The sequence below is a fragment of the Gasterosteus aculeatus genome, chromosome 4 (assembly GCF_964276395.1).
Source record: "Gasterosteus aculeatus chromosome 4, fGasAcu3.hap1.1, whole genome shotgun sequence".
Taxonomy (NCBI): domain Eukaryota; kingdom Metazoa; phylum Chordata; class Actinopteri; order Perciformes; family Gasterosteidae; genus Gasterosteus; species Gasterosteus aculeatus.
This window is the reverse complement of record NC_135691.1, coordinates 11,768,055-11,889,950: the sequence shown is the minus strand read 5'-3', so window position 1 is coordinate 11,889,950 and position 121,896 is coordinate 11,768,055. Positions and strand designations below refer to the sequence as shown.

Genomic DNA, 121,896 nt, shown 5'->3' with positions numbered 1-121,896 from the left:
GCCTACACCTGATAACCGTAAGAAGGTTCAGCAATTCCTGGGTTTTGCGAACTTTTACAGACGGTTTATCAGAAACTTCAGCGCCATAGCATCTCCCCTCCATGTTCTCACCTCTCCCCAAGCCCCGTTTCTATGGTCTCCCCAAGCAGAGGTGGCTTTCACCCGACTCAAGGAGATGTTCACCACGGCCCCCATCCTCACGGTTCCAGATCCCAGCCGACAGTTTGTGGTGGAGGTGGATGCCTCCAACGACGGTGTGGGGGCGGTCCTATCTCAACGATCGACAGAAGACCACAAACTACATCCATGCGCCTTCCTGTCCAGAAAACTTTCACCGGCGGAGCGGAATTACGATGTTGGTAATCGTGAGTTGCTCGCGGTAAAGCTGGCATTAGAGGAGTGGAGACATTGGCTGGAGGGGGCCCAACACCCGTTTATTGTCTGGACTGACCATAAAAATCTTGAGTACATCCGCAAGGCTAAGCGTTTGAACTCTCGCCAAGCCAGATGGACTCTGTTCTTTAACCGCTTTAACTTTGTTTTATCCTACAGGCCGGGGTCCCAGAACACCAAGCCGGACGCCCTGTCTCGTCTGTTCAACCCCGAGCCCACTGCCAAGAAACCAGAACCAATGCTGCCACCGCACCGTGTGGTAGGAGCGGTAACATGGCAGATAGAATCAGAGGTGAAGCGGGCTAATGGTGAGAACCCTACACCTAGTGGTTGTCCAGTTAATCGCCTGTTTGTTCCGGCAACTATGCGCCCACAGGTGATTCATTGGGCTCACACCTCAAAGCTCACCTGCCATCCAGGGATCAGGAGAACCATATATGCCATCAGACAAAGGTTCTGGTGGCCCGCCATGGAACGCGAGGTCCGGGAGTATGTTGGTGCGTGCCCCGTCTGTGCTAGGAACAAGACCTCCTCCCAGGCACGCACAGGGCTGCTGCAACCACTCCCGGTGCCCAGTCGACCCTGGGCTGAGATTTCGCTGGACTTCGTCACTGGTCTCCCGCTCTCTCAAGGTAACACCACTGTCCTCACAGTGGTGGATCGATTCTCAAAGATGGTTCATTTCATAGCCCTACCTAAACTTCCGTCAGCCAAGGAGACTGCCGAAACCATGCTCAACCACGTTTTTCGCATTCATGGGTTCCCGAGGGACGTGGTGTCAGACCGGGGGCCCCAATTCGTATCCCGTTTTTGGACTGAATTCTGCAAACTGATCGGGGCCACGGTCAGTCTCACGTCCGGATACCACCCAGAGGCCAATGGACAGGCTGAGCGCCTTAACCAAGCATTGGAAACGAGTCTTCGTTGCCTGGTATCCCAGAAGCCGTCATCCTGGAGCAAACACCTAACCTGGGTTGAATTCGCCCATAACACGCTCCCCACAGCAGCCACGGGGCTGACCCCCTTCCAGTGCGCCTTCGGCTACCAACCGCCTCTGTTTCTAGATACTGAGAAGGAGGTCGTCGTCCCTTCCGCCCATGCCATGGTCCGGCGTTGCCGCCGAATCTGGGCAGCTGCCCGCAGCATCCTCCTTCGCAGCGCGGCGCGCATGAAGAAGGTCACTGATCGGAGGCGCCAGCCAGCTCCGACATACCAGCCGGGCCAGAAAGTCTGGCTCTCCACACGGGACTTGCCACTCCATGTTGCCTCCCGGAAGCTAGCTCCTAGGTTTGTGGGTCCGTTTCCCGTGTCAAAAGTAATTAACCCTGTCTCTGTTCGTCTGCGCCTTCCCAGATCCCTGAGGGTGCACCCTACTTTTCACGTGGGGAAGCTGAAACCAGTTAGAGAGAGCCCTATGGTGCCCGGAGCCGCAACTCCGCCACTTCCCCGGATGGTTGATGGGGGACCGGTCTACCCAGTGAAGCGACTCTTGGGCGTACGCAAACGCGGAAGGGGACACCAATACTTGGTGGACTGGAAGGGCTATGGTCCGGAGCACCGTTCCTGGGTCCGGTCCAGCTTTATCATGGACCCGGCACTAATCAGGGACTTCAACAACCGCAAAAGTCCGTCAGGAGCCGTCCCTAAAGGGGGGGGTACTGTCATGTCCAGAAAAAGATGTTAGTTAGGTTGTCTCGTGTCCGTCTCGTGAGTTCCTGTTTTATTTTGGAAAATGAACCTTCCCCTTGTTTCAGGCAACTTTCCCCTTCCTCTTGTGTCGGTGTGATTGTCGCCCCTCCCCTGATTGTCTCCACCTGTGCACTTCCCCTATGTGTGTGTATATATTGTCTGAGTCTCCCTCTGTCCTGTGCCAGTTCGTCTTGTCCCAAGCCACCGTGCCAGCGCCACGTATGTCCACAGTCTTGCCTCGTTTTCTTGTCGACACCTTAATTGAGCCTGCTTTCAGTTTTTGTCTCTAGATCGGTTTTTTCCTCGCCCACGAGTGATTTTTATTCCAGCGGCCATGCCCTGTCCTTTTGTTAATAAACTTTGATTCTTTTTTCGCACCACGTTGTGTGAGTCGTGCATTTGGGTTCCCGTCCACCGTCCGGTCGTGACAAGCAGTACGATAATCTACAGACGACAAGATCCTAATGGTTACATCACAGGTTCATCTCAGCTCGGCTCCTTCAATAAAGAGCAATGAAAAACAAAGAAAATGTCCTCAATGCGGCTCGGCAGCTTGTCTGCCAGATGAGACCGAACTGTTTTGGCTGCACAAAACCGCAGATGAATTGTCCTTTTTTCTTCCTTGTAATGAGCGTGCGGCCCAATAGAGTTTATCTTGTAGACGCCATTAAACAGTATCTTTTAGTGCTGCTTCTCAATATTTCAATTGGTCGGCACCCACTTCTCCCTCCCGCCATTACTGGCCATCCGAGACGAGGTACCTGCCCACACAAATGGGACATTTACCGTCACACATTTGTACGGCAGCTGCCCTGCTTGCTGGCAAAGAGGTGATTTTCCTCCATCCGTGAGAAAACTACAAGTCCAGCACTTTCTTAAGTACTCTTCATATTTACCAGAATTGAATGCCAGGTTGTGACGGTTGAGTCACATCACTTAAATTTGACTCGCACGGTTGTTGGCTTTGACGGTCAAAATCTCCCATGACTGCAAAGACAATAACAGGCCCGCGGGTTTGGTGCGTGAGGCACTCGAACCGTACTGTACCAGGACGGCGCGTTCGTCAGGGGGGATTCTTGGCCGATGATGCTTGCAGCTGGAAATGGCCTGGCGGGAGCCCAGGCTCTACATACGGAGTGCTGCTGAGTTGACATTTTAGCAGTGCTGTGAGAATCATTAGATGCCTCCGAGGCTTTGTGAGAAGGGTGAGACTTGTTGTGTTCAATGTTTCGCCTGCAAGCGCCTGATGATGAGGTGTTTGATCCACAACAAAATCCTTAGAACTTATTATAAGCTGTCCTCTCCATGTTTTCGGACCTCCGTTCAAGAAATCCCAACGGATATGATGCTATGGTCTCAGATGAGAGAAGCCTTAAGGGGACCTACAGCATGGAAATTAAATTGCAGCGTTACTTCCCCATAAAAGAGTTTCCTGTCTGCAAATGTGCCATTTCACCTGTTAGCTCTGCAGCGATGTGGTGATTTGCTTCAGTCAAACAGCATGTTGTTCACCTCAGGCTCTCCATTGAAAAAATGTCTCTCACAGAAAAGCATTTGAGCATCACATCATCATCATCATCATCATCATCCCATTGGATTAATGGCAACCTATTTGCATGCAATCCTATTCCACCTGGAAGTAACTCCAAATGTGTGCTTGGGAGTGTTTTCTCCAAATGCAAAGAAGTGTGTGTGTGTGTGTGTGTGTGTGTGTAGCATGTTGGTCTGTGGGTGTGAATACGTGTAGAGCAGTGCACGTGTCGGAAGTACTTGGTGGAACAAATGGAGCTGACACAATTTTGACTTTATCATAAGAACAAATCTGGTAAATTATAGTGTTCCAGAAGTCTTTGTTCTTTGTTTGATATCTAACCTTAGGCGGATGCGGAACTCAAAGTTACAACAATAATCCGTTTGGATCTTTGTTGTGACTCAGTTACATTCAGCTCTGCTGCTTATATTTGGCTTCAGTGAAATTTAAACGGGGTGGAAAAAACAAGTTTGAAGACCTTTGTGAATTGATGGGATCATCATCTCTTGCTGTATCTTAATCAATGTTGTCCCGCAAACTAAATTTAAACTTTGCGCAGGGCCTTCTGAATGTCATGATTGGCAGTCCTAAATGAGAACCTATTGAGTTTGTGTCGAGTGATGATGAGTCAGCGAGTCGGCCGATGGCTCTCGTTTTCTAAGAACATCCCTTGAAAAAACCCAGTAAATGCTTGACTTGGCTGGTATTGCTGCAGGAAGCCAAACAAACTTGTCAAACAAGTGTAACAGCTGCTCCTCCGTGAGCAGGCAGAGAGGTAAATACAGCTGAGCAATGACCTGCTGAAGATGACTATTCAAATAGATTTTTCTTCAGAGAAGATGGGAGACACATTGTCTTTCGTCAAGTCCAGGTACACTGTGTTCTCCTTCTCATTTGTCTTGGCTCAGGAGAATTTGTTATTTTTTAGATGCTAAAACCCATCAAGGGTTTCCTGGTCTTGGGAAAATGTCTCGTATATTCAAAAGGAACGCATACAGGCAGTCTTTCCTGTAAAGAAAACCCTTGTAGAAGATAGTGGTGCATTTTTTTCCATGGAAAGAGATTCAAATTCTCGGTTAGTTGCTTAGTCGTGACATTTGACATTTCGAGGGGTTTTTGAAAGCAGCACGAGGTTTCTGATGATATGAAATGGATGTCACTGAGGTCACACTGGCCCCCTAGAGTAGATAGATTAAACTTTCTTTCAAACATTATTCTCTTCAAAGCCGCTTTATTGTATTAGAATAAATATCTGCGACACAGCTGTGGATCAGCATGTGGTTGAAGGTTGTTGCCCCTACAGCAGATTTCCATCGCATCCCGAAAAGCAGAAACCGTACTGTGAGGATCCTGCTGTTGACTGTGGAGAATGAAATCAGCCTTTTCTATAACGGGACGGCCTCGTGTATTTTGTTGCTATTTGCCATTCTGGACACCCATATACGTACAGTAGGAAACTATGTTAACTCTGGTAAATGAACCTCTAATTTGCTGGCTCCAAAACCGTTGTTTATTGTATTTAGAAAAGTGCCGGTGGTTAATGCTGACTTTTTGGCAACTCTGGGGCCGAAATGAGCTACGCAGCACATGCACGCTGTCGCATTTTATGTTGGTTATACGAAACAATTGCAACATGAACTTCCATAAGCACATCTTAAGCTTTTAAATACTCAACCATTTTCATCTACTGGTTTAAAATGTATTCCGTCTGCTGTTTGCAAAGCGTCCGTGAGTATTTGGGGCTTTTTTTTAAAGCTGTGGGCGGAAACCACACCGTGAGTCTACATAATGGCCTAAAAAGATTAAATGCGTTGTAGAGCTGAGGAGGACTGCAGTCCAGCAAAGCTGATTTCTGATAAATCGCGTTTCGTCGGCGGCTCAAAGGTACTGCGATATTCATGGCGCTTATCCACCGCTGCCGTGGCCAATGAGAGGAGTTTCGTGTTTGTCTGATCTGTGAAATTGCCCCTAAAGCCTTGAGCTGAATAAACTTCCTTACTTGACATCGCTGTGCTGGAATTGGGTTTTTACCACAGTCTTGAGAATAGGACCATAATTGTCCTTTAGTCGATGATCTGGTTTGTAAAGTGCGTTTCAGATGTTGCAAAAATGCCCCAATGTTGTTCAGATGCCTCCAGTTAATCTTTTGGAAACTTTATTTGGGACTCAAATTGTTGCAACGACACAGTGTGTTGTCATCGCCAGCTGGAAGACCTCATCACATTAAGTCTGAGAAGAGGGAGGCTTTCCTCACTGGAAAGACTTCTCATTCCCAAAGGTAGGTGGTGTATTTATAGCGGCGTATGTTTTTTTGCTGCTTTTTATAAATCTCAGCTCCCAGGATGAAGTGCATCCTCACAGCAGTCGATAGCTGACAATACATTATGTGGATCTGCCGCTGAGAGTAATCATGAGCTGAGATGATGATGTGGGTGATTTGTAGCTGTTCCAATAAACTTTAGAAAATATTATTTATGTGTTGCCGATTGCCGGGTTCACATAATCTCAGAGACGTGCGAGCACCCGACATGAGGAGCAGACAAGTTTGTGGGAGACATTGTGATAATCTCAGTCTTTTTCGTGGGCCTTTGCCAAAAGGGGAAAAAGTACATGAGTCAAAATAAACCTTTTCATGGAAGTTTGTAAATAAGCCCCAAAATAATGCCAAACTGATGGCTCTCTTGACATGGGCCGTGGCCAAACCTCTGTGAGGATGGGGATATTTTCATCCTGAGAATTGTTGGGGACCATGAGATCCTCGGTCAGCGAGAAGGACCAGAGTATTTCTGTTGATGAGCAAAAAATAGGCCTGGAGTCATTCTAAGCCAGTGAGAGCTCCGAGATGAATGACTAACATGTACTGAATTCCTAATTGTAAGACATGCAGTAAAGTTTCCAAACTCTGCTCCCACTGGACAATCAATTTCAGGTGCTCTTAGTTATCAAACACCGATATATTGAACCCCTGACGTAGTGTCATTCAGCACTTTGGTGATTTGGGCCTCATCCCAGGAGTGAGAGGTGAGGAAAAGTGCTTGGGCCACGATTAATTAATTTTTTTTTGTCCCGAAATGGGCAGTAGCCCAGGCATTAATATTGACCCGAAGAAAAATCAATGCATCTTCCCTTTTGAGAACATCATCAAAACTGTAACCCAATAAAAAGAAATATGATCCGATACTCTGGATGTGAAATGATGGGAGTGCAGCACATGCATATTTACGAAAAGCTCAGATTCTCTTGTGAAGACTTTGTTTCTCTTGGACCTGAATAAAAGATACACGTTCGATCTGATTTGTCACCACGTCCATCTCTTCCAGCACCGACTGCATCTGTATGCACGTGGACTGATCAAGGAGACTTCAGTTAGAAATGATCCGATACATGAACTCTTTTGCTACAACAACTGGAGGAAACTACATACAACATGTTGATTGATAAGCTTTAGATCAGTGGTTCTCAACTGGTTTGGCTCCGGGACCCACCAGCACCCCTTAATGACAAGCCGTGACCCAAATCGAGAAACATTCTCAACTTCTCAAATTTATTTAATGAAAATATGGTGCAGTTTGAATCTGAGATAGTATGGAGACAGAATACGTATGCCAACACAAAAACAAGTTTAATGAAAAAACAAAACAGCCAGCTGTTAATTCTAATTTTTATTTTCCCAGGCAAAGGCCCGCGACCCATTAAAAACGGGTTTAGAATCACTGCTTTAGAGGTACTCGTTGCTGGATTTGGTTAGCTTTGAATAGAGACCGCGCGGCACGGTGCCGTGGTGGTCAGCACTGTCGCCTCACGGCAAGAAGGTCCTGGGTTCCTCTCCACCCAACGGCCTTTCTGTGTGGTGTCTGCATGTTCACTGAGTCCTCCGGCTTCCTCTCACAGTCCAGACTTACCCGGTCGATTGGTGACTCTAAATTGCCGTAGGTGTCTGGATGTGAGTGTGACTGGTTGTTTGTCTCTGCGTCAGCCCTGTGATTGACTGGCGACCAATCCATGCTGTACCCAATCTCTCACCCAAAGTTAGCCCCCCTGTGACCCTGTGACCCTGTGTGAAGGATGAGCAGCTTTGAAGATGGATGAATGGATGGAAAGCTAGCTGTTTCCCCCTTTTTCTATTCTTTGTGCTAAGCTAATTGGCTGCTAGTAGCAGACATGAGTGAGCGAGTGAATGACAGGATTTTAAGTAATATAATTAATGAAAAGGAAACTTTCATTCAATAAGTTTACTCTGACTTTGCCTTTAACAAATGATTTGACTTTTCCAAAGCAATCGTACTTTTTATAAAAGATTCACTTTCAGTGGCAAGGTTGGAGGTTCGAACCCCGGCTGCTCAGTGTCCATGTCGAAGTGTCCCTGAGCAAGACACTCGACCCCTAACTGCTCCCTGGGCAAAAATGTAATGTCGCAGCTAAACGACATGTAATGTAATCATTTTCAAAAGACTCCGTTAGTCCTTTACAAGCCTCCTATAATGGAAGCGCATTTACTTGGGTCTTTTTAGGCTGTTATTTGCTCGCCTAACGAGGACTACAAAAGTGCTTTCAGAATTATTATTTCCATTCCTCCCTCTTTGTTGAGCTATTCCCTCTCTGTAGGTTATACAACACCTTCTCTTCTCTATAGCTGGTTTCTGCCATTTCTTAATTAAAGATAAAAGGTGGCGTGCAATTTGAGCTCAGGTAATGGATCAATGCCCTGGATGATTGTGATGACAAAAAGCTAATTTCAAGGAACATTGGTTTTTCGGGAGCTTGAATAAATTCATTTTCATTAAAAGAGTGTAAGTGATGAATTTTGAGTGAAAAATAATTAATTGCATATGGCTTCCTTTTAAACTTTGTAGAAAAGCCATAAGATTGGAATGGCGTTCATTGGTATATCTGATACCACAGCAAATAAAACGCGCAGCATTTTGTTTCCACCGTTCTTCTTTCTACTCCACATTTGGTGGCAAGATTCCACCCGGATGCAGACGGAATTACCTTGCAAGGCTTATACGGACCCAACAATGTCATTATTCCGTATCAGTACACTGTGCAATCACCACTTACCGCTTAATAATAATAATGAAGAGTCATGCAACATTCAAAAAGTAAATATGAGTGACAGGGACTGCAATATGATTGATCTTACTCCCTTGGCTTTTATTTCTGAAATTGGTCGAAATGAATCAGAACCAGCTTAATTGCTACCTTCAACATCGCCTATTTTTGGCCAAAGTGTAGGGGTAGTTGTTGTAATTTGATAGTTGTTGTAACTTGAGCCGGCAGTAATTGCTTCCAGACTAGAGCCACTGCGGCTGACTGAACTCGCCGGACGCGGCTGCCAACTCGATCGTAATCTCAGCACACGTCTTTGGCCTGTCGAGGCTGTTCTTTTACCACCTTGAACTTTCTAAACTTTAGGAACAATCTCGAACATTTGCTTTGTAGATTTTGGGCCGTGTTGTCCGATGCTGTCTAAACAAAAAAAAAATCACATTTGTACAGAAACTTCCTTTTTGAACCTCTAGCGGCTGTTAAGATACTAAAAACACGGCCTCAAGGGAAATATCAGCTCGGTTTCCCTTAGGAGCGAGATAGGCAGAAATAGCATCCGGCCCCAAACTACGGAAATGGTTAAGCTTGTTAACATCTGTGTTCACGTTATGAAACAGATTTTTTTTTAACAACTAGACAAGGTGAAAAAAACAAACCTGCACAACAAACACTGTTCTTCTTTCTTTGCTACGTGCACAGCTCGTCCAGATGCTCTTTGACTGATCACGATAAAAATCAATCTGTCCTTTTGTAGAAATAATTCTTTAGATTGGGAAGATTACATTCTGCCCCTGTGGATGATAGAGCGACCTCAGATTCTCTGTGCCACACTATGTTTCCTCTGCGTGGTGCTTGAGGAGATAAGGTCTCAGCTGCAGAGGCCGGTTCATCCCATGACCCCCCCCCAAACAGTCTCAGTAAACCGCTTTCTTCTTTTTCTTCTCAACTACACAGGCGGATTCCACTTTGAAGAGCCCCAGGGTAAAAATATACCAGGAGGCCCCAAAGTTGTATTTCACCTTCAAAGAGTGCACAGGCATTCATATATTATGTTATTCGTAAATGTGTGTGTGTGTGTGTATATATATATATATATATATATATATATATATATATATATATATTCAATATACAAATGGAAACCAAAGGATTTATTCATTCCAAATGACACATAAATAAATAATTTATATTTATTTATGGATCTGGCTGGATTCTGGTCAGAAGTCAGCAAACAATGGCGTCTGGTAGTGACGGCTTGTAAGTGATACAAGTTTATAGTTTCATGGCGTACATGAAACAAATCCAGTTGGATCCACAAACAAATGCATACAAATCCGCAAATAAATACAGTGGGCATTTGTGAATCTTTCTGTGTGCATTTGCAATTCCTGAGGCTGATCTGACCTCATGTCTGGCTCTTTGCCCTGAGGGTAATCCAAGCACGTAAACGGACAGTCTGGTATGCACAAGACCATGGACGGCTTCTGTTTTCTCTTGTGGCTTCCTGTCTCTCCTGGTCCTCCCATATGAAAACTCACCGGGCGCTGGGGTCAGGCCACGGCTCCACTCAGCAGTGCTTTTAGGTGGGAAAAATCGTGGGAAAACAATTGCTTTGGCAATAAGCCAAATCAGAAATTTACACAATTTAACAATTTGAAACATTGCAGTAATTCACATTTTCAACACAGTTTAACACAAATTCAACTCAACTTCAGTATGTATGCACAGTCAGTTTGGTGGGATGTTTAGAAAGCCCAATTTGACCTTTCAACATGGACCATCACCTTGTGAGGACGTTGGCTTCCTGCCTCTCCTTTTGAGACGAGTCAGCTGGAAAAATGAAAACGTCAGCCAGTTACAGAATTTTCGACCACCTCGTTAGCCGTTTGGCTACAGCTAATTAAATCTGCCTGCAACAATTTAGTCCTCCCAGCCGGCTGGTGGACGCCCTGCGATAGTCTGTTTCTGTGGGAAACTTAACAATATTAAATGCATTGAGTCTGACGTTCTGTTCAGACCTAAGGCTGAGTATTGTTTATAATATGTTGACTGATTTCAGAATATCTGTTTGAAAGAAGATTAAATAACATTACACGTTATTGAACAAGTTTTTAGGTTTAATTCTTCAGCTATTCATTGGAGGTTTTTAAAACTTAAAGAGTTAATAAGAAGACAATCATAGTGCTGAAAAACACATGGCTTCAAAAAAGCGTTAAAGCTGTTCTCTAAGGTATTACATGCTGATTCATTAACTGTTAATCAAGCCATTAGTTACAACTTTTAAACACATCTTCAGGAATAGCTAATTACAGGGTCACAACCAAAGTGGCAAAACAGCAGGAATTGGGACCGTAATCCAAGTGTAACTTCGTGGTCTGAAGGGAACTATGACATTCAGAGTGGACCTTGAAATGACTCCCAGCGAGAATTACCCTTGTGGGCACTGACTCTGGCTGTGTGAAATCTGGACAAAGAACAGCAGTTGGCTTTTTTTTGTTTTGTCAGATCACAATGAGCCCCGGGTTGTGCACATTGAGTGATTAATGTGGGCCATTAAACCACCACACACATGCACACCTGCGTGTGGCCTACAGATAATGCAGCGTTGACCCTTGAGTTCCGGGTGGAAACATTCAGGAAGGAAAACCTCTTTTGTTTTGGGAGACCGAAAACATGCAGTACTGTATTCATCACTCATCTCTTTTCATTTCCATTTAACTTCTTTGAACCATTGATATTTTTAGAAGAATACAATCTCCCAGTGTATTGCACAGAGGAGGGAACAAGGGCCGGCACAGTTTGGAATCAGCTGCTCGCCCATTAGGTTAATAATGTTAAATAGTCGCTCATGTGTTGAGAGAGAAAGAGCGTAAGAACTGCTCCCACATGAATTCACTTTAACTTCTTTAGTCTAATGTATTCTGCAGCACTGCTGCATAAATCTTGTGTGGACGGGTTTCTCTTTAATCAAACGTATGGAAGGGAGAGAAAATGTCATCAGAAATATTGTAATGATGTCATGATTTAGACCGTTCTAAAACCAGAGCTGGCCCTCCTTCAGGCTACGACTCCACAATCATAGAAACTGCAGTCGTTTTTCTTGTTGAGTGCAAAAATGTCTCAGCATAATTATGTTGGTTTAAGGTTTAACTCTGTTTTGAACAAATTCAACAAAACATTCCGAGGTGGTCTTGGCTGTTTGTGGCTACGTTATCGTACGGAAAAATGTCTCTTGCCACATTTAAGGATGATCAACTTAACTGACATGTGTGCGTGCTGGTGTCAGTTGATTTTTTGGGTAAAAACAAAACAAAAAACGTCCTGATTGAAACAATGAAAAAAAATGTTTTAATAATCTCACCGCATAAATTATCCTCCCAAATAGGGTGTCTCCAAACAGGTGATAGACTATATTATGGCGTAGGCTACAGTAGATCTTATCGATCTCGTCCACTGTGCTTCAGCACCTGGGACAGCGCACACACACAGACACACACACCCTAAACGAACGGTTCTGTACCTCGGAGTGTAACTCACGACACGTGACGGAGAACGTGTGGTCAACGTTTAAAAAAATGAAGCCCAACTGGATGAGCAGGCCCATGTCTCAAAGCATGATCCCCCCACCCACCCCCACAAACCCACAATCCTTATTCATAATCATTTTAACTACCAAAGAGTTGTCATTATATTTTGTGTATTTAAACCAATTATCTGTGAAAGCAGAATATGATTGCGCTTACGTAAGCTACTCCCTTTCAGCAGGCTAAAGGTTTCATTTTCTCTGTACTTAAGTAAACTAAATAATTCAAATCCCAATGGGGTTGAAAAGGTCGCTTAGTCTCAAACGGAAACGATGTTCATGGGGTCCCTCGAGCTGCATGTGGACTAACAGCTGTTTGCTGTGATCGGATGGCACAGAACGCACAACAATGACACCTGCGATTAGGCTTTATTTTAACCGATTGGTTTAAAACACGATGCCAAACCCAAACCGAACAGCTCGATTTTATATACAGTCTATATAGACTTTACATTTATTTGGGTTTTACAATATAAGGAGTGTGGGTGAAATTTGATTTGTGGTGCACACAGAATTGACTAAATGAGTAGCGACTAGAATTAATGGCCCAGTTAGTCTAAACAATAATCCGTTGAGCGTTAAAGTTCTTCCACTTAATCTCTTAACATTGGGGGTCTGTCTATTTATCAGAGAAACAGGGATACTGATGCTGAAAAGGCAAATGCAACGAGCACAACCAGCAAACGTTGATTTATCTTCGTTTTGGGTTGAAAGCCTATTTACAAAATAGAAAGTTCTGAACATCTGAATCAACTCAAGTTTGCAGAATTTTGGAGACTCTCTCTGCTTGAAGTTCAGAGAGACTGTTTAGTCTGGCAACATCACTCATGACCCCCACGAACTCTCAGTTACATTGAATGGCAGAGGTGTGTGTGTGTGTGTGTGTGTATGGGGGGCTTTACTTTGCCAATAAAGTTATCCTGTTTAAGTGTGTAGTTGCATAAATGTTTTAAAGCATGTGCTGTTCATAGACTCTGTAATGACTGTCTATCAGCAAATACAGCAAAACATTTGCATAGCCGATGAATTAGCAGGTAGGTTGATGATCTACATTTATTGGGTAAATTGAGTTGTCATTGAAATGGATAATGAATGAAAATGAATTGTGACTTATTTTCTCTATAACATTTAAACGCTTGCGGTGTCGCTCGGTGAACCCCATTTAGCAAAAACATTGGGATTTCCGGGTACATCTTCTCTTTATTACAGTTTCAGGTTATTCCTTTTTACTTGGTTTATGCCTACTTATACCGTTCTGGATATAAAATGACTTCTATCCAACGGGGTCATTTTAAGGTGCACGAATCCAAGGCCATTTGTCGGAACCCATATTTAAGCAGCGCGTTGTCTCTGGTTATTGGAATCCAGCGCGACAATGATGGAGTCCGATGTGTCTGCTTGGTTCCCGTGTGTGTTTGTGTGCGAGGTTGTAGAGAGGAGAGTGCGTTGAATCGTTTTTGCGAGGCGCATCCCATCGTGCTCTGGTAGTTGTGTGAGTGCACTCACTGTTAACAGACTCGATAGCTTAGTTGATTTCCTTGGCTCGTATCCATTACGTCTTAAAGCGCAATGAGTCTGTTTAGACTGCAGCATAACAATGGAGCACTAAGTACGGGGAACACATCGCTTGCCAACAACACTTGGCCTTTTTTAGTAATTACTTTCCTCATTATGTCCAATGAAGCGGGGCCAATCAATTGTTTTTGGGGTGATCAATAAAGAGGCTTTTTGTTGCGAGTGAAATGTTTATGTGTTGGGTTTGGTCACCAACCGTGCAGAAGAGATCCACATTTCTTTTGTTTCTGTTATGATGATGTCTTTGATCAGTTGGTCCCAGCAGTGTGCATTCCTCACAGAGGAACACAGCGTGCCATCTATCTGTTAGCTGCGCTGGAATGTGTTTTTTGTGTCTGCAGCTTGTAATCCTGAAAACAAACTTCTACAATCACACGACTAAACCCCGGTTTGCACTTTCTGCATGCTCGTGTGTTGCGGATGTCATGTTACAAACACTGGAGATGATGACTGTACGTGCAAACGAAAATGCGCCCTCCCCTCCGTCCAAGAGGGGTTTATATTTAGTTTATATTTAGACTTTGTCTCCAAAAATATACGGTACATTTTTGTAATCAGTGAACAGGATTTTTTTCCACAACTGTCTAATACATTTTTTCATAGGAATCATGTATTTAAGCTGACACTGGCTTGGTAAATCCGGCTACACTTTTTCAAAATGCAAAACCAAAAATATTAAGGAAAGGCTTTAATATTTTAACATAGAGGAAATGATAACAGTACCACACACACACCATTGACATTCCATAAATATACTACGTCCAAATGTAATGCAGGAAAATTAAACATACTAAAATATAGCCAGGTTGAATTTGTACTACTAATAGAAAGTTTCTGGAGAGAAAACGAAAGACAACAATTCCCAGAGACGTGGTCAAGTTTTTATTTTTGTAAAAAGAGCACTAAAAAACACCAACGTGCACAATAAGCAGGAATGTTAAACATTTTAAATACAACTAAATGATAAAAGCTTGGATGACAAAAGTCATTGTAATTACATATAAGAAAGGCACAGACGCCGGGTCCAAACAAACTAAGGGCAAAGCTTAACTTTTGAAGTCTGTGGATTTGGAAAAATTGATAGATGGGGTCCATATTTCCAAGAGCGAGCAGGTCAACTATTCCAAAGACACATTCATTTACATCAAGTTTAAATTTAATCATTTATCCAGGTTTAAAAAATGCAAGGGTAACATCCAGTCACAATAATTAGCACCAATAATTGCTTCTTGATTTTGGATGATCCAGGAACAAATGAATAGGGTATGTATGCAAAACAGCCAAATATAGTATTCAATATATTGTAAAATAATCAATATTCTTGGATTTTAGAACAGGGCTTGACACGGTAGATGACGATCCCTGTTGACATTTTACATTGCAGGCCAGAGGTGAAAGGTTGGAGTCGAATCTAAACTTTTGCTGGGAGCGATTAGCAAAGTTGAAGGATTTAAAACTGAATAATATCTATCTGATACGATCATCGTTTTGGGAGTCTGTTTCACATCCCATTTGTCATCAATAACAACACTAAGTTCATTCTGCCATGTCGGTGCCAAAGATTTGATCGATTGAATGTCTCTTCAACCTGAATAGGTTTAAAAGTCATTTCAATTGAAATATTGTAAATGGCAGTAAAAACAGTAAAGCGGTTCAATTACCCACAATTGGGCAATTTACACAGAAGGCCTAATGGTTTGTCATTTTTAAAAGGTTGCTCCAGACTTTTTGGGAAACCGTTATAGACACCGAGTCTGTCACGGTTTGGGTTCACGTCTGGTTATATTTTGTAGTTTCTTGCCTCTGTTCTCCCTGGGTCACCTCACTTCCTGCCTTGTCCTGTGATCCCCTGTGATTGTCTGTCATGTCATGATTGTTTCCAGCTGTGTCCAATCACCTGCACCTTCCCAGTGTATTTAAGCCATGTGTGTCTTGTTACGACCCCCTGGATGGTCTAGGGGTGCGGGGACCATAAACATATAGGCAGAGCCTGGACAGTTGTAAAAAGGGAGGATTTATTTGCAACCAGAAGAAAACAGGCACGTGACAACAAACAAAAGGAGGGTGGCTGAGGGTGCTGCGAAAAGACCAACTAAGTAAAATAAAAGAGATCCCCAAAAGGAGGACTATGCCTGAACATACGTTGAAACAAACAGTAGGCGCTTTCCAGGAAAAACACAAAGAGCACAGCACCCACTACACCTATGACACTAACAAACAAAGAACTACGTGTGGTGAAATCAGTGTAAACTCTGGCCCTACCTCACCCCCTCTTGTCAGCTCCGTGCTGGCAAAAACACAGACCCAAAACACAGTACTCAACGTAGGTGCACTCAATCACAAACACAACAGGCACACAAGTCCACTGGCCAAGACAAGCTGCCTCGAGCCACTGGTGGGCTCTCCTTAAGTGCTGGAGGTAAGGCTGCGATGGTGTCCTGCCATTGGGCGCGCTGGGACCAATGGGTGGAGCTGGAGTGAACCTGTGGTGCTCCACCGCAACCAGGAAGTAGGTGGGGCCTCAGTCCACAGGGCCGCACAGCCTACTTGGTACAGACAGGAAAGAAATACAGACCACGGTGACAGCCGTAACACCCCCCCCCATAAACACAAACTCCCCAGTTTGACAGTTTAAACTCAAACACATTGCTGCTGTATTAGGTGGGCAGTCTAGATAAGGCATCTGCAATAATGTTCTCTGAACCTTTCTTGTGCCGTATCTCCAGGTTGTATTCTTGTGCCATTAAGGCCCACCTCATGAGTCTCTGGTTATGGTTGTACATCCGGGCCAAGAACACGAGTGGGTTGTGGTCCGTGTAAACCACCACCGGCAGAGAGCTGGAACCCACATAGACTTCAAAATGCTGTAAGGCCAACAACAAAGCAAGGGTCTCTTTTTCGATGGTCGAATAGTTAAGCTGATGGCGGTTATACTTCTTTGAGAAGTAACATACAGGATGGTCTATACCCTCTACATCTTCCTGCAGAAGCACGGCACCAGCTCCCACGGCGCTGGCGTCCACCTCTAGCTTAAAAGGCTTTGAAAACTCGGGGCCCGCCAGGACGGGAGCGTGGCAGAGGAGGGACTTAGCACTATCGAACGCGACTTGACACTCTGGGGTCCACACAAAGTCGACTTTAGGGCTAAGCAACCGGGTCAACGGTTCGACCACAGACGAGAAGTTTCTACAAAAAGCTCTGTAGTAACCAGCCAGACCGAGAAACGAGCGCAACGCTTTACGAGTGGCTGGAACTGGACTTGAAGAAATAGCTTCTACTTTTGCCTCCACCGGACGAACTTGACCTTGGCCAACTTGACGGCCTAGATAGGTCAAAGTGGCCTTCCCAAACTCACATTTAGCGAGGTTAATGGTAAGGTTGGCGTGGGCAAGGCGAGAAAACACTTCCGAGAGGGTGAGCATGTGACTCTCCCAGGTATTGGAGTAGATAATGAGACCATCCATATAGGCATTACAGTTTCTAACACCGGCTAGCACGGTGTTCATTAATCTCTGGAAGGTAGCGGGAGCGTTGCACATCCCAAAGGCCATCACAGTGTACTGTAAAAAGTCATCTGGAGTCACAAAGGCTGAGATCTCAGATGCACGCTCAGTAAGAGGGACTTGCCAGTATCCTTTTAAGAGATCTAGTTTGCTCACAAACACGGCTGTACCGAGGGCATCAACGCAATCTTCCATCCGCGGCAAGGGATATGAATCACGCACAGTGACTGCATTAACTTTTCTAAAGTCTGTGATAAATCTCGGTGAACCATCAGACTTCTTTTCCACAAGACATGGAGAACTCCATGGACTGGAACTAGGCTTGGCAAGGCCATGCTGAAGGAGGTACTCTACCTCACCTTTCATTACTTCACGCCTCATTACATTTGCACGGTACGGATGCTGCTGAATGGGACGCGGGTTTGTTAGTTCAACATCATGTTTTACTACGTTAGTTCTGCCTGGCACGTCACTGAACAAGCTTGGAAACTGCGTAATTAACTCTATCACGTCCTGCCTTTGGGCATGGGACAGATGTGGTAAGCAGGTAGGTAATGCCTCAACCGCCTCCGAGTTAGTGAGACGGGAACCTGGATAGACGGGACAACGCGGCCGTACATCGTCGACGTCTGGTAAAGGCATGGGGTCAGACACAGTTAAAGCTACCACTCCAAGCGGAGGTTTCCCAATTACGGAGTGCGGTCTGCACCCCCTAGCAGTAACCTCGGAGTCTGGGCCCTTATTCCTGGCATGATAAAGTTTTAGCATGTTGATGTGGCACACACGTGTTTTCCTACGCCGATCAGGGGTGCCTAGCAAATAGTCAGTGTCACTGAGCCTTTCGTGAACCTCATATGGCCCTGAGAACTTGGCGGACAACGTGGTACCTGGTACTGGCAGTAGTGCCAAGACCTTGTCTCCAACACTGAAGGTACGTTCCACAGCGGACCGGTCGTAATTCCGTTTCATAGCGGTTTGTGCGGCAGTCAACATGTGCTTAGCGAGGGCATTAGCTCTGTGCAGTCGCTCACGGAACTGACTAACATAATCTAGCACGTTTTGTGCAGGAACGGCTTGCAACGACAGAAACTGGTCATGCAGTGTGTGCAGAGGACCACGGAGAGTATGTCCAAACACCAGCTGGGCAGGGCTGAATCCTAGTGATTCCTGTACAGCGTCGCGAGCAGCGAACAAAACGAACGGAGTGCTCTCGTCCCAGTCAGTGCCATTGTCATGGCAATGTTTCTTAAGCATAGACTTTAACGTCTGGTGCCACCGTTCTAGCGCACCCTGTGACTCAGGATGGTATGCAGACGAAACAACATGGCGTACATTGAGCGTCCCTAGTATCTGTTTAAACAGCCTGGACTGGAAATTAGAGCCTTGGTCCGACTGTACTACACGGGGTAAACCGAAAGTGGAAAAGAATTTAGTTAGCGCCCTAACTATGCTCTTTGCAGTGATGTTACGGAGTGGGACAGCCTCAGGGAAGCGAGTAGCGGCACACATCATCGTGAACAGGTATTGGTTGCCGTTCTTAGTGCGTGGCAAAGGACCTACGCAGTCGATAATCACTCTGCCAAAAGGTGCTTCAATCACAGGTATGGGATGTAGAGGGACGGGGGAAACTTTTTGGTTAGGCTTCCCGGTCATCTGACATACATGACAACTACGGCAAAACGTAGCTGTATCGGTCTTCAACCCAGGCCAGAAGAAATGTCGCAACACTGACTGGTAAGTCTTAGTGACTCCTAAGTGGGCCGACCATTTACTTTCATGGGCGACCGATAAGACATGCTGTCTGTAAACTAAAGGCACTACAATCTGATGCACTCTTTGCCAATCTGCATCAGGAGGTACCCCTGAAGACCATCTCCGCATTAACACACCATTTTCTAGGTAAAACGCTACTTTTTCACCACTTGCTGTATTGCTGTCACTCACCACATTCCTGAAGCAGGCCCGTAAGGTTGGATCCTCTCTCTGAGCCACAGCCAAGCGTTTTCTTGTAGCTGGCAGTGGTGGGGAGGAAGGGGACGTTTCGGTTTCGCACTCCACCAACGCTGGCTCCTTCCCTGGAGTTGGATCAGCGGTCTGAAAAGGCTCACAAAACACTGTATCAGCTAGCGAAATATCCGACTCGAACGCCAACTGGCGTGCCTGCGCACGAGTGACGACACAGGCCGGAAATACTTTGGGTAACTCTGTGCTGCAGCCAGGAACCCTTGGTACATCGCACACTTCCAAAGTTGGAGTAACTTTACCCCCGGCTATGTCATTTCCTAGGAGCAGCACAATACCTTGTATGGGAAGTTCATCACACACTGCTACTGGAAAAAACCCACTGACGAGATCAGACTGGATGTGTACCTTATGCACAGGCCGAGGCACATATCCCATTTCAATGCCCCTTAAGACGGACGCGAATCCACAAGCGGATTCAGCTGAAAAGGGTAACGCAGAAGCCAACACCACTGATTGAGAACAGGCAGTGTCTCGTAGCACTTTACCAGACTGCTGGTCTGCTGGCAATCCTGTCAGTGAAATAAGGGCTTCGAGTACAAATGGGCGAAAACAGGCATCAACCTCACTTTGGTGGTCACAGTTTAGTTTAGGGCTTCGCAAATCGTTAATTAACCCGACACCTTTGGGCTGATGCACACGCGATGACAGCTGGTCTTTGCGTTTCAAAGTCATACAATCAGCAATAACATGTCCACTCTTATGACAATAAAAACAACGGCGCTCTTCTTCCTTCACACTGGGGTGCCTAGGAGGAGTAGACTGGTTTAGATTTCCGCGGCGGGCACTGTCTACAACTTGAGAAAAGGCTGGTTTGTGAATTAGCATGTACTCATCCGCTAACGTAGCTGCAGCAGATAACGTTAACACTTTTTGTTCATTTAAGTACATCACTACACTGCAAATTATTTGAATCTTATCAAGATAAAAAAACTTAGATTTAGAAGTGTTAGATAATTGATCTTGTTTTAAGAGTGAATTTCTTATTTTTAGTGTTTAACTTTACACTAAAATCTTAAATCAAGCACAACCTTATCTTTTTTGTCTCAAATAGGCATGACATCTTAAAATTAGTCAGATAACTGTTAAATTAAGATCTTTTACATCTCTCCCTCAAATTCTCATCAATAAAGCTTGTTTTAAGATTCAGTAAACTCAAGTTGCTTGATTCAAGAGTCACACAAAAAGCATCTGAAAGAAACAGAGTTTATTATTGCTCTGACTTCAAGCATGTTCAGACAATGTGAGGATAAATTATACAGCCTTCACCACAACTCACCATACAGTCCATGGAATTGTTTAATGACCAAAACAGTTTGTTAACAAAAACAGGTCCAGGAAACCGGCAAACTTGATCACCCAATAAATCAATGCTTCCCTTTCATTCCTCCATTTTAATGTCTACTTCTGTGGGCAATAATATCACAAAGACTATATTTTATTGGCACAAACATATGTTCCTTGAAACTAACAGAAAAATAAGAAATGCAGTCAATGAGTTCATGTACAAATTCTGTAGCCTGGGCAACATTGGGAACTGCCACCTCATATGCCAGCAATTCTGGACTCAAATTCAGTGTCTCATAACGCTGGTACTCAAAAGCAACATAAGAGGAATCAATCACAAATATATCTTTTATCAGTCCGAACACTGGGAAAGCATCATCTACATCTACAATAATCATAGATTTACCACTAGTGTACTTATTGCCATTGAGGATGTACCATTTCACTGAGACAACAGATTGCATGACCTCTACGCCTAGAAAATCTTTGACTTTTCTCTTGACATAATCAAAATTTTTGACAGCTGAGACAGGCCCCGATTCTCTTTCACTAGCAAAAATTGGATGCTCAATGCCTATTTCATTTTGACAACATTCAAGGAACTGGTTATGGTTTGCAAGCGATTTACAGACATTTTTGAAATTTAACTTAGAAGCCCACTGCTTAAAATAACTGTGCTTAGCTTCAAATCGCATACACATACTTCTTATTAATGGACCAAGAGATATGATTTGGCTTGGTAGATGTAACATGTAATGTTGCTTGGGTATTACATTGGCTTCAGAGAAAAGTTCTTTGAAATGATGCAGATGTTGCTCAATCATGCGTCTGAGCCGTAATACGGTTTCTAAAGAAATAACAGGAGCAAGGACAATTTGAACAATCTCAATTAACTTGAGAATAAATTTGACATACTCGTTGTCCATACCGTTCAAAAGAAAAGGTAGGATTTTTAAAAGTATCAACATTTGTCCACATGACTGCTTTAATTTATTGTCATTAGCAGCTAAAGTACTGACACTAATAGGACATGGCTTATCTCTTATGTCTAGAGGTGAGTAAGGAAAATTTAGAATAGCTGAGTTAATCTCATCTAATTCTATCTGTCCTGACAGAATCAGGTTTTTTAATACAAGCTTTATTTCCATTGGTGCAACACCTTCAAAAATTACATGCATTATATCCTGTGGTGTTTGTTTGATCAGATCAAATGCTGGAACATCAACTAGTCTGCTTCTTCTGTTAATCCCATAAGTGGTTTTGAGGGATGCTTTCAATGTTTCTGTGCTTGCCTTATCTATTTCAACACACTGCCTAATGTGCTTTTCCAAAGTTCTTTCAGCAAACCTATTCTCCTCAAAAATACTTTGCATATCCTCAAAGGAGCATTCACAATGTCTACATTTGCTATAAGCAAAACCAACACCTTGTTTAAATCCAGCAATATCATGTTGGGCAAGTGTGTCTCCACATATGGCGATCACAGCACCAAACAACTCAATTTCACCATTTGGGGTGTCAATCCTAACACCATTGTACAGAAGTGTCAGATCTTTTTGGATTCTTTTTAGTATAACATCAACACCCCACTGAGAAATATTGTTTGCCTTGGCAATAGCCAGGAGTCTTATTGCAGCCAACTTCGACCTAAATTTTGGATCTATATTCCCTAAACTATAATAAAACATCAGTAATTTATTTGCAGAGGCATGGGCGCCTAAAGGGTTACATATTTCAATTTCATCGGTGTACAATAGTATTTGCAATGCATTTGGCCTTTGAGAATATAATGGATGGGATGTAAAAAGGGCTCCATCAGTAAAATCATACAAGAATCCCTCACTTCTTTGTGGTACAGTGGTTAACATGGTGAAGATTCTGGGATTGGTCAGTAACTGCTTAAGACTTTGAATGAGTGGTACATAGTAAAAACTTTTGCCTCTTAAGGCCATGACCCTTGAAAGACCACGCTTTACCCAACAAATCTTCTGGGACACCACAACTTCCTCTGGGTTGACTGGATTGAATAGTTCCCGGATGGTTTTATTCTGTCCATATGCTGTGGTTGAGAAAGGATCCATGAACGCATCAAACGTAGCCAAAGCCTCCCCTTGGAGCTGAGCAGTTGTGTCTGGATTCTCTTCAAACACCCTTCTGATTCTCTCCCTTAGTGTGTCAATGAGAGCAGCTTGGTACTGTTGCACCCCTGAGATGACACTGTTGACAGTTCTCTGGGAAAATATTTAAAATGTAAATAATTTTGTCACCCATATAATTCACAGGCCCATATTTTACATTAGAATAATTTAAATTAATAGTACCATTAAAGCATTTGCCCATGAAGATAAATTTACCTGTGATAACTGGCACTGTTCCCGGACACTGATGGCGAATGCCGCTGCGGATCTAGCTATATCAGGTCTGGTTCTGGAGGTCACAGCAACAGCGTCTTCCTTTATAAAATGAGTTGTAATTTTTTAAGAGCGAGTAGATGGACACAGTCAAAGTTGCAATTGATTTGAAAGGAAATGGACATTTTTGAGGAGATGCCCGAGAGGGGAAAGACTTCATTTTAATCCCGTATTCGCTTCACTGGTCTGGAACCTGAGCAGCTCTATCGTCTAAGGTAAGAGGAATTAAATGTTTTTTTTAATGTTTAATTTTAGCATTCAATGGAGATAATACCTATGAAAGAGAAAGTGTGCATAGGCTACTCAAATCATGCATGATTAACGCGCACACTCGCAGTGTGGATTCAATGAGGCCCATATTTAAATATATCGTTATATGTAGGACAAAAATATTAAATTACATAACAAGTCAGCATCACACAGAGAGCAACCTAATTGGCACGATAAGATTGAAAATAAATTGAATTGTGGAAACTTACGGACTCAAGGCGGCCGTCAGCTTCAGGCTGTGGTGACGGTTCAGGTAAAGAGGCATCAGGTGGGACAGCCGTAGTGCTGGCCGCTGCAGGAGTGCTACAGCTGGCAAACACCGAAACACCAAATGTTTCCTGTCCCAAAGACCGAGAAGAAGGCGTCGTACTCCATCCGCTTGGTGGGCATCCAGTCCTCAAATACTGAAGGTGCGTCCGTTTAATGTGGCGAAAGAAAGAGTTAAAAACTCTAAAGTCCTGTTCACATCCATCAATACCACAGTAAACCCAAAAATCCGGGCTGCGACTGTGACTTTTATTAATGTGGCTAAGGAGTACTTTAAGACTTAAAGCAACAAAGACGAAACATATCATACACCTCCACGCCGCCATGATGCACCGTTGTTGTCGCGGGCTAATGATCCAGAGGTGGATGGGGAGGGGGGCACTCATGAAATAATTTGTTTTTATTTTAACAATACATTCCTCTAATTATAAATGCGACTTAATTAATTTTACGATGGTAAGTTTTTTTAAAATAATATTTTGCTAACATGTTCATGTTTACGTCCGATCATTTCTGCGCATCCTCAGTTCATGTCCTCCAACGGTCCCACCTCAATGACGTCAGTGTTCGCGGTTCACCGCTTGAGTAACTGAAAGATTTGGGTGCGTTACATTTGACGAAGAAGTGCAAGAAGAGCGGCTCAATGTCAGTAAACTTTATTGAATTAGTAAATATTACTATGTCGGTATATGCTTATCAAGCTAGCTAATTGTTAGCTAATGTGCACTTTTACACGCTAGCCGTTAGCTAACGAACTCTGTTTGCCTATGGGTTTTCCCGGGTAGTTCTACGGTACCGCCTGTTAATGCTTCAGGGAGCTGATGAATCTAAGATGGATACTTTTGACGATGCCACTCTATCGGTGTTGGAGGGTAAGTCATGAATACAATTTATATCTGATGCATTGATGCTATTTATGGAGTGTACTTTATTAATAACTGAATACTTTTATTTGAAATCCAACATTTTTCTGCTTTCTGGGTTTTTCCTCAACCGTCATTTGCTTAACGAATTTATAATATTCTTAGGATGAAACATTTTAAGTAAGAGTCAGAATTCTAAAGCAAAATATATGGTTGTAAAATAGAAATCCCACATTTTAAAAACACGCGGTCTGCAGTGTCCCGCAGGCGGGAACGTTACCCTTCCCCCCCAACATTGTAAATCATCCGCCATTCATCAGATTGCTATGTAGCATAGTCATTATACCTCATTTGAAAGCTTGGACTCTTATGAATCAATACATGACAATGTAAAATATGTGTTTATACAATGTCAAGTCAATCGATATCTTTTATTAACCAAATTAACCAAAAATGCCCTCCGCCCTTGGTGCTTCACTACCTTCTAGCTGCAGTGTACAGCCTTACTAAATAAATTGATTGGTTCTGTAGCTTGCTACTGCTTTATCTAAAGATAGATATTTGTCATATATCTCACAGCTGCCAGTGTTGATGAGGAGGCTTTGAAAGGCCTTAGCCGGGATGACCTGAGGGATCTTTTTCCTGGCCCAGAGAATTTCCTCAAAAGAAAGAAACTTTGGAATTTCATCAGTGAAAATGTAAACACAAATTGGAATGAGTAAAAACTAGTAAAGTATACATTTTAATGGTTCTAATGCATTTTGTTTTCATTCCACACAATTCTAATAGTGTGAAAATACCACGGACCAAGATGCCAACAATTGTGCCATGCCACCATGCCAGCCTCAAACCTCAACCCCCATATCTGCTGAGAAAAAAATGAAAATGCCAGACCCTCCAGAGTATGTGGTGTACACAGATTCAGAGTTAGACATGGTGCGTAGTCAATACTTTGCACTGCTCTGCAATGGAAAGGAAAAAAATTACAAACTGTCCAAGGAGCTATCTTGCAGACTTGTAAGGAACACAATAACCAGTATGGTTGCTATCCTGCGTGCTAGTCCCATGGGGAAAGAAGTCAGTTACCCGTCAAAATTGGAAATAAGAGCCATGTCACAGAAGATTATAGACTATTACCCAATGTTACGGGATGATGATCCAAACATGCCTTATGTAAGTATTATTTTTTTATCTAAACCAAAACTTTGGGCAGGTCAGCAACAAGACAAACAACGTATCTAACATTCTTTTACCACAGCTGACTATCTACACCAAAATGTACAAGCGACTCCAAAATATGAGATCCCCACGGAAGAGGCAAGGCTCTGTACCACAAAGAGGAGTGGCAAAGACAGCTCTCTTCAGTGCAGACAACCAAGACATGGAGACGGATTGGACAGACACAAGCAACTCAAGTGATAATACCTTACTTCTTGAGAGCAATGATGACCTTACCGAGGACAACTCCAGTGAAGGTGTGCAAATTGTTTGCAAAAAATGAAGGGGTGCTGTTAGACTACTGTTTTTTTGTCTAAAAATTGTCAAATCATGTAATGAAACTATAGTTGTCTGTATTTGTCAAGCCAGAGTTTATGGCTAGGCATGCACTGTGTTTATCTGCCGGTTTTGCTTGTTGTCATGCTTTTATTTGTGTTTTATTTCTTTCATTATTTCCCCAAAAAGCATTCCCAGCACATCGACCCCCCTCTGTGCCAAGGAAGCCAAAGACCAAAACCTTCCTGCTGCCATCCGCATCAGCCTCAGGCTCCTCACTCAGGACTGTGATCGCTTCACCAACCACGCCTGCAAAGGATGATGTTGGTAAGCCCACCTCAGCACACCTCTCAGCCTGTTATCCATGATAATGACTTTCAGAGTGGCAAATCAGAGTCTAAACGGTTGGAGATTAAATTCAAATTTCCTTAGTTTGTGGATGTTAATGGAAACTCTTTTTCCAGACAACTCCCATTGTTCATATAAACAACATAAAATTATTGTATTTTTGTATTACTAATTATTGTATTATTGTATCAATTAAGTTAATTGATTTGAGTGTTACAAGGGAAGTAGACCGACCTGCATAATGCAATAAAGTTGTGTTTACGTTGAAATGTCTGCTCTGTTTTTTGCCATTTCAGTCGGCCAGGACAGTCTGAAAATGCAGGCTAGGCACTACAAAACCTTGAGCAACATGTACAATAAGCCAAATGCAAAACCCAATCAAAGTGATGTTGCTCAAGTTTTAGACCTTGAGTTTAAGGCCAGACGGGCTTTCATTGATGCAGATGTTACAAGGGAAGAAGACCGACCTGCAAAAATCTTTGAGGCATATCCATGCTTTAGAGATGTTCGAAATGTATGTTTTTTTTCCACTACTTGCACTTGAATTACTGTCTATCCATCTGTGTTCTAAATGTCCAATGGTTGAATAACTGTGCACAATGCTGTCTTAGGCAATGGATGAGCTGCGGCGCATAGTAGGTGGCACCAACAGCAGATACATCGAGGAAGTGAAAGGAAGATGGGCAGACTTTTGTGCCAAGGTGCAGTTCTATGGTGTGTGGAAGAAAGCCCTGAAACCCCCCTTTCCATTGGATGTCCGTGGAGGTAAGTTGCGGTTCCATATGCAAATGTATTTTGATTTATACCATATTCAGACCATTCAGACCAATCTTTCTATTCTTTAGTGGAGTTTACGCTTGCCCTCTTCAATGCACTCCCATCTCTTTTCCCCTCACCAACTTCACCACCAAAGAAGCTTGGAAATAGCTGTGAGGCACTTCTTCATGTCCTGAAGGTAAAAACATTTTTGTGTTGATTCCTTACTGTCCTCTTATTTTCTCACATTTGTTGTGCATGTTCACATAACAATACACCCTAAGTTCACAATCACAGATACTTTTTGCAAAAAAGTGTTTCTAGTGTCCCTCAAATGGTGTTCACAGAAAGGAATACCAAGAAATGTTTGATTAAACAAAAAACCTTTGATTAATTCATCCATTAATTCATCCCAGAAACATAAAAATGCACCTTGCATCAGCTTGTATCCATTGTTAATCCATCCTAAATTCTTACACCTTGATCTGTCAAACAAATGTTGCCCATTTTGAAGTAATTCATGATTATTTCTTCCAGTGTAATAATAAATCAATATTTTTCATCAGTGTTTGTATATAATAATGACTATTTCAAGAGTGTCATTAGTTGCAACTTGGTCATTTATCTAAAAATTAAATTTTTATGTTGAACATGCACTTGACTTTCAATACATTTTTATGTCTTCTCACTTTACACATTGTTCTTTTTATTCTGTTCCAGTCAGGCGAAGACCCTGCCCTGTACCTGGAAAAGCATCCTCTCTCCTCCCCAGTTCTGCTTTCTGATGGCTCAACCACCATTGTGGCTGTGGGTAATGTACCTGTGACCACCCTCCCTCAGGAAGATTTCTCAGACGGGATGTTGGTGTTAATGGCATATTACTACACTTTGCACTTAAGATATCCAAAATGTGTTGCAACGCTCCTGTCAGTTATTCAAACAGAGGTAATTGGTGACACAATCCACGATCAAGATGCCACTAGTGCTTACAGGAAAGCAATGGCTGATTGGAAGTCTTTCATTGAGAAGTAGCTGAGTATTTTGTCATGCCAGTTCTTATTGTTAGCTGTGAGTTCTTATTGTTAGCTGTGCCTAATAATAGTTTTGTGTTGCACAAGCTTATACAGTCACTGAGTTATTACCTCATTTAGGCCTGTATTTAAAATGATAGTTAAGGAAAAATCCATAACTGAGGGCTGAGAAGTGTTTTTGTTTTTTGCCCTTTTGCTTTTAATTTCTTTTATTTTTATGGAAAAGTATTCAAATGTCTATAGCAAACTTGACTTGCTGATGTTAAATAAATGTTGTCTTAAGCCATGTTATTTCTGCACCATTATTCTAAAAAAGGACAGGCTTTAGATTTTAAGATGCTCAAAGTAAGAAAACAAAATGGGTAATTGCTTATATTTAGTATATTTCACTTATTTTGAGGCTGTAAAAGTTTAAATTTGAGTAATCTAGTCTTAAAAACAGCATTGTATGCTTATATTTAGTATATTTCACTTATTCTGAGGCTGTAAAAAGTTTATTTTAAGTTATCTAGACTTAAAACCAGCATTCTATGCTTTTATTTAGTATAATTCACTTATTTTAAGGCTGTAAAAAGTTTAAATTTAAGTAATCTCATTTTACAACCAGCATTTTATGCTTATATTTAGTATAATTCACTTATTTTGAGGCTTTAAAAAGTTTAAATTTAAGTAATCTGATCTTAAACCCAGCATTTTCATCTTATGTTAAGTCTTCCAAATACCTCTTTAGACAATCTTATTTCTAGATTTAATTATCTTAATTCAAGAAATCTTGTCAAGTGAAATTATCTAGCTGCATGGACAGATAATTTCACTTGTTTTGAGTACATTTTACCTCAAATTTAGTTTTTTTATCTTGTTTTGAGACACCCTTTTTTTGCAGTGTATGCGTTCTGGTAGACAGCGTTTAAGCTCCTCTACTAAGCAGAGTTCCCTAAGTGCACTGAACCCAGCTACACTAGATGACGCAAGCCACCGGTCAAAGAGTATAGTTTTCTCTCGGGCAAACTCTGTGTAACTTTGCGCTGCTGGTTTCTTATGTGACCGGAACTTTTGTTGGTAAGCTTCGGGCACAAGCTCATAAATTCGCAAGATTGCGGATTTAACTGTCTCATAGTCTGTACTATCCTCTACAGAAAGGGAAGCGATAGCCTCCTGTGCTTTGCCTTGTAGCTTGCACTGCAACAATAAAGACCAGACCTCAGGCGGCCATTTTAATGCCAAGGCTATTCGCTCAAAAACTTGAAAGTACGAGTCCACTTCAGCTTCTCGGAAGAAAGGTACTAAAGCAATATTTTTGCTAACATCAAATCCTGGACTTACCGAGTCCAATTTGGATGAGTGGGGGAGAGAAACTGTACCAGCAGAACCCACGGCCCCACCAGCCATGGCTGCGTTGGCGCTTTCGAGCTCTAGCGTCCGCAGTCGCACTGCCTGGTCAGCCTCAATCTCCATTCGGCGTACTTCGAGTTGGAAACGCATCTGGCGTTCCCTGTCTTGTGCGTCATACTGGAGGCGGGCAAGGCGAACCTTTAGCCGCGCTCCTCCTAGCGAGTGAGCACTGCTGACAGAGGAAGGATCAAACCTGGGCAGGGTGAAAGGAGTCGCAGGCCTCTCACCTGCTCTGTCGGTATCAGATACATCTGTAGCAAGGTCAGGGGTAGGCGTGACCTCCCCTTTGGCAGCTGAACCAGCAACCGGGAACATGAGCTCTTTCTCTGGCAGCTCTGGCACTACAATTATCCCCCTCTCGACTAATGCTAACGATAGCATAGGTTTCAACACCCTTTTAAGGATAGTTTTGGGCACCGAGATGCCAAAGTGGGTTGCTAACTGAAGCAAATCATCTTTCCGACACACATCCAACTGCTCCACTGAGGGCTGGCTTAGGAAAGCTTCAAGGTCAAACCGGGCAGCGGCCATGAGTCCCTCACTCAGGCAAGCTGCACCTCGTTACAATACTCCGCTCCGCCTAGTCACACAAATCGACTACGTGACCAATCTCTGCCAATTGGGATTCCTCTAGAAAGGTATCCCGGACGAGCCCCCATATATGTTACGACCCCCTGGATGGTCTAGGGGTGCGGGGACCATAAACATATAGGCAGAGCCTGGACAGTTGTAAAAAGGGAGGATTTATTTGCAACCAGAAGAAAACAGGCACGTGACAACAAACAAAAGGAGGGTGGCTGAGGGTGCTGCGAAAAGACCAACTAAGTAAAATAAAAGAGATCCCCAAAAGGAGGACTATGCCTGAACATACGTTGAAACAAACAGTAGGCGCTTTCCAGGAAAAACACAAAGAGCACAGCACCCACTACACCTATGACACTAACAAACAAAGAACTACGTGTGGTGAAATCAGTGTAAACTCTGGCCCTACCTCACCCCCTCTTGTCAGCTCCGTGCTGGCAAAAACACAGACCCAAAACACAGTACTCAACGTAGGTGCACTCAATCACAAACACAACAGGCACACAAGTCCACTGGCCAAGACAAGCTGCCTCGAGCCACTGGTGGGCTCTCCTTAAGTGCTGGAGGTAAGGCTGCGATGGTGTCCTGCCATTGGGCGCGCTGGGACCAATGGGTGGAGCTGGAGTGAACCTGTGGTGCTCCACCGCAACCAGGAAGTAGGTGGGGCCTCAGTCCACAGGGCCGCACAGCCTACTTGGTACAGACAGGAAAGAAATACAGACCACGGTGACAGCCGTAACAGTCTGTTGTCACTTGTCGCGTCATTGTTTGGAAGTCCCCGTCCATGGTTCCTGTCTTCAGTCTTCATCTTTGCCCCTTGGCCTTTTGCTTTTGAATATTTTGACTCTTAAAGTCCCTTTTTGTTTTTAAAACTCAGCGTTTGTGTCCTACCTTCACCGCCATGCAGCTTCCTGACAGTGTCATAACATGCTAACGTAAATACTCCATTTCACACGCATTTCATTTTTTGCACGAATTCCTCCTTCAAATAGATCTACGATGTGATAAACTATTTTGTGTTTGGTAGAGGAAATTGTACATAAACCTCCACTCACATAACATACTAAAGAGAGCTTTAATGTTTAAATTAGTAACTCGTGGGTTGAACGGTTCTCTTAAGACTGGCAGATGCAAGCGCTGTGTTTTGGGGGATTGCTAGAAGCAGAGGGTTTAACTTTGCATCCAGGCAGTGAAACCTGTCAGAGATTTGGACAATCTATGATGTACCAAATAAACTCTTTACAGGAAAAAAACACTACAATGTTACCAAACGAATAACGGGAACTTCTTCACACAAGATGTGACTATTTTTAAGTTAAATTACGAGCTGTTTAGTCGCCGATGTTCAATCAAACCACAAACCACCTCAGCAGTTTTGAACAGCAGAAGTACGCATGCATATCTTGCTTTAGACTTAAAAAAATAATAATTTTGTTTTTACTAGTAAAACATTTTCTGGGAGTGAAGGGACGGTCAATGAGGGGGAGAGCGAGATATATAGACTTGCTAAGTGAAGCTAAGGCGTAAATTCAGCCTGGAGGAGCCTGTCTGCCTCAGGGGCCTCCTCTCTCTGTCTGCGTACGCCACAAGCTGATTGGTTTTTGGAAGGTTTAGCGTCTCTGCTAAAAGCTCTTGTTCTCCTCTCTGTCGCTGTCAGTTGTCATTCCAGCAAGCATCAGATGGAACCCTCAACCGGCCCCGACACCCCCGATCACCAGGTAAACCCGGCAGACCACAACCACCACCAGTGTCTGGACTGGGGGGGGGGCATGCCTCCTCATCGCGGCATCCCGGCCCCCGGTCTAACCTACGCCTGGATCGAGTCCAAGCACCAACAACTTAAATATCTATCCTTGTTTAAGAAATCATTGTTAAAAGTTCAGAAGTGTCTCCTGATTGAATTGCTGTTTACGCACGCACACACACACACACACACCACATGGCCCTGACTTTGTGGGGGGGCGAGGCCCCCTGGAGCTCACCCATTAACACAGGTCCTATTCCACGCATGTCTTCAATACACACAGGTTTTGCATCAGGGAACTTAAACTGGGAAAAGAGGCCATAAGTTGCAAAGTGAATCACTGGGAAGCTTACGGCAAAGATGATGCATTCATGCACATAAAAGGCTCCTAAACTGAAGTAATATTGTGAAATAAGTGTATTGTATTTGCTCTCAATTGTTTTATGCATCATAAAAAACCTATTTGAGAGATATAGAGAGAATATTTTGTAAATACAAAATGACTCCACTCAACATTTTTTTTTTAACCATGTTAAACTATATACCAAGAACCATTTCCACAGTGGTACTGATGATTGGCTCAACAGTGTGATGTGCAGTAAAGCTGCCTTTTTTTCTTTTACAAATTATTTTCTTTAACGGAATTCCAGTATTTGACAAAAGCCATTTTGTTAGGTTATTAGATATGTTGATTTTCCAATTATTAGATTTCATCTAAATGGATTTTTATTTTTGCTTAAGGCAGAAAACAGAAGGACAATGCGGCACATGTTGTTTTTCAAAGCTGGGACGCTTTGGTTGCGTCAGTCGCTCTAAAGCGTGTAGGAGTGAGCGGATGGACCTGCTGGTCTGTGTACTGTGGTTGAGAACATCTACACTGAGGATGTGACAGATGGTCTTTGTGTTAGATCTCTAGGAGAACATATCCGTCTAATGAAATGAGTAACGGTGACAGGCCTATAATTATTACATGTACAAAATGTCCCTTCGTGTAGCAGGAATTAAATCGCCTTGTGAGAAAATGTCAAAGCAAGTTCGGTAAAATAATTCTTTGACTACAAAATAATCTCAAATCCATCATCAGCTGTTTAAAAGTGTCAGAATGTTTTGTTCTAACAATTCACATAGCTAAATAGTACTTATTCTATAATTTAATCATTATGGGGTAGGGACCTTCTATCACAATACAAAGGTCAAGTGTCAAAGGGCATGGAGGATGACCTCAGTCAAAGAGTGTCTGATACCTGTTATACGTGAACCTGGAACAGAACAAAAGCGCCTTTTAGAGCTGGAGGAGCTTAGCGTCTGTTATCGACAAACTAATGTATCAATTCAATTTTACTGTTTCAATGGCTATTCAGCATCTTAACAAACATTAAAATGAAAATATCGCCACAGCCAGAGCACCCTGCGGCAGACACAGAAAGAGTTGCTTCAGAAAGGAGAAAACGCCAGTGGGGAATGAACTGCTACATGTTTTTTATAAGATCTTTACAATTTAAAATAACACACTTTCCAGATAATGTGAGTGGGAAGGATTTTTCTAAAAGAAACCATTCAGTTTGAGACCTTTCTGTTGCTACCCGTTTGTCTGCCTCACACTGCATCCCAGAGCGATCAACACCTCAGGGTGATTACTTTCCTCCTTGCATTAGTTAACTCATCTCTCTCACACACACACACACACACACACACACACACACACACACACACACACACACACACACACACACACACACACACACACACACACACACACACACACACACACACACACAGGACATTCAGTTTGCCATTTGGGAGCCGAGCTGCTATCTTCTCTCTTTTAATTACTGTCGTTACAGAAAAATAGTGCAGACTAGCGTTTGTGGGTTTTTTCTTCTCCCACTTTGCTTATTTCACCCGGGCGAACAGCCTTCAGGGGGGCCGTTCCGGGGGCCGTTTCAGGAGCCCGGCGCCTCACTAAATCATCAGTCATGTTCGGCGCTGTTGATCATTGCCTTGACAGCAAGAGGGCCACAGATTAGTAGCATTACGTTGGCAGGGGCTTGACTATATCTGCTTTAAAAAATGGCTTGTCAGCAAGAAAAATGTTCAACATTCCACATTTTGTCCCAGAATGTTGTGTACGAGAGTACTTCCAACGAGATTAGATACCGCATTCAAAACAGTGCAGCTGATTCTTACAGCATTCGTTTGCTTGTCACATGTTGACTCTGATTCCGTTTTTAGTTTGCTCATCAGTCATTACGATGGCGGATCTTAAAAGATCTATTGGACAGTTGATGGAAAAGAGGTCTGCAGGAGACTATGAAGAAGGTTGTCGCATTCAACTATCACATCAGTAACCGCTGGGGTACTGAAAGTATCTGTCATATGGGTTTCCGCCATGTGTATTGTAAGAAGTTAGCAGTAACATTGTAGCCACAAATTCAGCAGTGTGTCCAAAGTGGTTGCTATGGCACCTTTTCATGCCATTTTTTCATTACGTTTGATTAAACTCATGAAAGGGTGATTTTAAATATATAAAAATGACAGCTAATCAGCGGAAACTCAGCTGTGTAATTTAAGAGCCATGTTTCACGCAGCTGTCTACTGGGGAAACACACCAGATTGGAGCACCTGGTGATGGAAAAATAGCAACATCAACATTATCATCTTTCAGTCCCCTCCTGTCTAATGTTGTTTCCAGCTGTGTTAATCTCCTGGTGAAATCCGATTGGACTTTTCCATGTGTTTCCCATTTGCTGTGTCCAAGTGTTGCCATCAAATGCACGGAGCAAACGGTGATGGTTGCGGATTTGTCTTTTATTAGTGCTGATGGTGGCAGACGAAGGGACTTTTGTTCCATTTCAACTTCTTATGGCCGTCGGTCATTGGATTACACTATTAGAATACAACCCTTGCAACCATTTTATAATGAATAATTTAAACATGATTACACACAAACGCATCGATAATCATTTCGGAAGCATTTTACATTGTGTGGCAATTGAGCTCTTTTAAAATATAAGGATCATTCAATCGGTGGGTACGTTTGCTTGTAAAGCAACACTAAATACTCAAGCCATGTTTGCTTTTGCAATCACAACATTTATGATGCTGCTTTCACCCCATTTCCTTCACGGTTTTGTATATTTATGTTCCAGTATTGCACAATTTTCCACCCCAATAAGAGGCGGTGAAATCACTCACTTCTTTTTCAAACCTTCCACATGTTTCAACAACTGAATAGCTCAGTTGAAATTGGTATTCCTCACAATCTTTTATTCACACCAACAGCTTCTTACTAAAGTCGACTTTGTATTCCAAAATGTTCTGAGACAAACACCATGTAAACATTAGACCTTTGTTTACAGTCCCCATTGATGAAAGAGTCACAGAGGAGGCAAACTGCAGACTGCAAGCTGTCTTTGGAAATGAACGGACCTTTGCCAGAATAAAAAGCGATACAATAGAAGCTCGTACAGCCTCAGCCCTCATTCGCATTCAATCTGCCTCTGTGCTTATTGGCAGCATTGTTTTTTATGGGGGAAAGCATAGCAAAGTGTATTTGTTAGGAGATGTAAAAGATGCACATCTCCAGGGATCTTTAGCCTGGAAGATATTGAAGTGTTTTTAAGGAAATGACAGAAATTTGTCTGAAACTGAATCTGATGACTTGTTTTGTATCTGAAAGCCACACACGGTGAATGTGGAGTAAACCTAAATGCGATACGGATACAGGGATGCATCAATACAATTTGTACTGTGATGTGATGCTCGCTTGGTTTTGGTGCATAAGTTATATCCAATTATGTCTAATAAAAGGTATCATTTTCCTGTATCAACAAAAAACACAAGTTGTTGAATTTTTGGCGGGTTGCCAGTGTGTCTTCAGTGGAAGCATTTTTTAGCCTAATTGAAATGCCACAGGCGTCTGTGTGAAACTCCCATTAGACCCGAGGCCAAGTGTGCTGCACAATTGCAGTTAAAGTGTCTCCAAGGAGATTGCAGTGTGATTATAAAGAAGTGCCTTTTGTGTTTTTCCCCCGTCTACAGGGTGCAGCACGATGCAGCGGAGCCGCTATTGATTGCGTAACTTGTCATTTGTCCTGCACCAGGCTGATTCATTTTAGAAAAGAGCACATGGAGCAGAAACGGCAGGGCGCGGTTGGGTTTGTTAGAAGCTCTATTCAATGTAGCCTTAACTTTTCTCTGAAAGACGAATATTAAATCACATTGTATTACCTAATATATTTTTGCCATATTTGAAGTCTAAAATACGGATATATATATGAATAGTTATACATTGTGTTGTAAAAAACAAATGTAACCATAGAAACTAATAAAAATGAAGATTGAAATGTCTTCATGTAATTTATCTGACTTGAGATGACAATGGCACTAAAATCGGCACAAACTAATACAATTCAATGGATTGACCACACTCAAATTCTGGTCATCCCCAAACTATGTAATTCTAGATTTTTAATTTTTTTAGGGCCTCTGTTATGGAGAAATATTCAAATACAATTTTAGAAAAGTTGGAAATAAATAATTTATATTGCATGCAAACATCTACTCGGTTGTTGCCCCAAACTGAATGGGATTAGCATCAAGGGTAATTATGACCATTGCCATGAGTGTGGGTGAAACAGTTATGTTTGCAACCCCTTTTTCTACCTCAGAGAAACAAGCAAGACAAGACAAAAACATTTTGTATGCACAGGATGAATCCCAGACCCTCCACAACCTGCAGCTGACACCAATGATTCTCTTGCCAGACGGCAGCAGAGTGTACAGGCAGTGGCTGTGTGGACTGTTGGTACTTTTAGATGGTACCAAGGATCTTCTGGGCAGTAGCGCCCACTGCTGAGTCCTCCTGTCCTGGCCGTGCACATCACAAGCCAGCACGAGATGTTTCTAGTCGGGATGCTCCTATCGCTCCTCTGTAAATGTAGATAAGAACGTTGCAAAGGAATTCCGCCACATAAAGTCTCCTCAAGAAAAACATCACTTCATGAGCTTGCTTCACCAGCATCGAGTTGACCGTGACCGCTTGCTTTTGCCTCCTTTTTTAAAATAATACATTATTTGTTTTTGCTGACATTGGTCATTGGGGGCTTGTACTACAAATTTCTCTTAAATGCCTGGAATGTCACCTTTGCACTCAGGTGAGTTTTCTTTTCTTGTTTTCACTGACTCGGTGCCCTACGCCTCACCTCCCTATTGTGCACTTCTGAGCCGACGGTGAGTTTCCTTCCTGTCTTTGTGTAGGTTCCCCTTATAAATCTAATAAACAGGGATTATATGCTTAAAATGGATGATGTTCTCTGTACGCAAGACAACTTCAGGAAGAACAAATGTGTCTGGAAATACCTGAAATTCCTGGAGTCGGTAAATTTGTTGTAAGTACGGATTCCGTCCATGACCCGACTCTCTTGCAGCAGAAATAACCAGCTGTGAGAATTTACATAAATATGTTTAATATACTGTTATTATAATAACAGTTTCAATATTTAAGAGGCAAATAAACCAGATTCTAAATATATTCCAAAAGTTAAAAACATAAGAAAGCATCACTTTCTGATTAAATATATTTTTGATTCAGCCCAGATTTAACAATAAATTGGATGAGACAATAAGTTGTGTCCTGGAGCTCTTTTAAAGCCTCCCACTCTAAAGTTTGACGTGTTACTTTTTGGCCGTGCCGATTTAGGTTTCAGGCAGGTATTTTCAGAAACCGTCAGCCCATATATCTGACGTGGAAAATATATATAAATAAATCTGCCCGCCGTTTGTCAATAACAATGACTCAAATACTCCCACTGCGCTGAATTTCTTGAGATTTAGGTGGATAACGGCAAAAAGGAAGCAATGTCAGTCACGAAACTATTGATTGGACTTTTGGCGGCTTCTGTTTTAGTCAATGCCTGTGTGAATACTAAAGGTTGACATTGTTATTCATGCCTGGACCCCATGAAGTAAAACTCATGCGGCTGTGATGTTTGTTGCTAATTAAGATTGATTCATATATTCAGTATATTGCTGGTTAACATTAAAATTTGTGCTGAGAAATGTTTTAAAGGTTAACAACTCTGCAGCAAAAGTTAAAAAAAATGTAGTTTTAATATTTGATGCGGAAAATTTGTTTTCACACACACTGAACATCTGATGCAATACCACCACTAGCAAGCTGATTGCTATTAAGTTTACAGACAACTGAACATTATTGATTATGCAAACTGTTCAATGCAGTACAGTACAATGAAATAAATGTTTTCATGGTTATTTATGGAGAAGACAGTGGAACGATGAATACTCAATGACTTTTAATTGGTGCAAGTTGGTGCCCTTTGAGGTTCCTGTAGTCTGTCTAATATATAATATAAATCTGGAACTGGACCAAAGTGTTATTTTGATAACTAAAAGTTGTTTGCATGAACTTTTCCTGAACACTATCGGACGGAGATTGTCCACAAGTCATTATTTTTCTAATCCCTATTGTCGTCACTGAAATTATTTGCATTTTCTATTAAAATTGGAAAGACAAGGAACTTGTTTGTCAAAATGCAATGGAGCGAAAACAATAAATAAGCCGGTCCTTTTGAATGTTTTCACATAAGCCTTTTATAAATACTTTAAAATGTGCACCATTTGCAAAAAGCCGAGTGTGCGTGAACACTTGCATAGAGATAGAAAGCATGTTCTCATGAACCTTGACTCTTGCTGTGTTTAGTGCTGAGGACTCGTGGCCTTGGCATGAATCGCAGTATTGTGGCCGTGTCAGGCCTGTCTGCTCAGACGCAAACACAGGAAAAAACAATCTGAAGCCGATAGATTAAACTTCTAACCCCCAGCGGGGGAGATAGCGCAACGTCTTGTCCCCCGATTGGGTGAGTTTGTATCCCCAGCCTTGATTGGGTCTACTAAAAACCTAATAAAATAAACCTGTCAAACCTGGATTTATACCACTCCTAACCTGCACAAACAAAACCTTAGAGAGCTCTACCTCTAGAGGACTGCTCATGGATAATCTCTCCCATAACGGTCCCATGCTTATGTCCTCGACTGGTTTTCTCAGCATCCCTCTGTCCTGTGTTAATAGCAGGGGTGGCCGGGCCATGTGAGAAATGAAAAGAGGACTTTGTTTCCCAGCGGAGTGAAAGAGTCGCAGCCCCGGGTCAGCAGAACTTCTCTTCTGTACATCCATAATCATCTGTCCTTTAAGGGCATGTTTATGTTTGCACATATTTCCTCTTCGATTGTGCCGAAGGAGACTGAACTCATGAGAACGCTGTCGGCCAAGTGTCCTCATATCCTGCACCGGCCGCTTCGGCGTAGAGAGGCACCTATTAGCGTCCTACCTTCCTCACGCCAGCTTTTAGGACACCGTCTGCTGCAGAGTTCACAACACAGATGACCACAAGCAATATCAAGTGGTAAGTCGCTTAAATAGAGAAAACACTGCTTGTGGGAAAACGCTGTCTGCGACTGTATCCCATAACGCTGCTGCAATGAGCAACGGAAACTGGATTCAGGGCAGCGTCCCAGCAAACTGTGGGTGGGAGGAAAAGGGAAGAAAACGAGCACTGGGAATGTTCAATGTCAAATTACAATAATTACTACATGCTTTTAAAAAGGAGAGTGAATACTGTTCGTTTGACAACCTACAGGCAACTCTGTTGGTGAGTTTACGGTGAATTTCTATCGGATAAATCTCACCCTGTTCTGTGCCAACTCGGTCATTCTTACTTCATCTCCTTTCTTTCATTCTCTTCCAACCTGTTTCCTCTCCTCACTCACACTTTCAAATCCTCTTTCACGCATTCAGACAAGAATTCTTTCCTAACTCTCCTTAATCTGTCGCTTTTTTTTCCTCACCCTCAGACTGCTTTCTGTCTTCCAGAAGTGCTTGGAGGCGTTTCCGCTCCCAAACTCCACATGAGCTCTGCTGTCCCTAGTGGGATATTAATAGGAGAGAGGAGGGGGACGGGGCATTGAGACGCACTCCCAGGAGGGAAGTAAAAGTGGGGAAAGGGCCGGGGCTCCACAGTCGCAGGGAGCGGCAGCTGTAAATCCATCACACACACACACACACACACACACACACACACACACACACACACACGCTGACAGATATGAGTATGTTCTTATAGGAATAAATCAACGAAAATGATTCGGAAGTTGGAAAAAGAAATCTATGAAGCTACAGAGGATTGTTGGCTACACACACACACACACACACACACACACACACACACACAGCTACCTTCATGAAAGATGAAGTGGAAACCGCGCTTACCTTCAACTGGCTCCGTGTCCCTGCAGTCTGTCCTTCCTCGTGTGTCCACGCTTGCGTTTAAGGTGAGAGGAAGGTGGCGGTCATGCTTAACAAGACACAATGTTGACACACCTTTTGCCGTTGTCTTGGTGGGGCGGTGAACACAGGTCAGTCAGTTGGAGAAAGTTACTTAAAAGAATGTCAGTTTTACACAATTTATTATTATCAACCACTCCCATCTTAATATGAGGTTGTACTCTTGTGTGGGGGAGGCAGGGACTCGTGGTTGAGCCACACGTTCGACTCTGTCTTGCTTTTTATTCTTGAGCCCCGACAGGCACAAGTGGAACCCAATCACCTCGATCTCACCTGGAACAAAAGAGAGAGAGACCCAGCCGAGAGGAATCCACAGGCAGGACGGGGGAAGGTGTCCCGCCCCAGGCTGACACGTGACAACAATACCAAAACTAAAGGGCTTTTCACTTGAACGTGTGACTTTTTTTAGGTTCCAGAGCACCACTGTAACCTAACACACAACTATCAATACACTTCAAGATACGGCGGCGTAGTGTTCAAAAAGGCTTGAGCTCAACACTGTGGATCTGACCACATAATTAAGCATGTTTACTCTGGAGGCTCCGAGGTAGTCGTTGTGGCCTCTTTTTCTTATCTCACTGATGGCGTTGACGAATGGAGGCAAACGCAGGCTGTCAGTGGAGGTGGACAGAGGGCAGATAAAAGCTGTCATAGCAAAATATTCGCTCGACACGGCGGCCGCGAGGTCTTCATCAGGGCATCAAATGTTGAATAAATGCATGAATACGTCGATGTGGTTCTATTCCATTAGTAATGGTCTTATATCACCGACCTTTTTACAGGATATATGGGCATGTGCATTTAGCGTAAGTGGCACAAGCATCACGCGCATACCTAAACAGTGTTTCCTTATTTTATGTGAGGAGGTGTAATAATAAAGTGCTCTATTGGCAGCATCTTCAAGCTTACTGTTGTCCCATATCTCATCCATAGGATGGGTGGTTTCTCATCAGAAAAACACATTTTGGGAATGGAAGTCATCTACTTCCGACAATTGACCCTTAAAACCTCAAGTCCAAATTGCAAATTGAAGCTTTCTCATCTACTTGCTCAATCGCTTAAGAAAACCTAAAATGCACCGAGAATTCAACCATGATGTGTGTATTGAATTATTGTCCTCATAATATGTCTGTCTGTCTGTCTGCTTCAGTCCCTCTAAAAATAGAGCTGACCAGTCAGCAGCCACCTTCACAATGTCTAAATAGGACAGAACTCTGACCGCTGTTGTTTCACTTCTTCTCTTCTGTTCGCCCTGATCAGCATTTTGTCCAGCTGCAGATTTCTAAGAGTTGGATTTTTTTCTGCTTTGAACCAAACCAGTAAATCAGCTTTATGCTTTAACCTGTGTTTGTGCAATGTGAACCCAAATAAGAAATCTAAGTTAACGAGGCTCCTCTTGCAAAGACGAGCAAGCACCTAAAGGTTTTACTGAGGAGGTCTTTAAGATCCTGTGGAAATGCAAACTTAGAGAAACTGGTGATGTGTTGTTCTATGAGTTCAATTGACTGCTTTTATCACATCTACTGTTTAATACGAACATCAGCTCTTTAGCAGTAATATTATTTCACCTTTCCTTGAACAGTTGCAGTTTCTTCGGGTAATCTGAGAATGAAGTAAAAAAAAAATGGGGAAGTTAAAAAAAAATGTGTGACAGGACGTCCTCGTGGGAGGGAAGAGATCTATTGAGCAATACGGCAGCTCGGTGGTGGCAGCCAGTGTTGACAAGTGGATGTGGATGTGGGCAAGTAAAGACAAAACAACACACACACAGTTAGTAATGGTCCTTTCATAATGGCCTTTGATCTTAAACTTGTACGTCCATAGAAGAAGAAACTATCTGGAGCCGTCGATGGGGATTTTTTCTTGACATACATTCAAAACTCGACTGATTAATGACGTGACTTCTTTTTGAACGCCTGTTCATGGACCGTTAATGAATTGACAAAGCTTTATTCTGTATTCTGCAATATCACAAAAAAAGGAAACCAGTTGGTCTGCAATATCTTAAGTCTAAACTAACAAACTTTATTAGTCACTTGAAGAAGAATCTCTTAAACCTAGTAAGATTTCTGCGTGGTCTGTTATGAAAGATATTAATTAGGTTTTTTTAAACCTAGTTGGGAAAGCTCTGTAGTGATAAAGCTGCGTAATTTGCTGATCTTGGAGAAACCGCGAAATATCCTCTTCAGAAAACCTGTGAGCGCTGATGTTTATGTGGACAACAATAATCTCAGATGAGGCCTGTAACTGCAGATGCGGTGTGAGTTTATTGCACATTACAATGACTCAAATTCCGATGTACTGTAGGCATGACTAATGTATTGATTTCCTCCTTAACTTTCCAAAAAGGGAAGTTGAAACATAATAACATGCACTGTGGGGGTAGAAGTTCCTCTTCTCCACACTTCAGGATTTACAACAGCCTACACAGATGCGTGGTTTTTGTTATTTTTACCTCTTAATCCTGACCCAAGGTGAGTCGATATTCTGCACTTTTCTGTGTGTGTGTGTGTGTGTGTGTGGAGCGCTTCACATTTCCTTTTTACAATCTGCATTGTACCGTCAAGATTGATCGATTTGCTGTGCCCCGCAGTGTCTTCCAGCACCCGCAGCGTCATTGGCTTCTTTGGGCACAATGTCACTCTGGCCTGCAGGTATGACACCTCACATCACGGCGTCCTGAGTTTCTGTTGGGGACGAGGGGAGCTGCCCACGTTCAAATGCTCCGACACCATCGTCTCCTGGGAGGACGGGCCCGTGCCTTCCATCACGTCGCCCAGGTACCGGCTGCTGGGCAGCACTGCGGACGGAGATGTGTCGCTGACCATCCTGGACGCCCAGAGGAGCGATGCCGGCCTGTACGGCTGCAGGGTGGAGATCCCAGGCTGGTTCAATGACCACAAGGTCAACACGCGTCTCGTCATGGAGCAAGGTAACTTCTCCAGGTTGATTGTGAATTTAAAGCATTTTGTTTTTCAATCTCCTGTTGAGCGACCTGAGAAACGACCGTGGTCATGTTGATCAAAATGATGTTGAAGCTATTTTAGTGGCAGTGTTCATGCATTAAGGGTAAACTTTATTTTTATATGTGGTTGTAAGTGACGGATTCTACTCCTTACAGAAATAGTGACGACATTCGTGACTAACAATGAAGAAGTTGTTGTTGACTCAACCTTGGATCTATTTGAAGCAACATCAACTGCGGTATTGTATTATATAAAGATATATATTTATGTATATGCTATATGCAGCAAGGTACAAAATGTGTGTACATGATTATACTTTTTACAATGCATGGAGGATGTTACTGATGTGGAAACCCAGTGTTTGATTAAGAGCTGTTTTGTAAAAAGAAAATGTAGAACTGAAGGAAAATGTGCACCTAACCACAGGAGGTGTTTGCCTACGAGCGTTTAAAATGCACAGCAGGAAAACTACACCCCCGTAACTTTCACGCAATCTTTTTATTTATTTGTAACAATGCTAAAGCACAAACGGCCTTCAGGAGCAAGAACAATTGAAATATGTCACTAAAGTAGTAGGGATGTGGCTTTGCGTGGGTGTTTGTGGGTTGGTGGTGAGAAGTAGAGCTCACGGATGCTCACGATAAGGTTAATTTTCATTGCAGGTAAAATCCAAAGACGCCCATGGAGTGGGGAACATTGGCAGGGCGACAGCTGTTTTCCTCTCCGCCATAATCCTAATCCTGGTCCTGGTTTTCAGTAAGTGTGGATTGGATTTTAATTTGTGATTTATGCGCCGTTTAAATTACTTTTCACACGTTGAAGTGTCAATCCAGCCGTTTACGTCACTGACTGAGTCTCTCTTTTATAGACTGATTATATCATTTAATGGTAATATTTCTTCAAATCAGGGAGAAGGTTCCTGCCGAAGAGGCCACTTGAACATCCCCAAACCTCACCTGCTGAAAACGTTTATGAAGTATTATGACGGGTCTCAACATTAAGAGGATGAGCGAGTCTATAAGGCCTTCACGCTTGTTGAATGTGTCTCCTCGTCTTTGCTGACTTGATCCACCTCTTCATCTTTGGAGGGAAAGCGTTTGAGAATAATGGGTCCCAGTGCTCTCAGATAGCTGTGAAAAAAGACAAATGTGTGTGTTATGTGTGCAAAAAATATCTGCCAGATTAATTGATTTGGTTTCAATGGCAAAAAGGACGTCTCAGCCCTTAAACGCTGCTAGATGGTTTATACTTGTGCACACAATGCCACCTATTGGACTTAAATCAATATCACAATATTTGAGAAGATTCCACCATGAATAAACTGTACACTCCATAAGAAGCACTTGAGTGTCTCTTACTGCTCAATAATAAGGTTGAAATTAACTTTATATTAAAAAACTGGTTTGCAATTTTTCTATGAATTTGTTTGGCAAAGTAGGGAACTTGTGGGTTTGAGAAGATCAATGTTTCAACTTTGCATGTTTTAAAAATAAATCTTGCTGTAATATAATACCTCTTTAATTTGCAATTATACATTTATTGTGACTGTCTAAGATTTTAAAAAAGTGTATTGTATTACCCTGTATAGCAAAATTAAATAAAGGTAATCAGCCCACCCTCCTTGCATCTGGACCATAACTACACTTCATAGGTGTTATTATTCATTGATAGTATTGATAAAAATGTTCTGTTAATGAAACAAGAAAATCACAAATCTGCCTCAGAAGTTTTGTTGCCAAAAACTGGATTTTTCATCAAGGACGCTTCACATGTTTAGAGGAAGGACCGCCAACGTTCATGTCTTGCTCAAGCCACTTTACTGAAAAGGAGACTGAGTATGAAGTCGGCTTCTTTTTAAGTTTCAAGATAAAACCGAAATGCATTTCATTACTTACCCTTGTTCAGAAACGTTTTTTCAAAAGACAAAAATTTGCTATAACCCTGCTTTCCCTTTAAAGTTAAAAGAACATGTAGATTAATTTAATGTAAATGTGCACTTATGTCTGTGCGGGTTGAACCTGAAAGCAAAAAATAGAGTGCTGAGCAATTTTGCAGTTTTCAACATACAAAATATATTTGATTATAGTGCATCTATAAGACTGTGCCAATTTTGATTGACCCAGTCCCTCATACATTTTCTTAGCAGGGATAAAATTATGACCTGAGAGATGGAAACATTGAGAGGGTGGCAGTTATTTTCTCCTTTTCCATAATCCTCATTTTTATTTTCCTTTTATCTTGGAATGGTTTAGTTTGTGACTCGTCAGATATTCAGATTAATTTGACACGTTGAAAGAGAGTCGGTCTTCCCTCTTTTCTCTATTTTAGGAACACGGTCCATACGGTTTACGGAGTACAATCACATCCAGTGGCAACATTAGTTGGTTGGGAGGGGGCAGTATGTCATTTCATCCCATCGGATTCAAGCAACTACATCGTTTTTTTGGGTTCCACAAGTTCTAACCTGGGTTTGTTTGCCATAACTCCAGTCGTATTTACGAGTATTGCCATATTTGGCTGTAACATCTGCGGGTTGGGAAGTGGTGAAAGAGGAAGTTCTGTATGTGCTGGTTACCAAATCTCCACCAGACATGAGTGCGTCCTCAGCAGAAACACAAGAAGTCTGTGGCCTTCTAGTAAACCAGACCTTTCTATTTCCATCAGTGTCGTATTTCAGGACATACTGAGATCTAAATATATATCGATCTGAGAAATGAAGATTACAATTAAATATCTACAACTGTTTTGTTTCTTGCTCAGTTGCTAATGGTAAAGTTAGCTTCAGAGAATTTTCAGAGTTATTTTGAATATATTTTAACAAATATGTTTTAAGTGTGTGTGCTGAGTTTCACTGCAGAATGGATGCACAGCTATCCTTCGCTCGCCACAAGCCCTGAGAATAAACAAGAGTGAAGGCTGTAAATTAATAACCTTCAAAATGAAACTTGTGTCTTAATGCTGGGATAAGGAACCAAAACCACAGAAAAGGAAGCGTCTCTTTTCTACATTCCACTTCTGCCAGCAAAAGTTGTTTGTGTGAGCACATTAAGGACGGCGTCATGTGATCTGGAAGGATTTCAAAGCTGAAGCGGCACTGTGGTTTGGATCAGTGTGTCTTAGCTGGTGAACCAAATCCTGATTCTGAGACAAGCGTAAAATGACTTTTCAAGGACGACTCCATCTGTGTTGCAATCTCCTCTTTTGTCTTCTCCTGGGTAAGACTGTCACGAGTAATGATTTGTACTCTCATTTAAATTATAATTAAACGCTTTCCTTTAATATGCCAACATTACTAAATGTTCCTCGTTGCTGTATTTTCAGGTTGTGCGTCTGCAGATCACATCATAGCCACGGTGGGAGAAGACGTGACTCTGATATGCAACTATGATGCTGAGCAGTACGGCAAGCTTTCCGCATGCTGGGGACAGGGAGCCGTCCCCAGCAGGGGATGTGCCAACGAGGTGATCCGGTCCGACGGGACATCAGTAACCGGCAGGCTGTCGGAGCGTTACGAGCTCAAGGGGGATGTTGGTGTGGGAGACGTGTCGCTGACCATCAGGCAGGTGGAGGAGGGCGACTCCGGGACGTATGGATGCCGTGTGGAGATACCGGGCTGGTTCAACGATCACAAGCACCAGCTGACTCTCACGGTGGTGGCAGGTGAGACGGACGGGATGAGATGATGAGATGATTTGTAGCAAAGTGAGTTGTGGAATTAAGAGAAGAGAAAAGGCGCACAACTTTTTACACATCAAGACTACGTCAGAGGAGTTCTCGTGTTTGAGATAACAAGCACCTGGTTTGATTGACTTTGCATTGTTTAATCTGTTGATGTATGAAGTGATTATGTATTACAGCGCTATTTAACAGTTCCTTTTCTGTGCCTTTTAGTTCGCCCTAACGCCCTGAAGGTGGAGACGAGAGAGGTGAAGGAGAGAACTGTCACTGTTGGCTGGACCCCCGTGTTTGATGGCGGCAAGCCGATCACAGCCTACAGGATTGATCTAAAAAACAAACAAGGTAAGTATTGTCTGCTTACCTTGTTTATAAATAATCTTAAAATAACTTTTGGCAGCTTATTTTTTTCCAAATCTACTTTGAGAAGGGACGTGTGGACTTCTAAATGAATGATCTGTGTTGAGTGGGGTCAGGTTGATGTATGTCCATTGTGTTTATTGTTTATTATATTACAAATTGCCCCTCAGAGATATTAAGCACCACCTTGAACCTTGGATCTAATCTCTGCATCCTTGTGGCGCAGCATCCTGGGATACCGCAGTCAGTACCGAAGTCGCAAATCCGGAACTGACTCAGCTGACTTTGGCTGATTTGCGTCCGGCCGAGCAGTACAACCTTCGCATGTTCGCCATCAACAGCGTGGGCATGAGCGAGGCCAGCAACGTTCTGACCGTCACAACTAAAGAAGCCGGTAGCGTCAGTCATAGCTGGTGGTTTTCTGAAATGATTACAATGGAGCAGAACTAAAATAGCGTCCCATTAAAGATGACGTGCGGCCTCTTAAAGATGTGATTTTCTTTGCAGCGCCAGCGTCTCCTCCCCTGGACATGCAGCTGAAGGGCCTCACTCCTCACAGCATCCAGGTCACTTGGAAGGTAAAGTCGAAATTGTGAAATCTAATTTACAAGACAAAATGATCTTAATTTAACGAAGTGTTTTCTCCTGAGCAGCCGCCGAGGCTCGATCACAGAAACGGGATTCTTCGGAGTTACAGCGTGAGCTACAGGGAGTACGACGCCGCCGGCCGGCACTTCAAAAGGTGGCAGCACTCAAGTGTGGCGGCCACGCGGGACGTGGAGAGCGTCGTCCTGAGCAACCTGAGGCCTTCTACCGCGTACGGCGTGATTGTACAGGCCAAAAACAATGCAGGAGTAGGACCCGCATCGACGGCACCGCTCTGCTCCACTCTGGATGAAGGTGAGAAAGGAAACACGAGAAGATACTAAAACTATCAAATCGAGTCATTTGAAGAAGATCCACTTTTTTTTTTCTGTTACAAGTCAAAACGTCGACAGCTTCAACTATCAAATCGTCTTCCTCTGCGGCCACAATCTGGATGCAGGAGACTACGCGTTCCACCTCAGGTGCTTATTGTGTAGATGAATCCTAATCATGAACCATTTATTAACATCTTGAGAACTGCAGAAATACAGTTGGATTGGAAACTTTGTCTTTATTCTTTCCCAAGGTCACATAACTTCAACAACTGAGACTGTTACTGCTGCCACTGGTGGGAGAGAAAGTACCGCAGGAACCTCGTCAGGTACTTGATGTGTGTGTTTCTGGAGTTTCTCCAGTGACACTAAAGTGTTACTGTCAATGCGTCATTTTCTATTTCAATCTTTATGTCTGCATGAACTTGAATGAATGGCGATGCCAAATTCAAGTAAGATCGTTGTTACAGTGTCTAGTTGCATAATTGTATGTCACAACTTTAATGCCGATGGAATTTCCATATTAAGTAAAGTTTAAAACAAATGTCTGATAAAGAAACGTGTTCAAAGTCAAAAAACTAAACAGAGCTGCGGAAAAAAGTCTAAATTTCTGTGTCTCCCAGTGCTCCCGGATCCCCCAGTGATCTACTTAACGGAGGTCAAAGACAGCACGATTTCCCTCTTCTGGATTCCCGGCTTTGGGGGCGACACCGACATCACCGGCTATTACCTGGAGTGTAAAGCAGTGAACGGTATGAGACACTTTCGATGGAGTGATTAAACCACTTTTCTGTAACTTACATTCTGGTTGTGAAGGCATCTGGTGATATAACATTAAATACAGTTTCCCTTTCTCCTCCTCAGCCTCGTGGGATAACACAAAGATGGTTGTTGACTTTAGTGCCAACCAGACAGAGGCCACAGTAATAGAGATGTATCCCTCAACATACAACATCCGCATGTTTGCCCAGAACAGTCTGGGCACCAGTAAAGCCAGCAATATCCTCACCATCACCACCAGAGAAGCAGGTGCAGTGATTCTGTTGTTTCTTCTGGGGTTATTCTCATTGGCTGCGTGGTTTCTGACTCCTCGGTGAGCTGAGGCTCGTTAGGTCAAGTAGTGCAATCACAGTTCCTCAGAGGACAGGAAACCCCCTTGGATATTCGCAATAATGTATTTCTTCTTTTTTCGCCTCTCGAGCTGTTTTTCTGAAAAGCAACACTTTCAAAATGTGGCTATTTTCCTTTGTGTGTGTTGAAAGGTCATGGGAGGGATGATCTCCTCACCACCGTATCTATGGACACTCATGCTGCTGTAAGTAAACAACGGCTTCAAAATCAATTTAGATTTGAACAAGAACGTGTGAAATCAGTGGTGGAACAAGAGGTCACCAGTAAAAGTTCAATACTTCAGTGTAGAAATCTCTCTGTTAACATTCCTGCATTCAACATCTCACTAAAGTATAAATATTGGCAGTTACCAATGGAAATGGTAACTGTTCACATATATATAAGGAGATCATCGACACATAATGAGAGATGTTTCTGCATCAGCCCAGAAAGGACAAAACAACCACTGGCTCTGATTATGGCCGTTTGTTTATTTACTTTTTCCCGTCTGCCTCCAATCCTACGCTACGATGTCCCATGCAGCATAGGCGTTGTGCCACATGTCATATTTGTACAAGTATAAATTAGCCTAAAAGGGAAGTGGTCAAAGTAGTAGAAGGAACTTAAAATTGTCCTTACGCAGAGCACCACTGAGCTGCCCGCTCAGCAAGAAAGGGCCATTCAGCGGTGAGAGAAGCACAGTTGAGCATTGAGCATTTTATGTCACACTTCACGGCTGAGTGAGGACTCACAAACGCAGAGGCCGACACTGGAGACCAGATTTGACTTTAAACAACAGGTGGTTCTTTAGCGATGAACAAAAATAAACTAACAACAACTCCAACCGGGAGCGAGCAAATTCCACAAAAGGGGCAGTCGGTCATTAACACGATACAGAGCATTGTCACGAGAGAGACACGATATGATGACAATCTGACAACTGCAGCGGGGAAGACGGGGGAGTATGTATGGGTGGGCTGTGATGTGGCATTTGGAGGCAGCTGGGTGGACGAGGCAGATCAGGGGACAGACACACAGAGACACATGAGGCCATGAGACGTTTTAGAGGCCCAAACTGTGTCAAAAGGACAGCAAATGGTGCCAGACATTTGACTCCGAATCAAAGGTTTTGTTTCTCCCCCTGATTGAATCAGTAGCCCCCCCCCCCAAAAAGCAAGGATTTGAGGCTCTATACCTCATTGTGACGCTCTGCATCCTCTGTCATTGCAACTGTCGTGTTCATAAGAGTGAAGGCAGCGTTAAACTCTTATTGAATCCTCTCTGCTAGGCAAGTGTGGAGGAGAGTAAAAGTCATCACCTAGCAGCCACCGTGGTGCCATTGGTGCTGGTGGTGACGGCTGTTGCCATAGTAGCCATGTGGCAGCTGCGGCGTGAGTATTCCTAACAGTATAAACTCAATTTAAGTTGGACAGAGGTTCTTTATTTGATCTGATGCTTACTCTCTCTGTAGGAATAAAACAGAAAAAAGGCAGCCTGAGCATGTGAGTCAGTTGCACGGTTTGTCACATTTGTGTAGAGAACGTCTCTATTCGCAAATAAATGTTATTGCTTCCGATTGATTGAACCACAACTTTTTCTCGTGTGCAGGTGGCTGACCAACGAAGCTCTACGTCACAGAGGCGCAGAGTCACTACAAGAGCTGTAAAACTTGTTGCCCACTATTTAGCCTACAAGTCAAACATGCAGAGGCCTTTTTTTCAAAATTTGCAAAATGAGGTTATAAATGTTTACATTTTATGTCATTAAGAGAAAAAAAACGTGTGTTTTTTTCTCTAAACTCTCGATACCAGAAATGAAGTTAGTCTGGTTGTTTCTTCTCTTTCTAACAATATGTATCAGTTTATGCTCTACTAACCTTCAAAAAGTCATTCTACTTTAGGCTCTAGTAACAAATGTCCAAAGTGTTTGTTAAGCAAAATTCTATTTAGTGTGATGTAAAAAAAATGAATATGTATATCAGCAACAAATGTACCAAATGCGGCTTTAGAAAAAAGTTTAACCACAGATGCTTGCTTCGTGAAAATAAGCTAATGAATTTAAGATGACATTGTTGAAAAATCAAGTTCCATTAAAAAGAATTTCTCTACCCTTTCTTTTTTATTATTTTTTTTATAAAAGCTATTAGTATAAAAATCCTCCCACGGCTAAACTCTTGTCAGTAGTCTAGACTCTGGTGAACATATTACAAATACTGAGGAACTGATGTTTTTAACCAATTAATTTCCGTTAAACCCAAACACTAAAATGATATTTGATATAAAATTATATTTGATATAAATATCATTAGGCCGCCATTTCCGCTCCCGCAACTCGCACAACCAGTGAGCGCCAGCATCCGGTTACCGCCGCCGGGGGGCGCCAGAGTACCGCAGTACTGTCGATCCGATCCTCCTGCAGACTCACTCGGATCACTTAAAAGTCACCTCATCAGCGGCTCAGTTCTCCTCAGAGAGGCACGGCAGCCAGCTGGATTTCCATCCATCTGTCCTGTAGATCTCTTAATTGTCCTAATTAAGGAGACGAGGATGAGGAGGAGATCTGATACCTCTGTGGGGCTCTGAGGCAGCTGCTTGCGAGGGAGTCTCTTACAAATGGGGGATCGCGGGGGGGATACCCAAGCTTGTGTCCCAGTGGGGACTATATGGCCCAATAGGGATGTTTATGAATTGATGTATTGATGTGAATGAATGTTGAAAAAGGGGCTTCCGCTTCCTTTTCTGCTTGTTTATATCTTTTTGGAACCGTTGCTTTTGTTGCTTCTGCACTCGCATGCCTTAGTGCCACACTTCCTGAGAAGTTGACCAACTGTCCACGGTGTTGTAAATATGGCTTGATTGTTCTTTTGCAGTGGTAAGTCATCATAAACTCAGACTTGCAGACGCACAAAGTCACCGTGCGGCGTGAGACCGTGGGCCTGTAAACACAACTCGACCACATCCCCCCCTCTCCGGTCTCCTCGCTTCCGATGTCCCTTCTTTCTCCTCGGCCTCCTCACGCTGGCTTTGCTAACACAAACACTGGTGCCCTTCTGTTCTGGTGCTTTCCTCTGTCTCTCTCCACCGCTCCACCTCCTTTCCTTTCATCCATCTTCTTCTCCGTTTAAGCCCCGCTGATTACGCTGTGTAGAAGGTACATTGACTGAGGAAAGAGGCAAGGAAGGTTGCGGGTAGCGTTGGTTTGGTGACTTTGATGAGGTCGCTTTGATTCACCGCAGCCAAAAAACAGTTTACCTCCCAGCCACCTCCACCCCCCTCCACCCCCACCGCTTCTCCGGGCCCCCCTGGGACCACGCTTGCCACTCGTTAACCGCACAAGGCCACAAACTAGTCCATCCGACAAGTTGGGAAACAAATGGAAAGAGCTGATTTTGCTTAACGATATGTCATAGCCCCCAACTATTTTTTTTCACCCCGTTCCGGAGTGAACCCCACCCCCCCAAACCCTTCACCTATTTCAAACATCCTCTGAGACCAAACATCCATTAGGACAACAAAACTACGCTCCTCATGCAAGCCATTAGCCAGAGCTGGGTCAGCTGTAGCTGGTAAAGGCTTCAATGGGACTGCAGGTGGGAGATTGAGGAGGAAGGGGGGGAGTGTATGGTCATAATAATGGTAAGAGTATTAACATTGGGGACAGAGTTAGCACTGTAATAAATCATGCACTGTGGTTCTGGCCACATCAAGGCACCAGCCTTCAGGAAGTGGAGACCCTGAACAGTACCGCACACACCAAAGGCTGAGCTCAACAGGAGGGGCTGGTCTGCAGGCCTCGTTGCTCCAGAACGGATGCACCGTTCTGGGCCCGAGGAGCTGCCAGATGTTGGCCCTCTTGGAGGGGCCTTATAAATTTGCCAACAGCAGCGCGGATGTGAGTATTGAACTGATGAAAAAATGAAAGGGGCAGTTTGTGAAAGTGTGCAGAATTCTGGGGTACGGCCCATTTGCTGATGAAAGACACACTTATTGAATCAAATATTTTCCGAACCTCCTTTTCATCTTGTTAAAGCTAAACCATCCCTCAGAATGAAGACGGGTAGAAATCCTAGAATCAGATCCACAAGTTTTACTTAAACTTGGAAGGAAAATCTGATCCCACAGTGACTGCTAAGAAACTTGTTGAGTACGCTCTAAAAGTCACCCGAAAATGATCTCCATTCAGATCATGCATTCGTGTGTGTGTTGATGTGATCTGATTAGCCAACCTGAGCCAGATGGAAGGTAGAACACGTGGTTGAAGGTCAGACATAACTGTTACCATGGAGACATCACCAAGTAGACCAAGTATACCAAGTACAAATAACACTGCCGAGGGACCTGCATCAGCCCTGTCCTTGTGTGTGTATGAGTGTGTGTGTGTGTGTGTGTGAGAGAACATTAGTGTGTATCTGAATGGTTTTACATGTGTTCACGAGCGCAATTGTCATTTTCAATTACCACTCTGCAGTATGCGTTTGAGAATCTACACAGGCATTAAGATTCATTTTCTGATTATTTATTGCTGCTTCTCAATCCCCAAAACTGGAGATAGTATTAGATATTACAAGTTAAATAACTAATTACAGAATAAGGGAAAACTTTTGAACAAAATACTTTTCAAAGGTTGCTCTAAAAAGATCTAACGATGTTCCTGCATTCTTTTGTATATTAAACATTGTGGATGCATAAAGTACGTATGCAATCTGGACACGTTGATGAGATCTATCATAGCTTAAGATATGCTCAATAGTGAAATGCTAAGTGGCAAATTTCAACCTCGGAGGTCTAAGTTTCCATAGAAACACACTTTGTATGGAAGTAGCGAGTTTATCAAATGCTGAAAGAAATCATTTGGCAGCCAGTCATTGAGGACAGAAATAGCTGTACTGACAAGCTTGTTGCCTCCCTTTTGCACACCCATAATCCCTAATGCTCGCAGATATTTCCATAAACGTTTGAACATCCCAAACCATATCTTGTACGATTCACATCACCCGTCACCTCTCATTCAAGCAGCATTAAGTGTCAGATCGCTTTGAACAGAGGCGCGGGTCTTAATCTGTTTAAATGTGCTTCGTTCTCTGCACCACACCACTGACTTCTTGCTTTTTTAGACACCTGCCCAGAGGCAAAGTTCTAGAAAGGAGAGGCGTCAAATTGGAAGATCTCCATCGTCCTGGCAGCCGAACACAGTGGAAGTCTTGGATCTGTTCAGGGGGATTGGACCAGCTGAGCTCTGCCATGGAAGACAAGTCACTGGCGCTGTGGAATGGGAGAAAGAGTGAGGAGGGCTGCAGGGAGTGAGGGTAAAGTAGAGGAGGAGGGAGGGAGGGAGGAGGGGGGAGGTAATCACATCAGGGGATTAGTGGCTGTTATTAATGGAGGATAAGGCTCTTTGCTGTCACTCTCTCACACACACACACACACACACACACACACACACACACACACACACACACACACATATAGCCTGTCGGTCTGTCTGTCTGTTACACAGCAGCATCTCCTCATTCAACCTCTGGCCTACGGCGATGCACTGTGATTTTGATTTGTAATATTCTAGCTACCTACTTCATGAGGGAGAAAAATGATCTGCTGCCGTTTCTAAATCTGTGTGTGAGCGCTGGCGTGCCACCCAATGAAAGATGGCCATTCAGCGGTGAACAAACAAGACATTTGTCTAAAGTCTTGCATCACCTCGGGGGGAAGACACTGTGGAAATGTGCTTTGCCAGGCATCTTCTTTGCTGTTATTTTCAGTCTCCGTGTGACTCACAAGATCCAAACTTCTTGGCAAGATTTAAAAAAAAAAGAAAAAGAAACCTTTAGGACCTTTAGGACACCTGTCATTTAAGCCACGTACACCGAGACATCAATTGACAAACTGCGTTTCTCCACCCGGATACACACGCGCATTCAAACGGGGGTTGAAGAAGAGCAAATGGTGTGGAATTTTTAGCCTTTATAAACCTACACACACACACACACAAACACACGCACGCGCACAGGCACATGACAGTCACAATGGCTTCTCAGTGAGCCGACGTACGGGCTAAAGAGCCACATTTGCACGCTCTTTCATCAGTGAGAATTTGCCTGGCAGAGAGCGACAAAGACACCAGCGTCGCACCGTGAGCTGCACACACAGCTGCACCACTAGTTTCATCATCCAAATGGAGTTTCACAGCAGTGGCGAGGAAGCCAAAAGTCCCTGAACCCTGTCGTAATCACTCCGGAGCCGACTCAAACAGACGCAATCAACGCGCAGACTGAGCATAACGGGAGGGAAGGATGAGAAACTGCCTCCAGTTCATTTTGGCCAAAGGTGTCTGCAAAATGTATAATCAGGATTGTGGATCTGATGCCCGTTTAGTTTGTTTGTTGATCATCCTAAAACAGAGCAACCAACTTGTTGAATTAAAGGTGCAGTTGCTTAAATACATTGGAAATTTGTTGCTCTTTCCCCCAAATAAGTAAACAATGCTAAAAGTACAACTATCTGCTTTTTTTCTTTACAGGGCTGTTTTTTTAAAAGTTGGTCCCTATGAAGAGATAGAACCAAAGGCCCTGCGGGGATACACACACACACGCACACACACACACACACACGCCAATCTTTCAGTCTGTCAGCTCCGTGCTCATAATCACATCATATCCCCTCGCGTTCCCGTGCACACAACCCCCCCCCCCCCCCCCCCGCCCCCCCTGCCTCGCTTCGCTGCAGAGGGGGGAGAAATGTGAGATTCCTCCCAAACGCTATCTAAGATTAAGGCTTTGTGTTTTACATGCGTTATCGTTGCTTCCCTTCGTTATCCCGTCCCTGCTTTTGTCTCAGCCTCCTCCTCTAATTAGAATCTTGTCCCTTTCATTCCTCCGCGCGCCTTTCTTACACCTGCGAGAGCGAGGAGAGGAAGAGCGAGGAGGAGGAGGAGGAGGAGGAGAATAAGGAAAGAGCGGCGAGGGGAAAGATGAAAAGGCCGCCACACGGAGCGAGTGGCGCAGCGCGGTGGAATGCGGCGTCTGAGGGGAGGATGAAGGCGCTTGTCACGTCTCATCACACAAACGTACACGCACACGCACGCACAGGGCGCAGCAGAGACACACACACACACACACACACACACACACACACACACACACACACACACACACACACGCACGCACGCACGCACACACAGTCCCGCTGAGCCGAGCTTTGAAAAGAAGAAAGTGCAAAGGGAATGAAAAAGAAGAGAGAAGAACAAGCAAGGAGAAGCCACCGTGTTGGATGTTTCATTTTGACCCATATTTGTCCTGACGCGTGAATCAAACAGGCGCTGAGAAGCCCACCGCATCCGGCAAGGCAAAGGCGTTACAGGAAATATGTGAAGCAGATCAACCCGAGCGCTGGTGGCGTGAACTGTAATTAGGAACGGCAAATAATAACAATAATACAATGTACACAATGTTAAGGCAACTAAGCCGACATGCCAGTGCCCCCTTTTTGTATGTATGAACTGCTCTAACGAGCGCACAGTCACAGACTCTCGCTCGCTTGCCTTCCTCGTCCCGTGCCCCCCCCCCCTCTCCCTCTCTCTCTTCCCTCCCCTCCAGCCAAGTTCGGCGCTGTCTGTGCGCTGGCCCGCGGCGTGGCCTCCCCGGCTGTTTGTGCGCGAGGTGGGGGCCGGCCGGCTGGCACCGCGCCTGCGTGTGCGGTCAGGCCGTGTTTACGTCTGTCTGGCCCCGCAGCCTGGAACCTGGAGCTCTGCGCCGCTGCATCCTGCACATCAGCCACAGCCCGGGGGGCCGACTCTTCACTCCGGCTCGGACTCCTGCAGGAATGCCCGATGAAGGGCCTCGAAGGGTCCCTTTGCATAAGTGATCCCCCCTTTTCCCTGCTCTGAAATCCTCTTGCTGTTGCCTTCCAACCATCACAGACTTCCCAGCATCTTCACATAAGAGAATCCATAAGGCGCTTTTTCGTCTGCATGTTGAGAAAACTGTATTTCTCTGATTGAATGTCTACATGTCAGTACTTAGGATTTACGTGTCAGAGAGACGTTTAACATGGAATAATCCGCCAGAAGCAGCCAAGAAGGGAGAGAATTGAATAGCGCTGGTTGCGGTTACATGACAAACAGTGTGATCTGCCTTTTGTTTTTGATAGCTGATGAATATGCATGTGGCCCCAGGAGTGACGGAGTTTAGGGTGGGGTAGAGGCTCAGAGGAGCATGTTAAACAATGGAATTACATCTCTGACATGCATCCACCGTGAGGCTGGGATTAAACACAGCACAGAGGAAAAAACAGAAAAGAAGGGAAAAGGATGGAGATGCAGAGTGAGGCGATAAAGAACGGATCCGCTGCTTATCTATTGAAGAAATGAGGGCCTCGGGGAGAAGAGGGGAGGGAGGAGATGAGGAGGGAGGTAGTGGTGGCGAAGAGAGGAAAGAGCCAGGGAGGGGACGGGGACGGGGGGAGCTGGTCGTCAATCCGATGTATTTAATTTCTTTTGCCGTTAGTGAATCATCAAGGGGATGATCCAACGGCGGATCAAAAGAACGAGCAGGGACGCGGAGAAAAAAGCAGATTAATGCAACAGAACAAAGGAGCAGTCCTAGATGATCGTAACTCCTCATCCTCCACCATCCGCTCACTCTCCCTCCTTCTGTCGTCTGTATTTTTTGGGGGCTTTTCTTCACACCCAACTTTCAGAAACGGTATGAAGCGATGAGCAAGACACGAGGGCATCGAGAGGAGTTTATCATGCTGTGGGAACAGGCTTGAAATTGGATCCCATGTCCGTCTTTCAACGCCCAATTGTCAGTAAATAACGAAACCGGGCAGCATCTGTTTCACCTTGATTTTCTTAATCTGGTTCATAGATGGGTCACCCTAAATCTGCAAAAAAGATGTGAACACCAGGTCAATGGGCAACCATCTGAAATCAGTGATTATCATCACCTTTCACCCCTTCGTGTATTTCCAGAGGCTCCACGCGGGGTTGCAGGCGGACAACTTGTTTAGTCTGAGCTGCAACGACTTTTATGAAAAGCCTACAGATCAGAGCACTATGTGTTTTGATTAGGAATCCCACAATTTCTGAGTGCTCATGTTTTAAGTAAAACCATAGACTGTTATAATCCAGTGCAGCCGTATAGTTCCCCTTGAGTGGCGAGGGTTTGCGGTGGTGTCTTTAGTGTTTTTGCGTTGTGTTGTTGTTGGCCATGGTAACGCTGCTGCGTTTGTCTTCCCGCCAGTTAGACGACAGCAGTACGGGGCATTTCTCAGAGGTTTTGGATCCAACTACTACTAAGTATTCACCTCAGAAGGATTGGATCACAATACAGTGTGTGTGTGTGTGTGTGTGTGTGTTGTGTGTAGGCGTGTGTGTTTGTAGTCGTCTGTGTGTGCACGTGTGTGAGTCAAAAAGGTGGGTGAGGGGCTCCCGAGGTCAGGCTTAAAAGGCGCTCTGAAAGACAAACTGGCAGCCAAGACGCTTTGACCGTGTCCAGTTAAAACAAATATAAGAGGCCCCAGTGATGCTGTTATAATCCCATTTTACATCTCACTGCTCCTCCTCCTCCTCCTCCTCCTCCCAACACTCTCTTTCCCTCTCACCTTTTTCTGCCTCTCCCTGTCACCTCTGTCACTCTGCCCAAACCACTGCAACACCCACACAGTTCACTACGAGGCCTCCTCATACCTGCCCGCCTTCTCCAGATGGCAGGTTGAGACTGGTGCATGTACGACCTGTGTGTGTGTGTGTGTGTGCGTGCGTGTGCGCGTGTGTGTGTATTTGTGCTGTTAAACCTCTACTCCCCTTATCCCCCCTCCCCACTCCCTCCCCACTCCCTCCAGAATGAACTGCAGTCTGAAAAAGTTAAGCGATGTCCAGCCAAGCTCACGAATGGTTGACAGTCAATATTGACCGAGGGCTCAATGTCTCTCTGTGGAAACGAAGAAGGAAGAAAAAAACAAAAAAAACCCTACACCCTCAATGTCACCTCATCTGGCGCACACACAGAGAGGACAAAGTTGGCGGCAGAGGCTTGACCCATCGGCCGACCCTGGTCTGGGTATTTTCTCATCCTCCTGCTGGTGAAGAACAGGCCAGGAGAGAGGGTGAGAATACCTTCTCAGTTCTGCGAGCCAGCGGCGAGAGACGGATGGCACTGAGACACTGATGCTGAAGTTTGAAGGTGCATCGTTAACCGCTCTTTGCCAAAACGACTATCACAAAGCGGTCTTCGTGCTCGTGTAGTGTGGAGCTCAACTTCATTTCAGAGAGTTTGCTTGTCTGGAAGGAGAAAAGTAAACAAAAGTATCGTACGTGCGTGCAGTGATGTATAAGTACGCTGCTGTGTTCTTTCTCCTCTGTGTTGTGTGTTTGTCGGCACAAACACACAACATTGAAGGAGACAGGCTGCCTCCTGACAGTTATTTGCTAGTTTTGGTCTTTCTGTGCTCTAACTTTCTGTCTCTCTTCCTCTCCCCAAATTACCCCTGGAGGTATGAGCGAGGGCAAACACCACTGCTGAGGAAAAGGCGCACGACACGCCGCCTGTTATTGCGAGTAACTTCCCGCTCTGTCTTCCTCTCATCTGTTGATCTGTGCGGCTCGTATGATTCCCTCCATGTCAGCCATCTGGGTTCTGTAGAGACGGCGTGTTTGATTTGTATGTATTTTCCGCACAAAGCCGAGTAAGCGTTGTACCGGAGCTTTACATCCCGGAGACTCGCATTACACATTCTGGTTTAAATCCAGAGAAGTGTTTGTTACAGCTGGGTCAGCTGCTCTGTCAGTGCATTACAGAGGAAATTACACCATCGCAACAATGAAAGTGCCGGTCCTCCGAGGGCTTGGGAAGGGGCGACGGGCGCCTGCGAGCGTAGGAGTTGGATATTGCAGGAATTCATTTCGAGTTCCATCAATTATCCAGCTCATTGGCCAAGGTGAGAAGCCACCAGCTTGAGCATCGCGGTTTTAGCCTTGCTCAGGAGACTGAACTGATACTAAGTGATTTATTCATGACACCTCATCTCCGTCTATTTTCCTCCCCCATGAATACGAGCCGCCTTTGCAATAAAGAATTTTTTGGTTTGCCTGTTTTTGAAGAACCCCACTGCTCCCAGACAAGTTGATGATGGATAGATAGATAGATAGATGGAGGCAGAGGGAGAGACGGACCGACGGACGGCCTGAACATCTGAGGTTGCTACAGCCAAGCATATGTCAGTCATGCATGGTCACACACTGCACCATAATCACAGATGTCCTTGGTTTTCATCAAAGCCCCTCATTTTCACTGTTCACATCTTATAACCGCACCCCCCCATCTCAGTCTCACACAGCACACCTGCACTCAATATGAGCTCCCTCCTCTCCCCACCACTTCACACATGCACACGCACACACTTTGGAGGACCTGCTCCAAAGCGGCCCTCAGCCTGGTCACCACTGTCACGTGTCCACCAACAGGCATTACACATGAGCGACCCCCTCCTGCACCCACCTTCTTTCATTCAGCCTGGAGTTTCATTACAGCAGGATATCCTGAACATTTCACATTTCCTTCAGTTGTGCAGCAGATGTGCTCAACTGGCACCAAGTGAAAGAGAGGGAAAGCTGGAAATGCTCTCGGTCGGCCAATGAAGAAATTGCCGGCTACCAGTTCACGTCCGCGTGCTTCCTCTTTTCTCTTCACATTAAATGGCATGTTTGTTCACTTCCGCACTGCCGCATCCCCAAGGCGACGGCTGACCCGGGCTGCTGTGGCTTATGCCCAAAGGCGACCGGGCCCTCGTTCCTTCGTGGCCAGGGGCCGTCCGTCCCAATTGATTCCGTCCAAGCCTCACCTCCATGTTTCTTTGATGAGTTCTGTCCAGATTGGTTAGCGTGAGTTAACTCTCCATCTCGATCAACACTTTCCCACAGCCAAGGAACACAGTCAGGCCCTTTTGTGATAACCACTGAACATACCTTTCATTGTCGACATCTGGTGCAAGCCAAGTTTTTCCTTGATATTCTGTGGAATTCTGGAAATCCCAAATATATTTAGATTTTAAATTTAGAGAACACATAGACACACAATCTCAAATGCTTTTACATTCTACTTATAATATAACTTGTTTACACCCCCCCCCCCCCCCCCCCCCCACTAAAAAGTCCCAATGTTCTGGAATGTGCAGAGAAAAGCACCGTGAAGCCCAAGTGTGTTTGCAAACCTATAAATAAAGGTGGCGGTGGGGAGTGTGGTTGACCATAATTACACAGGCTCTGTTAAAGGCGAGGCGCGCTCTCTGTTTGTCTGTCTGCTGGTCCCCTTACCAGTCATTGCCACTCCCATGCACATCCAAACACACACATGCACGGGCGTGCACGCACACACACAATAACACATTTATACACATCCTAAAAAAAATTCAATTTGCATGTGGAAAAAAAAAATCTTGACTTCTGATAGTCTTTTTCATAATTCAAGTATTTCAAGAAAGTTTTTTCTTTTTCGTCTTTCCCATAGATGGTATTGTTTTTCTAATGTTTGTGTCCTTGACTGAATAGAGATTTTTTGTTTCAGCTTGTAGTCTGTTGGTTGGAGGGCTGCTCAATGACTGTTGGGTTCCAGAACATTGTAGTGTAACCACATTTCTACCCCAGTTCAAAAGTTGCACTCAGTCATACATGGTTAGAGTAGCAAAACCCCTTTGTTTTGAGTCGTTTTCGCTAGGTGTATTTTCATTTGTGTTCACATGCAAAATCTCCATCTGGCCACTGTGAAATGAAGTTCACAGCATTGGAGTTGAGATGTAAACACACATTCACACAGTGTTCTCTTTCTCGCTAAGCTGCGGAGACAGACATTTACCAAACTGTGCTGTATGTCGCATATCTGTACCAGCCAAGATTGGTTTAATAGTGTGTGTGTGAGAGAGAAAGTGCACTTGCGTGTGCGTGTGTGTGAATGTGTGTAAGTGCACACAAGCAGTGTAGCAACTAGTTCGTACATCAGCCAAGATTTTCTGTTTTTAAGCAACCAGAATAACGCTGCAATTTCTATACTTCTCAGCCGCATGGTACAATTTGTTCTAAAGCGCTTGCCTTGCTGTACAAATCACAGCCACCCAGCCAATTATAGCTAGCTAAGTCTATTACCATCAACAGGCCAACTGCCAAGGCAAGAAACACATCCAACAGTTTTAATACCTTGTTTTCACACAAGCAGTTTCTCACTTCAGCTTATAAAAGCCAAATTACAAAAACAATAGCATGTACAAGAGAACCAGCCTTTTTTGGTGTAAACTGAAGTCTTGTTAAGGCTGGTGTTATTGCAGCCGGCCAATGGCCTCTGTTCCCCCCACCCTCTTTGTCCACTTGAGGTTTGGCACTAGAAGCATGCGATCTGGGAGGGTAAGACTAGATAGATAGAACATGGTCAGGGTTAGATGTTTGAATGTTGTTTGTCTGCGATGCACAATGTGAACACAATACTTGGTCCAGGTTCCTAATCACACCTTGTGTTTGCCTCAGGATTCTTTAACACTGAATGTTTGAGAGTTGGATGGTTTCCCCCACGGTGGGCAAGGATGGAACTCGCTGAAAAGCACCAGGTTAGTGAAGAAGAAGAAGAAAGTTTCCTTTATTGATCCCCTTGGGGAAATTATTCTCTGCATTTAACCCGTCCCACACAGTGGGAGCAGGGGGCTGCTGGTAAAAGGGCCCGGGAGCAGTTAGGGGTTTGGTGTCTCGCTCGGGGACACTTTGACCTGGGACATGTAGCAGCCGGGATTCAAACCGCCAACCCTGCGGTTCCTGGCGCTCCCTCTCCACTACTGTCGCCCTGGTGGGATTACTTTCCCCTTATCTATCTGCATCTATTTTTCTCAGCTGTACTCTGAAGCAGAACAGCAGGAATGTATTTTAATGCACATGAACATACCCCCCCCTCCCCTCTCCCTTCTCCCTCCATGTCAGTCTTCCTATAAACCACTGGACCTCGTAGCATTAAATATTCAGGATTGACAAATGAAAGTCTCTCTTAAAAGCTCTAACCAGTTGGCTTTTACAAGGCTGCAAAACGCCAAGACTAAAGTGGTCTAGACAGCAGGAAATCCAACTTTGAAAGAATACAACAACTGTTAAATGTCTTCCCTTTTGGTGATGGTGAATGCATTGTAGTGTCCCATATAATAAATATATTTATATATATTCTCATTTGGTTTATTACTTTCAGAAATTGAGTTGTAGCCTCCAAGATGCACTATTCAGATCCTAAGGGGGCTGGTTTAGAGTAAAGAATGGAGAGTTTCTGGAGCTTTTGATGAACGGTTATGTATCATCACGTACTTCAACTGTCTCCAACACTACGGATCATCTGCAGTTACCCCAAACCGGGGCAATATCACATTTCACCAGGGAAATGTTAGAAAATATGAAATTCCTCAATAGTTTCGGTTGAGAAATGACATTAATGTTGGACTGTAAATCAACAGTATCCAGAGGTGTCTCCTCATCTGTCTATATGCCTTTCTAAGTCTGTCTGTCTTTTTTCTGCATGGCGTCCCCTAGGTGTCACTAGAGATGTTCACGGACCAGACGAGGCCGACTTATCGCGTGTGTGTGTGTGTGTGTCCACGCGTGTGTGAAAAGTGAAGCTGCAGCTTCTCCTGTGCACTGACAGCCTCAATCCAGTTGCCGTGGTGATATCTTCTCCCAGGTGCATCAGTCACATTTACACAAACACACACTCTGTCTCTCTCCTCCTCCCAGACACACAAAGGGACACACACCTCTGTCTTTCAGGAGTCGGCTCCACTTCCTCGCATGCCTCGACACCCACAGCTGGCTGTTTGTGCCCTTCCCTCCAGTAGCTTAGACAACCATCATTAACACCAACGTCCCCGTGTTGCTACCGGTGTCACCCTCTCTCCCGGCACCGCGCACCCCGCTTTTTCCGCAGGTGTCCAACCCCCTCCCACCACCGCCCCCCGCCACCCACCGAGCTCCCGCTAATGAGAGTGAAAATGAGAACAATGGGGAGAGGAGCGCGGGGCCCCGCCAGCTCATCTGGGCTCCGTTGATCTTGTTAATTGCGTCCGTGGACGCGCTCCGCTCCCTTTGAAGTGTGTCTGAAGAGCCCGCTTCAGAGACTGGCAATTACCGCACATCATGTAATTGCTGCAAGACAGGCAGCCATATGAGGGAACTCGTGTTACTGTATGGGTGCGTGGCTGTGTGTGAGTACTGTAGGCCTGTATGTCGACCACGTGTGCACGTGAGAGTGACAGGGTAAGGAAAGACAGAGTATGGTGATGGCGATGTCTTCCGAGGCGTCGTAACAGCATGTTGAGTAATGTCCTGTCAAACCACAACACCTTCAGTGCGACATGTTAACAGCTTTGATACAGACAGTTACAGACAGTTGCATTTTGTACCGTTTTGTTAAAATAATTTACACGGATAAAAGAATTTCTTTTCACTTTTGGAATGAAATGATTTTGTTTATTCTCGCACCATTGTTGTGGTTTTAAGAGGAGGCGTCCCAGTTTACATCCTCCTCTTCGGCCTATAAATGTTTTCGAGGTCAGTGGAGCTTTGTGATTCTTTGTGGCGGGAGTGTTGTGTCTCTTCAAAGGCCACGTAAAGTCCCCGTTTATTGGTTTTATCCCTTGCCTTTGTAGACAGAAACAAGTTTTCTCTAGTTTCCTTTTGTCACGTCAGATGTTTCCACAAACCAACCAGGGATGTTAGAGGCTGCATGCTTATAGCACCGCTGAGGCAAAGAAGGAGAGTGTGCGAGAAAGTCGCACAATAGCTGTGATCAGGATCCTGCTCTATATAGGGTAGTATGAATGCTCAGTGATCAACAGCCTGATTATTACAACGCTGCTTGAAGTATTGTGCATGAACGTGCAGCGCAGCAAACAAGCGCAGATGCGAGGTGGATGAATTGTCATTCCATTCCCAGTTAAATCACGGCCAATACAAGGCTCCCATCCATCTATCCATTCATCCATCAATACAGTTTAGAGTAATGGATTCTAGAAGAAAAAGACCCCACTGTTCTGTACAAAAGACCCAGTTGTTAAACACCGCCAACCTGCTCTGAGCTACAAAGCCGCTCACTCGCCCCCCTTTGCCATAAATCAGATAATGCAACAGAAGCGGCGGTGCTGTGCTTTATGAGAGCGATAGAGCTACAGCGAGGCAACCCGGTGCTCCCACTCCCACGTCCGAATACAATTGAAAGTGGTACAGATGAAATGTACCACTCAGGGCTAACTACAGCTGCAAGATAAATACTGCGCCACACACGGCTGCGGTGGCAGACGAGGATTTGTCTGTGTGTGGTGGACCACGGGTGTGCACGTTACCAGATGTGCACATGACACGAGCACGTTTGTGTTGGTGGACGATCAGTTGCAGCTTGTGACTGAGATTAGGAAGTGATTGAAGGGCCTGGTCGAGTAACTATTTCTTTTCCTCCTTTGCGGCAATGAAACAGTTGTCGTCCAGTAGAGCAAGTCCGTGTTCCAGCATTGAGCTGTTATCTTCAGCTAAGGGATAACTACAATCAGCACGTTTACCTGGCAGGTAATCAGGACTAATAAGAAGCACTACTCGGCTGCACTTAGTCATGAGTTGCAACTGAGCTTGATGGGAATATTAATAGTTTTGCAGATATTCTTGCTGTGTATGACCAGGAGCCATTCAGCTCGAAATGCAGAACGAAGACAGTAGACCTGGCCAATCAATAATACAAGCACTTCATATCATTCGTTGTGGAATTTCACATACCCTGAGTTATCGAGGAGTTTCGAATGTTCGTAGAAGTAAGAGAAAAAGAAAGTTAGAACACACATTTTTCTATGTATATAATTGTCCAACTTAATGAAAGCACAGTGAAACCCTCCCATAAGCTCCATAAATGTCGCAAAACAAGCATTGTCAGACAGTTCCAGACGTGGGCGGCGGTTGAGACAAAACAAGTGTCTCTGTATATTATGGCGATGTTATAGACAGTTTCATACATGTTCCACCCTGAGCTGTGGCGTTATAATGCATTTACTAGTCTGTAAAACAGGTCAAATCACATGACTGGAAAGAACAGGATGAGGTTAACTGCTCCATTGACACAGCAGCCCCTCCTGAGATATTCAGACCGATAAAAAGGAGACAGAAACGTTATACATTACAAAGAATAATATACTATAGATGTGTTAAATCAACTGTGTTGTAACATGCTACATTATTTTTCTAGTGGATGGACCAGTGTAACGTAATACACACATGCACACATAAACACACACACACCTAGCAAGGAAGGATTGTACTGAGACAGCTTGCCGAAGGGCAGCCTGCCAAAAGAGTGGGAGAAAGAGAGAGAGAGAGAGAGAGAGAGAGAGAGAGAGAGAGAGAGAGAGAGAAAGGGCAGGAAAGTCCTTACATAGCCCACAGGAAGAGCTGTGTCAGGGCAGGAAGCTCCTTGTTTGGGCATGGAGGTTTCCTCTATTTGTTGGCTTCTGGAGTGCGGATCACATGGAGGCTTAAGGGAGGCTGCAGAGGTGGCGGCGGGCCTCCGTTCGGGTTGGGCCGGGCCTGCTCTCTGGTTTCAGCGCTCCCTCCGCTCTGCTTCTCTCTCCGCACAGGCCTGCAGCTAGCGGCTTATTGCTGCAGCAGACGCTTCACAGGGCAGTTCTCTGCATCGGTGACATACGTTATGGAAATGTGCCGTCTATAATGTAGCGTGACACGTGTCGCTCTATTAGGATAATCATGTATTCATCATGCATGGATCATTAAGGGGCCAAGGCATAGTGTTGAACACCTATTTGTGTTACTATTACAGTTGTGACAACACATTTGCATTTACTGACTTCGGGTCTTCAAGATTTGGGCTGTAAGTCCACTATTTTTGTACAGACGGATATGTTTCTCCATCTATGGGATGAATTGCTTTGAAGTTTGATAGAGATACACATCGATACCTGGAGAATGAATCCTACAACTTACTCTTACATTCCTCTTACTCTTACATTCAAAATGTTTAATTGGACATTGTTTTGGTTTATGACCAAATGGAGTAACTTGAAAAGCAATGACATCTGCATTAGTGTAAGCTGAATGTTAGCATGGTAACATGCTAAGATAAAACAATGAAAATGAGGCGTAAGCCTAATATCATCATGTTGCCATTCTGCAGCTGGAACTGCACACTCACTCACTCAAGAGTCACTTGAGTAATTACCAAATCTCGTTTTGCTTTAGCGGAACTGAATACAACACGCAACGGCATGGATGTATGAAGGACTTTCAGTGATTCATTTCAGAAATAAATCCCTGGATCTTCTGGCGATTTTGCTCAACCATGAGGGCCACTCAAGTGTCTATAAGTCAAAAGGAAAGGTATGTTTGGCCACAAATCAAGAAGTTGTAATTACACTGTTTACGCTCATGACGTGATGGCGCACGGGATGGTTTTGTTTGTCTCTCGTGTAACACCGGCAGCGTGGCAGGTAGCCGTATCCTAGAAACGTGAAGCCAGTCTGGAAGTGGCTTGGACATCTCTCTACTGGCCAGAGTCGGCCTCTCTGGTTGACCAATTAAGTTTGATTTGACAGAAGTCCTAGAGAAAATAACCTCAGTAAACATTATAAACGTGAGTTGATGCTCTCATTCAGTAGTTTTAAGTCTTCATTAATGCAGAATTAATTTAGTATATTATAGTCCCGTCTCCTGTAGAATTTGGGTTATTTAAACTGCTTGTACAGTAAGTAAGTATTAAGCTCAACCCTCTCATTTCTGGTCAGGGTGCAGAAAAATAAAAAATGTTGAAAGCCAAAGGCCAAGACAATTGCAGACAAAATGTCAAACTCAAAAACATTTTCTGCAAGCCACTGGTTGAGGAGACGATCACTATGTCCACTTCATACTCTGTGTAGCAAGTCATTTTGATTCATTGGTTAGCAAAAGGCCCAGTTATTTTCATAAAATGCTCACAACTGCATTATATTTAGAGCCCTGACATTCAAGACGCGTCCTGCTTTCAACTGATATGCTGCAAAGTCCAGAAAGACACAAAAGATTCTTGTGTTTTAGCTCTTCTCGGAAAAACTGCCCTTTGTAATGCCGGTGACCTGGTTACTTTTTTTTTCTTCTCTGAAGCTGTGAGAATGGCTTCCCAAACCTCAAACCCAGGAACGTCTCTATTAATGGCTCAAACCTTGTTGGCAGCTCATGCTTCACCGCATATTGACCATCTGTGCATTTGTGTTGACAATACACTCCGACTGCTCCCATACAGTCAGACGGACAGAGATGGACAGGCAGATGTTTCCTGGTAAGCAGTGAGTGCTCCAGTCAGACATGAATCTGTACAGTTATGTCCTGCTTGCACATGCTCTCTCTCTCTCTCACACATAAAAAGGAAAAGCAGCAGACTGAGGAAAAGGAATTAAACGAGAGGATGGACAGAAGACACACAGCAGGGCGTGAAATACAGTCAGAGATAAAGACAAGCACAAATAAACACTTGCACACACACATTTATACACAACTTGACATGCACACTTTAACAGGTAGCACACACACTTGTGTTTTTCTTGCTGTCATGTATCTCTGGGTGATTACTTCATAATACACTTCAGCGGAGCCCCGCTGCTTCATAGCATCACTGAAGAGGCGTGAGTGAGCGGTGATGGTGGTGTTTGTGACTGCCAAGAGAAATGTGTATGTGTGTGTGTGTGTGTGTGTGTGTGTGTGTGTGTGTGTGTGTGTGTGTGTGTGTGTTGGACGGGTTCTGGAAGTCTGGAATTCATGAGCAGAGTTTTAAAATCAGAAACTCCAAAAGCAGGTAGGGATGAAAAGAATGTCTACTGAAAGTGTTTGGTGAGAATAATTCATAGACAAATGAGACCAATGATGTATGTTAAAGGTAAAAGCTAAACGGAGAAATATGATGCACACCAGAAGATGGATGAGCAGTGAGCGGGAGCAACTCCGTAAATAAACAACCATTAATTCAACTGCAACTTCTAATTTTACTGCTTGAGAGAAAGAGAAAACCTTCATTCTCATCCTCATGGCAACATGTAGCCCGCTGGTCTGGATGGAGTAGCAGAATACGGCTGGGCTCATTACTCACAAGGAAAGACTCTATTAAGCAGCGGCGTTCAGTGCTAAATGCACAAACGCATACAGACACACTCCCTGAGGTGAAGAGAGCGTCCACTGAAGTGTGTGTGCGTACACGTGCAATGTGTACAATGTGAGGCGCTCTGTGTGTTAGTTATACTTAACTGCCGGGATATTTCGAAAAAAAAGGACGCGCAGACCGAAGCTACGCACGCTCTCTGTAATCTAGCACCATTACCGGCGGCTTCACGCACATTAGAGGATGAAAATGGTGGAGGCCAGGAGGAGAAAGGGCTGCTGAAGGGGTAATTTCACTGAGGGGGCATCTGAGATATTTATAGCCAAACGGTTGAAGCCTTGAAAGCGTACCGAGTTGATGATCGGATCAGAGATGTATCCTAATGGAAACAGGATAGCCCGCATACAGTAATGCACATCCTACCTGACGCTGGATGTCTACTGTATAGAAAACTTTGCTTACCTCACCTTGTCAAAGCTTTTCAGTGCTGAGCCAAATGCTTCCCGGGTTAAAGTTGGGTTATCGCTGTGGTCAGGGCTCACGACTTCACTTTGGCAGTAATAACCTGTCAACTGTTCCACATTAGGAAGCGTAAAAAGCCTACACATACACTTGACAGAGCTGACAGAGGCTGACATCCCACTGCATGCAGTCACAGGCCCTAAATGAGGACCCATCCGTGTGGATGTGACAGAAATGTGGCTGTGCTCGGCTCGCCACAGCACGCAGTGCTTGCTGCTATCTATCTGTGAGTGAGGCAGACACAGAGAGACAGAGGGTAGAGGAGAGATTGCTTGGATTATATCTAAATAAATGCTAAAAAAGGTGTTTTTTTCATAGGTGCATTCTCATCTCTGTGCGGAATACGTGGAGTGGGCTATTTCTTTCACCTGTAAATATGATAAGAAAAGCGAACGGACGTCTTCATGCTTAAAACACACATGGCAGTGTCTACGACAGCATCGCTCGGCCAACTCTCATCAATCGGCCAACTCTCGCCAAGAAAGCCAAACCCATAAATGTCACACTTCTCCTTTAAAATCAACGTTCAACCCGCCTCTGAGAGCGGCGGCTTGAACGTCTACCCTGAGAACATCCCATGAAGCCGGTCGATGCGAACCGTTGGCGCGCGTCGTCCATGTGTGAGCGCGCTTGTGCTGGTGGACATCAGAGGCACCCAGCAGGTATCCGGGCCCCTCCCGCTCCCCGGCTCCCAAGACGCGGCCCGCTGATGACATCAGCTGGTGTGAAAGTGGCCATTAGTTCCACCTCAGCACTGTGGGACAAATATAGCAGTGCAAGGCTTTCATCAGACGCGGAGGACAGCTGTAGTGAGGGGGCGGGAAGGGAAACATGGCCAGATGATGATACACATTCGCTGTATCCCTCCTCCTCCCCAAATCTCACTTCTCCCACTCCCTTCGCGATCACGCTGTCACCCCTGAGGCTGATAACACCTCACGGTTGCAGTATAGACACGCATGTCTATACATGCAGGCACACATACTTTAATTATACGTACCGTGCACACAAGAATCTCCTTTTGTTTTCTAGTGTGATTACGGTTCAGCCTTTAAATGAGGCTTAGCAGCGGCAGGATGACCCAGCGATACCTGCCGCTGCCGTGTGAAAGAAGCAACAGCTAACAGAAGCATTGACAGCGTGAGGCCAAACTATGAAAGACCAAGACAAAGGATGTCTTTTGGCACCGCTGTTACTCCTGAGTCTATTATCTTTGGCCTCGAATCAGTGAGAATGTTTTTCTTCTTTCAGTTGTGTAACTAAAGCTTAATGTGTGAAGCAGATTACATCTATTATTGGCCACTGGTATTACCTAATGAGAGATTTGTCGACTATTTTTGGCAGCGCATGTACAAAATACTGATTAATACTGTAGTCATTGCAGTTGGACTAAGTAAAAGTGCACTTAAATGAGTGCGTGTGTATCCCTAAACAGGTGGCTGCAGTGATGGATCAGACACCTGGCCTCCGCCTCCTGAGTGACAGGTGGGGAAGTCACTGCAGGGCACATCTGGAGGAGGGTATCGGTCGGACGCAGGAAGGTCTGATTCGACCACACTCATGATCCAAACGACTACCAGCCTGATACCAACCGTTACCCTAAACCAGAGGTCACTAACTGGCGGACCGCGGTCTGGACCCGGACCCAGAAGCCATCCCAACCCGGACCCGGACCAAAAGCTAAAAAAAGACGGTTGTGATTTAAACGTGGCAGCGCACTTTTCGACTGACTGATTTGTTAGTTGTGTATTGATTACATGCAAATGTTGATACAAATCTATTCCTCTATTTAATCACATTGTGATCTTTTTATTGACCTTTGTTTCGAGAAATTTTCTCAGACTGGACCCCTTCACGTTTTAGTTGAACCGTAAATCTTATTAGAAACCAAAAAGTATTTCAGATTGGATATGTGTATAATTCAAGTATTTACCCCAGACACATTTCTGTTTTCTTTTTCTTTCATCTTTAAAGCAGTCCAGCAAAAAGAATCTCTTTGGATTGGAGTAGGTCAAAGTCTTTTTTGTTTTTCCAGTGCATTTGTCTGGGATTGATTAGAGAATGTTACGTTATTGTCTTAGCTTGTAGTCGTGGGTTAGAGAAATGTATTTTATATTTCTTGAGTGGCCCATGCTGTCCAACAACTGTTGAGTTTCCAAAACATTGTGAAACTACATAATGGTGAACACTGTGAAAAGCATTTCTTGTGGTTCATTTCGAATAAAATGCATCAAAGAAACAGCACAGTATGGCAGTACTAATAATCCTAACAGATGCAAATATGTTCCCATTTATAAGAAGTGAACTATAATAGTGTGCTCTCCAATGGTTTTCAATTATTTAGGAATTGATGTTTTTCACATTGCTGTTATAAGCCTCTAATTCGCAGTAGGAAGCCGTCTGCTGCGGAACATGAGAGGCATGACTGCATTTGTTTACCCTGAATTGCATACGATAGTCAGACTCACAGACAGAAAATGGAAAACAACTCAAGCCCACTTACTAGCCCCAACACCTGAAGACTTATGAGGGCCTGTTTGCATTTCAGAGCCTCGCAGGTGCCTTTTTGTGAAGCTGCAGTGCGCTTGATGCTGAGTTGAAGAGGTGTCATATTTGGAGGTACTTAAGCATGCGCTGTTTTGTTGTCTGTTCAAAGCCGTGTACTTCAAACAAACATGGCCTATTAAGTAGAGCAAAAGTTGCCAGGACACCTGTAGATTATTGTGAAAGTGATATGTCAAAAAGCTCTTTTGTGTGCCGCAAATAATTTCAAAGATGCTCGCGAGTTGTGCCGCTCTGGTGTGTTTTGAACAGGTTGACACACGTGCGACGCACACGTCTCAGCCTAGAAATGGAGAGCAAATCTCTGACATCTTGATCCTCTCGTATGTGTTTGCGTGTCTTTGTCTTTGCAAAGCTGAGCATAAGTTTTATGTTGCTCTGTGTGTGTATTTCATTCAAAGCAGGAGCAACATTTTGTCCAGTTCTGTCGTACTTACACTTTCTGATTGATGTTTGTTTAGATATATGCCGAGCACGTCTCCTCTCTGTAAATGCTGCAATCTCCCTGAAATGTAACTGCGAGGAGACTGGAAATCAAGCAGTTTAAATATAACCTACTTATCCCAAAAGGCTCAACAGGTGTCGAGTGCTCGGCGCCGAGCAGGAGAAAGCACCCGGCGACTGTATCAGCGTTCCCTGTTGGCGAGATGAAAAAAAAAAAACCATCCCGGCGAGGCTCTGAACATTAGATCAATGGAGCATATTTAAAAGACATTAGAGAGAAGTCCTCCTGTCACATCTCTGGGATAAAGTAGAGGATTCCAGCCTTCCAGCATGCAGAAGCCCGTCTCTATGCAAGCAATTCTCTTGTGCATTTCCACCCCGTGCTTCATCTCCACGTGGCGATTAAGAATGGAGGATGGCCGCTGGCGCTCGGGGGTCGTCCTTCCCGACGCGGGTCTCCTCCCAGCGGTCCGGGGGATTTCGAGGGGTGAGGGCAGAGGAGAACAGATAGCTACCGGCCCCCGAAGCCCCTAATTCACTCTCTAACTCGCTCACATTAAAGAGAGCTCTAATCACTGCGGGGACTTGGCCAATGATGTGCTTATCAAACGGCATATTTCAAAAAGGCATCTTAAAAGGCCCGAGGGCGAAGAGGCAATAAGAGCACATTTGTATGTGGATGAAAGGAAAAAGTGTAGACAGACCTTGCATCAGAATACAGATGGGGGGGGGGGGAGATCATTAGCATCTCCAGCAAAATATGCACTAGCAGAGAGGGGAAAGCAAGGTAGAGACAGACGGATGGATGGGGGGGGAGGGAGGGGGGCCGGGGGAGAAAAGAACGGCTCTCTCCGCCATTCGTCCTTTTTTGTCTTACACAACTCCCAAAAAGCATAAGAGAACAAATACATTTTTGAACAAAGGCAGAGCTCTTGAAGTTGGAGCCTGTTGGGGGGCGTGAGGTGGCTCCGTTGTGGGTTACAACAGAGTGGAGCCGCAACGCAACTGCACTCCCAGCGCCTCTCGCGCTCCTCTCACACCTCCCTAAACACAACCGGCTCAGCCCGGGAGCTTTGATATGTGACGAAGAGTCGCGATTCACAGCAAGACATGATGGGCCAAACAATTCCCTCGTACTTTGAAGGATATTGGTTGTCTGTCTTTCTAGCGTTTCGGTTGTGGACTGTGACAACGTCGGCTGACACGTCGTCCGTTACCATGAGAAAGGCCACTGGGAAGGTTTAGAGGCAAAAGCTGCGGATTGACTCTTGAGTTGGAACCAGGGGTCAAATTCATATTCTAGACAATGACAGGAAACAACATATTTCAGGATTTTACGCCACACGAGGAAGTAGGAAATTTACCCAGAGATTATGTGGCTTTGAGCGAGGAGCATCATTTTTATGATTTTAAGATGATTTAACTCGGAGTTCATGCAAAGTCTGCTTTGTGTATCACTGTTATGAATGTGTATGCTGTTATATACTCTAGTATTTAATTGACTTATTTAAGGAAATGTCCCCTTTCATTGTTATTCATTTTTGTATTTTGCTCTGTAATATTTTTTCATACGTACTCAAGCGGACATGCGTGCACACACACACACACACACACACTCACTCACACCCCGCAAACCGTGTCAGCAGAAGAGAGGGTTGGTGTCCTGGTCGATCCGTTTCATCGGCACGCTGAGCTTCAACCAAGACAACACGCAGCATGAAGCAACACTGTACAAATGTAAGAGTCGATATGCGGTCACAATGTATATGGCGCACAAATGCTTGCATACATGTGCACGCACACACACACACACACACACCTCCTCAAACCCAATCCAAAAAGTCAATTTGGGATCAGGAGACCAATTATTTTAATTATTCTTCCTTTCCCCTTTATCACTCTTGTCTACTTGTTTTCCTACTTTCTATTTTAGCTGTGTTTGCATTTGTGAGTATTTTGGTGAGTGCATTTCACAACACAAAATTACTCCAAATCCTCGATAGAAGGACTTAGGGTTCTTGTCTAACTACATAGGCTAAAAAAAAAAGCTGTTTTATTTTCGTAACCAAACATGTAGCAAGAACCTCTTGCCTAGGCAACAGTGGCAGATGAATAATGACGGTGTAAACAGGCTGTTATTACAGTCTCCTTGAAAAACCAAAAGAAACAGCGGTTAAACCTTCAGGGCCAGCCGGTTCTGCTGCACTCGTGCAACAGTTTGGCCTAACCTACGCAGATATTGTCCAATTGTGTGCTGCAGCTCATTTGCTACTCGGTGACAGCCTCTTGCCAAGAGCATCTGCAGCAAAGAAGGTAATTATCATGTGATGGATTTCACCTGCAATCCGTAAAAATAACCCCTGTGCATGTCTAAGCATAGGCAGTTTAAAATGTCCCTCTTCAAAAATGATTTTTTTTCTCTAACAGCATGCAGAAAAGAATAACAGTTATTATTATTTTTCCTAAAGATCAAATTGCTGCAAGCTCAACAGTACGGGCTAGTGTGTATCATGGAATCTGAAATAAAATTTAATTTTTGATAAGCTTAATATCTTCAAGACTACGTTGGACGTAGATAAGAATTCCTCATCTCCAGTGGTTCTAGGCATGGGAGTCATGCATTAGTGTTATCATTAATATAGGGTTCAATTGGAGAAAAGTGATTGAAACAGAGTTTCCATAAGATCATGCTGTGCAGATTTCATTAAAGGGAAAAAGTGTCTTGTTGCGATGGAACGTTGTGGTATTAATCTACACTTATAATCTATATGCAATTAAAATATAAGAAGATGGAATATGTGATGTTAATATATGAGGGTGTACATGATGCAATTAAGAGTGGGATGTAATGCAATGACTGTATAAAAATTTGATGTATCAATGGAAATATTGGAAAGGCAGGAAGTCGGACAATAAAGTGGGAGAGCAAATATACATATATATATTCATAATTTTATTTAGATTTCATTTCTGGGAGGATATCTTTTACACCAAATATCCCGTTGGCAGTTAAGCGCATTCAATGTGTTCAGAAGCCAGAAACAGTCACTTGTTTTAACAAACACAAATACAAAATTAAGATAACCACAAAATAATGAACTGCATGTTTATAACATACAAAAGAATCCCATGCCTACTCAGTAGGTAACTTCAACATTCCAGCTCTTGAAGATGTGGATATTTACACTTTTACAAAAATATACTTTATAGTTTTCCTCCTTTTTTGCTTACATTCTAATGAAATGAAGCGGTGCCCTCGTAGCTCGTCCCTTTTGCTCGCTCTGATTATGACTTACATTCTGTAACAAAAATACTCCCTCAACCCTTAAGGCGAGATGCAGCGCATCCTCTCGCACACAGCCGAGTCAGAACATCAGCACGGCTTCACAAAAAGGCACCAAATAACGGGAGCGTTTTTCTTGTTTAGTTTTTTTTTTTTCTTCTTTTTAAATGTATTTTTTCTTTTCTCTATTTATCCATATAACCGAGCGATATGTCACATGTGAGAAAGAGAGAAAGAGATAGTACCACCGGATGATATTTACAAACCGAAATTAACATCACTCTAACTCATGCTTGAATACTTAAGTGCTTTTTTTTCAAACAATGTCAAAACGTATCACAGCATCATCACTACATAATAGAGAAAGTATGTAGAAAATATGGCCCTGCTCACTTCAAATAATACAATGCAAATATGCAAATCATGTTTCACATCAATGGTACCAAAGAATGATAAAAACAAAACATGGCACATGTACAATATACATATATGGTAGCTTATGTATATCATTCAATGTCTTTTGTAGCCTACTGTACGGAGTTCCGCCTTCCAGGGCGACCGTGCCTTAGCACCACAACTGCTGGCAATCTTAGTCCGTCTCTTGGTTTCTGTGTATCTACTAGAAGAGACCCGTCCGTGCCCGTTTCCGCACCCTTATCTGCTGAGTCCCTTAAACATTTGAAGAGCTGCATTTGTTTTACAGGGACAGGAAGAAATCCCTTTTCATCTTCTGCTGTCTTTGCCCAGTCCTTGACGTGTGTCTTTTTCTTTCTGGTAAATCTCAGGATTTACCTGCACAGGGAGCTGACAAACAAAGTGCTTTTTTGGAGGAGAAAACAAAGTCTTTTGATGCTGATTTCTTTCTCCTCAAAGAACCTTGCGGAAGGAGAGGTGCGGGGAGACTGTAAAAAGTTTTTGTCTTCTTTTTATTAGCAGATCTCGATTGTCCTTGGGGAGAGAGTGGTCTGCATGTCTGATAGCGGGGTGGGGATGGGGGAGCTGTAGATGTGGGAGGCGACTGAGGAGGGAAAGGAAGAGGCGATCTGGGACTGAAAGGTGCTGGACATGGACACTGATGGGTAGGTGGTGGCGATGGAAGGAGACGGATAGGAAGTGTGGACCGGAGAGGAGTAGCAGGAGGTGACTGGAGAGGGATAGGAGGACACTGGAGAGGGGTAGGAGGTGATGGGTGAAGGGTAGCTGGAGGCAGGTGAGGAGGCTGATGTCGCCGCCGCTGCCGTCACCACCACTGCTCCCGTCTTTTCCGCTTTCTTGTCCTTCTGCCGTAGGTGGATCTTTGTGTGCCTCTTCCTCTCGTCACTGCGGGCAAACTTGCGTCCGCAGATCTCGCAGGCGAAGGGCTTCTCACCGGTGTGAGTGCGGATGTGTGTCGTCAGGTGGTCGCTGCGGCTGAAGTTGCGCATACAGATGCGGCACTGGAAGGGCTTCTGGCCAGTGTGGATACGGATGTGGCGAGTCAGCTCATCGGAGCGGGAGAATCGGCGATCGCACGTCTCCACGGGGCAAGCGTAGGGCCTCTCGTGAGGTGGTGTCTTGCTCGGCCGGGTGGGGTACTTGCGCATACGGCTGGGCTTAATCAGCTGGGACTGGTAGACACTCTTTAAGTCCTGGGAACCAGTCTGGGTGGCGAAGGCCTTGATGGTGGACAGAGGAGTGAGGGACGGCTGGTTGGACTGACTCTGGAAGGGCTTTTGATCCGGGGGCACCAGGCTGATCTCTCCCTGCTGCTGAGGAAAGAGGTAGTCGGGAATCATGGGCACAGGGAAGCTAGTGTTGCAGGTCTTGCCATTGGGATAGGCAGGAGGAGGGTACTGCACACCTCCGCCCGAGCTGGGGAAAGCCTGGCCTTGGTCCGGGAAGATGTCGGAGTTGGGGCTGGAATAGGTTGGGGCAGCGGAGTAGATGGGGTTGGGCTCATTGTGGTGAATGGAGGAACTGAGGCTCTGAGATGAGGAGGTAGAAGAGGAAGAAGTGGAGGACGGGATCGATGCAGAGGAGGACGAGGTGGTCTGTGAGGCGGCGGAGGAAGAGCTGGGGGCAATATTGCCCATCAGACCAGTGAACAGGCCCAGGATGGGCTCCGCCCAGAGGCTGTTGCTGCAGGCGGTGGCGGGCTCCAGGGTGAAGCGGCCTGTGTAAGAGATGGGGGGCAGCCTCTGGGTGGGGTAGGTCTGATCTCCCATCGACTTCTCACAGTTAAAGGGGATATCAGGTAACGTATCTGCAGGGAGCACAGAGAGAGAAGAAGAGACATTAATCAAACTGTCGATAAATATCCAGGAGGAAGGGAGGGAGAGGGGGAATCATTCCCGTGGACAGCGAGACCCCTCTCCTCTGAAAGACAACAGTCCGATGCCCAGACGCCCATACACAGAATCCCCCTACAACTAAACTCTTCCCCACCTAAACTCTAGAACTGACTCTCCTAACCGCTCAACAAGAGCTGCTGTGAAAGCTTTCTATGCTCGCATTTTCTCCCTCTGCTCCCACTCTCGATTTTTCTTTGAGTCTGTTCTGTCTTCCTGCCTTCACACAGACACACACCCGCAATACACACACACACACACACACATTCTTGGAGCCCATCACAGAGCCTCAGGCAATTGATTACCTAAACTGCAGTTCAGCTGGTTTTAGGAATGCAATTTGAATTGAGCTGCAGAAGCGTTTAGAGGCTCGCGGTGACTGACGAGTGGTTAAGTCCTCCAATAGTCTACATGGATTTAGAACTATCGATACAAGTGAGATTCATTTTTTATTTCTCTGTTGCTATTTATTTATTTGACTTTGCATTTGAAAATGCCAGATGTAATATGATCATTGAATCGTGCAGAAAACATAAATAATAATTCAAATAGCACGTCTGTTTATTTAACTTTGCTTCCTTTCTGATTTTACTGCATCTCAGCAGATGTCATCAATTCAGATCATCAATTCAGTTTTACACGCAGCACAGAGTACCAGAGGCAAAAAAAAGGCTAATCTTACCTCCGGCAAGGTGGTCGTACTGTTCTCCAGGCTCCCCGGAGCCAAAGCCTGCACCTTCAGGTGCGGAGGCAGTAAGGAAGGGGGTCCCTGCAGAGCTGAGCATCATCACCTCCTCCAGCTTGGGATAGTTATCCATGGGGGAGTGAGGGAAGCTCAGAGACTCTGAGATCTGCAGGGTTGGGAGGATCATCTCGGTCTTGGCTGCAGCCATCCTCTGCTGGTGCTGGAGCTGCGCTGGGGGCTGCTGATGAATGCCGGGAGGCTGGTCGCACAGTGGCAGAGCGATGCCTCGCAGGTGGAGGTAATCACTTTGCCCTGCTCAGGGAGCGCTGCACGCTTCTGCCGATGTCGAGGAAGGTTCTGTTTGCCGTCTTGCTCTGTGACTCTTGTTCTCCAGTTGTCCTTGTTGTCGTCCTTTTTCTCTCAGAGACGAGTTAAGATCCACTTGTCTTTTCAGAAAAAATCAAAAGTGTCCTTAATACTGATTCCCTAACATCCATTGAAATGATTCAACAGATCAATCTTGATTTTTAATCTAATTAATAAGTGACTTATCCAGTCAGGTTTTGACCCTCTTGGATGGATGTTGTTTTGAATTGACTTTGTACTTTTATTGTTTTGCAGAACGTGAGTTCTGTGTGTTTGCCTGTCTACCTCTGCTCTAACAGTGGTTCGCGTGGGCTCTCGGCGCTCTGTCTGAGCTGAGAGGTTTCCCCGCTCTATATAAACCCTCTTGCCGTGACGTAGATGTCCATATGTGGAGAGGAGGAAGCCCATATTTAGGCACTGCAGCGGAGGACACATGACGCCGGCCTGGGGTGGGGGGGGGGGGGGTGGGGAGCGGAGAGCAGAGAGACTTTATATTAAGCTCTAACACTAAATTGCGAGGACAACGCCGCTCTTCCTCTGCCCTGAACCAACGTGTCTTCGTAGCCGAGCAGCTCCGTGAGACAGTAGCACAATTCCCGCTCGTCGCCTGTTGTCCGATAGATTTGATTTGGATTTCCCATCTGTGCAGCAGGCAGCGCCGCCGCCGGAAAGCCCGGCCGCGCCGTGCCTTATAAGGTCGTGACTACATAAGGACCTGTTCCGGTGGGTTTCCATTTCCTTGTCCTTATTTGGAACTTCCTGAGGCAGCGCTCGATCGCTGCTTGGCAGTGAATGAGAGGCTGGAGTGCAAATCACGTCCAGCGCTCATAATAACTAATGTCGGCGGCAGAATCCAGCTCGGCTGTTTTAAGGCACAGCTTTGGCTTTATGGCAAACACTTTGTGCAGCAGAAGAACTGCTGGACCTCGTTTATTCTTGCCGTTGCTGCTGTTGGAAAGTTAAAGGCGTGGTGGCTTGTGCGCTTCATAAAAAAACGATACCACAAATGTAACGTTAACAGAAATAATATCGAAGTGACAGTTTATTTTTTTTAGGCTGGAACATATTATGAAACGATTTCATGATAATAAATAACAAACCGTCATTTGATGCAAGCGAAGTCGCGAAAGCAATATGGGCTTAAAAAAATAAGACGGTGCAAACTCCTCCGCCTGCCGTAGCAAACCTGCCTGTAAATGAACTTTCCCATCTCTCTGAGCTGTGTCATTGATTAATGGGCACAGATAGCAGCGGGGTGCTGACGAGGTGCGGAGCGATCCGTCTAATTGAGGGGTGTCCCCAGCTCAATATTTGGGGAATCTCTCTGCCACTCAGCGGGCTAATGGGCCGAAATTAACAACGCTGCGCACAGCTGCCAGGACGCCTGCGGGATACCGATGCCCCCCCTCCCCCCTCCCGCTTCGGCTGGCTCGCCAGCTCTCCTCTCCGTGGATGCTGAAGGGAAATCAATGTGTTTCCCTGGCTGCTGACCGGATCTATATGCGAGCAACCTCATTTGGGAAACATCGCGGGCAGGACACTTTATGCGTGAAGAGAGAGAGAAACGCCAACGATGCGTTAGAGAGAGCAGTGCAGCTGACACCCTCTGTTCTGCGTATGTATATTTCATTTTTACCCTCAAACCGCTCCGCTGACCTTCATTTACAGGGGTGTCACAGTCCCGCTCACCCTGGCTTGAATAACACTTCACTGGATGGATGGATGTGGAGTTGAAAGGTGATTCAGGTTCTCACACCTCTAAAGGTTTTTGGTCTTTCCTGGATTCTCTCTAATACGTTTCCCATTCCAAATCTCTCGGTTTACCCCCATTAGACTGATGGCAAAATCCCGTCATATATTATGGATGATGTTCAGCAGAGGTTCCTTTACAAAATCCAAATAAGCCTGAAGTAGAAGTCGCAGCTGGATAATGTGTAATGGTGTTTATTCATGCAGTGAGTTACATATAAATGCACTTTTAAAGGAATGTGGCGGTGCCAAAGCACTATTGTATTTTAGAAGGAAAATAATGCCTCCAATGCACTCTCTCCAAAAACCTGAGATAGATGCCCGTGTGTTTTCCATACCCAGGGACCCAGTGATGGGGAGTTGCACGGAGAGCCTGTAACTGTGTGGCCACCCAGGTGACGCCAAATTTGAACTCCTGTCTGCATCGGCCGCTGATTTCATTGATCTGTTCTACCTATGTCGATACATTTGTGGGAAAGCAAAGGGAAAAGTGTAGAGGGAGCAGATGAGAAACTCATCATCTGATGACAATGTGATAAAATCAGGTTAGGGAAAACTGTCGGAAAAGTAATAAAGTAATAAAGATGATAAACAGTTCACAGTGGCTGTTTGGGCCTCCCTTCACACTGATGTATATAGAGGGGGTGGACGCCAGATTGTGTAAGGGCAGGGGAAGGGGAATTAGTGTGTGTGTGTGTGTTTGAGTCGGCCGGTACATTAGTGTGTTCCCCATTGCTGCCCACACAAACACAGCCAGAGGAGTCCTCGCCTGATGAACCTTTCCCTTTACCCGCACACCCGACACGAGCGCAGGCACAACAAAAGGAATTGAAACATAAGGGACCAGAAAGAGAGCGAAAACATTTTGACGTATAGATCCTGAGAATTCGGAGGCACGTCGAGAAAAAAAGAGATGGACAATGTGGGAAGGAAGAGTGAGGACGATGGAGAAATAGAAAATAGAGCGGCCGAGAGAGGATCCTCACACCTACATACTCTACGTGGGAGCAGATACCAAGCTTTGTGCTAGCATTTGTCTGCAGCCGATGCCGGGCTGTCAGTGAGCGTGACCGGACAGACAGACGGAAACTCCCGGTCCTCCACCACCCACACCGACCAGTGGTGCAATCCCCATCCATTAGCATGCAGGTGCGTTCAGCCCTGTGTGCTCCCAGGAGGGGCGCACCAAGATTAGAGGGTGGACGATGACGGTTACCAAAGCCTGCATGTTACATAATCCAGCAAGAGAGGATAATGTGATGACACATAAAGAGGAGGAGAGAGGGCCTTGCTGTATTGGAGCAATGATAGTTATATTTTATCGAGCGGGATGAGGGCAGCGTGGTGGATTTTAAAATGATACAAATTGAAATGTCGGGGCCCAGAACATAAGGGGAGAGTTAATAATTAAGTGGGAGAGGAGCGAAGGCCCGATGGTCCTGGCCAGAGTGACATCCTGAAGATTAGCCCACAGACTTGGGAAGAGGAGCAAAGAACAAGGAGGCTATTTGGTGAATGCAATTTTTTCTTCTTTTAAAGTGCTGTCAGTGGGAATGTGCGGCCTGACCTTTCACAAGCAGACCGAGATCCGCCGGGGAAAAGACAAAGTGGCGTTAGAGGGATGAAAAAAATCTGTCTGCAGTGTGAACACAGTGTAAAGGTGTCGGTGAAGATCTGGACTAATTGACATACACGAAAAGCCAAATGGATCTGAGGGGATTATGGAATCCACCGCCGATAAAGACATCTGTTACCGTCTCTGTTGTAGCACTTGACACGTCGACTTGGCGCTCGTCGTAAAACTTTGGCCCAACTATTGAAATCCGAGACTGCACATTACAATACAACGTAGAAGATTACAGCTCACCACCTGCTGCTGCGCTGAAGCAGCCAGACACTTTTCTACTCCGCTCAGAGGAGTCCAGGAATGCTGTTGTGGAATGCTGGCCCTGTGCTAGCGGTGTAGCCATGATTATGGGGGTAGGATCACCGGTTATTTTACTGTGCAATCCGAAGCCAGAGGCCCCGGTGACGATACTCGAAAAAATATCAGCTCACATTTCACAAGAGACCGTAGGCGTCATATTACTCCCGAGGCTGTGGCTGTAGGTGTTAGCGTATCACGCAGAAAAAGAGGCCCGGCATCGAGGAGCCGCTCTGCTTATATCTGCTCGTTTGCTGCCTCCTGAAGGTGGTCGGCGAAAGAGAGACAATTACCGAAACCCGGCCCAAAGCCCACCCCAACCGCGCCCCCAAGGATGGGTGACTCACCGGGCTCTTGATGGCGGATTCATGTGACAAAAGATCTGACCTCTGACCTTTTAGTTCCCGATGAGTCACCGGTAGACGACACTTCTCTGTCTGAGCCTTGTATACAGCATGTGACTAGAAGTGATAAATGCAGGTGTGTACCTACAGTGTCCATTTTAACCTGTTGTTTGGGAAGCAAATACTGGCTTATTAGATCTAGTCAATAACTATTGAAGCCTTTGCTCAATATGAAATGGTCGGAGGAGATTTGCGTCATTGACTGTACTGTACTTAAGGACAATTATGAGGTACTTGAGTATTTTTCGTTTTTTGGTCACTTAATACTTCTACTTTACACTCTTAGTGCTTTTCATTTCACAAATGTATCTCATAGCTACGGTTACTCCTTACATTTTAGATGAAGATATGATATGATTATGATTTTTGTGAGAGAACATTCTTTTATTTCTTTTTTGTCCTTCCCCATTATTCATCGCATGGCTCCTCAAATACAGTGTATCCTGTGACATTTCTGATCCCATGGAACTACAAACCAAAACACTATTTATGAATCAATAAATAATAGTTTATATACATACAAATAGTTAAAAAAAAACACTATCTCAGGCATATTTTCTGGAGAAATATACTTATAAAAGCTTTAAATACATTCTATCTTTGGCCAAGATCCCCATGACTTTGTCCAAAAAAACCCAGATCATATTACATCGCCGCTTGGATTTGACACATTATCGCGCTGTGACAAAGCTCCTCCTTGACTGGGATGACTAAAACCAACTGTTCTCCGCACTGCTGACGTCTTCATGTGGAGAGCTGACGGACAGGAAGAGACCGGGAGTGAGGGAGGCAGAGAGATGAGGCCTCAGCGTCCAGACTGAGCATCGACTGGTTTGTTGTCTTTAGCGAACACGCGTTGGGGTGTGACTCATGTGCATGCAAACGCAAAGCAGACAGAAAACACCCAAACTCACAGACTTGTTTTCATTCCATCGGTCCTCAGATTTGTGTCCACGCTTCTAATTTAGCTCTAGACGATGGTCATGTCGCGCTTTGCCGTTCCACATGTGTTTAGTTGGAAGAGAGGCCTCATGCGTCGCGGGTTTATTATTGCATCAGACGGTAACAGTAGCACCCTTGCTCATTCCTTGGCCCTTGATATGCTTTCAGGGAATGACAAGAAAGGGCAAATGGTTTGTTTTTCATCTTTGCCTTTATGAACACAAAGCCTGAGCTACCGAAAATCTGGTAAACCTATGAAATCACCCTGTCCCTCAAAGGACGACCTGTCTCAACCTTGAGTTATACAAACAGGCAAGCGCACATACGCATTCACACATACACCTTTAAGTTGTTCTCCAGTTTATTTGAGTTTTGAGTCAGATCAGAACTTGCCAAGACAAATAGTCTCCTCGGGTCCGATGGCCAAAGCCTTTCCCAATAACTTGCCGTGAAGTGAAAATGACGGGCGTTGAGAGGCACATCTGCTCAGCTGAGAGTTATTTGTTTTGTAGTGTAAAGTGAAAGGCTTGAGAAGGATGAGAGGCAGAGAGATAAATGGGTTGGGAGAGATACACAGGCAGAGGAAGCGATGGAAAGATAGAGCCGGAAAGTGACAGAGAGTGAAAGAGAAAGTGACTGTCGCTGGGTTGTTGACAGGTGGGCCTAGGGGCAGGTACGACAGGCTGATTCAGGTAAAGCCCCCCCACCCCCACCCCCTACCCATTCTCCACCTCCACCCCCCCCCCCCCCCCCCCCCCACACCTTTCCCCTCTACCCCAGCTGGAGACTGCAGACATGGGATAGCCTACAGGGCTGAGGAGACAGGTCTCGTTCAGAAAGCTTCGCAACCCTTTTTACCATCGTACAATAATCATTTAACTCTGAGTGCCGCACGTCAACAAAGATGACGGCTGCCGAGGCAGACAGACAAACAACAGTAACGGCAACAGCCTTTAAATGCTTCCGAGGAAAGGCGGCGGCTAAGAATGGAAGGAAAAAGGTATGAAAAAATGAATAACTGTCAGAAGCGTTCGGCTTATGGGACAATGGTTTTTTAAAGAGTTGAGGCTCGGGGGGCCGAACGTCACTTTGGGTCAGTTTGACTGAAGATTTATCGGAAAAATGTTTAAACCTAAACGCTGCACCAGCCAGACAATGAAGCGTCGTAAGTGATAAGTAATTATAGGTAATCTCATTTTCTCTAGTGCTTTAATTTTTACATGATCTGTTAAACATCACCAGGGTCGGAGCTGTCTCCTTCTCTCTCACCACCTGAGGACTTTAGGGACACCTGGGAGTGCAGGTTAGTGGTGCAACTGGATTAAGGAGACTAGATTCAAACTTAATGCGGGCATTTACCTTAATGGGAGGAACGTGACTGAGGAGCAGTGTTTACATTAAAGCAGGGTGAGAGTTCAGATGCGCGGAGGGAATATTTTTCTGCCTACGCTGGCGGCAGACAGTGTAATGAATTTCTATAAAGCGCACTGCAAATAAAAATAAAGACACACAAAGGAGATTGCGTGATGATGGTTGCGGGGTGATGCTGACAAGGAGAAATGGGCGAGGACGGCGTTGAGACTTGCAGAAGTGTGCAGTTTGTGAAAGAGTTCTACGAGCTTTGGCCCACCTCAAGTGTAAAAATAATAACAATCACCTTCTCCAGGAGCCAAAAAATCGAGATTATGGAACAATATTCTGAATTAAATCCCAGGAATGTAACGCATGTGTGAGCTTTCAAATTGCCCACTTTTAAAAAGAACACACACACACACACAGGTTGCAACAGAGACACACACCAAGGCGCCCTGTTGTTTGTGTTTGTCTTGGAATCTAAACAAGCATACACATGGCGTATTGAACACACACACACACACACACACACACACATGATAATGTCTGAGGGCCGACACGATTACATGTATCCACAAGTGTGCTGACAGAACACACCCAGCATATAGCCTGACATTCTCCTGGCCGCAATACACCACACAATTAAAATAAATCTCCTACAAAGGCCACACGGTGCTGCTTTTTCTAACTGCCAAACAACTCCATAGCAACACTAGAGAAATGTTTACGTGTGAGAATATTTGGATATGCACTGTAGGAAACATAAACATGCTCAGTGTCACAATTTAGTTGGGATCAGGATTTAACTCTGTGTTGACTTAGGGAGTCAAATAAAGAATATAGGGTGAGTTGGAAAGTCGTGAACTTCCATTTTTCTCGCAGTGGGGTTTGTGACAGTGTGCGTTCTCATTACGAGCACACAGACAGCCCTCCATGGGTCTCACTCTCTCAGCCTTCCTCTCTCCCCATCTATCAATGCAATCCCAGACAGCTTTAGCAGTTCAAACCCTCGCACTGCGGCATTGTCACACACCAAACTGGTTGCCATGGAGAAATAGTCCTCCTGGTCTCCAAGGTACCCGAGTCTATTGTCTTTGGCTTCTTTATTTAGATGAAAACATGATTTGTTGGAAGAGAGCTACTTGTCTTTTTTGTTTTTTTTGCTGCTTTCTTTCTTCCTCCTCTTCCTCCTCATGAGCATCAATGCAACGTTGCATGATGTGTATTGTTTTATTCTTCTCCTTTCCAGGAGTTTGACTATGCGCATGTGTGCGTCTAGCTCGCCTGATGTTTTGTAGCAATTAATTTCAGTGTGTCTGCATGTCAGCGCCCCAGGAGGGGGGCTGTATAAAAGTTTTCCCCATTGCCACAGCTCTAGCCAGGGCCTATAATTGCCTTCTATTACCAGGGCTGGGTGTCACAGCCTGTCTGTCACCAGGAGACTCTCAACTAGCAACAGATGATGTGGAAAGTAGTTACAGTGTTTCACTGCTGTTGGGCAGAATAGATAATACAGGCGATAATACAAGAGATATACATCAAATTAGAGTGTTGTCCTCCAGATGTGCTTGCTGCTTGTTGTGCTTTGCCAAAAGATCCCCTTCAGTGGGTTTGTGCACCTGTATTGTTAGAGAAGTTGTTGGGGAGACACCTGTGTGAGAGCTTTGCACTCTCAAAACCAACACACGGTTAGCCACACACCAAAACACAAATAAAACCCTTTCAGATGCTCTAATTTGGGTTCGGAAAGCAGCTGCTGGGTCTTCAAAACAGTTACAATTAGCAAACTCTAACCTTTGACCCCATTTATTTGCATGTTTCGAGCTCCACTCACAGCTGTCGGCGAGCTGCTACTCCTGTAAGTTGCTGGCAGCGCGACTGAAAACCAAACAGGAAATGACTTCACATCCGTTGCTCCGTGATATCACTGGGCCGGGTCGCAGAAAACGATCGAAAGGAAGAAGAGAGACGGAGAGAAGTGCAGCAGAGCAGCTGATGAGTGGAAAGAGGAAGCTGTCTGTGTTTCGTTCTCATACAGCGGCTGTGGCTCAGACATCCCAGACCCTGTGGTGTTCTTTAAGGCCAGCCAGACAGATAAACGGTTTCAATTTAAGTCACTTATCTACTTTATCAGAGGCTGCTACAAACCCACTGCTTTTGTCTCAAGCTTTACCCTCGGCTGTTTTGAATCAACACATAATAGTTCTCTGTTTTTGGCCAACGTTATAATCATCAATATTTTTGGGCTGGACTCTGCTGACATCGGCACTTCCTGGATATTTCCTCAGCTTAACTCATATCTGCCTCTGGTTTCTCTCCACCTCTACAAAACCTCCACATCATTTAGTTGTGTTTCAACAACTGTAATGAATGAGAAGGCAGATATCTCAGAGGATGTGTGTGTTTTTAAAATCCTCTGTACAGTCCTTGCATTTACTGTATGTAACCATAAAACTTGACGTTCTGTCAAAGATCCGGTTCACACCAGTACAGTATCATTTCTGTTTGTTTGCATGCAAGGTGATGCAAAAGTGGAGGGAAAGGTTTCGGAAACTGTGACGCTGTGCTTTGTCAGCGCTTGGTGAAAGGCGGGGCGAGTTACTATTGTGCGCTTTTGTGGCAGAAGCGTGCAGCAGCTTGTTCCTCTGGCACAGCGGCTACAACAGCGAATGCAGTGGGTGCAGGTTAACATGCTGCAACAGGTTGCTCTCAGGTAATTGTGATGCCTCGTTGACTCCTTTCCCGTCCGTACGTCCACCTTTTCTCAACATGTGACATCATCTCTTATCAACGTTTGGGATCTAGTGCTCAGAGAATTCAAACTGCAGCTTTTTAGAGTGAAAAGACAATACAAATCAGACCATAAATGTGCATGTTGGCTATAATTCAGCTTAAAAACTGTTTTCACGGTACCTGAATTGTTAGTTATTATAAGACATTTTTTCAGCCGACCCCCCACCTAGCGTGAGAGACACACTTTGAGATGATGTGTCTCATCACCCATCACCCATTTGTGGCTGATGATGACAATTGTATTGATGATGTCATCCTGGGTTTAGTCAGAGCCACAAATAGGCTCAAGTTGTTTTGAAAACGCTTCATTTCTCATTTTCAGAACGGGTAACTGGAGAAAATGAGTCAAATGTCAGACACATGCAGAGATGCTGACACTGACTCTAGATCCGTTTGAACCTTCAGAGGTTAACGAAAACACGCTCCGACGGCAGTTTGGAGGAAGCGCTGTATTCAAACCCCGGAGACGACCAGCTGTGAACAGGACAAATAAACCAGCCGTGTTTCTGTATGGACGGTTGTGAACAGCCAAGCATGTCCACACACACACACACGTATAAACACACATCTCTCCTCATTGAAAAGCCAGCGGGGGGAGGTAGGGGAAGCGGGTGGGGGAGAAGAGGAGGCAGAGGAGATCTGGAGCAAGGCCAGGGGAACTCCAGACTGCCGTTTCCCAACATGCTCTCTCTCTCAACAGGGGCTGGGAGACTAACTGCTGCTGCTGGAGAGACCCGGATAAAAGGGGGCGGGTGGGGCTAATACACACACACACACACACACACACGATCTTGTGTGCACCCTCACGCCCTGACACACACACACTTCCGTGGCTGTGTCGCCATAGTAACACACTGACCCTGGCCTTAGAAGTTGCACTCTCGAGCCTGATCCCCTGCCGAGCTCTGAGTAGTGGGGTGGACTGAATCTGCCTATTTTTAGAAGGCCCTCTGGCTCACTTTCTACCAGTAACAAAAAGAGCTTATCTGCTTTGCCCAAAGCCTCAACACGTCTACCTTACATCAGCCTACCTGTAGACTGGGTGGTGCGAAGCAGGGATGAAGAGCTGGGAATAAACGAGATGGAATGAGTAGGCGGGAGGAAGTGACAGAGAGAAACAAGAAAACATATAAATATGAATAGAAATGAAAATCAAAATCAATCAAAAAAAAGCTAAAACAAGCTGGTCCAGTATATAGAATGTATATGTGATGACGTCAGGAACAAGACCACAATTCCCATCTTAAAGTAAATTAAGGGGGATAAAAAGTGAGAACGGTTTAAGAGATTAAAACAGATCTCACATTGGAAGCAATCAGCAAATGCAGAGCGAGTGTGTTTATGTGTGCGGTTGAACTTACACACACATGGACTCACACCAGACTTTGGCCGGCGTGACTCGGCAGTACCCAGGGTAATTGTCCCCCTATTGGCTTGTGATCCCAGTCAGACTGGGTTAGCGGAGCCGGTCGCAGTGAGCAGTGCGTAGCTTTAAACCCTCGCTGGCCCTGGCTGCGCTCCAAGTCCAGTGGCCTCTTTCTCAACCCTCCTCTTCCCCGCTGCAGGAATACTGTGAGCGCGCTGGCAGCTCGCAGAGGTTCACAGTCGAGGCCTCAGACAACCCGCGACACAAGAGAGGGAGGAGCCGCTCCGGATTAACAGGCTGATATTGACACTTTACAGATATGTTGACGTGATTGGTTGTGAAGACATAGTACAGTGTAACACAGCGTCACTCGTGTTCACGGTGGCTGATCTCTGGCCTTTTTTATATTTTCTTTTTTGCTGTAGCTTTGTGGACATTTTTTTTCTTCATATTCTTCATTCCTTTCTTTTCTTGCAAATTCCCACTCAGGGCTTACTACTGTTTTTAGGCGGCTACAAGCAAACTCATTTTTTAATGGTGCAAAAATCCTGAAGCGTACATTAAATTAGCCAATCACATTCTTTACTTGCTGAAACATGACTGCCTGAAGATGTGTGTTATTCCGCATACAAAAATACGTCTGTAACTGTGTTCTCTTGAGCAGTTTAGCTAAAGTAAAGGACTAATCCGATAAGCTGATTCGAACCCGGCCCATGTCAGGTTATCCATCGTCCGACCCCGTTTTTGTACGCATCCAGCCAGCAGTGTTCCTCGTGCTTTCTTGGTGGTCCTGTTTTCTGTTTCCAGGCCTTTTGCTTTCTCTTTCTCCAGCGTGTCAAGCCCGCTTGTTCTCGTGCTACTTTTGATTTGTCTTGTAAAGTTTTTGCCAGTGAAAAAATCCTAAATCTGGAAAGAAGTATTTTTGTTGTCGTTTCATTCCTCCGTGTTTCAGTCCTGATCCCTCACACTTACCCTGAGGCTCACTAATTGGCTTGGTCTGTTTCCTTTGTGGCAGACTGCGTCACACAGTAAACCTAGACATAAGTAAATTAACATGGTTATGTATAAATAGCTCTGGGTGGTTAAATTAAACTTATGTATGTGGAAGTGAGTATTTTGGATGCCTGTGATCTTGTTATTGGTGTTAAATTTAGCTCTGTGGTCGTCAGTGAGGAGTGGAAACAGTGACAGGGACCTGTTTTGCCACAACGCACTTCCTGTGCACTGTGAGTTGTGAGAAAACCACAGCCCAGTGACGCGGCATTTGGAAAAAAAAAAAAATACACAGCACAGAGGCGTGGAAAATCACAAATGAGGAAGTTGCGGCTTCATTTGAAAAAGGAAAAATGTTGACTGAACTGTAATTGGGCAGTGAAAGTGAAGGGTTAAATTTCCTATGTGCGGACTTTCCCCTTTCAGATAACAGAAGGGGCTGTGGTGATAAGGTGAGCAACAGCCTGCTGCGATATTACTACCGCGGCTACTTTGATTAACTGAGAAATTATTAATGTGCATCGTTACATAAGATGTTCAACACCCAAATCGATTCCAACGCGCATACGCACCTATAGATCCTGCCTTTCCTTTTGCTCTCCTATAGCTGCTCTCACTTCTCCTGGGCTATTGTTCGCTGTGACCTCAGCTCAGCGCACGGGGCAAGAAGAACACAGAAAAGAGGACTTCATCCGTAGTGCTGTGATCACAAATGGGCTGCAGCAATTCCTGATGAAGCAGAGCTTTGAATGAAAAAAAAACAGATTTGTGAAAGTAATCTGTTATATAAACTGCTTATTCATATGAATGCATTTAATACACACCATTGGGTAAATCTTGCCTAGTATCATGTGATTGTGATATTTATAACTACAATCATGAGCTGCTGGCAAGAGGAAGTGAGAAATGAGTGCATGTTGAATATATTTTTGGGTCATTTGTGTTAGTTACCCCAAAAAGCATAAATCAAGATGAGCTAATTTCTGTCCATTTGTGTGAGAGTTGCAACAGTGTAATGTGTGTGTGTGTGTGTGTGTGTGTGTGTGTGTGTGTGTGTGTGTGTGTGTGTGTGTGTGTGTGTGTGTGTGTGACAGTGACAGTGACAGTGAGTGTTGGAAAGAGACACATTTCTAGTGTGAATTTGCGGATCTGCAACTGAAAGTCATAAATCATGTGTACTGCATAGACCGAACTACAGGAAGTAACCATGGAACACACAAACACACACGCACACACACACGCGTGCACGCACAAACACAATTGCACATACACAACAACTATAGATAAGCATAACCAGACTCAGCTAAATCTACAAAAAAAAGGGAAAGAAATAACACATAAATACAGCCCATAAACTCTCAAGAGTATAAATTCATCAAGTTTGTTTCAGGGGATTTCTTCTTATTGATTGAAATTTCAACAAGTACACAATCGTGTTTTTCTTTGAAACCGGCACCAAATCTTGTCGATCAATAAACTTCGTTTGAGACCCCATCACAAAATCCCCGGCCATTTGATGCTGAGGACAAGGTTACCATGGGGACCCTTACATGCTGGGGACACACGCAAGAAAGTAGAAGTCATAAAGAAGTGTGTGTGTGTGTGTGTGTGTAGCTTAAGCGAGACAGGGAGAAAGCCGGCGCTCAGCCTTGACCCCCCCGAGTCCTTTTTGTAAAGCGTGTTTGGTTCTCTGCGACGGAGCAGAATAGTTGCTCATTATCGCTGTTGTGTCAACCTGGTCCTGGGGGTGACGGCCATACGGAAAGATTCTTCCCACAGGGTAGAAGGAATTAACGCACCGACACATTCGTACGTGCAAACCGTTTGCAAGAGATATGGGAAAGGATCTTGAGCTTGAAAGAAATCAATCCATGGTCATAGAAACACACATTTAAGTGCTTCTTTTCTCCAAGGACGTCTTCTACAATCTTGTTTTGAACGGTATCGGAACCAATTAATCAGTTGTCTTTTTTTGTCTTGAATATATTTGTAGTAACTTTTAGCTTAACGTCTGCAACATTAATTTGGGAGAATGAGTCCATGAGGTCAATGGAGAAATGGTCTGATGGCAGTTCGGAGGAAGGGCGTTGTTAAAAACCACCATGTTGAAGGAGACAACCTGCTGTGAGCAATACTGTTGGGAACAGACAAGCATTTCCTCACAAACACACACGCATAAACCCATATTTCTCCTCGGTACAGTCTTTTCTAAATTTACATTTTCATTTCTTAATGATGCACCCTGTAGGATATTAGAAATAAACTGACGACGAAATGAATAAAAATGCATATAGTGTACACCAGAATACAGCCATGATTCTGAAACTATGTAATCACTAAAGTAATGACAATATTGTAAAACCACTGTAATTCTGCAACTGTAATAGAATAATACCAATGTACAGTTATGATTGTATTTAATGTAATGTAATCAACTGGAATGCACGCATGTAATACTTGACCACACCACAACTGATATTGACTAAGGGTCATTCGAAATCCGAGTTACATTGAACTCACCAGAAGACCACTCCCAGAGGTGTGGACACTAACTTTCACACCTTTAAGCATTGGTATAAATACCTGTAGGAACCATTGGTCTAGAGTTCGCTGGTGGGGGCAGCAGACGGGCACTATGGGGGGGTCCAAAGGACTGACCTGGGGCCTGTTGGTTGCTGAGACCAGCGGCTCCTCAGCTGAGATGTTCTTTTTACCACAACACCATCTCTTTTATTAAATACATTTTATTTAACCTTTCGATTCGCGATGCCCTCTGTCCGTCCGGCGTTTCTTCATTTTTGAACACAACAACCCGTAAGAACTCATACATACATGTACGACCTCTGCTTCTGAAAACTGAAGCCAGAAAACACGTAAACTTTTAATCTCTATGAGACTCCTCTGATTGGAAAAAGAAGTCGGATACTTGTCACTTGATTCATTACCTCAGTCTACATTGTAATTATGAGTTGGTGGTCTCAACCTCTTTAATACGGCATGATGTTCCTTTAGTGAACCATGGTCCTTTAGGTCCTTGTGCTGTGTCTTGAGTGCTGCCATCGAAAGGTTTTACCGCAGTTGGTCGTGTGAGCAGTTTAATAGACATGCGCGTGCTCTGAAGCAGGTTGTGCCCGTTGATCCCTCAGATGTGACCACGGGCTTGGCACGCTTGGTTGTCCAGGTGACGGCTACCGTGGAGACAGGGGGCCTGACCGGCCTTGGCCCGCTCTGTTACACCAACTGTGCCAACTTACCGTCAAGTGGACACTAAGCGGCAGCGACGCGCACCACGCCTTCCTCCGCCGCGCGCCGAGGCCACGTGTGTTCAGACCTGAGAAAGGACAAAACTTTTAAAAAACGGGCTCAGCCTTTTCCGAATGTGAAATCACATTTGCCGCCCTCACTTCTAGGTACATCAGTTAGAGGACTGTTGGAATACGGGACCTGGCGTCAGCGGTGCAGGGGGTTGATTTTGTTGCTGGTGGGCTGGAAGCAGCGCGGAGAGGAGATGCGCAGAGACAGCCCATAACAGCTCCCCTGGAACCAATGACTCAGATATGCAGATGTGTTTACTTCCCTTCAGTTTTCCACCTCAACCAGCCCACAAAAAGCAGGGGGAATGAAAGTGCCTGATAATGTCTTTAAGTGTTTCATTTATATATTTATTTGCTGTTATGAAAGAGCTAATTTTTATTAAAACTTCAGACAGAGACACTTCAAACAGGCTCTTTGCCTCTTCTCTCTATTCCCTCCCTCCCTTCTGGGTATTCATCTTTTGTCTAATGTGCAGCGCTGCTCTCTGTTAGTTTCTCTCTGACACCATGCCAGCAGAGTCATCTGCAAAGGGACTCGTGCAGGGATTAAAAACCATCAACCGCTCCCATTTTTACTGAGAGGTAGAAAGAAATGTTCAAAAAATAAATGCAAAAAATAAAGATAAAAAAAAAAAACTCCAGACAGTCTTGAGAAAACTTGTAGAGAAATAATGCAGATTGTCACCTGACCCTGAGGCAAGGCAGCCCTAAATATAATAAAGAGAAGACAACAGAAGAAGACGAGGCGACACGACACGGGTAATGTGTTTTCTCTGCTGGTGTCGTCTGGCAGATCCGGGATGATTGAGTGCTGATGCCTGCCTGGGCCGCTTCAGAGAAGATCGTCTACCCGCCCCCCCCTCGCATCGCAACGCACACGCACACACGTGCACAGCTTCTCTCACACACACGCACACTCACTCAGCCTGCCTGTTTTCTGAGTGACAAAAACATCGAGGCGTATTAGCTGTCATTATTTTACATCTCACAGTCGTTCTTTTTGGTTGACAGAATTTCCTTTTTTTAAAGGGAACATTTTGTTATTGTTTGTGCGTGTGTCTCTGCGTGTGGTTTTTCTCCATGGTGCATGTGTGCGTCTTAATTATAACAGGGTTTAGTGAATTAGGGCGGGATGTGTAATATATTTAAATGAGCATAATCTCTGTTGAATAAAAAACGCAGGCAGAAAATCCTAAATCCACACGGTATTGCGTACCTTGAAAGTACATGATGAAAGGCATGTTTGTGACAGTAATCTATTGTGTTTACTTACAGAATGTGTCTATTAATCTCTGTATGTTTTTGTGTGCTCTTTCTATTGTTAAATTGTCTGCAGCAGATACTGACAAACAGGTGCTGATTGGCCTTATTCCATGATCCGTTTTCCCAAGGCTTCCCCACCCCTGCAGCTGTCGTCTAGAATATGAGAACCATGTGTGTGTGTGTGTGTGTGTGTGTGTGTGTGTGTGTGTGTGTGTGTGTGTGTGTGTGTGTGTGTGTGTGTGTGTGTGTGTGTGTGTGTGTGTGTGTGTGTGTGTGTGTTTGTGTGTGTGTGTTTTTGCAGTGAATGCTTGCAGTTATGACGAATTCCCTCCCCGTTGCTTGCCAATAAGTAAGACAATGATCCTCATTGACAAATGCAAATAAAACGGCAAACAACATTCTGGACCAACAAATAAAAGTAGCTGTAGAGATGTTACGACCAGTAAATGCAACGGTCCTTAGTTGGTTCTTTGAACACGATTTTAAAAATTCAGAAAGTTTGAGTCTAACCTGCGTGTGAAGGAGTTTCCCGCGATGTGCGAAGTAAAGTCATATAACTGTTTTGGGGGGGTTTGGGCTGTTTTGCGAAATGTTTTTTGAACTGAACAGTGACAGCCTCAGCCCGGAAGAAGAGTCTTCCTTGACTTGCCTCATTTCTATTGGAAAACTCTTTCTCCATCTCTCTCTCTCTCTCTCTCCCTCTCTGAACCTGCAGATCACTTGAAAAAAGGGGAAGGAACATGAATAAAAACTGAAGGCACTTCTCTTAGAAATGTCTCTTGATGCTCTTCAGATCTTTAAGACTCCATCAGAGGGAAATGCACGGTGACTCTAAGAACACTGAAGGACTGTGACTTCCTAATGTACCGTAGCAGACCTGAAAATGAGAACACACAACCTTTTTACGGCAGCCTTTTTCTCGTTCACAATTTAGTTCTTACCTATTTCATTTTTATTTATTGATGGACAGGTAGAAAGAGATGCAGCATCTTTTAATCAGGATTTTTGGGGGGATGAAAAGAAGAAAACTGAGCACTATATTGTCAAAAGAAAGTCTGTGCGTCTGTGCGTCCTTGATCATTTTGGAAGTGCAGTAAACATTTGAGGAGATTTTTCAGTTAATTCACACTTATCACTCCACAATTGTTTCATTGAATAAATCATTCAAAGTAAACTCAAAGTAAATATAACTTTGGTAACTAATTAATTAATTCATTGGTGAGACAATGAAACAAAAGTACAGTGGAGAATAAGCTTTTAAAAAGGAATTGCCGTTTTAAATTCATCTGAAATGTTCTTCAAAAACCTGAGGAAGGATCTCCGCAAGTGTGTAAAATGAGCGCTGGTTAGTTGTGAATCTTCTGTACCATGAAAAGTTCTAAATATGTTTCTCCCTGAGCCAGAGCTGGGCCACACGCATCGACTCACGTTCCAGGCATGATGAAAACACCCCCTGCAAATGAGATCTGATTGGAAACCAGCTGTCAGCAAATTAGCCGCCAGCATCTCTCTCTCTCTCTCTCTCTTTCTCTCTCTTTCTTCCTCATCCCTGTATCTTTGGGCAAAATAAAAAGAGGTTCAATAGACAAATGTCAAAACTTGAACCTGCACCGTAGCAGCCTGTTATAATATAATGGGATGAGTGGAAGAAATGAAAAGAACATTTAGGCATGAATCACGTTGTCGTTTGGAGGCTGGTGTCCGCTGGGACGCTGCGATAAATGTTGGAGGGTCGCTGGCATTTTCTCTTCCTCTCTCTGGCTGAGAGGCCTGATCCCATAGTTCACACACAGAGAGAAGAAAGAAAACAGCACTCCCTATTGGACAGTAACAGATTGTCATTGAGGCCCTAAAAATGATATGAGCTCTAATGTACGCTTCTGTTTGATGGCTGAACTAACTCCGGTTATGTCCAGTGGAAATTCCCTCGTGGGGTTGGACACAAAATAATCCCCAATCTCTGACCCCCCTCTGAAGCGCTTTAGACTGAGTGGCCTGCTATTAATCGCCCCCCCCCTGTCGCTGAAAATACCAGGATCACACAACACCCCGGTGGAGAAGTGTGAGAGTGAGAATGCGATTGTTCTTCTTGTCTGTTGTTGTCGGCCCTCCCCGCGCTGCCTGGACATCGCCGAGCCAACGGATTAATTAGACGACTGATAGCGGCGCTCTCTCTTAGTGCCGGCCCATTACGTTCTGTTTTTCCTTTTCATTTCTCTAATTTCTCTCTTTACATTAATGGGGCTTACTTGATGTAGTGACCCAGGGGGGGAGGAACAAAACAAAAAACGCCTCTTGTTCTCTGGGGGGGATGCAGCTTATCCCAGGAAATCTAGTTTGATTCATTCATTTGGTGAGAGGGCCTGATTTCAAATAGACCCTGATTTTTTTTTTTAAGTAAGCATTTTGGTTTGACTTTCACCCAGTGGCTCTTTATTTTACACAAGCATATAACTAACTTGCAGCAGACTAATAAAAAAGGTATTGGCGTTTTGTGAGAGCAACCACTGTTTCATGTCAGTCTGTCAACCCTCCCTGGACACAGGTCCTGCTTGGTTGCCTTGGAAACGAGCACATGACTATTCTGAGCCACTGTAGTGAGGGAAAGAGGGAGAGAGGAATCAAGCGTAGTAAAGGTAAGTCACACAACGACCCTCTGGTCAAGCTGACAAAATGCATGTAAATCAAGAGAGAGGAAAAATAAGTTATTTTCCTGCAAGCAACACAATTCATCAATTAGTATGTTTCTTCCAGAGCTTTTAAAAGTGCTAGAATCAATTAGGAAAATAAAGTATTCATTTTATTTGTCTCCTAATGTACAAAGACACTCAAAAGAACTTTGATTGGCTCCCTTATTCATTACTCGTTTTGCATACACGCTCATTCTGGCAGCTCTCTGCACTATCAATGCCTTAATCTGTGCATTAATTACATGTTTTTGAAATGTGAGCCACTCTTTTCTTCCCTGGCGCTCGTTAAACCAGACCATTATGCATGCGCCCAGGTCTGGAGCGCCACGCTTTTTATTCATGTTTGCTGAGGAGACTGTCAGGCCTAATTAATAAAAACATGCTTCTAACCAGCCTGTTTGGATACCTCCCTACCCCCCTCATACTATCCCATCCGCCTCAAATGACTGCCGCGCACGTGTATTTGTGCATTTTTGCGTATGAATATCTTTGTGTCTGTGTATTGAGTGTCTCACAGAGAACATGTATGCCAATTTTAGTGCAACATGAACCATCTAATAGAGTGAACATGACAGTAAGCGATTAAGAACATGAGAGTGACAAGGAGAAAACGCCCTTCGCTCTATGGTTCTACATTCCTGATATCAAAAACCAGTCCGCGTTATCCATTCCTGCCATACGTCACAGATGTACACACATTCAAACGTTGCAGGCGAAGAAGTTGCCATGAGGTCAGTGTTTGTTTCAATCCTCTTGTCCCTCTCTTTATTCGACCCTCCTGATCCGAGGTGACGGGGCAGCGCCGGGGTGGATGGGGCAAGCGAGTACATGGAGTAAGGGCAGAGGCGCAGCGGCCCGGGCAACGTGGAGTGGGGATGTGGGTCTGTTGGTGCTTGTAAAGCCACTCCGGAGGCTATAATTCAATCATTAAACAACCGTGATGAAGACTTAGAGACAGAGTTGGGCGATAAACCAAGATAGTTGGAGGCAGAGGAGGGAATAGCTGATAGAGGCATGAGTTGAAAGAATCAAATTACCATGCTTTTAGAGAGGAGGGGAGCGTGACACTCATCCAACCTGATTCAAACGACAGAAGCGTAAGGAATGAAGTCCTCGGCTCGTCTGTCCCCTGACCTCGTTGTGGAGTGAAGAGTGTGTGAGAGGGGAGCAGAAGAATCGGTCATGCTTGGAGTGAGATGGTGCCTAATCGTCCGGCGGCCGGGATTGAGTAAGTGTGACTGGACGCATCCTCTGCAGAGCGAGCGGCAGGGAAAATCTGAAAAGCTAAAAAGTCATTATCGTTTTTTTTTTTTTTGTTGTTGTGTTTTTTACGGTTTGCGTGCGGGCCGCTTGGGGCTGCGCGACAAGGCCGTCAGCCACTAGTGGTCCTGCAGACCTGACACAAGTCGCTTCACCTCAGCTCCACCGCGGCCGTGCACACCCACAGGAAGGTGATCTGTGTTGCTGTGCTTTTTTTGGGTGCTGTAACATTCAGCAATAAACCTTTTATTCCCCACATTAAGAAGCTTTCAAAGTTTACGTTTCCTTGAATGTGTGAGGGGTTTTGTTTTATTCACAGCCTGTACATCGGCGTGCATGTGTGTTGAGTTTGTGACTGTGCATGTGTATCTTAGACTATTGATCTGGTGAGCACACAGCAGACGCTAAATGAGAAGAGGCTGAGGCTGACGGGGGAGGCAGATGGAGAGAGTGATGGATTGCAATGAAGAGGAAGTAGCTGGCAGCAGGCAGAACATGTCGGCTTCTTGCATGTAACAAGTTAAGAACAACAACTAGAAAATGAATCTAAAGATTTAACAGCATGGAAAAATGAAAGCTTGATGCATCTTTTAAATGTTCTCAACATTTTAACATAAAAAGGATGCATATACGTGTGCAGTCTGGTGCACTATCTTAAGGGACCTCTGTGTGAAAAAATGCAATGGGTTTTTATGCGGCACCTGAGGATTTCCAGCACCTGGCTTGGATGGATGGTCTGAACTTTTCTCGCAAGTGTGGAGCAATAGTGAGCGTGTAGGGAGGGCCGAGCTCACGCTGATTGGCTGCGGTGTCCGGACAGACTCGTGGTGGTGGTGGTGGTGGGTGGGGTAAGGAGGTTTGCGTTGGTGGATCTGAAGTTTCAGGTGGGAGTGTGTTGGGCTCCTTGGTTGTTAAGGGCTTTGTATAATGTACTGGATTTGTTGCTGTATGGGGAGATACAGCTTTTCAAGACCTCAGGTGCTGAGATCAGGCAGCTGAGTTCTGAGAGCTGATGTGTTGTAGTTTGATTATTTTCAATTCACAACATTAAGTTTCACTTCGACCGTCCCGACATTGTCTGTGCATTCAGAGCCATCCGACCATATTAAATAATGGTGATATCCAACGATAACGCTGCCGCACGCAAACGCTGTAAATCGTCAACAAACACACCAAGAGATGCCAGCACATTCTCAATAAAGTGTACTTAGAAATTCATATAACTGTAGTATACAAAAGCATCTGGCTCGGTGGCACAGAAATATCAAAACAACCTTGAGGGAGCTTGAGTTTGCTGTGAACGCAGTGTGCCTCCTCTACATAGACTGTTAAATATCTCCCATTCAATCGTTCTATTGAATCATCTATTCCATTTCCTCCATTCGTGTTCTGTCTTTCTCCGGCTACGACAACTCTGCAGCAGTGGGAAGGTAGTGGAAATGTCACCATGTCTCCAGCATGATGGCTTATTAACTGGTTCAATCTAACTGAGAGGGACGACAAATTAAAAGGTTCTCTTCATCTGTCAGCGTACAGCTCATACTGTTCTCCTCGCCTTCTAACGGGAATGCAGTTGTTCAGGCAGAGTAACACATAGACACCTAAAAGCGGTGTGTTCACGTGCAATCAGAAACACGTGTGTCAGTTGTTGCAGCATGTACATACTACGCACGGCTCGAAGGTCAAGAGCACCATCTGTGCATGTTCAATACTTAATTAGATTCACAGCCACTGAATTATGTATTTGAGAGACAGAAATAGAATCGCAGAGGAAAATACCTGATGGGGGCCATTTCTGACACATTTTTCATCAATTTTTTGTCCACACAACTTTAAATTTACCCAATAATTATTAGGTTATTAAAGAGATACTCAACCCAAAATGCGTCATCTGTTGGCTTGACATTTATTTAGTGTATTTTCTCAGTTTAACAGTTGAAAAAGGGAATCAAGTACACCATAGAAACATTTCCTGCTGTAGCATAATCCACATCTGCCCATTTGAATGCCCAGAATATGCAAAATAATGATAAACAGTTGTGCGTTTTTCTGTATTTCAGAGACATTTTAGAAATCAGTTTAAGAACACAATAACACAACAGCTTTAAAGATAGAAACTGACACAATGGATTGAGGTGCAGGAACAGTTTGAATGGTTTTCAAGACAATTGTTCATGAAGAGGAAATGGGTGCAATTAGTGTCATTTGAGAAGTTCATAGCACAGCTGCTGATCCCCATCGATATGATGACAACCACCACCTGCAAAGAGACCGCGTTTACATTTCAGCCACGTGTATTGCTTTGAAGACCTGAAATGTATTAGTTATTCAGTTAATTAATCAGATATTTAGGGCTCAGTATCACTTTCAGATCAATCAGTACTTCTGTTGCGTGTCCAACCTTCGACAGGGATAGCTGGTGGCTAATGGAATATCAATGCTTCTTTGATAGCAAACCTTTAAACTTCTTCATTGCACAAAGTCAAAACATGTTTTAGTGTAAATATGGTTTGTGTAAAAGTGTGTCAGCCTTGAACATCTGCTCCAACTGCACAGAAAACAATGCTGATATTGTCCCGATAATTGAAAAAGGGGGAGCTTTGTAATGCCGACGTATCTCCTCGCTGACATGCTCGTGAACCACGCAGCTTCGCTTTAAGTCAAACAGGAAATAGCCCGCGCGATCCCGGGAACAAACAAGGGGAGACGGCGGCGCAGTGTGATTGGGCCGTGAACGGTCGCTGTCGCTACAAAGCACCACTGTAAGATCCGTCGATTATCAAAGGGCTCCCAGCTCAGACGGGGAGTCTACAGATCTTTCCCAAGCTCAGACATGAAAAGCTCCAAGTGACAGCTCCTAGCCTGGGTTAGATAGCTCTGCTGTGCTGGCAGGGAGGTGGGGAGGGGTGGGGGGGCTTCTGTGGCGCTTGTTTTCTAACCACCTGCTCCACAGGTCTTGGTTTCGCTTTCTTGTTTTCTCTCTTCTAATCCTTCGCTCCGTCAGGGGCGACGAATGTTTTGCATTTGTAAACTTGGGACCGAGAACGACGTAAGTGTGCGAGAGACACGTAGTAAAACAATGCAAGACAATCCTTTATTGTGGCGGTGCCTTATTACTTTTTAACCAGTGTAATCGTATGTGCCGCTTCTCATGAATTATTCACAGGTGAGACACAAAATGACAGGGGGAGATAGCGGAGCGCTCGCAGTGAAAGAAGCAAGCACCGAAATAGAATGAGGCAAATGTCGGGAAAGTGATGCAGTGATACGTTTCTTGATGCCATCCTTTAACTCGTAGAGAGTTTGTGCTTTGAGCATGTGGATCCTACATTCTGAGGTTTTTTTTTTATCTGATACAAGAGAAAATTACCGAATCCCTTGGAGCCAAGTGAGAAAACATTTTTTTACTGGTCCATATTCTAAGTCGGATTGTTTTTTATCCCCCTGCGTTTATAACCAGAGTAAGTTCAGCCCCAAGACCAAAGGTGTGTTTAGTTCTCATCTTTCTTGCCTGCTTCTCCTCTTCACTCCGTTTCCCCCTTTTTATCATTTTGTTTCTCTCTTTTACGCCACTTTTGAGACTGAAACGAACATCCAGCCCATGTTCTATACCACTAAAAGCATTCCAGATGTGTTTTAACATGCTGACACACAAAACATGTAACTCGTGTTTAGCATGAATGGAGAAAATAAACGTCCCCTTGGAAGAAAAAAGGAACGCCTTCAGTCCTTTTGATAACATAACACAATTCAGGCTCTGAAAACTGAGTTAAAAAAGATTATATAGCAAAAGTTTTTCCACCTTTTATTGATTTATAAACAGTGTCGGTCATACTTAGAAATTTTTATTTTGGCTGGTGGAAAGCTACTTTCAACAAAACAGTATGAAACAGTATGAAAAGTGATGCTATGTTTCAGCCCCAGTGGTCCTTTCATGGTCAGTATTTAGATGTGGAAAGGAAATGTAAAAAGGGAGAGGGGTCAGAACATTGAGACAGGAGCCTTTTTCTCCTTTAGCCCATCTGATATCAGGATTCCTCTAAAAAGTTGTTCCAGTAGCTGAATATGTTTTACTTCAGCCGCAGCGCATGTCCCTTATTTGCTCATGTTTCTCCACTTTTACTTTTGTCCCGGTTACTTATCGCTCTAATCAGATCTAAATGAACTAGCAGTCTGCTACACTTCTTCTGTTCAGGTTTGTTTTTTTCTGAGGTCACACAACAGTGCTGCACAACGTCAACTAGTCGATTCATTAGCCGGCACCCGTGAGAGTCTGCCGGTGGTGCCGCGCATCCCTGAGGTTCACGGCTTTATAGAACATTCATGATCAGTTAGACACAACAATGTGTTAATGAGCTGCCTAATGACTTAACAGCCATGCGTTTCTGTTAGGTTTCTCAGCAATAGCTCAAGCTGCTGTGGGCAGTGACAGAAATCCTGGAGAGGCTGTGCACCAAACCTTCATTTGTCTTTTGTGTCCGTGTGTTTCGTTCTCTCGAGCTCACCTCTGTCGTTTTGTGTGTTTTGGACGCAACATTGTGTGAAGAGTTGTATTTTTGGCTTGTTGAGCTGTTTCCAGACTGGGTCAATCTAAGGCAAAAGTCTTTGCTCTCATAATCAGTGAAAGCCACACAAACCTGCTAGATTTGAGATGAGTCTGCTGTTACCGTGGCAACCTTTTGATTCCTCTCATCTTCGAACAGTTGCATAAATAGTTTTAGGAACATGCTTGCACTGTATTGTAGTGCCATTGGAATGAAATGTCGTCATTTTTCACATAATCGGTCTTTCTGAAACTGCTACCGGCATGACAATATGTTCCTGTTAGAAAAAAATAGAAAAAGACAACGGTGTGAAATCAGTGAACATTTATGAAATGCTTGCAAGCAGTTGAAACTGCTGGTCAGCTGAGTCAGCTCCCACTGGTCACTCCCACATCACAGAGAGAGATGTTATCCATGATTGTAGGAGATGGAAAAGAACACTTTGTTTACACCTAAACAAATACGCTTTGCAAAACGAGTTCCTGTCCTGATCCTGAACTGATCAAATTATCGAAACTGATCTGTTTCACACAGGAAACCGTGTCCCAGTTCAAGAGGTCACAGACCTTCTGTCCACTCACTCCGAACCTTATTTGAATTTTCCCAATAGTTCAAATTTAGTATTAGTAGTTTTAGTAGTATTAGAAGTTGATAGTTAGGAAAGGGAAGTTTGGGGTCCCCTGCTGGAACTGTTGCCCCCCGCGACCCGACCCCGGATAAGCGGTTGAAGATGGATGGATGGATAGTTGATAGTTCACTCATTTTAAAACAGCAGGGGCACACACACACAATTGTATGTGACTCACAGCTTGAATGCGTGAGAAAGTAAAATAATGTTTAGTTTAACCCTTCTATTGTCTCACTCCACTCCTCCACGCTCTGAGTCAACTGCCTGCTTTTCAAGGCTTGGGAGTGAATCACAACCTTTATATCTTTTAGATTATTTTTTTTGCCAAACTTTGTTTAAGAAGTTGAAAATGCAAATACTACGTAAGGAGAGAGAAAAGAGAGGGAGCTGTGACGGAGATGACCCACTTAGTGTAATTATCGCTAACAAAGAGACGGGAGAGTTGCGAGCTGGGGAAAACACACAGGCCTAAATACGTTAAATTAATCCAGATAATTCAATAAGCGATGATGAAACCCCACAATCAAACCCCCTCTGGCTCCAGTGTTTGACTGATAATGCGCCGGGATGTTTTATGCGAATAGTTTTCCATAACCTTACTCTCTGTGGCAGGCGGAGTGGCTTCGGTCGGTGCTACTGGGTTTGTCTGTCTGTCTGTCTGTGCAAAGTGACACACTAACACACAGGCACATTTGCATGCATGCATGCATTAAGACACACACACACACACACACACACACACACTCACACACACGCACACACACACACACTCACACACGGCTAGACACACCACTGTATATACTCACCCTTGGACATTTTTTCCGAGCCTCATGTGAGATTCATACAATGCGTTCAACCATGGCTTCCCTCCGGGTGTATGCGAGTCTGAGGTTTAGTAACAAGATCATTAAAATAATCAAATTATGATAAGAGAGAGTCAGCCGTGCTGAAACTAGTTGTTTTGAGTCCATCAGAGGCGATGCTGTTTGTGTGTGGAGCGGCGACCGAGGGGAGGGCATCATCAACATTAGCTGACAGCATGGGAAGAAGCCTGCGGTGGATGTGAGCAATAATAACATTACCACCGCTTTCTCATAATGATAACATTGCAGAATAAAAGAAAAGTTTCTTTTCGGTAAGTTAAGTGTCCCACTTTTTAGCCTCAGAGCAAAACAATCCTCACTCATCACATTGTGTCTTAATATCTTGTCAGAGATGCGGCTCACCTCCTGTTAGCAGACTGCTAGTCTGTTCCTGGAGGCAATGAAAAGCAGCATCTCCTCTAATTCATCACCATCCGAAGGGAGAGAGAAGAACGAGAGACGTTCAAGAGTCATCAGAGTGGATGTCTGCACCTTTATATCCTGTGCAAATATGTGTTTAATGAGAAAAATATTTTCCACCTGGAATTACAAATGTGTCTTTGCTCCCTGCTTACAAACATCTTCTTTGAGACGTCGACCTGTTACAATTGCAGTTTAATCTGAAATGGAATTACGGCAGCAGTAATTAGTTTATAGAGGAGTCTAATTGTCTTATTGTGTTTAAAAAAAATATTCCTTTATCTCCTCGGGAACTTTGAAAGGAGGATAGCGTTTCCTTCCCACTGCCCCCCCCCTCCCTCCCCCCATCAACTTCTCTCTTCCGCTGAGGCAGTACAACACAACTATTCATTCAAACCAATAATCTCAAAGTCATTACCACTTATCAAAAGGGCTGCGAATTAATTATGTTAACTGCAAGAATTTTCATTAGATCTTTAAATGTGTACACTTCATCAGTTCTGAGAACTCAATTTGATTACAGTTGATTTCTTTCTACTTAATGAGGCAAGCGTTTCTTTCTTTTCCCCCTGTCCCTTTTTTGTCTGTTTCTCTGTTTCTTCATTAATTGGATTATGATCAATCCAAGCTTTAATGTTATGGAAAACTTAACCGAAGCCTCAATCTACCACGACACAGTTTTTGCGGCAGAAGATTAGAGAACGTCGTATCGTCATTTGTCAAATATCAAACTGTCTTTCCTTAACGATGTTGGAATGAAACGCTGCTAATCACTGCTGACGAACGCACGCTGCTGTTCTACAAAGATAATGAGTCTGCCAGAGTCAAAGGGAGCAACAAACAACCGAGCAGAGCCCAGAAGGAGGAGATGAAACGTGACATATCAACAAAATACAGATACTCAAGTGCAACTACGGACTGACAACGACTGTAAGAAGAAAACCCCCGACTAGAAGAGAAGCGACGGCGGCGACGCAGGAAAGGAGGGAAAGAAAAGATATGAAAAAAGGTGTGAATGTGCTCCGTCACTTTGTTTCAGGTTAGAGATTTGACCCAAACGGAGCTGAGAGACACAGCGGGGAAGACGGAGTCAGAGACATTACAGAGGCCCGTGTCAACCACCGGGGGACGCGAGGTGTGAAAGAGAGAAACAAAGTGATAAAAAGGGGAAACGGAGTGAAGAGCTGAAGCAGGCAGGAAGGATGAGGACTAAACACACTTTGATGAGAGGTAACGTCCACTTCTTCATCACTCCACTAAAACTGAGTATTTCCCACCTGAAGTCGAGTATTTAATTAACCGCGCTGTCCTTTTGTTTGCAGCTACTTGGATGAAAATCCTCCTTACTGGTGATCCACCCGCCAAGAACTTTACCTCATGAAGTATACCTTCCACACCCCTGTAAACACACACACACACACACACACAGACCAGCGATTTATAGACAGGTGAAATGCACCTGTGCGTTTTAGCCTCATCCACTCTGGACTCAAAATGTCACACAGACACATAAACACACTCACAGCATGGCGGACACAAATACACACACAGGTGCTGCCGGGTGGACCATGGGGAAGAGATGAGACCGCTCTCGCTCCACTGACTGGAAAACCTGATCTTCTTACCTCAGCAAGTTCAGATGGAGGGACTCAGTGGAGAGACATCTGTGTGTGTGTGTGTGTGTGTGTGTGTGTGTGTGTGTGTGTGTGTGTGTGTGTGTGTGTGTGTGTGTGTGTGTGTGTGTGTGTGTGTGCGTGTGCTTTTGTATGTCGTGAGAAGGAGAGCCAGAGCAAGAGCCTCATCAGCAGAGCACAAGATTGAGGAGCAAGTGAGAAAAAGAACGACGCTGGGTCCTCGGCTGTTGTCATGGCAACACATTAACAGGTCGTAGGGTAAACAGGTGACTTTTAGTTAGTCAATCGCCCCAAAAAAACTTGTGAAAATCTGATGCGCCGATGTCCCCAACCTGTGGCCCGTCGGGGGTCAAACGGACCTACACAACGGCGTGCCGTTCAATTGGCTCGTCGCTGAACGAGGAGAGGCTTCTCATCAACCATTGCTGTTTGTGTGCATGACCACCCACCATCATCATTAGCATCTGACAGAGGGAGAGCAACGGCCGTGTGGATTATCACAGTGGCACACGCTATTACCATAACAGTTACGATAGATACGCCTTCATTGAATGGATAATCAGCAAGGTATTATGTGCTGGGATAATAGCACCGTGTGAAAACTAGGGATGCACTCCCGGCTAACGCGCCCGCACAACTGTACCAATTATTGTGAGCAGGGTTCACGGCGCATTTCGTTAAAGCAGTGTGCCGCCGCAGATCTGATAACAACAGCACATCTAGTGATGATTATTAGGACCATTGCCGCGATGATGAGAGTGTTATTCCCAGGGCTGAGCTTACCTTTGTCTGTGTGTGTGCGTGTGTGTGTGTGTGTGTGTGTGTGTGTGTGTGTGTGTGTCACTGTGTCAGGGAGAGAGAGAGAAAGTGAGCAAATGGTTGAAACACAAAGTGGTTTTATTCAGTGAAAATGGTTTTATGAAAGAGACATCATCTGTCGCATTTCACACAAAAGCATGATCGCTCAAATGATACATTTTGTTCTGTTGCTTGAATTATTCATTTAGAGGAACTAGTGACTACTTTCACTTCTTCTTTCATTCTACAATTCTACAAATCTGTGTTTCACCAATGACACACCTGTGTCTGTGGGACGACTTGTAACAATAAGCAGTCATCATTACACTAATTATCTCATCCATGTCCCTCTCACTGGATTCACCTCCTAGGAAGCAAATGCAAAGGAATTCATTACAAGTGCATATTCATTTAAAGTCTTTATCACCTTCAGTAAAAAAGTGATTAGGATGTAAAGTCAAAGACACTGTTTTAGGATTAAAGCAGACATTATCCTGCTCCGGCGTCCCCATCGCAATTTGAGAGGGCAGCGTGTTTGTTGCCTTTTGTCCCCCCGTCGCTGTTGGCATTGTACCCATTATTAAGCTGCTCAGGCCTCTCACCAACAAGGGGCCGCCATCCCTCCTCCCCACCGTCCTCCCACCCGGCTCCTCAGATAATCAGGATATTACCAATGAAAAGTCAAAGCCATAAATCAGAAATACCCCCCCGCCCCCCCGAGCACCTTCCTTCCCACTTCCCCATATCTCTCCTCTTCCTTCTTTGTCAAAAAACGGGACTATAGTTGAGAAAACCACACAGGCAGAGAGCGAGACAGAGAGATTGAAAGATGAGATATGGACAGATGAGAGGGAGGTGGGTGGGACTGAGTAATCCGGGATTTCCACCAGATGACGTCAGCAGTTGGCCAGTGTCATCCATCAAACTCACATTTGTGTCAAAAACATGTCTCTGTACGTGTGTGTGTGTGTGTGTGTGTGTGTGTGTGTGTGTGTGTGTGTGTGTGTGTGTGTGTGTGTGTGTGTGTGTGTGTGTGTGTGTGTGTGTTGCAATTCTACATGACTCAGATGCAGCTGGTCTGCTCTGTGATCTGGACTGGAGGCAAACAAGGGTGGAGAAAAAAATAAAATAAACCCATTTTTGGAATCCAACGTTAATGTTTTCTGTGGAAATGATTCACTGAGCTATAAAGAAAATAAAACCAAAAGGACAATACGTGATGAAATGCTTTTTTTTCCACAGTCGTTATAAAATCTACCGAGAGAAAAAGTCTCCTTTCTTTCAGCACACCAGAGAAAAGTTGATGAGAAATGGATACTGACTGAAGTCCTCAGACATTCCTGGCAACGGGTGCAAAGTTGCTGCTGTGGACAAGGACGAGGACATACGGCCTGACACACAGAATGATCCACGCGTCAGACTGCACAGTACAGCAACTAATATAGAGAGGGAAGGGAAGGAGAAGTGAAAGGGATGGAAGAGAGGGAGGGAGGGACGTCTCTACCCTTCCCCAGCCTGCCAGTCAGTCACAGAGGGGGAGAACGACAGGCCACAATGGGGCCCTTCAGCGCCTGGCTGAAAGTTGTAATTTAGCATGAAGAGCCATCGAGGGGCGAGCCTAAATATAGCTCCCCATATACATTGTGTCTTGTAGAGAGAATAGCAATTAACAACCAATTAAATGAATGACTGGGGTCAGCAGCAGCACCAAACTAATGGTGGGTGCGTTGCTGCGCTACCGGATAATCCAAAGAGACAATGAGAGAGGCTGGGGAGCGAGATTCCTCCTTGCTTTCTCTTTCTTTTTGAGCAAGGCAGAATCAAGGGATTTAAAAAGGTCCCAATTATCTGGGTCACCTGTGCTTCAACCTGCGTGTGGCTGCCATGTAAGCGCGCAGGCAGTTGTACCGCAATTGCATATCATCCGTCGCGCATGAACGAGAACATTAATGCTCGCGAGCCGTTTTCACTGCAATGTGTTGAAAGAGTTTTTTTTTTTCCCAGAACAGTTCTGTGTCTGCTCTTGTCATGTGACACTGTGTGATAGTATTTCACCTGTCCGGTGTTGGTTGGTCGGTGTGTAACAACTTTACTAAATCGCTACACTAGCTGAAGCACAATGGAACAAGTCCCCCCCCCCTCTAATTGCCACTGCCTTTGAAAAGGCAACTCCTTGCTTGAAAAAACAAGGCGAGTCATTAACACCGTTCTGGCAGCCAGCCCCCCTCCTCTCCTCACCCCCCCCCCCCCCCCCCCCCCCCCCCCCCGCTCTGCTGCAGCCGATAACACCTTGTTCAGAACGAGTGATCAAGGCAGAATCATCTCCTCCTCGCTCTCATCTTCTCTGCAACCCCACCTGCATAATTGCCGCACCTAACCTTTTCAGCGCCGCCTCCGTTGGGAGTCAGCCAGCCAGTTGGGCTGCGAGTATTAATAGAATCTCATTTCATGCCTCCATCGAATAAAACAAAGGTTGGGTTTCACCGAGCAAGTTTGATCTTATTACTGCGACTGTTGAGGAGGTAAAGGTAAATGTGAATTTAGGAAGGTGTGTGTTTGCGTGTGTGCGATGTCATGGCGGGGTGATAAGCAACAGGGTGGATGATCGCGTTCACAACCCGTCCACAAGTCGTCCAACGTAAACGGTGAAATGCGAGAGTTTGTCCGCATGCCTAGAACACATAAAAGGGTTTTATTATCTGACGGCTCTGAGACAACCTTCTTTGTCTGTTATTTTTTTTAAAGCTTGACAAATTACTCTTGAAAAATATGTTTTCAGATGTCACAACACTTAAAGTTAACTTCAGGCAAAAAATGGCTTTGCTACATCAAGGGAAAGCTTGTGGTAAATGACTACTTAGACGAGTTTAGGGGAGCTACGTTTCCATGGTGATGATGATTAGCAGTCTGCTGGGTTAAATAGAGTGGCCCAAGATGAACAAATGAATCTTTTCCACTGATACCTCGGCCCGTTGGCTTTGTTCTTGTCTGTTACTAACTCACTCATAACTGCGGGACGGAGTTCAACTTGCTTTGGGGCAGAGAGGGTGGCGAGCGAAGGACGTGCGTTCCCCTCAGGACTTAACGTACGCCTCATTGTGACTTGACTCGACCCTAAATCCTCCAAATACTTTCATTTGCTGAAACACTATTTTATAATCTGGTTTCTTCTGGACAGTTTTGTTATCAATCCCGTTCCATGGTGGTTGAAAATGTACTTGCACATTTATTTCATGGTCAAATGGACCATTGTTGAGGTTGGTGACCTTTCAGCACAGGAGTTAAATGAGACTCATAAGCGGCTAAACACTTAATGAAGCATACTCTGGGTTAACATAATTTCCCATTTTTTGACAGTGCAGTTTCTTCATGTTGACTTCCTTTAATTAAATCCCAAATTAGAGCCTGATGGTCCAGTCTGTAATCGTGCCACAGAATGCTGCTCCTGCTCGTGAATCATGTCAGATTTCTAAAATATATATTTAAAGGTGAACTGTTGTCCTGAGTAAGTTATTGCGCTACACGGCATGGCTGTGTGTCTATTGCCCTTTCTGGACACACGATGAATCCCGGCGTATGTGTCGGTCACAGCGTACTCGCCGCTGTAGCTGTGAGCAGCGTGCTGTTTGAAGGGTCACAGGAGGTGAATGTTTATGTTTATTCCGGGGGCTTTTTGACGTGCCGCATTTTATTTCTATTACATTTTGGAGATAGATGCGAGTCCCACATGCTACTGTGAGTCACTGCTGCGACGGTTCCTGTGAAATCTTTTAAATAAATGTACAGTATGGAGGTCCACTTAGCAGTCAAATCCACCAAGATACCCGAGGAATGCACGTTGGCATTTAAAATGAGGACCTTTTATCATTAGCCTTTCTCTTCCACCCTCCGTCTTATGTTCTGCTGCTTTGCCTGTTTCTCGCTCGTCCTTGTATCTGTAACCCAGGATCACGCAGCCGCTTTTCCGGGCTGTTTTTTACAGCCTTAATAATGCATAGCTGTTGTGGGCAAAGGCAACTTTGTTCAGGGAATCCCTGGTGTGACACAAATTGATGGAGATCTATGAGAACCCAGCTTGTTACGAGGGAGCTAAGGCTATTTGTGAGGCACAGGGTTGGTGGGGAAGTGTGAGGGGACAGATAGGAGGCAGAGGAGGAGGGAGGGCCGCAGCAGGTCACCGAAGACCAGCCGCCAACTCTCATTTAAAGAACGATCAAGAATGACAAAGGTTCGCTTTCATCCAGCGTTCGGGAGAGGAACAGAGAAGCGATCATTATACAACATACGCACCAAAAACATGCACGCGCACACGCACGCGGACCTTTACACAGATCAGTGAGTTTGCTGGCCTCAGCTCAAACCTTTGTAAATTAAAAGACTGACCAGAAAAAAGCATTTATGTGCATTATGCGCTGGAAGGAGGTGTGTGGGTGGGCTGCTGTCTTAATTGGGAATTAATGATGGGGGAAGGGAGAGGTATGAAGTGAGCGCAGGAGGATGGTACAGTGAGAGAGAGAGAGAGAGAGAGAGAGAGAGAGAGGGGAGGGGAGGGGATTACCTTCCAGCCGTATGGTGAGTGGGAAGGATTGATTCTCTCTGGTGGGACAGGGCTCCCCCTGGAATCAGCTGCCGTCCTGTGTGCGCACATAGAAACATCACGCCCAACACTTCTGAACAGGTAAAACATTGTGACACAGGAACATATAAAGCCCCAAATCTCAAAGAGGAGATGTGAACTTTTGAGTGTCGATGCGTTAGGTGACCTTAGGTTAAGGTGAGTTGTGGGGATTTACTTACGCAGTTCTTCAGGCCTTTCAGAGAATACCTACTAGGCTTGAACTTTCTTTATTTCTTATTTGCTTCTCTCTCTCTGTGTCTATGTCCCTTGGTCTATTTCCAAATAATCTTCGTAGGTTTCCTCTCATCTATATTTATGTACTCCATATTGAAAAGTTCTTTGCGTGGCTCCTCACTGCAATTACTGATTAATTACAGGGAATTAAAGCAATTAGAACTGCAGAGATATACAATTAACGAACACACGCTTCATGACGCCACACACAGCCTCTGCAATCACTGGATTGCTATGCAAATACCTCTCTCTTTTAATCTCTCACTCTGTCTCTCTCCTTATCTTCTCATCGTGCTCACCAGCACTTCCCCAACACATACTCCACAAATACACACACACACACACACACACACACACACACAGCAGGGTGGGTGCCGGTTTTCCAGTTCATTAGATAGTATTTAATTTGAAAACACCTCTGCGTTGAGGGAAATGTGAGTCCTCCCAGGGGACGAAAGCTGAAGCGAGGAAGGGGGCAATGAGAACCGATTCCTCCATCTGTCCCCATGAGTCCCAAAAACTAGATATGTCAGACACCAAGAACTCTGCACCATTTGGGGGGGAAGTAAGTGAGGTGATCTTTGCGATGGCATTTGAGCTGAAATTGTCATTGGGCTTTTTTTCCTTCGTCTTTGTTTGAAAGTGTGGTCTTTCAGTTTCAGAGCAAGACTCGTTGACTTCACGTTGAGTTTTGGTTTTCGCTCCTAACCCTGCTTTGCACTAAAATAACCCCAGCTTGCACTCATTTGCTACGCTTCTGCTCTAACTTGCTCTCAGATATATTGCTTGCACAGATTGACTACACTCTGTTTTTGATCTTCTCCTTACACTGTGTTCAGGATTTTCTGTGCAATAACCATCTCTAAATTCCCCAACTAATATGCCAGATGTAGTGTTGACCAATGAAATGATCCATTTCTCGTTGGCCTAACGTTCGCTTTATTTCTCAGAGCCTCCTTTAAAAGTGGAATCATTCATAAGGCGGCAACCTCAGGTTCTGGGAAGTGAAGCACAAAATGATTGTTTTTCGACACCTCCCCAAACAAAATTAAGGCTGACGGTATTGTAGTGTAAAATAAAATGATCCTACTTCTGACTTGATAACTGACTACTAGGCTGTGTCAGCCAACAAAACGTAGTATGTCTCCAATTAGTGAACACTGGCTGCAATACTCTGCTGCATTATGTACTAAAACAGGAACATATTTTTTTGTAGGTTAAGGGAACTCTGTTTCCACAGTCATAGTGGGACACACGCTGACCACGAACGTAGAGAAGAGGTTTATAAAAATTGCATTGGCGTCATGTTGGGTCAAGACAGCACGCTAAATGCTTAAATGCTTTTTGTGGATTATCCATCAATCCCCAAGGATGCCCTAGACCTGCTACGTGAGTGGTACTTTCTGACGTAGCACGGTTGGACCCGAGAGGCCAAGCAGACGAGTTGTGGTCCGAGAAGGAACGAGGATTTTGCCATTCATCCAACACAATGCTGAACACTCGATGAGAACTTCATCAATCACTAAACTGTTGCCTAGCAACATTTCTGTGAGTAAAATCCGCCGGCTCTCCTATTGCTGCATGTGTTATTGTTGTCTGCTTTAATTAGGTTTTATTCTATTGATGATTTTAAAAGGTTCTGGCTATTTAAACTATGTAACTTAGTAACGCTTGTAGCTGTCATCTCATTTAAATGCCAGTCATGTTCATTACATTTTTACCCTTTTGTTCATTTTTGTGGGGTAAGACGGTCAGTTGTCTATCATAATCAGTTATAGTTGACTATAAGTGCCTCAATTAGACATACGTTGATGTCTAGGTAAATTTAGGTTATTGTCTAAAGGTCTCAAAGATCTTTAATTAGTATTTTAATGTGTCATGATGCCCTAATTTTTTTATGAAACCGTATATTTTAATTGATCTACTCTTTACTTTTATTTTACTGAAAATTCTCCCAATTTCAAGGAAGAGAAGTAAGATACTAATGTGAAGGTGAATGTGACTGAGGCTGTTACGGTATGTGCTGGCAGACCCTAATGCAGAGACTAGGTCCGGGGGAAACTGGTTTATTGCCAGGGACACAGCTATGGAGACAGTGGGGAAATCCAGGCGGGAAATCCAGGCAGGGAGCGGCAGACAGACTGAGGATCCTGGAGGACGGACAACTGCAAGGACACAAATACAGGGTCATCTGAAAGGAGGCAGACTAACAATAACCTTCTATCGCTAAACCACTTCAAAAGCGCCGCTAAGCACAGTCCCCACGAGGTAAGTTGGCGACGAGTGGATGAGGAACCGGGGTAGATATACTGCAGGTTGATTTCTTGATTGAAGGCAGCTTGGTTACCTGAGCAGCCGAGGTAACTTCCAATCAGGTTGTCTGAATAAGCTTCATACTGGAGCCACGCCCCTACCACACCATGCAGGCAGGAGGCATGGCCTCGCTGGGACGGAGACAGTTTTATCCATCTACGATGGCCCTTTGACTGACTGACTGGTGATCTTCTCAAGACTCCTTGATGACTGCAAAAAGGATTGACTGGGTAGAGACTAAATTATTTTTGGACTTTTTCACCCACTTGCCAAATGTGATTGTTCAATGGTTTCTGAGGCCACAATTAGACGGAATCAGTTAGTGCTGCAAAGACTGATTTTCATCCTCTGTTCCGTCGGGACTCAACAAACTATTTCTAACAAAGATAAAAATGGCGACAGAAGCAAATAAGTGCTTGAATAAGAGAACATCCAGTGGTATATATATGTTTTACTGAACTAATACAACCATAAACTGAACTGTTACTGTACAGTAAATGAAAATTGACAGCAGCAGCTTTGACAGCCAAAGGATAAGAAAGGGAATATTTGGAGTTTGGAGTTCTCATTGTCCCCTCTCTCGAGTTTCCACAACAATGAAACGCACTCAGACTGAAACAATTTGTGTAAAGAGGCGAAGGGAAAAGGGAAAATAAATAAAACCTGAAGAGAGGAGATTGATAGGTGACAGGATGCTACTACTCCTCTGTCTCTCCCTCTCTGGCAGTCAGAGTGTGATGCCCCGAAGCAATGCCCACGGATACACCCACCTCCACCCAACCCAACCCCCGCCCTATTTGCCTTTATTTAACAATAAAAGCATAGCATCTCTGTGACTGGTGTGAACTTTGAGCTCTCTCTCTGTACTTAAAAACTTTTCCTTCAAAAATAAATCCTAAGCTTCTACACCTGTCGAAAACGTGCATCACAATGAAAAAAATCTATTTCCTTTCAATGACTCTGGAACTGGCAACATTCTGGAGCTTAAAAATGCTGAAATATTCATATACAAACACATTTGTTCCCTTTTTTTACCCATTTTCAGAAAGGAACATTTTTCTGCACTTAGGGTTTGCTTTATTTATGAGAGGGGGACATGTCCCCACAGCAACGCAGTGACTCATCCCAAGGTCCTGCTGCCGTGAGGAGGCAAACCACATACTACTACTACTACATACATAGACAACACACATACAGACTAAGATAAACATACAAGATGAAATACAACATTATGTTGGAGAGGGAAGGTCAGTGTTCTTTGAAAGAGGAAAAGGAAACGTAAGCATCGCAAAAAAGGTAAATTACTTTCAAGTGATTCAGTAATATGAAATAAAAGGGATTATTGTTGAGCTCAGTGATCGGCTCGGTAGCCGAGTGGAAGATTTGCCAATGACTTTATCTGAATCCTTTTCAGTGGACTCAAGAATCAGAGTAGAGCGGAGGGAACAACAATCAGCAAATGGAGATTCACTTAAGTTTGTACGCCATTTGTAGAAAACAAAACTCCTCTCACGCTAACAGACCAAGAGGCTACAGTTACGCGAGCACCTTTTTGAGGTTAACGCTAACATCATCATGCTGTTGTTGAGAGCTGAGGAGAAAGCCAAACGTTGCTGGCTAGAATTTAACTTTAAAGAGAAGTTTTAGGGATGTGTTCAAAACAAAGTTGCGACGGCATGAGTATTGTAGTCGATGCTAATTTGTCTTAAACAAGCTTCCAGTGCTGATTGAGAGGCAACATTTGCTAATAAACCCTAAACGAGGCTGATGGGCACATCATTACTTTGGCTGGTATTTTGGTCATGAGCCAAAGTATTGGCCAAATTGATATTCTTACCAAATGATGGTGCATTTCTTAACAAGACAGACAACAACTTTGAAGTAGTTAACACAGTCACATAAAAGAATAGCAGCATTTTGCACATCAGTGTGTATCAACGTAGAGGCATGAAGGAGATAGCACAGCGATTTCACCTGTTAAATTCCCATGCAGGTCTCCACCAAGTGTGTCTCCATCTCCCCTCTTTAACCCCTCCTTGCCGACTTACAGTCTCGATAACAAAAACAGAGATTTATTGATTTTACATCGTGCCGAACTTTATCGGATCATAACACGTCTGGTATGGAATCGATCTGCAAACGCGGCCAAAACTTCAAAATGTTCAAAATAGCGGCCAAACGTACCTATGTGTGTGAGTTGTTGATGTAGCATGCAATCCACGGCTTGTTTTTATCAGTCTCTTATCACTTGATAAGTCCACTTTGTGTAGGTGAGGAGTGAGAAGTCAATGGTGTTATGAAACAGTTAATGAGACGGAAAATTAACAAAACCATGAGAGGTCCATCAGCTTATAGTCACAAAGTAGCACGTATAATATTGATGGGTCCAGTTGTATGCCAGATTAGCCATAGGCAGACGGACACACTACTAAACTCATTTTCTCCCCCCAGGTTGTGTGGTATGAACCTTTTTACACCTTTGGGGCACTGTAGAATATTTGTCTAGAGGATCTGGTCTGGCACCTGATGTTGAGCAGAACGTCGTGGTGTTTGATGAAAAGTCAGGGAATCACTTACGGACTTTAGGGTTCATCAGCTGGGAAACCATGAATGTCTGTATAAAATATAAAGGCAATCTATCCAACAGTTGTTGAAATTTGAGTTTGGAGCACAGTGGTGGACAATCTCATCCCTTGGGCAAAAGCAACAAAAAGTATCCTGCAGTCTACGTTCTTACTGTCTTCATCTGTCACTATTATGAACAGATTTACACGAAGGACGTGCCATCACAAAGAGAACAGCCGTAGACCGTTCAGAGGCTACACACGGCACAATTGTGCAGCAGCGAATATTGTTGGTATTCAAAGAAGAGTGACAGGCAGCCATTTTCTTTTCCCATTCTCGTCTCCCTGTTAATCATCTCCTCTTTGCACGCAAGCTGCAGACTACCTTTACTGAACTGAAAATGGAATATAGTTTAGCATCAATCTCCCTGTCTCTGTCCCCCTCCTCTCCTGTTTCCCACTCAACGGTTTAACACATAAAAACCGCACATTCGCATACTCACACAAACGACATCCCAAAGCATTTGGCTCTGATAATGTGCTCCCTGGCATGTGCCATTTCCATACTGCTGCTGAGTACATCTTCGTCACAAGAAGTCATTATGGTAATACAGCACCTGAGGGAAGACAGACAGAAAGAGGGAAGGAGTTACTAGAGAGATGGAGAAAAAGCGGTAGATGTGTTTTCAGATTGGAGAAAAGCAAACAGGTAAACCATGAACATGGCGCATAAGAAGGTTATGCAGTGCATTGCAGGCTAATGAAGTGCATTTATTTACAGGTAGAGGATAAAGGGTATTACAAACTCTCTGTGGTACTCTCTTAGTACCTTCTGAACTGAATAAATAAGAATCTTCATGTGTAATATGCTACCTCTGGGTTGAGCATGTTTCAGTTGGACCTACACTTTATACCTTTGTACCTTTGTTGATTCGAGATGTTTTTCTTGAGTTCTCTGGGTGCACCCAACATCTATTGTAACTTTTTATAATAGTTTTTTTATTGCCATGTTGTAACCAAGCATCTAAATTAGTCAAATGTAACAACCTCCTTGACCTCACCAGTCAGGCTTCAAGGCAGGCCATTCCACAGTGACTGCTCTCCTTGCTGTCTCAGAGCGACTCCACACTTGCCTCTCTCTCCTCAATCCTCATCCTTCTTGACCTTTCTGCTACATTTGGCACAGTAAACCACCAAATCCTTACTTCCTTCTCTTTGGTGTCACGGGCTCTGCTCTCTCCCTTCTCTCATCCTACCTTGACGGCCGCACCTACCGGGTAATCTGGAGAGGATCTGTGTCGGAACCATGTCCTCTTACTACTGGGGTTCCTCAAGGTTCCATCCTGGGTCCCCTCCCCTTCTCTCTCTACACCAACTCCCTCGGCTCTGTCATTTGCTCGCATGGCTTCTCCTACCACAGCTATGCCGATGACACCCAACTAATTTTCTCCTTCCCTCACTCGGACACTCAGATGGCGGCACGGATCTCTGCCTGACTGACTGACATCTCTCGGTGGATGTTCGCTCACCATCTGAAAATTAACCCCGACAAGACTGAACTACTTCTCTTTCCAGGAAAAGACTCTCCTACACAGAACCTGACTGTTAACTTTGGCAACTCCGTGTTGTGTCTACAACGTGAGGAGAATACGTCCTCTTCTCACTCAGAAGGCGGCGCAGGTACTGATACAGGCTCTTGTCATCTCCCGCCTTGACTATTGTAACTCTCTCCTGGCAGGTCTCCCTGCCACCGCCATTCAACCTCTGCAGCTCATCCAGAATACAGCAGCTCGACTGGTCTTTAACCTTCCAAAATTCTCCCACACTACTTCACTGTTGCCCACGTCCTGTATCCAGTTCAAAACATTGGTACTCGCGTACCATGCTTTGAATGGATCGGGTCCAGTCTACATCCAGGACATGGTCAAAGCCGACATCCCAACCCGTGCACTCCGCTCTGCATCAGCCAAACTGCTTGTTCCTCCCTCACTGAGAGCAAAACACTCGACAAGATCACGACTCTTTGCTGTCCTTGGAGCCGGAATGGTGGAATGAGCTCTCTGGTGACATCAGGACTGCAGAGAGTCTTAACATCTTCCACTGCAAACTAAGACATACCTCTTCAGACTCTACCATGACTAAAAACTAGGGCTGTCAACATCAATGGATTAATCTATGCGATTAATGTGGCCTAGATTAAACAGTCGGGCGACATACAGCAGAGAACTGTGCAGAGCAATAACTCTACGTGTCAAACAGAAGGGGGGTGAGTAGAAAATGGAACACTTAAAGTACTGCTATCTTAAGCTAGCTGCTAAGCTAACCTAGCTGCTATCCTACTTCCATCTCAATATCTAACATTACCCTGAGCGGCACACAGTCTGCACTGCACTGTGTCCCTAAAAGACCGTGGTTTGAAAATGTTCTGACTAAATGTGGGGAGATTGTTGGCACTTCAAACACAGCCGTTAAATGATCGAGAGTTGAGAGCAAAGTGCACGAGGACAGCAGGAAGAGTCACTAGTTCAACATGTTCCACCTGGTGGAATTCTGCCTCCAAGATTATTACGTGTGTAGTTTTGTCAGCGATTCCTTATTAGTTTTAAGATTTAGTTTGTAGAAGAAAAACAAACATTCATTATTAACAACATTGTAACAACAACAACAACATTCATTAATCGAGATTAAAGAATTTCAAAATGTGCGATTAATTAGTTAATTTTTTAAAATCTATTAACAACATTGTAACAACAACAACAACATTCATTAATCGAGATTAAAGAATTTCAAAATGTGCGATTAATTAGTTAATTTTTTTAAATCTATTAACAGCCCTACTAAAAACACTAACAAAATGTAGCACTTAAATTGTACTTGTAATGTCTCTATCTATAGCAAGTTATAAATTGGCTTATTTAATGAAATTGCACATTCTTGTTTCTTGTTCTTGTACTTTTGTATTCTTATGGTTGAAATGCACTTATTGTAAGTATCAGCTAAATGACATGTAATTAAAGAAGTGATGCTAAACATTTTGCAAGAAACTTTTAACTATTCTTTTCTCTCAGATTTAAATCACAATTTTAGTTAGAGAAACTGTTTCTTGTCTGGACAAGATCAGGATCCAGGATTAAGTAAGCACTCGATAGTGACTTGAATACGTCTTAAGTGGTCTTGACAAATGAACAGATTGATTTATCAATGTAATTCATGCAATACATATTTGATTATATATTGTCTTGATTTCTTGCAGTTATTTTAAAAGGTGCTATATTCAGCATTCAGAGCATCTAGGTGAGCACAGAAAGAAACAAACCCCGCTTCTTGTGTGTTGTCTGATCTTCCTTTTGCCTTTTTAAAGCTGGCCAGTCGTGCCTGCTTTTAGTGCATGTTAGTAAACGTGAGGTGCCCCCCTGACTAGTTCAAACTTCCGCTTCGGTTTGCTGGCTTTCCGCTGATTACGCCTCCCGGACAAGCCGCATCATCGCAGAAGCAAAGCGCCCACCCTCTGGTTCCTCTTTGCAGCTCCTTTGCCGTGGTTTGCATTGTTGGGCCGCGAGCTGCAGACTCAAGCGTCGTCGGGTTGAGGGCTGCTGCAAGGAGAAGAAAATGTCCCCTTGTAATAACTGATGCCATGGCAACAAGCTGTTGATACAACAAACATGATTTTTAAATTAAAATGTGGAACACAGAAATCTCGCAGATACCGAGCGAAATTTGCATTTATAG

At 44.3% G+C, this 121,896-nt stretch overlaps 4 protein-coding genes and 2 long non-coding RNA genes across 11 annotated transcripts; 4 read left to right on the top strand and 2 right to left on the bottom strand.

Moving 5' to 3' along the window:
• Positions 1-20,537: 20,537 nt before the first annotated feature.
• LOC120832156 (uncharacterized) lies at positions 20,538-23,925 on the bottom strand. Its single transcript, XR_013467542.1, has 3 exons — positions 23,523-23,925; positions 22,987-23,085; positions 20,538-22,863 (listed from the first exon to the last, which is right to left on the bottom strand). It is a non-coding gene; the product is annotated as an uncharacterized LOC120832156 (long non-coding RNA).
• Positions 23,926-24,111: 186 nt separating this feature from the next.
• LOC120832157 (uncharacterized) lies at positions 24,112-28,358 on the top strand. 4 transcript variants are annotated; one of them, XM_078102043.1, is made up of 10 exons: positions 24,112-24,225; positions 24,366-24,452; positions 25,023-25,141; positions 25,233-25,616; positions 25,702-25,918; positions 26,127-26,264; positions 26,582-26,799; positions 26,897-27,050; positions 27,199-27,240; positions 27,762-28,358. In XM_078102043.1, exons 2-9 carry the CDS (start codon positions 24,386-24,388, stop codon positions 27,210-27,212), a joined length of 1,311 nt encoding a protein of 436 aa, XP_077958169.1. In that variant the 5' UTR covers positions 24,112-24,225; positions 24,366-24,385; the 3' UTR covers positions 27,213-27,240; positions 27,762-28,358. The 4 variants fall into 4 exon arrangements, with proteins under 4 accessions (XP_077958169.1, XP_040054162.2, XP_077958167.1 ...); XM_040198228.2 differs by having other exon boundaries at positions 27,131-27,240; XM_078102041.1 differs by lacking the exon at positions 25,023-25,141 and having other exon boundaries at positions 27,131-27,240.
• A 13,525-nt stretch (positions 28,359-41,883) lies between these two features.
• LOC120818251 (T-cell immunoglobulin and mucin domain-containing protein 4) lies at positions 41,884-44,734 on the top strand. Of its 2 annotated transcripts, none has more exons than XM_078102238.1 (6): positions 41,884-42,412; positions 42,502-42,626; positions 42,746-43,084; positions 43,274-43,356; positions 43,781-43,874; positions 44,027-44,734. In XM_078102238.1, exons 2-6 carry the CDS (start codon positions 42,584-42,586, stop codon positions 44,101-44,103), a joined length of 636 nt encoding a protein of 211 aa, XP_077958364.1. In that variant the 5' UTR covers positions 41,884-42,412; positions 42,502-42,583; the 3' UTR covers positions 44,104-44,734. The 2 variants fall into 2 exon arrangements, with proteins under 2 accessions (XP_077958364.1, XP_077958365.1); XM_078102239.1 differs by having other exon boundaries at positions 41,886-42,412; positions 42,507-42,626.
• Positions 44,735-46,004: 1,270 nt separating this feature from the next.
• Positions 46,005-51,287, top strand: LOC120817938 (uncharacterized). The gene is made up of 14 exons (XM_040174624.2): positions 46,005-46,333; positions 46,440-46,778; positions 47,010-47,138; positions 47,380-47,547; positions 47,661-47,731; positions 47,807-48,053; positions 48,137-48,220; positions 48,325-48,399; positions 48,694-48,822; positions 48,935-49,099; positions 49,333-49,385; positions 50,469-50,571; positions 50,652-50,682; positions 50,789-51,287. The coding sequence occupies exons 1-14, from the start codon at positions 46,276-46,278 to the stop codon at positions 50,844-50,846; spliced, it is 1,710 nt and encodes a 569-aa protein (XP_040030558.2). The 5' UTR covers positions 46,005-46,275; the 3' UTR covers positions 50,847-51,287.
• Positions 51,288-75,771: 24,484 nt separating this feature from the next.
• On the bottom strand, positions 75,772-79,850 carry egr1 (early growth response 1). Its single transcript, XM_040174181.2, has 2 exons — positions 79,132-79,850; positions 75,772-78,364 (listed from the first exon to the last, which is right to left on the bottom strand). The coding sequence occupies exons 1-2, from the start codon at positions 79,340-79,342 to the stop codon at positions 77,052-77,054; spliced, it is 1,524 nt and encodes a 507-aa protein (XP_040030115.1). The 5' UTR covers positions 79,343-79,850; the 3' UTR covers positions 75,772-77,051.
• A 22,651-nt stretch (positions 79,851-102,501) lies between these two features.
• On the top strand, positions 102,502-109,648 carry LOC144406325 (uncharacterized). Of its 2 annotated transcripts, XR_013467600.1 has the most exons (3): positions 102,504-106,936; positions 107,046-107,236; positions 107,329-109,648. It is a non-coding gene; the product is annotated as an uncharacterized LOC144406325 (long non-coding RNA). The 2 variants fall into 2 exon arrangements; XR_013467599.1 differs by having other exon boundaries at positions 102,502-107,236.
• The last annotated feature ends 12,248 nt before the right edge of the window (positions 109,649-121,896 follow it).

Excerpts from the sequence above, each read along its gene's own strand:
- LOC120832157 (XM_040198228.2), top strand. The coding sequence starts at position 24,386 with ATGCTTCAGGGAGCTGATGAATCTAAGATGGATACTTTTGACGATGCC. Across the intron at positions 24,453-25,022 it reads CACTCTATCGGTGTTGGAGG|CTGCCAGTGTTGATGAGGAG; the intron begins GTAAGTCATGAA and ends TATATCTCACAG. Across the intron at positions 25,919-26,126 it reads CGAGGACAACTCCAGTGAAG|CATTCCCAGCACATCGACCC; the intron begins GTGTGCAAATTG and ends TTCCCCAAAAAG.
- LOC120818251 (XM_078102238.1), top strand. The coding sequence starts at position 42,584 with ATGCGTGGTTTTTGTTATTTTTACCTCTTAATCCTGACCCAAG. Across the intron at positions 42,627-42,745 it reads CCTCTTAATCCTGACCCAAG|TGTCTTCCAGCACCCGCAGC; the intron begins GTGAGTCGATAT and ends TGTGCCCCGCAG. Across the intron at positions 43,357-43,780 it reads TTGAAGCAACATCAACTGCG|GTAAAATCCAAAGACGCCCA; the intron begins GTATTGTATTAT and ends TTTTCATTGCAG.
- LOC120817938 (XM_040174624.2), top strand. The coding sequence starts at position 46,276 with ATGACTTTTCAAGGACGACTCCATCTGTGTTGCAATCTCCTCTTTTGT. Across the intron at positions 46,334-46,439 it reads CCTCTTTTGTCTTCTCCTGG|GTTGTGCGTCTGCAGATCAC; the intron begins GTAAGACTGTCA and ends CTGTATTTTCAG. Across the intron at positions 47,548-47,660 it reads CGTCACAACTAAAGAAGCCG|CGCCAGCGTCTCCTCCCCTG; the intron begins GTAGCGTCAGTC and ends TTTTCTTTGCAG.
- egr1 (XM_040174181.2), bottom strand. The coding sequence starts at position 79,342 with ATGGCTGCAGCCAAGACCGAGATGATCCTCCCAACCCTGCAGATCTCA. Across the intron at positions 78,365-79,131 it reads GTACGACCACCTTGCCGGAG|ATACGTTACCTGATATCCCC; the intron begins GTAAGATTAGCC and ends TGCTCCCTGCAG.